Here is a 140,837-nt window from a genome sequence, read left to right on the forward strand (position 1 = left end):
CAGAAGGGGCGAACAGTATTGCGAAATTCCACGAGCAGTTTATGGAAAGCAATTCGGTTCGATGCTTAGTGTACTATCTTGAAACAGAATGGGTTTGCTCGATTGAATGACGCTAAATTCTATGATAGCGCTAAACCGAAATTACTTTACTACCCCGCCACGAGATTGTTCGCAACGATAACGAAAGAATTCGATGAAAATTTCTTAATCTCTATTAAACGTAATCTAAACGGAACATTCATTAACAGGGACTCACCGCGCGAAGGTTCGCTGGAGAAGCTCGTTGTCGACCATCGATTATCCAAGGACGAAAATCGAAGGAAGCCCTCCGTGTCCCAAAAGATCCGGGAAACCAACTAGATGTCCATTAAGATAAGCCGAGACCATGTTTAATGGTGAATCCAAATATCGTGAACAGCGTTCGTTGGTATCGTAGCTGGTACGGCGGGTGGCGAAGCAACGGAGTTGGGGTAGGTGACAAAGGAGCGAGAAACAGGGGCGATCGTTTCGGTCCATGTTTTATAGCGTTCTCGCGACGTATCCGAAATGCGATACTGCGGCCGGATAGGCCTTGAAAAATGTTCTGAAACAGGAAGAAGATAACCGGTTAGCTATTTCGCGGGAATAACATCCGATGGAACGAAATCCATTCCGTTGGATAACAAAAAAAAAAGGGGAGAGGAAGAAGATAAAAAAAAGGGGTATCAGGTAGAGTGAACGAAGAGCTGATGCAGAAGTAAAAAATTCTTAAACACGATGATATCAGTACCATCCGGAGCGATACAAATGGTCCATAAATTTGCGAGATTACATTGAAAATCAATGCTCTAAAACGAGACAGAGAGCGTCAGAGCGAACAAAGGGGAGTGCAAGTCAGACAGACGGATAGATAAAGGAAAAGAGCGAGAGGGAGGGAGGGAGAAAGAAAAAGAGAGTTTTAATAAAAACTCCCAACCCTTTTTGTCAACGTGAGCAGCTCTCAGCGATATTAAAACCAGAACTCGAACACGACTACTCTCGGTGCACGTGGTAGTTCCGCCGAAATAAACGAGGCTAGATATTCTTAACGTTTTGCAGGACGTACCGAGAACTAAAAAAAAAAAAAAAAAACAGAAAAAAAGGAAACAGAGAGTAGACAGGGAACAAAAGGTGCGGGTGGAACGAAAAAGGAAAAAGGGGCTAGAGTGACCTTATTCCAATAATAGCTCGGTTCTGCCGTTCGATCGACTCTTGTTTATCAATGAGAATCTAAGCCGCGAATAAACGACGGAACGTCGATAACCATCGGGCATCGTAGAGCCCCGCGATCCCGCAAACGGGGTGGCCCTATATATCGACCAGTGGCATCGATCCAGCCCCGTTTTTAGATCCCACCTGTCTACCGTTATACGGCCCGCGCGTGTTTCGTTATCCGCTCGATCGTTCCGCCCGTAATCGGCTCTACGGTCACACGCGAAACAATGTTCGCGTTTCCTGGCGAGAACCGTGCCGACCAACGATGAGGCTGACGGGTCTGCCCATCGCGGAATGGATGCCCCGTCCGGACAGAATACCGGTCCGCCCCGATCCACGCAGATATAGAACGGTGATTTATTAGGTGGGGAATTCCAATTCGCTGGCTGATTCACCGTGGACCGCGGTCGAAACCGGTAAACATCTTCGATCCGCTCTTCGTTCGAACAATATCAACCCCTCCCGCGGGCGGGCCGCGCGGTGAACGCGGAGCGGGCGCGCGTGTCGTCGCAGAATTTCCATCCCCTTTCCTCTGGCAATCCCATTTACACGGACATCCGTTCGTTCCCGATGATTAGTTGCTACACAATTACCATGACGAGAGAGCGCGCGGCGATCGACGATAAGCGGGAACGGGGTTGAAAAAGGAGAGCGTTGTTTCGTCCCGCGAGATCCCCGCCGCGGCCGTGGGGGTACAATGAAAACAGATTTTCAAAGGGTATCCAGGGCCGGTTTAATTGCCGTCGCGAACGTCGATAATTGCACGCCCATCGGTTTCTCCTAACGAGAAAATGAAGTAATAGCGGACGGGTATTCGTTCGCCTCCGCAGCTGGCGTTTCGCAGCCGTTTTCGCGCGGAGTTAGATTGGATTCGCGGAGGAGTCGACGAGTCGACGTGATCCTCTTTTTATGTAGATCGGCTCTCTGACGGTATACCAGGCGAGCGTAATTGAATGGATTTGGTTTCTCTTGCGAGACGAATAAATGTTTCGATCCGGATTTCCTTCAGATTTTTCGAATCTACCCCTTGATAGGGTGCTGCGCTGCGATTTTTATCAGCCCTCTAATTAATACATTGCGCATCGAGTCGAATTCTTCTTTTACGATTCCCTTCTATTGTTCGACGTAGAATAACTAGCGCAACAGCGTAAGAAAAAAAAAGAAAAAATGGGGAAACAGGAGAACGGTCGTTAAGTCAGCAGTCTCGTGTCGCCCACGCCTTTACAGCGTCTAGTTGCTATCGCTCGAAGTTAACTTCTATCGGCTGATTGGCAGTCTCCGAACGTTTTATTACACCCTGGCCGACAATTTCGAGAATAAGCCGTCACGGACAGAGGCGTAGGACCGATAGGCGCCCCAATGACCCGCGTCGACACAGGGGGAAACTCGCGCGGAGTCGTACGAGTTACGTGCGTGGCCCTCTCACCACAAAAATATCGGGGCCTGGCAACGGTGAGTTATATTCCCGCAAGGTATTATTCCACTGGCAAGAGATGGCACGGTAGCTATCTGATTCCGTTATCTCGGCGCCGTATGCATCGAGTACGTGGATTCCACCGACGAAATAACAGTCCGCGGAAATAACGTATACCGTCGGACGGGCCTTTCAGCGTCCACCTAGGTGCGCTCGAACACGTCCGTCTTCATTCGCCTTTCACCGACCAACCTTCCTTCTTTTCGCCTCTGACCACGAAAGACGAAGGCCTGGAGGAGGAGGAACAATGCTTGCGAAACGTTCGCCAACGGTGGAGAGGAGGGTGCGGAACCGCGCCGCAGGCGCTCGCATATGCACTGTCCTACGTGCGCGCGCCCTTAAAAATTAAGGCGACGTTCATTGTGCCGCAGATTTACGGGTCCGACGGCGATGAAGGGATTAATAATTACTACTGTACCACTGTGTGTTACGTGTCGAGAAACTCCGGCGGTTTTGTAAAAGGGAGGGAGATTGAAATCGCCACCGCGATCGCACGAAGATAACCCGACGCAAACCCAGGGAACTTCGGTACTGCGGGTAGGTAACGCTGCTGGGTGCAATTATGTAACTCTTAAGTAATAATTTTTTTGCAATTTTCAACCTGCCGCGTGTTCGTAGCCGCCGTTTCTTTTTATGCAAATTTCCTGGATTCGAACGTGATAGAAAGTGGAACGAATCTAGGTACCGATGCGACCCTCGGCTGGATCGATAAAAAATTTTCACTGTCCACTGCTGTTTATCGCGACGATGATTACGTCGCGACGAAAACGTGTCGCGAAATGGAAACGCGGGATAAACCGAACTTGAAACTACCAGCCGGAAACGAGAAGGAAATTTATCGGCGATAGGTGAGATCGATGAGACGGAAAAGGCTTCAGTACAATATATACCGCCATAGGTTCGCACGTGCGAGTCAGCTATTAATACCCACAAATTATAAATAATGTCGCTGCCGCGACCACAAATCAACGTTTGCGGTAATACCGGGCATGGGGCTTTCGACTGGTCGGAGGATTAAGCGCTTTTCGAGAGACGCCTACCTGCTGGTACATACACGCGCGTGGAGAGAAGATGAAGAGCGAAGGGGGTGAGATAGCCGATTCTGCGTCCAGCTGCGATCGAAAACTGAAACCCGAGGGAGTGGATCTCTGCATTAAACCCCATCCACCGGAATGTACCGGTTCGCGCAAAATATTCCCTGATAATATCGAGCCAGCGCCGAGCTAATATCGATACTCCTATCGCTACCGAGACTCTTAACGCGGATCGTCACGGTTAATCTTGACAAAGCGTCGAGGACAAAAAGATCCGAACAATTTTCGTTAAGCCTTGGCTCTCGTATCGATGCTTCAAGCAAATCCAGGGAGAACTCGTTGGAAGCATCGATAAAAATTTTAAGAAGGCAATCACGATACGTTAGGACCGTAATTGTACCAAGATATAGGGAGTAACGATATCTCTCGCAACATTTCACTTATAATCGCAGTGTTGACGAATATTATTCGTACTATTAAATTCGCGTATTAACACATAAACATTTATATACTTAATTAGAATATCGTGTACGGGCTTGATGTACGCTGCGAACTTGTTTGAACGTGTCTTGCATGCGGTCCGAAGATAAACGCTATTATCGGATAGAATCCGTTGCGTAGTTTGTAACTACTCGACGGGATCGCGCAGATAACCGGCGGATTTAACGAGATCATTTCGTGTTTCATCGCTTCCCAATTAAGACGAACTTTTCCCACCGGCGTCATAATAAAAGCGTACCACCCCAAACAACGGGATCGTTATTGTCCTGGCCGACCGATTTACATGGCTTTAAAAGGGAACGAGCCATTCGCACGAGGAACGAGTCACAAAACGAACATCTTCGAGTTTACGCGAGCGTGCAGACGGACTTTCGCGTAATTGCGCATCAATGTCCCTCGTGGGAACGTTCGCCACGGGGACCGATAAGTCCCGTGAAGAGAGCACGGTCGAGCAAGGGGTGAAGAATCGAGAAAGGGAGATGGACAGAGAGCGAGATGCCACGGTACGATAACGCGATGCCCCGCGTCGCGGATCTCGTCTCGTTGTCTTTGGACAGCGACGCGATGCGCCGTGCCAGCGTCGAGCATCGCGACGCTCCGTGAAGCGAGAAAGAGCGAGCGGAGCACCGTCAAACAGATTGAAATCAACGGGAAGAGACCTCTATTTTCTCCTCCGCACTGTACCAGAGCCAGATCTGAAATGAAAATCAGTGCCCCGCGAGCAAGGAACCGCAAGATAATTCAAAAACGAGGAGAGGACTGACGCGGAAAGGGGGAAGAGCACGCCACAGGCTGTTGGAAGGAAGAACCACCGCTTCCTGGGATGGTATATAGATGGGCAGCGGTTCTGTCGGACTGATTAAAACGTCCGTCCATAACGTGACTGAATTACGAAATTTTATCTTCGACCAGAACCCGTTCCACGACGAGAATCGCGTTCGCTTGACGAGCTTTCAATTTGCAACCTGCTAACGCTTCGATATTCAATTAACGATTTTATGTTACAACGTGCGTCGGTATTTTCGAAACATACATTACATTTAATAATCGTTTAATAACTGGAGCGCAACCGGTGTATATTGTTTCGCGCTACGCGGGCTGGGCTCCGACAAAGGTCCCCGTGCACCCGCGATCCATGGATGGAATAAAAAACAATTAAAAAATATTCTAAAAATGCGTATAGGTGAGAGGGAAAGAGAGGAGTGGGGGTTGAGGGGGAAATTATAAGAGCGAAAAAAAAGAGAAATACGACAGAACTTTCCGGTTATCAGATAGAATTCTAGCGTGGCAAAAAATACGAGAGAAAAGGGGGCTTTAGCTGGCGCGAATCTGCCTGGTAAGCGTTTTTTCCCTAACTCCGACATAGAGAAACGACCAGGGAGAGAGGGAGCGAGTAGAGGAAGCTGTGGTGGAGTTTCCAGTTATGGAGAAAAATTTTATATAATCCGGAGTCGGTTCAGAGACAGAGATTTCGAAAAATCCCGGCTAAACTTGGAAAAGTCTCGCGCACTCACGCCAGGTAAATCGTTTTCCGCTCTTCGAGATCCGCGAACTTACAAGTTTCGTTCCTTTCTCGACGAAACACGTTACTCGTCTCGTACCTCCTTTTTTTCCCCATCCCCAGCGCGCCGTCCCCCGCCCCGTCCATGTTGAACTTTCATTTCCCAGCTCGTAGGAACTTTCGATTAAATTTTCACAGAAGAACGCGCGGGGACCAACGCTCGACCAGGTGACACGAGTAATTTCGACTCGAACGCCTTGAACCTTTGACGCGCCCCGCCTCGCTAATGTAACCGGCGCATATTCGAACTGGCAATTCATGATGCATTTCGATCCAGGCAACGTTCAGGATACCCGAAGACCGAGACTGCATACTGGCAGCGCCCAGTCCAGGGCGTAATACAGTCGACGCCTTGCCACAGCCGCGCGAGCAAGACGCGGGCTTAATCCGCGTTTGACGCTCGCCAGCCTGTTGGCTGGACACAGACGAGCGTGCGATATTGCGCCAAACCGAGCAATTACTGTCGGTAATCCCGCTAATAGAATTCCAATATGCGTGCCAATTGAACCGAGCCAACGTGTGGCCGTACAGGCGTGAATCTACAGATTGTGCGCGCACGACGAAAGCCCTGACACGGTTCGCCCATTAACTATGATGTACCTCAGTTTACCCCCGGGCGCGAGTTCTTTGTGCGTGTGCACCTAGAGCACGCTAACCGTAAAACGACCGCGCGCGTATCCCGCCCGTTTCGTTCTGAATATAAAGAAGCGCCAAAGAAAAATCCAACCGAGATATTATGGAAACTCAACGCCGCTGTTTCTTTCTCTGGTTCCCATAGTATATCGCATGCGAGCCATCTTGACGTCGTACATCAGCGCACTCCGGTACGACGTACCTACGCCGAACGAAGTAAATCTCGCAAACTACAAGGGAAAGTCTAGTCTCGATTCACGCATAACTCTCCAAAGTCTTTCGCTTTGAAATACATGAATGTAAATAACGATGTAACGGTAACCATTTTATACAAATGACACAGAAGTAATTCCTCACTCGCGTTGCGATTGAAACGATAATGTATCATGGTAATATTCCAGGGATGGTCGACAAGTTTACGCCATTTCGACGATACCAGTTTGAAAATGCCTGGTTCGTAACCAACAAAAATGAGAACACTCGTATATTACATCGCGTATACCTAGCCATTGAAGAACTTTACGTCATATCCTCGATAAGGAAGATCGAATGGTAAGGAAGATTGGTACGAATATATAGTAAGAGTAATAGGAAGTTTTGGCGACAAATACGTAGTGGCAATGGTTTCAAGGAAGCGAGGTAATATACGAGAGACTAGGATGGTAGGTCGCCCTTTGTTAATTGGACTCGGTGCGATGATGCTACCGTGAGAATTGTTCGCCACGAAATTACCTCGATATCTCCTCGTTGCCGTCGTTTCGTGTCGATGCTGCGGCGTTATCTGCGGTTGTGCACGAATTCTCTTTCTTCGGGATTGTTTCGATCCACCGATACAATCGAAACGTTAACGCGATACACGACGATCTAACACCGCGCGCGAGCTATTAGCAACTGATCATCGCGCCATACTAGCGTCCGCGCAGCCATGCGCAAACCGCGAGAATTTGAATTCCAAAATGGCTGATGTCATTCGTATCGGTAACGGGCTTTCGGTCGACGTGCGAGTTTTCGGTCGAATATCGCGAGTCGCGCGCAAATTGGTGATCTTATCGGGGCGTAAAATACATTTCACGCCGTTTCGTTGCACGATTACGTTTAATTGCATCCAATTAAATCGTCGTCCCAATTAAAAACGACGCGGACACGAAGGATTCATTACGATTTACTGGACCAGTGATAACGATCCTTCTCACTTTTCACGGTCGATGTGAAGCACGCGTAGTCGATAGAGTTTCATAAGATAATCCTTGCCCAAGGCTTCACGTGAAATACTTTCAGGTACGAACTACTGTAATTAATGCATGTCCTAATAGTAACAAGGTTAACCTCGGTAAACTTATATACGTTGTAACACACATGAAAGAAATTACCATGTCTATCACTGAAACATAGTCATTAAGCGTACACAAAGGGCGAAGACACTCGAGGAATCTTGTTATGTCTTTTTCCGTTGCGTAGTCACTAAAAGAACCTATCGTACGATAAAAAGCTACTACATTTTTATTTAATTTGATATTACACAAAAACACCTTGCCTCAACTCGATTATATTCCTAAGAAATGTCAATAAATGTTTATAAACGGCCTTTCAATTCGATCACATACTTATAAAAGCGTAAGCAGTTCATTGACTAGTCGGCGGAGATTCACCATTGTCGTACTGGCTTTTATTCCTTAGCAAGTATCCAGCTAGAAAGCTGATAGGGTCAGCCGGCCTCTCCTTGGCTAGACTGGATAGGGCTTGTAACAATATTGGAACTACGGTCTGATCCAAGTACTGCCTCGTTGGAAGAGATTGTACTTCGACGCGCGACTTCTTTGGTGCTACACCAGACAGGTCAGAGTCCTTATTCATTGCTAGTATCCTCTGCAACAATGCAAGACATCGATGTCAAAATTTCACTTTCATAAAGTTGCGAATCTGCATTGCCTTCTTTTGTTTTGTTTACATACGTAGACTGTACAGATACAAAATTACAAAAAACACAGTCTTTATTAGTCAAACAAGCGCGACCAACGATTCTTATGCAGATACATTAATAATACGTGACAACGATGTTGATAATAAAAACAAAGTTAAATTTTGGCATAACAGCTGTCATTAGTTTGGCGGGAAATATCAAAATTGTTGTTGATCAAACGAACTATTAAAAATTTCGATGTGCAAAATTAACATTGCGTTGTAAGGATGCATGATCGGCACTAATATATTCGAAAACGTCAATGGTACGAAACAATCGACGAGAAATAGTAACACAACAGGTTACGCCTACGTTTATAGGTTATCTAACTTACGTGCGCTGTTTCGCTCATAACATTGGTGAGGGGTTGTGCCGGCGTTGCTGGCTCGGTCCTTTCCTCTGCCGTGTTTTCTGCTATTACAATAATAGCAATTTGATCGACATTATTAGTACCACGGATCCCCGTACAAAACGTTTCGCCTAACGTTGCCTATTAAATGATAAAAAGCAAAATAAACGGTACCTACCACCGCCGGACGCCATCGTGCGAACAAATAATGTTACCAACTACTACGACTTATCACTGCACAAACATCGTTCAAATGTTACCATATCGCGCATATTTGAAATGCAACGCGCTTTATGAGAAATCTTGTAAAACATACAAAACAGCCAATCGATAACACGCTGCTTTTGTAGTACAATAAAATATACATCAATGGATCCTTTATGCTGCAAGAATATCATCTAGCACCTACGCTAACGTTGATTTTAAGAAGGAAATACTCCTCCATTGACTTACTGCAGCTCAAGTGTTCAGGAACCTAGAATTATGAACAAATAATTGTCTTTTTTTGTTGGTTTTATTTATTTAACGTAAAGTTAGACGCTACGACTTTGGTACAAAAACATAAAATAGTGGTACTGAGGAAACGGTGTACTGCGAGCGGATCCTCGAGTCCCTACGAACGCGGAGAATTACGAGTATCGTTGTATGAGAATGCGAACTTACAGCCAATTCAAAGGCGAGCACTGAGCGCAACACAGGGTACTAATTACGAAATGTCCCGAGTCTGGTTGCAACCGAGAAAAGGAGACGATACGCGGCCCGCACGAGGGAGAAGCTCGAAGAACCGCCCCGTTGTTGCACAAAAACGAACATTCAATATTTCCAATGAACAAAGCATAATCATATACGTATAACGCGGACGGCGGCCACCGACCGTTTCACAGCATCATCAAAAGTAACGTTAAACCTTGCAAAGAGAAACGATACCAGATCGATCACACAAAAACCATAACGATAAACGAACAGTATACCGAATCGGTTAATACAAGAAAGCTATGCGACAATCTGCACGGGCATCACGTTTTTTTCCCTTTTTCTTTCTTTCCGTTTTTTCTTTTTTTTTTTTTTTACTTTTTGCTTCGCTTACACAATATCGAGGGTCACGTGCGCGATGGACGCACGCGAGACCGATCGTACGGCTAATATCGAATAAGTTAAATATCTGTCGGTTTCTCTTTCATCGCGTTAAGTTTCAAAAGCTTCAAAGCGAAAAGCTCCGCGAGCATTTACGTGAGTAAAACGTGATATACATCGTAAAAGGTGACTTGGATATGGCTACATTAATGTGGTACAGCGCGATCGTAACACGTACACGAGACACGAGACTTTTTTTGCGCAGCCTTTAAAATCACATCGATGAGTAAAAAGTGCGTCGGCGAGCGGAGTCGCAGCCAGTGATACAAACGGGGAAGGGAAGGGTTGAGAAATAAATCCACAGGTTCACGGCCAAAGTACCCCGACAGTACCCCGTCGTCAACGACGGGGCACCCTTCGACCGTGACCAGATTCAACTGGTGTACCACTCGTGCGTCGCCTCGGCAAATAAATGCGACACCTAGACATACCTACTTACAACGTATGTATATGAACGTCAATGTATATATATATTTATATATTTATATATATATTTATATATCTAAATAGTGTCGTGTGGTTAAAAACGAGCTATGAGACACGCGCCGTAACTGTATCCTGGCGCCATATCGAGCTACAGGATCGTGTATCGAAATGACCAGTGTTTTCCTCTCCTCTTCTATTTCTGTTTACCGATATCCAATTTGTGGCTCTATCTAATTGCGGCGTTAGATCCGAATCTCTTGTATTACATACCCCGTTTTACACTCGATCTGTCACCATTCAACGAAAGAGAAACGGCGCATCTCGCGACCATCCGTCCGACTTATGTCCTACTTACGTTTTAAATCGGTACTTGTTGCTCGAATTGCTTACACGTATAATATCATCGTCGCATGTATCATTAAATTCACGTACATTCATAATTGATCGAGATTAGCTTGCGAATATATGTGTGTGTACAGCGGACTAAATATTATATAGGACGATTAAAAATCGACAGCGAGCGTGGTGTGTGCTTGCGCGTTCTCTTCTCTCCTTTCAAAGTATGGCGTGTGGTGTGGCGTGGCGTTGGTAGTGTGGTCGGTTGATGGTCTCCATTTCTTTTTTTTATGTCTTTATTCAAATCGTGCCCTACGATCCTTAACGTGCCGCGTTCTTCCTACGGATAAGTCGATCGGCAAAAGGGAATTTCGCGGAATTTCGTTCCGTTGTATCGGCACGCGCGCAGTGGTAAGAAGTTCACTCGGTCAGACGCCACCACGGCATCGATGCGACCTGACTACTGCTACGACGACGACAACGACGACGCACTCTCTGCGACACTATCGCAAAACAGTGCTCTCTAGATTTGCTCTCCGCGACGTCGAGACTCAAGATCGTCGTTCACCAAAATGGGGGGGACACAACCTTTGTTACGAAATTATAAATCGTATATATATATGTGTGTATATATACGTATGTATAATATCATCATCATGTATATGTATGTATGTATAATATCATATGCCTGCGGGGAGCGGCAGTGTGGCACAACCATGACTTAAAAAGCGAGTAACTAATGTGTATCTCGTGTGTACATCCCGTGACTCGTGGGCGCTTGGAAGCGACAATTGTAACCTAGGAAACATCCCGCCAAAAACCCCCGTGAAATTTACCGTCGCCGAGAGCACGCGTCGCGGGCCGGATTTCAGTCGCGTTTCATTCCTCTCATCACGTTTCTATCGTCCACGAACATGCCGGGTGTTGTTCGTTTACCGAACGGGACACTCGTTCCTGACAGAGGGGGCTCGATCTTGCCGATGGTTTGGATAAAGTACGGTGCGTGGGACGCGCCGCGATATGTTACCCCTCGAACAAATATATTGCCCTTTTCGTCCGGTTCGGCAGTCAATCGATTTGGCAGTTTCGTTAACCTGGCCTCGTAGACAATTGAGCAAGAAGGAGCTAGCTTGTACGAAAAAACCGCGAGATCGAAATATAGATAAAGGCCAACAATTAGAGGGAGGAAATGATATGGTCGAAGACGAAGAAGACGGTCCCTTCAGGGGGCAAATATCGCGCCGCACCGCCCGTAACGATTGGTCGTCATCGATCGATCAAGGGTTGAGACGTCCCGACGAGTGCGCCCGTCTAACGCGATGGTTCGAATCTAACTACTCGCGACGATGGTAATCTTTCTGGTAAATCGTTGCAAATTGAACCGACGACAGCACCGGGGGAAGAGTTAGCGTGCGCATTCTTTCCGCTTCTCTCGGGTCTTCGGCCACTGGCGACGAGAGAGACGGAAGACCACGGATGGTGATTTACAGGTTACACTGCCACAGTATCGTAGGGTGTGAGGAGTCCCCCGTGACCGCCGTGGCCGGCGCCGGTTTGCCGGCCGGGGGCTTCGTTTCTGTAACAAGCAGTTGACATTTTTAAACCCCAATCCCCGTACTCGTGCGTAGTATACACCTTCGCATCAGCAGCATTCTAAATACCAATAATCCAGAACACTATCGCGTCTCCCTCGACAACTTCTATGCGGCTAAAGGAGAGAAATAAATACAATCTGCACAGCGGTGCATGCATTAGCTGGAATTCGCGAGGACATTAATCACAGGAGCTCGTTCCATTAATAAGATACGGTAATTAAAAATATATTTGTACAGCGACGGTTAAAGTTAGTAGCACCAGCACAGCAATGGCAGCAGGATCTGTAGCAATGACGGGATTGAGAGCTGTTGCGGAGACAACGCACATGGTATCGTTCTTAAATTAGTGTTAACTACAAGTATCACACGTTGGTGGCAGCTGCCACCAAACTCGCATGCAAAACACATGACTGGCTTGGTAAGCGTTAATTCGACCCAGGTAGAGATCTGATTGTCGTTGGTATGGAAGCGACGCTGTCGAAGCATTGACTGACCTATATTCTCGTGGCCACAAAAAAAACTATACAGCTAAGAACAAAGTTAACGCAACTTCTAAAGCTTTCCAAAAAACCATCTCTAACGCGAACGTCGTTACATGAATGCATCCTGCAGTTTAATTATTATTGATTATTGTCTAACGAACTTACGGCTTCCTGCGTAAAGAGTCATGAAACAAGAAAAAGTCAGAGATACGTTAAATGGATTGTCACAAGAAAAGGGGGTTTGTTCAGAGTACTTAGCGAAACCACCGTGCACTCGATCGCCACTATCGTTTTGTAACACCCAAAAGAGAATCGATCGGTTCGAGTCAGGCTCGAGGATGTCAATGGTTTCAGAGACAAAATTTACGAGAGACAGAGAGAAAAAAAAAGCAGGTCTAGCAAAGTATCATTACGGAGAGTCGAGTGACGAACGCGACGTTCGTCCGAAATGTGAAAGCGACTAAACGAAAGAGATTGGCCAATTAAAGTTTCGAGAAAGTCAATGACAGTTCTCGAGGCAAAAAATCGCTCGAGACACAGCGGCATGAACGGTGACGGTCTGATTTTTTTTTTTTTTTTTAATCGTACACCGTTAAACCAAACTCACTCGATCTCTACTGACCTCTCTATGAGTTTACGCATCTCCTCGGTGGTCATGCCGTCCTTGCCGCGAGCATTCACTGAAATAGAAAAACACACGGCACGATTGACACAACGGTAAACTACTACGACGACACGTAGCATGCAATTCGTGTAAGCTAAACGATTAGGTACACAGACTCCGCAGCGAGTCCCGGTTCATTCTTGTACGTCGTGACTCGCTCGGCATGCCTATATTCTCTACTGCGAACGGACGAGCAGTGTTAGGAAACCCGAACCGAGAACGCGAAACGAGAACGTTAAGGCTCGACTCGGGATGGAGCAGCGTTAGAACCTCGCGCATCCGGATAACGAGCCATTCCTGATGGACTCGCTTCGCGATACGGTCCTCTGATTCCCTATTCGATCACGGTTCTTTGTACTGACCGCCATAGTTGCGGTTCACAAGTTGGTCACGGTCACATTCTGCCTCGCTGATCTCGTTGCTTTCTTTGCTGTCGTTGAAGCTGGAGTTGTTCTGGTCGTGGTTCCTTGGTGGTGGTGGTGGTGGTTCGGGTGATCCAGAGACGGGGATGTTGCGGGCTGATCCTACGCTGCGACGTCCAACAGAGCCACGAGATCCGTAATGATCGTAGGGAGCGCCGTATTGTCCGTATTGCGAGCCATATTGATCCTCTTCCGGTGCGCAGTTAGCTGGGTCATCGTATTCAGGAGAGAAGACGTTGTGGGTTCCGCTGCCACCTCCTTGGGATGGGACTCGAGAGTAGCGGCCGTTTTGACGTGGCTGAAGACAATAACGAGTCGATGGATAAAAACGATTCCACTTGAATTAGAGCTAAGAATCGTTAGAGAGTAGATTCTGGTACCATAGATTGAGATCCAGAGCGGCTGTGGGTAGAAGCATTGGTAGGATGTCCAACAGGTGGTCCCATGGTGCCAGAGTGTCCGTTGCCAGGGTGGGGGAAGGTCTGGAACTGCATTGCCTTGCTGGGGTCCATTTCCTCGCGGAATCCAAGAAGGTGGAAGGTGGCGTACGGGCAGATCTCATCCTCCATGCCTGAAATAAATGATCACTGAGGGTAGACACTGCCGTGTTAGACCTACTTGAACTAATCTATTCATTGTATAAGATGGTCTCGATGAATCGGGGACAGTCTCTCGCAGGGTGTTGGTCTTGTACAGTCATGGCTAACGCTAAAATGATCGGGTATCTACGTACTGCATTCCTATGCTTTTCCTCTTCTCTGGTTCTTGCTTATCATCCGAGCAACGTTCGTAGGAAAAATTTCGTGCATGTTAAGTCGTCCAACGACGTTCATTCGATTCCCTTGTACCACGATGAATAGACTAATTATATTATACATTCAACTCGACCAACTCGATCAATCGTAGTTGGAAAGATAACGAGAATCGAGTGAAAACTGGCCATGTTCCATTAAAAAAAATCGGATCGTATTCGAGAAAGGTGTTCCCTATGAGTGCATATCGTGTTCATCTGTTTGCGAAGCGGAAGGGTACGAAAGAGCGCATAGTCATGCTAGGTCGTGCAACAATTAAAAGGGTGACGGTTGCATCAGCACGGTGCGAGAACCGTGGTAACTCGGAGGACTTACGAAGGACCGACTGCAACCACAGCCAGCAGCTGCATCTGCAGCTTTGTGTTAGTAATCGTGGTCGCGCGAATAGACGAAGACTCGTCACGACGGCACGGGGGAGATAGAGCGCTTCGTTCAAGTCTCTTAACTGCTTTTTACCAACCTCTGTGGGAGAGACCTTCGGCACTGCCCATACGTGGCGGCGGTGGACATCTTCGGTTCGGCGCGCAATGATTCAATTCCTCGTACATATGTCGCCTCGGATCCCATGTCGAGTGGCTCCTTATCGAGCCAGTTCCACCTGTTATCGAACATATACTACAAAGGTCGTACGACTGACTGACGCTTACCAATGTTCGGATTTGGCTCGCTGCCATATCGGGGTGATTGATTTCATTGACGATTGACGGGGTCATCAGGGTGAACAGGGCGTATGGAACGGTCGGCACCGCGCAGCGAGTAAGATGATAAGCGCAAAATAAAAGGGAGGAGAAATAACCGTTTTCGTCGGGACGTACGTCCCGATTACGTATGTATATATAATAGAAATAAAACATCTTGAAGCGAGGCAGACAACGAGACAATTGGCAGTGACTATGATCGACGCGTGTACATGAATGATGTGTGTCACCTGTGCGATAGTCGACTGTGTGTCACGTAAAATAAAGAAACGGTAACACTGGATGCGACAACATCTAGACAATAATTGGAATTTAGCTAGAAATCATATTGTTGGCAGTTGTGGCTTACTTATCACTGTACCTCGCTTGATGCGATCGCAGGTGTTAAAGTTGGATCCTGGTACAGGGGGCAGCTTACGGTTCGGTGGTGCGATGTATCCAAGTTCGTCGCGAAGATCCGGCCTCCGTTTGTCAAGGGTAGCTCCGCCAACTCCGGTTTGTTGATATACCACGTCGTCTAAAAGAGATTTACCGAAATGTAAGAGCCGCGGTCTCGACGAAGTCAAAAGTATTCGATACTTGATTTCACTGTTGGCCCACCAACGCCTACAAACGTGAGCTGTGATTTTTCCGAAAGTAGGGTGGGGCTAACGTACGGATCGATCATCAGAGAAATAATTTTCTCTTCAACCACGTCTCCGTCGTCGATATCATTTTTTCGCGATCGAACCAACCTCGCTCGTTGCTCGAAAATTATCCGTCTGACGAACATCCATCTGTTTTCTGACTTAGCGAGTTAAAATAATAAAAAAAAATTGCTATACATTGTCCTTCGTAATATTTCTCGTCGGCTGATGAGATACCTCGCAGCCGTGTTTGTTCCGGGCCTCGAGTTCTCCTGGAGAGCGCTACGCAAATCACCACTATGCCTACAATAATCACTACAACCGTAGCTCCGACCGGCACCACCACGTTCACGTCGAGCCAGCTAGGTAACCAGGGGAAGTAACGTCTGACGTCCGTGTTGTCGTTACCATCGTTGCGTACGGGGGGTGCGATCGTACCTGTTCGTCGAACACAACACAGAATAGGAACTGTCGATTACCTTTGTCGCTACCGTAGCCCTTTCCTCTGAGAACGCAGATCACGATGACGGCAACGATTATCACGAGGACCGCGGCTACCACGGGTATGACCAGATTCAAGTTCGCCATTATGATAATCATCGGATCCTCGATGTTGCCACCACCGTTCACGTCCGGTAAATCGCGGGCCGGTGCAATGGTGCCTGGAACAAAAAATTTGGCAACCGTTCAGTCCAGCCACCATTAGCACCGGCTACGTGTGTGCCGTTGCTACCAAACTCTATACTCACCTCCAGTTACGGTCAGTGTTGCGAATTCGTACTCAGCTACAGCGAAACCAGCGTTGTTGTGGGCGGTGACGCGCAAGTGATACCAGCTAGCAGGGTCCAGATCCAAAACGACAAAGTTTCCGCCGGGTTTCACGTTGTTTGAGACTTGGTTCCATTCCTGTTGGTGCCTGGATCGTGGAAAAACGATCGCGTGTTTAAACTTCTATCAAACTCAAAAGATTCTCTATCCGTTCTGTTATTTTCCTTACTTCTTCTTGTGTTCGACGACGAAATAGAGCATAGGGCATCCGCCATCAGACCAGGCGCTCAAGTGAAGGGTGATGCTGTTCGTGGAGACCTCGATGAATCTAGCTGCTTCGGGGATGATCGGTTTCGAGCCTTTGGTGCGAATGGTCAGTGTGTCGGAAGAATCGCCAGTTCCAATTCTAAGAGAATCACGATAGATTATCACCATCCCACGACAACTTCGCTCGTAGAAATATAGATTGTTACCCGTTGTATGCAGTTACGTAGATGTAATATTTCGAGCCGCACAACAGATTTTCCAGAGTGTATTTCTGAGCCGTAGAACTGATTTGAACGGTTTCCCAGTCGCCGAATTCCGGTTTGTAGTGAATGGTGTATCCGTGGATGGGGGCATTGTCAGTGGCGTGAGGTCGGAGTTTCATTGTCAGCGAATTGGTCGTGATAGCAGTGAGGGTAACTTGCGGTGAATGCGGAGGAGCTACGAAACATAGTCGTATCTCGATTATTCGTTCTTCGAGATGGTTCAAACTCGTTTAGATTATTGATGTCACTCACCATGAACGATCAGTTGATGGGTAACAGTGTCGTGGCCGAAAGAGTTCTCAACGTAGCAAGAATATTCTCCAGCGTCCGTACGGTCGACTTCCTTGATGAACAAAGATCCTTCGGGTAATTGTCTGAGTCTGTCACTTGGTTGAAGAACGGCGCCGCGTACTTTCCAGGTCACTTCCGGTGCGGGTACTCCAACAGCGAGGCAGGGCAGTTTAACGTCTTCCTTGTAGGTAGCGGTGAACTTGTCGTCGAAGGATGCGATCTTTGCCGGTACTGAGAAGTATCACACAGATTGACACCATGCGCAAGAAAGATCGACGAAATATAAACAGCTGAGACCAGAAGAATTACCTCGAACGCTTGGTGCTAAAGCCACGATCTTTGAAGCCTCTCCTTCGCCAATGTTCGTGCTAGCGGTTACCCAAAAGTCGTATCTGCGTTGCTTGTCCAATCCAGAAGCCTCGTGAGTCAGTTGATTGGGTGGTACTTTCTGGCTAGTCGGTTCCTCAATGTTGTCTGCCTTGGTGTAAACGGTGTACTGGGTGATCACTCCGTTGGGCTGGCTTGGTGGGCGCCACGAGACGAGAATCGATTCAGCGGACATTACGAGAGCCTTGATCGCGATCGGTGCTTCGGGGACTGTAGACAGGAGACACGGTTAAGGACTAATTTTGCAACATTCTTCTCTGTGATGTGGCACTTACCATCCTGCTCGGTTTGACAGTGAATGGGTGCAGATTTAACGCCATCGCCACCAGAAGTGAAAGCCAGAACCTGCATGCTGTAGTTGGTGTATTTCTTCAGTCCGTGCAAAATGGTCTCGCTCGATGAGGTGATCTTGGTGTCCTTGGTGTTCTCGTCGTACCAGGTGTCAGAGGGTCCGTAAATAACCTGCAAAAGGGAAACTGTAAATATCTCTGCAGCTTACCGATTCGTTCAGAATGCCATCACTTGTCAACCTTGTATCCAGTAATAACTCCATTGGCAGCGCTAAGAGGGGGTGACATCCATGAAACTCTGATGGTCTGAGAAGTCAAAGTGGTGCAGGTGGTATCGTGAGGTGGTTCGTCGGGTACTCCTTCGGCGGTGTGCTGTCTTCGTTCCTCGCTCATTGGTCCGGATCCAACTTTGTTAAACGCTTGAACAACGACGCTGTATTGGGTGTAGGTCTTCAAGTTGGTGATCTGCAAGTGGTGTTCCTTTCCATCTTCCTTCGAGAAGTCCACGGTTTCGAACATGTAGGGTTTGTCGGAGGATGAGAGTCTGTAGCCAACGTAGTATCCAAGGATCTCGCCGTTCCAGTCTTCGCGTGGGGGTGGTTTCCATGTTACCTAATCGAATAATATTGAATTAAAAAAAAAAAAACATTCAATATCTTCAAATTCTAAAATATGTTACCTTAAGAGTGTGCTGGTCAAGAGCGTCAACGCGAACAGAGGTCGGTGGGCCGCTAGGAGCTTCTTCAGCAGTGATGATAGTTACAGTGTCAGACGGGTCAGATGCGCCAATTTCGTTCTCAGCTACGATTCTCAGATGATACGTGGTGGCAGGTCTCAGATTAAAAACACCGGCTACGTTCTGTTGGGATCCAGGTACCAAGACTCTGTCGATGTCAGTTTCCCAGGAGCCTTTGCTGATCTTGTATTCGATGACATAGCGTTTGATGGGGCTGTTTCCGTCGTATGGTGCCGCCCAGGACAGTTGAACAGATCTTCCGGATTTGTCTAATACCTTCAAGCCGTATGGAATTTCGGGAACCTCTGCGAACAAATTTTTGGTTAACATACAAAATCGAAGAGTGATTTTCCATTTTGTTTGAAAGTCTCGACTCGAACCTTGTACAATCATGTTGATGCTGGTATCATCGCTTCCAAAGGCATTGGTGGCAACGCAGGTGAACAAGGCGGAGTCGCTTCTCTCGGTTCTCTTAATGCTCAGATCAGACAGCACGCCGTTAGCCAGGATTTCTTCGCGGATGGTGTAACGAGAATCGCTCTTCGGGTCAAGTCTCTTGTTGTTCATGTTCCACAGGATGCCAATAGGTTTCTCGCCTTGAGCCTCGCATTGGAGTACAGCCGGTTCGCCACGTCGCGCGGTTTGGTTCTTCAGTTTGATCTCAAAGTGGGGTGGAGCTGTGCGATTCAGATAATGGAATAGTGATGTCAAGCTGAAATTACAAGGGACATCAAGAAATTGTGACAGATTGCTCACCTTGAACCGAGATGAAGATAACAGCCGAGAGCCCTGCGCCAATTCCGTTCACAGCTTCGCAGAGATAGTAGCCTTCGTTTGTCTTCTGAATGTTATTGATGGAGAGAGTTCCGTCTTCAACGCTGATGTCTGGGTTGCTCAGTTTCAAGTCGGTGTAATCGCCCGGTGTATCCCCTGTTAGAGAATAATTAGGAATCATCGTTACTGCGTTCAGTGAACGTCAAGGAGGGTAGATTATCGAAGTGGAAATATTCACCAGCCGCCTTCTTCCATGTGACCTGGGGCTTAGGGAAACCGTCGGCTTTGCATTCAACGCGTGCGTCAGAGCCTTGAGCGAATGCCTTGTCAGTGGGTTCCAGAATCCAACGAGGAGGTACTGTTACAGAACAACAAGGTTATTCAAATGCCCTCCTGGCGCATCCACCAATAGGCAGTTAATCCGGGAGCCAGTCGCATCGTGATCTCCAGTTTCGCGAGCACAGTTCCTCTCGAAGTTATCGGAACTGTCCGAGAACATTTTCATCCTTCGTTTATGCATCGAAAAAGTAGATAAAAATCAACGGAACGACAAAAGAAAGAATCTGAAGATCGCGACAGACAGTCTCGTCGCATGCTGAACGAAACGCGACTCGGCCCCCGCAACTGCGACGACATTGCGAAAAATCGGCATGCGGGAACTCGAGATGATTATGCGGGTGACTACTGCACGAACAGAAAGAAGGTCAACAGGCAGATAGAAAAGACTGCGGTTGCGGCTCTGAAGGAGCGCACAGCGCGCATGCAAATAGAGACACTGTAGTATCGTGACTATGATACTCGAGCACGGGCCAATCATGCTGCACCGCTTGAGAGATCTAATCTACGCGTGTTAGTCTATAAGGAAAAAGTCTTGCATGCGTGTTAAAAAAGATGTATAATATACGTAATATATCAGCTACAGCTACGAATGCATGTAAAAAATGAACGAGGCGAGACGTGTGGTGATAGGCGGTTGGGGTTGGATGTGATCAGGTAAAATTGGTTCGTTTTCCACGCGGATTTACGTGGCGCAGGTTGAGAGGGTGATTCTTCAAGGTCTTGATTGGATGGTCGGTCGGTCATCTTGGAGCAAAAGGACACGTTGTAGCGCGACGGGGGTACGGTGAGGTAATAATTAATCGACACTCGAATGTGATCACGAGAGACGCAGCTCGATCGCTAGGGCCTAGAGAGAACCGCTGAGAGAATCCGCGACGATCCACCGATCGTAGTCCGGGTATTTCGTATATACACGACAGTTATGATATCGAGAGTTACACGTGGGGGCAATGTGACGCGATGAATAGTCGCGTATGAGAACGAAAAGTGGTTGTGTAGTCCTATAGAAACATGTGCCTGGGGGATCTGTTGTCGCGGCTGCGAAAAAACAACTGGAAAGCCAACCGAAAAGTGTCGTCGAAGAATTTAGCGACGATGAGCATGACAACGAGACAGGGTAATCAAACGAAGGCGAAATACTTAGCCACAAATACGATGCGGGTCAAGCTCAACCAATTTGCTGGGGGTGTGGGAGACGAGAGGCTGACACGTAGGACTCTGGGCGTAACTTTGCGATTGCTACTCGGCTGAAAAACATAGGCGGGACCAGAGAAAAGAAAAAGAGAGAGAAAGAGAGGGTGTATAGAAACGTAGAAGAAGTAGAAACAGTTGTAGAAGTAGACAGACATATACAGAGTTACCAGATTACAGGAATAGAAGACAGAGAGACAGAAAGACAGAATAAAGGCAGAGTAATAATCAGTACGACAGAATTAAAGAGGGGGAGAGTAGAAACGGCGCGCAAGAGTGTCGTCCCCGGTGACGAAAGCAACACGCTGTGGTGTTCAAAAATTCGTCCGCTGGTAACTGAAACCTAGAAAGCTTTATCGCCAATGAAACATGACAGCTTCGGCAACGATGAAGATGCATCAATCAAGCCTGCAATCAAATACTCTCACGGGCGTCCGTCGCGGTTGCTCTTATTCATTTATTTCTTTCATTTTTTTTTTTTTTTTTTTTTTTTTCATCATTCAATCATCGTTCAATCATCGGTGTGTGTATATATCATTCAATGATCCCATTATCTCTGGCCCTAACCGTGAACTCTTAATGTCGCCTCGTGCATCGCCTTGCCGGACGGATTGCTGGCGATACACGTGTAACGTCCAGCGTGCTCCGGTGCTACCGGCTCGATCAGCATGATACTCGTCCGTGGGCCAAGTTTCCCGACGTTGTACCCCATGAATTGCGACAGGGGCTCGTCCTCGTGGGTCCAGGTAATATTGATGGGAGTGTCACCCACCAGCACCATGCACGCCAATTGGGCTGCCTGCCCCGCATAGATCGGTCGATCCCCAAAATCGAACGGACTGATCCGTGGCAAGACTGGAATGATTAGTCTCTAGCTAGATCCACGGGTACACACGGCTCTCGTTCAGATCTCGACTCGTGGTCATATTCATCGTCCGCTTTCATCGGTTCCTGACACTTTATATATATTTTTTTTTTTTTTTTTCTTATCCCCCTACGATCCGACCGAGAGTAACTCCCACGACTCTTGCCTCTCGTCCGATCTCTCGGTAGTACTCCTCCATTTCTGCATCGAAACCTACGTTACGCGCGTCCCTGTCATTCTTTACTTCGTTAACGGAGGGAAGAAACGATATCGAGACTCTAGGCTACGCGTGACCAGCGAAACTTTTCGCCTCTCTTTCTATACGCATCTGCGAATCGTCGTTTGCCTTGATGCAGTTCGAGTAGGACGAACGAAAGGATTCAGACAGTACATGAGAGATAGAGAAAGAAAAAGAGAGAGAGAGAGAGAAAGAGAGAGAAAGTGAAGAAGCAAGAGAGAAACGGGAGAAAAAAGAGAAAGACACGAGTGTAAATGAGAGAGCGTGTACACGTGTGAAAGGAGGAAACAAGAGAAAGAGAAACTGGGCCTGGGAATGAAGGGGGAACTTTTAGCTCGTCCTGAACTACGGACAAATTACCTTTGATCATGGTAGCCCAAGGATAACGAGAGTGGGGACTGTGGTCCAAAAGCTACACTCGGCCGAGCGACCTACCTAAACGATGATGCTTCGAAAACAAACGATGCGGGATGATAATTATATGTAAGAAAGAAAGAATGGACAGTCGAGCAAATGCAGACTTTCCAAAAAACATATTCAAATATATGTACGGCGCTATTACAACAATCAACAGCAGACAGGTAGTTTCAGTGACGTTTTTCGTTCTGTTTCAAATATAAATAATATAAATATATATATAATACGGCTACTACACGAGCTACGAGTCACGCAAAAAAAAAGGAGCGAATAATTAATTCAATGATGAAACAGAAAGAATATAAAAAGAGAGGGAGAACATCGTCCCGTTTACCGGTCCGAGTGAAACGTAACGTAATAACACGTGAAAATAAACACGCATGACAACTGTTCTGTGTGTACCAACGGGCTACGCGTCATATACGGCTGGATCACAACATCATGCCGGTTTCCAATTATTCTTTCCGATATATACCACACGCTCGCTCTGATTTTCTGCCACGAAACACCATGAAATTACGTGCGTGATCTCGTGACGAATCGATGGAACTCGTTTTAGCGTTCTGACAGGTTTCTTTCTGTTGTTTTCTGTACCGTTCACTTTGAGATGGGCGCTGTGCCTAGCACGACCGGCTGGATTATCGGCGACGCAAGCATACTCCCCGGCGTGTTCTCCCCTGACAGCGGGTATCGTCAGCGCGGACACTCTATCCCCCAACGCGGTGATACCCACTCCGTCGCCTACTTCTAAATGGCGTCCCTCGAACAACCACTTGAGCGAAATCGGCGTGTCCCCCTTTACGACCGCGCAATGGACGATTATCAGATCGCCGGAGTTGGCCTCGTCGAACGAGAACGGCTGCAGATGCGGAGCGACTGCCGAGAGACAGAGACAGATTGACTGCTAGAGAGTCAGGCACAGGCACATAAAGAGGTGGTGAGAGAGAAAGAGAGAGAGAGAGAGAGAGAGAGAGAGAGAGAGAGAGAGACAGCGGGGTGAAAATAGACGTATCGTTTTTAACAGGAACGATTTAAACGCGGCGAGGCTCGCAACGACGGACTCGTTTAAGACCGTCACGGTTATTAACGAAGCGGCGTGACGACTTAGATCGCTCGATTTCGAGCACGGCTACCATCGGAAGTCTCGGGTCGATCATCATCGGAAATGCGACATTTTTCTCATCGCTTCGGTACCAATAAAGGTGAAGTGTGTCGTCGCGTGTGCGAGAGAGTGCGTTCGAGAGAGAATAGAAAATAATCGAACCAAGGTGGTGTAAAAAAGAGAGGGATTTTCATTGACATTACTCAAGCGGGGAAACGTATGCTGCTACTGGAGGGAGCTGGCTGAGGGGACGGTGGAACGGTTTCACAGGAGCTAACGAAATATAATTAGGCTAAGAAAGTATAGTTTCGTTTGGATGATGCGCTTCGAATCGGACGATCCATAATTTTTGGTACAGATGGTGGTTTCTGTTTTTCTCAGTTTCTGTTCATTTTAAGCACCGTTGACAATCAGATCGGCCGAGAGCTCGTGCCTTCCGGCAAGGTTTTCCGCGATACACGTGTACGTTCCAGCGTGCGTCGCCTGGACGGATCCTATGCTGAGTATGGCGCCCCGTCCGCCAAGATCCACGATTGAGATTCCAGAGTGCGGCGAGATCGCATGACCGTTTAAGATCCAGCGAAGTTTCAAGGGTTGATCGCCCTCGACCACGGCGCACGGTACCGTTACTACTTGACCCGAGTTAAGCGGTTTCTCGCCGAACGTGAACGGCAGTAATTTCGGAATTACTGTAAACAGAAGAAAACTGAAAGGAACAAGTCCACGTTTGGCCGCGGGTCGCGACGCAGCCACGGTTAGAAGCAACCGTGTACGTAGCGGGATCGAGCGTTGGTCAGTCGTCGCGGATCTCGTGTCTCGTTTCCTTGCACCACCCAATCCACACAGTGGACCGCTAACGTTCTAACAAAAACCAAAGGACACAACCAAAGAAGACAGAGAAGGTTGGAGAAAGAAACATGAACCGAGGAAAACGAGAAATAAAAAGAAGCGAAACGAAAAGTAGAAAACTGCCGAGCGATGGTGTCGATCGATGGTATCGAGCGTCGGGACGGAATCGATGGGAATGGATTAGTCACTGTAGAGACGGACAGTGGTTAAAGGGTGGTGTCGTTGCATCGAGGTTTCCGTCGACAAGCGTGTACCGTTGACGTCCAATTTGGCCGAGTGTGAAGTCGATCCAGCCGCATTCGAGGCAACGCAGGTGTACTCCCCGGCATGTCTCGCAGCTACGGACTCAATGGTCAATTGCTTGACGCGTTTCCCGGAGCTGGACAGGATCACGTCCATTCGATCGGACCTGACAGGCTGGTTATCGAAGGTCCAAGTGATCTCCAGAGGGGAGTCGCCCTTGGTCACCACGCACTGTACCGAGACCAAGTCTCCGGCGTTCACAGGCTCGTCGCCAAAGGAGATGGGCGCGATCTGCGGAGAGACTATGAGACGAACAACCACATAAAGACGCGCTCGATGGAAGAGATCGAGAGCGCGACGATCCCTGGCGAGTGTGATTCGTAGCGGTGGATCACCGATACGGCCGCGAAAAATGAACGATCGTCGTGGGAAGTGAACGCGAGGGGACGCGAAGGCGATGCGGTCTCACGCGCGACACGTGGTCGTTTCAGGGTTCAGGATCGACTTTCGGGACTGTTTCGATGGGAGATCGTGCGAGATTGCTTAATGGTGTAATTGCGTAGTACCGTTCACCGATAACACTGCCGAACGGCTGACGGATCCCACCAAGTTGCTCGCGACGCATGTATATTCGCCAGCGTGATGGGCTGTGACGGAGTCGATGATTAGGACCGAGTTCTTTCTCCCGGTTTTCGTGATCGTTATATCCGGATGATTGGCACGAGTGATCGGTTCCCCGTTCAAACTCCACCGTATCTCGATTGGTGAATCGCCCTTTAAGATGCTACACATCGCGGACACTTGTTCGCCCCAATTGGCTGGTTCTTCGCCGATAGAGAATGGAGCTATCTGCGGGGTGACTAGAAGTAATATCGATAAGCTATTTCAACCCTTTATCCTCTGATCTACGATATCAGTTTCGGTCAGTCCGTACGTGAGTCCATGTAAAAAGAGTGGGACAATGGTGGAAGTGAACCAAGAAGAGTATCCATGTCCAGTCAGGAGAAAGGAGTTAGTCTGAAAGATTTGACAGACGCGTGCTAGTGAAAGGGAGTGACAGCAGTTGTTTCGCTCTCGTAATCTATCGCATGACACAGCTCGCGGATCTGGTTCGTGCATATCTGTACCGTTCACGGCCAAGGTAGCCGAATAGCTGGTCGCCCCAGCTGCGTTCGAGGCCGTGCAAGTGTATTCCCCGGCGTGCCTGGCGCTCACGGCGTCGATCGTCATCAGACTGACCCTTTTCCCGGTGCTAGATATCGTGATATCGCCGTGATTCTGTCTGGTGACAGGCTCCCCGTTCAAAGCCCACGACACTTCGATCGGCAGGTCGCCCTTTACGATTGTGCAGACTGCCGAGACCGCTTCACCCCAATTCGCGGGCTCGTCGCTGATCGAGAACGGCGCGATCTGCGGCGCGACTGAAAACGTTCACGCAACACCGATGAGAATGCGAGCAACCCGAGCGAATTCCACGATCGTCCTCGTTAACCTAATTAAAAGCCGCAGGAACGGATACCGCTGCCGTCGACGAGGTCGATCGATCGACCAATCTCGCGGCTGTTTAACCGTCCCACGCGATCGTAGACCGCACGAGTCCTCCGCGAAACGGCTCTTCAACCCACCCCCAAACGTTCACCCCGTGTACACACGACGATGTACATATATGTAGATATGCGAAGGGACAGGGTATGAATACAGGTGGATGAGCGGATGGATGAAATGAAAGAGAAGATGGTCCCGGGTTTCCCGTCGCACTAAACGAAAGAAAGTCTGGACAGAGACGTGCCGGTCTACACATATGCGTGCGTATTACCGTTCACGGCTAACGCCGCCGTGTGGCTCGAGGCTCCAGCCTTGTTCGACGCGGTGCAAGTGTACTCCCCCGCGTGTCTGGCCGCCACGGCATCGATCGCCAACACGCTCAGCCGCTTGCTCTTCGTGATCGTGTACTGATCGTTACTCTCGGAATCGATCGGCGCGTCGTTGAACGCCCATGATATGTCCATCGGGAAGTCTCCCTTCAGGATCGAGCAGGTCGCCGAGATCGCTTCGCCCGAGTTCACTGGCTCGTCGCCGAACGAGAACGGGAATATCTGCGGCGCAACTAGAGAAAACGTACACGGTCGCGCGTGTTAACCGATCGCGGTACCGCCGAAACGGGAGATGCATCCTTCGTCGGCGTGGCCTCGTTTTGGCCGTTCGCGGGCTCTCGTTCTTGCTCGTACGGGGAAAACAGGGGCGAGCAGGTGATCGCAGGGAAGGCGGATGAAGTTGAAACGTACAAGAGTATATCAAAGATAGCGGAGGATAGCAACGATATGAGGGATGGCAATTTTTTGTTTCTTTTTTTTTTTTTTTTTGTTTGGTCTGTTTTTATATAGGCGATGCTTATGTGCAAAACTCGTTTGGCGTGCAAGCGTGCTTCTTTAGATAGGTATGTACCATTCACGGCCAGAGTCGTCGAGTGGCTGACGTTTCCAGCTCTGTTCGTCGCTACGCACGTATACTCGCCCGCGTGTCTCGCAGCCACGGACTCGATGCTCAGTGCGCTCATATGCTTATTGATCTTCGTGATAGAAATGTCCTGATCGTTGAAACCTATCGTCCTACCGTTAAACTTCCACACGATCTCTACCGGAAAGTCGCCTTTCATAATTGAACAGGTCGCAGAGACCATGTCGCCCGAGTTAGCTGGTCCGTCACTGATCGAGAACGGCCCTATATGCGGCGCAACTACAAGGACATCGAAACTTATTAATGGCTGTCAATTATGCCGGCTACGACGTCACTAGTCTGTAAATTCGCAGCATCGGTTTCGAGGATGCTTCGCCGCGTCACCAGGCCGGCTATTTCGGAGATCAGCAGAGGAACAACAGGTCGATAATCCCTGACACATTTTGCTCGTGAAACAGCGTCGAGGAATTCGATCGATGGGCCTAATCGCCACGATTTTTCTATAAAGTGCGACACTCGACTTAACGAACCTCCTCTCCTCTTCGACGTGGATGTTAAGAGAGGAAGAAAACGGGGATAAGGATGATGGACTGTTGCGTGCATGCATGAAACGTGATTAGAAAACAGAGAAAGAGCGAGAGACAGAGAGAGAGAGAGAGAGAGAATACTATAGAAGGGAACGGGAGTAGCGAGAATACCGTTCACGGCGAGAGATGCGGTATAACTCGTCCCACCGGCTGCGTTGCTGACAGAACACGTGTACTCTCCCGCGTGCGTCGCTGTCACGGCGTCGATCGTCAGCACGCTGACACGTTTGCTGGTGTTTACTATCGATATGTCATAATGGTTACGAGAAATCGGCTGGCCGTTCAGGGCCCACTCGATTTGGACCGGATGGTCCCCTTTCAGTACCGTACACGTTGCTGTGACGGTGTCCCCCCAATTCGCTGGTCCCTCTCCGATCACGAATGGCACGATTTCCGGTGCAACTGCGGTCAACAATATAGCAGAGTGAACAGAATGAGAGAACGAGACCGACCTTTCACCCGCGAATGCGCCGAGCGATGACCATCGGTATCTTAATGAAAAACGTCGCGTCGCGATCGCAAAAGAAATCCCGGTCGATGGGATCGGGGTAGGATGTGATTGATGTCGGAGACGCGAACGGGACGCGGTGGAAAGCTGTCTGGTTGAGTATCGCGCATGCATCGAGAGACTAAAGCAAACCGTGGGGGATAAGGAAGACGTATTGTACCATTCACGGCCAAAGTCGCGGTGAAACTCGTTCCACCGGCGGCGTTGCTGGCCATGCAGGTATATTCCCCGGCGTGACTCGCCGTCACAGCGTCTATCGTCAGCAAACTGACTCGCCTGCTGGTCGCGATCGATATATCGGGGTAATCGTGAGAGATCGGTTCGCCGTTCAGAGCCCATTCGATCTGAATCGGGGAGTCACCCTTCAACATGGTGCAGGTTGCGGTGACCGTGTCTCCCCAGTTAGCTGGTTTCTCACTGATCACGAACGGAGCTATCTCTGGGGCAACTAGGACGAACAAACAAACCGTAATTGTCTAATTGTCTCTCCGTCTATTGACCTTGGAAAATGACCAGACGACCACTCGATCGACCAACGCGCGACCACTTGTATCGGTCGCCTGGACGGTTCTAATGAAATTTTTCTAAGGCTGTTCGCGGTTGGGTTCGTTCGAGAAAGATATTCCAAGCCTTGACCACCGACACCGCGACTAGAGACAACGAGGAGACAGTGACGATAGAGAAGGAGTGCAAAGAGGGAGATATCGGAGAACGTCTCTTCTTCCTCGTCGAGGAAAGTAAGTACCATTGACAGCCAGGCTAGCTGAATGACTGGTCGCTCCGGCCTTGTTGGACGCCGAACACGTGTACTCCCCAGCGTGTCTCGCGGCGACAGACTCGATGCTGAGGATGCTATTCTTTTTCGTGGTCGCCAGAATGTTAATATCCGAACGATCCCGTCCGATTGGTTCGCCGTTCAGGGCCCACGTGATCTCGATCGGTAAATCGCCCTTGAGGATGGCGCAGACCACGGAAATCGAGTCGCCCCAGTTCGCTGGCTCCTCGGTGATCGCGAACGGAGCTATCTGCGGCGCGACTGTAACCCATTACGCGAACGCTTTGCCAGTTTCTGTCCTTCGTGGAAGAACGAACGAACCTAACACGGTCCCTTCGGTTACGTCGGCCCCTGACGATACGTACGAGATGACGGAAACGGTGTGTACGTGGGATATCACGATGAACCAGAGGATTATAAATGAGGATGAAATTGAAGGTGTCTGTTCACGATCGTGTCTACTGTAGATACCATTCACTGTCAACTCCGCCGAATAGCTGGTGGCGCCGGCTGCGTTCGAGGCTACGCACGTATACGTTCCCGCGTGACTCGGACTGGCCGAATCGATGGACAGCAGGCTGTTCCTTTTCGTGGTAGTCACGGATATCCGATGACTCTCGTCGATGGGCATAGCGTTCAACGCCCAGCTGATCTCGAGCGGGGAATCGCCGTTGACCACCGTGCAGACAGCCGACACGGAGTCGCCCCAGTTCACGGCCCTGTCGGCCATTTCGAACGGGGCAATGCGCGGCGATACTGTCGACGTGATAACAACGCTAGATGGATGGAGTCGACGAACGCGTCTATATACACGGTGAATCGTTTCGAATGGGAAAACTTGTACGACGATGCGAAGAGAAGAATGACCGGTTTTTTTTCTTTTTTTTTTTTTTTTTTACCTCCACCCTCGGTAGCATACCCCCGGTGTATTAGAAACGGCTGACCACCAACCACCCAATCGGTTCACCCGATCGCACCCATAAAGCTGACCAAAAGCGTACCGTTCACTGATAAAACCGACGTGAGCGTAGCGGATCCGGCTGCGTTGGTCGCGGTGCACGAGTACTCGCCCGCGTGTCTTGCGGCTACCGAGTCTATCGTCAGGGTGCTGATCCGTTTACTACTTCTGGTGACGACGATGTCAGGAATGTCGTAACTGTGGTCACCGGACGCGCGTCCGACATCGATAGGCCGACCGTTCAGCGACCACACGATCCTCACCGGCAGATCGCCTTTGATCACGGCGCACTGAACGGTGGCCATCTCGCCCGCGTTAGCGGCCTCGTCACCGAACGTGAAAGGCGCCAACTGTGGCCCGACTGGAAGTTCGAAAACAGCTCTTGAATCACGCGCAGGAGCTCCCGGAGTGTGTCACAAGCCGCGAGAGAAAGGACGATCGCGGACGACGCGCTGGAGCTTGTTCGAGCTCTGTTCACCGTCCGGATTATCGTCGTGGGACGTAGTCTAGAGCGTAGGCTACGAGGGATTCAGACGGGGTGGCAGGGACAGGGTTGTAAAGAAAGAAACGATACAAATAACTGTAATTAAGCAATACGGAAAGAAACGAAAGTGACACGGGCCATCGTGTTCGCTGGACGCGCGGTGGATGGGCCGTGTCCCCTTACCTGCCGTCGTCTCTGGCGATAATCTTACCTTCCCTTCTCTACGCGAGGCTCGACATACGTTCGCGCACCGTTCGATCATCGGCACGACGACGGCAGTTGCCTTCTGATTAAACATTATTACACTATGAAGATTACTGCGGGAGACAAGAAATTACGAGATAGAATACTGAACGTGTACTGAAAGCGATTGAGAAACGCGCCGACCGATTCGACCGTTACCTACTGCTGGGATGGAACGTGATCGGAAAAAAAAGTTTCGGAGAGTGTGCAAGTTCGCCAAATCGACTATTAGTTTCGCTCTTCGAGTTCGTCGAGTTCGTGGACGACGGCACTTCGCCAAGAGGAATGGCCCGCATTCGACCGAAACTTTTTGTCCGCTCCTCCACGTTACGATCGATCATCCACCTACCCCTCCGTGGCCCCTTCCTTCCACCCGCTTCTGCCCAAACCCTTCGAATGGTCGGCGCGCTCTTTAACAGCGCCGTTTACCATCGCAAAGTTATAATAAATTCGTATAGTCGAGGGGGATACCGTTGACCGATAGCACTACGGCGTGGCTGTCGGATCCGGCGGCATTAGACGCGATGCACTTGTATCTCCCAGCATGCCTCGCCGCCACACTGTCGATGCTCAAGAAGCTGACCCTCTTATTAGTTATGATATTAATGTCCGGTCTGCTCGAGTCTATCGGGGTGTCGTCGAACGTCCACGTCAAATTCACCGGGAAGTCGCCTTTGACGATCGTGCAAGATACCGACAGCATCTCGCCGGAGTTTAGAGGATCGTCGCCGAAAGAGAACTGGAGGATCTGTGGCGCGACTGCGTGTGCGACGCGGCAGCATTGGAGGGAAAGTGGCCGGCGTGAGAATCAGGGCAAAGAGTCAGAATTGGATCGGGGGGGTGGAAAATAACGCGTTACGTTCGAGATCCCGTGTTGGCGAGAGGATCCGCTCGCAGCCGCGTACTCACAGATCCGAGCGTCGATTGCGAACCCCCGCGAGGGGGTGGTTTCATTCTGATGCTTGCTTAAAGGAAGACGGAGGGGAAGATGGTGTTCGTAGAGGTTTGAGGGATAAGTAGAGAGATGCGAGACGTTGCGTTTGTTAAGTTACGTGCGAGGGGGTCGTACGCATGTACCGTTTACGTTTAGCTGAGAGGTGTGGGTCGTGGCGCCAGCACGGTTCGACGCGGAACAAGTGTACTCCCCGGCGTGTCTCGCTGCGACCGATTCGATAGTTAGGACGCTGTTTTTCCTGTTCGTGCTCGCTACGACTACGTCGGATCCGTGGTGGCTGTCGATCGGAGTCCCGTTAAACGCCCAGGATATCTCGAGGGGCTGATCGCCCTTGGCCACGGAGCAAGTGACCGAGACTAGCTCGCCCCAGCTGGCTGGCTCGTCGCCGAAGGTGAAGGGTAGTATTTGCGGGGCGACTGGAAACAACGACTAGAAGAGTCGAAGCGAGGAGGAACGAGTGTCGATTCACGAGTGTACGTACGACGACGCTTCTCTACCGTCGTCCCTGAGTGTGTGTTTCGAACGATGATGGGGTTGGTATGGCGGTGAAGATAGCACTGACACGCGACTAGGAAATAGGCACGATGATGGAGGTTGATTATGGAAGTTTTAGGACTAGAAGTGGGGGTTGGTTTGTGACGGTGAAAGCAGACGCTAGGAAAGGTGGCGAAGGTTCAGGCGGAAATCGTACCGTTCACCGTTAAGGTTGCCGATCGGCTGACGGAACCGGCGAGATTCGATGCGGAGCAGGCGTACTCTCCGGCGTGCCTCGCAGAGACACCGTCGATGCTAAGGGTGCTCAGATGTTTGTTGATTCTGATGGTAGTGATACTAGCGTCTCTTGACGTGTCGATCGGGACGCCATTGAACGCCCACGATATATCCATGGGCATGTCGCCCTTCAAGATCGAGCAAGGTACGGACACGGAGTCCCCCGAGTTGGCGACCTCGGCATTGAATGCGATCGGCAGAAGCTGCGGGCCAACTGAAGTCATCGTGCAATTAGAATTCGAGTTCTCATTCGCGTGCTCTGTACGTCTGTCCTGGGACATCCGGGTCTCTCTCGATAGCGAACGTTTCGATCGGGGGAATGTCTTTGGGGGTATCTCGACGATGCAGGAGTTTCATAGGCCGGGATTGAAAACGAGGACTTTTCGCTACGGTGCTCTTTTGCCAGTGGATTGGTGCATCAAAACGAAACGAAAGAGAAAAATGTAAGAAACAAAAAAAAAAAAAGAAGAAATATATAAAAAAAAAAGTCAAGAAAGTGTATACATCTCTCTAGGAACGGATGATTGTTCCCGAACCATTAACGGTGAGCGTGGTCGAGTGGGACGCGGTTCCAGCCGCGTTTTCAGCGGTGCAAACGTACTCCCCCGCGTGTCTCGCGGTGATGACTGAGATCATGAGATTGCTAACGCGATCCGCGACCTTCTTCGCAAGTACGCCAGAGGAACCGCCCATCTCTTCTCCGGGATAGCTCCAACGTATGTTCAATGGCAGGTCACCGGTCGGTACGATACACTGCAGGTTCGCGAACTCTCCGGCGTTCATTGGTTGCTTCACGAACGAGATCTGCTGTATCGTGGGCGGCACTGAGGGTGGAGGATCGATGTATGGACGTGTGATGACAGGTCGCGAGCGTATGTACGTGAGCGTGTACGTGTCGTACGTCACGTGTACTGACGTGTGAACGTCGATGGGTTGGCTGCGTTTCGTGAGAGACTTCCGCTCTTCTTATTTCGTCGCGAGAAAGCTTGACCGTGCGAAAGAAAAGAAAATTGAGAAGCAAAAGGGGACGATTCGCGCGAACGCGGCCAACCCATTGGCTGTTAATACAGGTATATGTATGTTCAGAGACACGGCACTCCGGTGGAGCAGCGGTTGCTACGAATGGTGGACGCGCGAAGAGAGAACAATTCTGACAAGAATGCACCAGATTTCTTACGGTCGATCGTCGGCCACCGCCATACCAACATCCAACATTCCAACGAAAGCGCTCGTCCCTCTTTTCGAGACGTTCCCATTCTACACGATGCGATCGAAAGTGTTTTTTTTTTTTTTTTTTTTTCGTCAATAACTGCTATTGCGGGATCGTCGTCCGTGTGTGCGTGTCCGCGTCCGTATCCGTTTTGCGACAACTCGGTGAACAACGCGATTCACCGGACTTTCCCGCGACACTACAGTTACGGTTCCCACGATTTATTCGGCCAAGACGTTACTGGACGTAATTCGGCGCTATCGACACCGTCGTTACGTGCCAAGGTTCGCTGAAAGAGTCGTTATTAGACCTGTAAAACAATATTCCGAACGCTATCGCGCAACGTTCGTCGAATCGTCCAACACCTGAACACCTGTAAAGAATGTTTTACGCAGCATTCGATTCACGGTACGGCAACGCGAGTAACTCGATAATAATTCTATACGTGATCTTCGTTAATAGAACCAATTAGAAAATCTTCACTCTCTAATCAATCGTTAACGCATCTTCCACAATTGAAATATTCAACCGAAAGTTTGATCTGTGCGAAAGAAAATCTAATGATTCTATCGAATTTTCAATTATCCAATCGGAATTAAGTATACTCGCGCGATATGCCTCGATAAACGATTTCGCGGGGTCGATGCTAAGGGCGGGTAAAAGGAAACTTCGAACTTACCCATCACTTGAACTTCCAACGTTCCTCTAGCGCTGTATCCTTGGGCGTTGCGTGCGACACAGGTGTACGTAGCCTGATCGCTCATTCTCTCGACGTTCTCGATGATAAGCGTGCCATTGGGGAAGACCTTCTGTTTCCTGTTGATCGGCAATACTCTCGTGTCCCGCTCCCACACGATGCTTTCGATCGGATATCCGGCGACCGGGCATGTCACGCGAAGAGTCTCGCCAGCGACGATAGCTTTCTTGTCCATGTGGCGGATGAAGGGCAGACCGTAGACATTGAGACGGGCTGAGTGTTCCGCGGATCCAACCTGTAATCAGAAGATTGTCCCGTCGTTATTGCTCGTTCTCCGTTATTCCCCGCGGTCCCTTGACGAGGCGAGAGTAGAAAGGAATTCTGCTTGCCTTTGAAGCAGCGATACATTTGTAGAGTCCACCGTCGTTCGTGCGAATGCTGGAGATGTTCAGATGAGAAACCACGTCGCCGTTCACAGTCACGTATTGTCCTACTTGAAGCCTCTCGGTGTTCGACAGCCGTTTTCCATCGAGTTCCCAGGTGATCTCAGGGGTCGGATTTCCGCTGGCTACACATTTCAGGAACATGCTCGGTCCGGGTTGAAGGGTCTCCTCAGCGAATGCCTGACGGATCTGCGGGGGTTCGACTGTGGATGTAAAAATATTTGGACGTTAAACCGACCAGCTGAAAATTTCGTCTTTCAAGTTGTAAAAAAAAAAGGAAAGCTCCTCGATACTTACATCGTCCACCAAGTTTCAGTTCAGCGGTTGCCTGGGCGCTTTCTTGATCATTTCTAACGAAGCATTGGTACATTCCCTTGTCCTCTTTCTTGACGCTTTCGATTCTGAGCACGGGTTCCTCGAGTCCAAGTGGTTTGCCATCCTTCAACCAGGAGATAGTCTTGATAGGGTTTCCTCTGACGTTGCAACTGAAGGTAGCCGGTCTGCCAAAGTCGATCGTCTGCGTGCTGGGCTCGATTTCCGCGGCCAATGGCGCCGTAACGGTCAATACAGTCTCCACGCTTTCGCCACCGACAGAGTTGTTCACGATGCACAGATACTTGCCAGAATCCTCGACGCGAGCCTCACGGATGATCAGGGTGCCGCTAACCTGGCGAACGCGATCGTTCAGCTGGACCGGTTGACGACGGGAGGAGCCTTCGATGAACTTGTACCATCTGGAACGAGAGAGTGAAAAGGGGGATTGTCTTTTGCGAGTCGGCTGCCGTGGATCGATTTTCACGCGATGCGAAAAAGCGTTCGTGAAACGAGGCGAATAGAAACAGAAACGGTTTCTCGTCTCGAGATTGAGATGTTCGATCCGTGGTCACGGGAGAGTCACGCGATCGCGTGACCATTGGGCAGGATACGCGTTACGAATACCCGAGGGACCCGAGTCGACGTGTCACGCAGATGTTTCTGTTCGGCTCGTCTCGCGTAGCTTTCAGTTTCCACGTTCCATGTACATATAGGCAGGGCTTTGGGCGTCTCTGGGCTTCTGTCTCTACTGCCGGCTCATTAGCGCGTGTCCCGCTACGACACGAGTACGCAAACTTAATGAAAAAGAGAAGCTTCAGAACAGCAGCTGGAGCGTAAATAGGCGGTCGTGAAGCAGAGCAGGTCGGGCGGGAGAAACGGAGGGATGAAGGCTGGCAGCGACAAGTTCGTTACGGGCGAGAAACAAAAAGTGCGCAGGAGAAGCACCGCTTTTCGTGAACCCGTGGACACACGCCGGTTGTCGGTGAACGGGACGCGGTACCTAAACCGTGGTACCTAAGGGAGAAAGTGAGAAGGCGATCGTCGACGAGAACGTAACGTAGCGACCAACACGCCACTATCGTCGTTGACTTTCGATCGTTGCCACGTGCTGCGATCGCAGCTTGCCGAGCGATTCGTGGTGTCGAGGACGATCACTGGGATACGAGGGAACCAGGACGAGAGAACGCAACAGAGGAGAAAAGAAACCAATCGATCGACTTGAAATCAAGAGAAAATCATTCGAGAATGGATACGGGTCGTGGTGAAAAGGTCAGACTTGCCGAAATCAAAATAAGCGTGCACACTTCCATGTGTGCGACAAAGAATATACAGCGATTCTCAGGAAGTTAGGGGGGCTGGAATGAAAGTGGGAGGCGGTGATAAATTGTGCGACACGACACGTGTGACAATTATTGTGCAACTGGACAAATGCGCGACACAGTACACGAACACGACGACTAGTAATCCTGGCGAGAGTGAGAGAAAGAGGGGGGTGTAAAGGGTTTTCGGGGGGGTAAGTGAAAAAACACGAACGGATGAATGGAGGCACGTAGGTGGCGAGGACTTACCAGCCAGATATCGTGGGACTTATTGGAGGTGTGCAGGTGCAGGGCAACATTGTTCACCCCATTGATCGGGTGACACCCTCTCGGACCCACCCGGATCAGCACCGAGGTTACAGAAGGAGAAGAGGGCCCGCATCCTTTCCGTCACCTATGATACTCGTGGGGTTGCGCCACGGGGCTCCAGTTGGCACTGAAAACCAACACGTCCGATTGGCCCCGGATATGGGATACACAGTTTTCATTTTTTTTTTTTTGTTTCCTTTTCCTCTTTATTTGCACTTTTTTAATGAAACTTGTTTTCTTATTTCCTTTTAATTATATACAAGCCACGAATCACGTTCAGCTTAAATCGAGAACAAAATGCGACACGTTCAAGTTGAACGAGACGAGTTGTGGCGCGAGCAAATCACGTCGCAGAGAAATCGGTTCTTACGATAAAAGCTGCCCTATATATCGTTCTTCTTCTCTAATCTGCGCTCTCTTGCCGTCTTTCTATAGATCGTTCACGAGAGAAGCGGGCGTTTGGATCTTGGATTATCGCTGCGCATGCTTTTGCCCACTCACTTTTTCCCTTGCCTCTCTCTCTCTCTCCATTGTTCTTTCTCGACTTTTCTCTTTTACCCCACCACTCGAGGGCTACCTTTGTCCTCGTTTCACCTGTCTTTCATGATTCACGGCAATTCGTTCTGTTTGCCCGTTCGTCTCTTTCGCTCGTTTCTTATCCGTCTCAATGTTTCTTTCCGGCTCTTGTCGAACGTCCGACATCTCGATGGCATTTTGCGGTACCGCCACCCGACACGGGGTAGAGGGTAAGGATGGAACGCTTCGAAAATAGGATCCGTGCTCTGCGGAGCAAGACCAAACGACCAAACACAAAAAGAAAAAAAAGAGAAGCTATACGGAATTTGTGTGTACCTAGAGATCGGGGCAGGAAAGCCTTGTGCCGCACACGCCAGCGCCAGAGACTCGCCCTCTACCCCGCGGTACTTATTAAGGCCGTCTCCAGTCCCTTTTGGGGCAGTACGACCGGACGGTTCTGGAAGGATATCATTCATTGCCCAGAATAACTAACTCGTGTCCCCCATTCGTTTCATTCTTTTCTACATTTATTCGTAAGTGGTCTCCGTTAACAAATCGGTCAATCAAATTGAAACGATCTCGTCGAGAAAAAGGCATCTTGCGCGTATCGATTCTCTTAACGGAACGTTCGATCGAACCTCTGTGCATTATTTATCGTCAATTTATCAATTGAAAAACACCAATCAATCGGCGCACACATGAGACCCTCTTCTCGCGAGAAATCAAACACGCAGTTACATACCTCATCCTCCTCCCCGACGGTTAGTACCTTGAGTGGACCACGCATTAACATCGCATGCTACTTACCTGGCAACGAACTCGCTGTCCCTCCGTTCGATTATGATCGTGCCTTTCGCGAAACGTACGGCTATCAACTGATTTGACTCATCGACGACGACGACGACAACTTTGGAAACCAGCGGGAGACTAGGGGGATGAACGTCTACCTTGTCACGGGTACGGGGAATCCCTGAAGCGAGTGATACAACGCGATATCCTGACCTCTAGCAGCCAAAACCACCTCCCTTTCGAATTTCTTGCCCGAACTGCGCGGGGCTATCTTGTTCGTGCCCTCTGTAACGCGATCAACGTCTGTTCTCGAGAATGGGACGGGAGTACCTTGTCACTGGGACAGGAAATCCCTGAGTCGAGCAGTCCAGAGCCACCACCATCGTCCTTGGGACGTCGACGAGTTTGCCACCCTCGTAACGTTCGCCAGCGATACGCGGCTTGACGTTGCCTGTCGGCTCTGAAAGCGGCAAGAACGCGACTGAACCCGCCTCGCGGTCCCGATCTCCGTCGAAGCGAAACAACGGGAGGAAATGATGGAGAAAATGGCCGTGTAAGTACCCGAGCAGGGTCGCCACCGCCTGGAGCGTGTCTCAGATCCCCTCGTTTACGTTCTTACGCGTACCTGAACGTGGGGGCTGGAAAGCCTTGAACAGGACACGGCAGACCCACCACTAGACCGACTAGGATGTCCCTCTTCAGCCCGTTCACATCCTTGTCCCGCACGTTCGGACGCACGCTACCCCGTGGCTCTGCAACGATCGAGGATTGGGGGTGCGTCGCTCGTCGTCGAACGCGTCGTCGATGCACGGCACGCGATCGCGTCTCGATGAGAGCGACGAGAAACGTGAAGATAAAGATTGATCGACGCAGGCGAGAAAGAGAGGGGCACGTCGACGATCTCCCGTGATGCTCACCTGTACAAAGGCGAGGGACTGGCCTGTGCCTCGCACAGTAACGTCAACGCTTGGCCCTCGGTTTTTGTCATCCCGTCGAATTTCGATCTAGGCGGCAACCGAGGAGGACTACTTCCGACTGGCTCTAGAAAGCAAAACGAGGAAAGATTCAGCAGCCCAGCCGCCAGCCAGGAGCAATCGATATCTTCACGTTTTACTCGAGCGGCCCGCAGTCCACCGCCCCTTATCGCGAGAAAAACGGGCAAGAATATTCACGAAATTCCTCTCCTCTGCTCGTGCGAGCGTGTGTACCTGAAGATTGGCAGAGGGTGCGCCTGGGCCTGGCACAACATCGCTGTGGCCTTGCCCGCGGGTAAAGAGAAGACCGTTATTTTAGCTGTGGGTGGCACTTTGGGCGCCGCGCCGCTCACTGGCTCTGGATATAAAGAAAGGAGAAATCGGGCGTACATCGCTTAACGGAAACGGTGGTAAATACCTATAAGCTGGAAGAGGGTGACCCTGCGCTGGGCAAAGCATCGTTACCGGGGTGGCCACGTAGCTGACGAGGACGTCGTACTTGGCAGTGGACGCGACTCTAGGCTTGGCACCGTTTACAGGCTCTACAGAAGTGCCAAATTAATGGAAACGGTGAATGGAGTACGAACGGAGGCCGAGTTCACTGACCTAAACGTGGGAGCAGGGAACGCCTGGGCGTCGCACAGCAAGCTGAGCTCGGCGCCACTTGCCACCTCGAAGGAGTCGGACTTTGCAGACTTCGGGAACTTGGGCGACACTCGACCCGCCGGCTCTGACATTTGCAAAACGTAGACACGTTAAATTCTAGGTTTCCATCGAAGCGAATGTGCGCCCCACTTGAACGTGCCACCGCTGTCCCTTACTCTCGAAACGTGGGAGACTCTCGGGTGAAAGGAGAACGTCCCACATAGGGTGGCGAATCGAGGTTTAAGTAAAAATTACCTGTGAGTTGGAGGTGGCGATGCTTGAGCGGCGCACGTAATCGCCACCGCGGTTTTCGCGGCCCTGAGATAGGTGACGCTTTTCGCGTCGCTCTGAAAGGCTGGCGCCTTGGATCCCACGGGCTCTAGATCAAATAAACGCGCGGGCAAAGTGGTCTAACTGGAGCGGAGATGTGTCATTTACCTGAACGACGGAACTGGGAACCCTTGCGCGGGACAAAGCAACGTCGACGAGGCACCCGCGGCGCGAACAAACGAGTTCACGCGATCGTCGCTCGAGAATTTCGGCCCCTTCGCTCCCATCGGCTCTGGCGGCGTAACAATCGTAGCACACACACACACTCTGTGAGCTCGGAAGTTCTCTCGTCTCAACGGAACGGTGGAAAAGGTCGGGGAAAAGAGCACGTCCGTCACGCGAGAGCGTGGCTCCGGCGAGTGGAAAGGTATTCGTTTATTCGATCAACGAGATGGAATTACAGGTACGATCGATAAGGAGGACAGACTTGTGCTGTGTGACTCGAGTACCTGAACGCTGGTACCGGGTGACCCTGCGCTTGGCACTGCATCGCGAATCCAAACGACGTTTTGGTCTTCTGCCATCGTTTCGCGTCACCGGCCACCGATGGTGCCTTGCTCTGCACCGGTTCTTCGCCAGGGATAATTGAAACGCGTGAAAGAGAGAAGAAACGTAACCGCGATGCTTCACGCGAAACTTGAATACCCTCTCGTAGATAATAGAAGCTACTCGTCGATTGACAATTTACCTGAACGTTGGAACAGGGTAAGCCTGCCCTTGGCAAGGGATCACGATGTGCGTACCGGTGCGTCTCTCCATGAGACTGCCCTTCTCGCCGAGGATCGAGGGCGCCTTGCTACCCACGGGTTCTATCGAGCAAACGCACGCGTCGTTCGTTAAACCAAGCCGCTAAAAACGGTTACCTATAGTTGGGCACGGGATATCCCTGAGCGGGGCACGTCAACACCAGGCTGGACCGCGTGCTGATCTCTTTCCAACCGCGTTTCATTTCGCCGGTCAACGCGGGCGCTTTGCTGCCGATCGGCTCTAACGACACAAAAGGTAACGAAGGACACTCTCGATCGGGCGACGTGCGAAACGGCAGCGGATCGTAAAAAGGGTAGTTTACCTAAAACTGGGCACGGGATAACCCTGCGCCGGGCAGAACAGTACGACCGTCGACTCGCAGGCCCTTTGTTTCCAGCCACCCTTCAAGTCACCTGTCAACGCTGGCGCTTTGCTCCCGACCGGCTCTATTCACAGGCACGCAATTTCAAAAAGGCCACGCAGGCGACACGTTTACGAGCATCGTCTGGTCGTATGGTGTTTACCTAAATGAGGGCACAGGATACCCCTGAGCCGGGCACGAGACAACGGCGCTCGACTCGGCCCTCTTCTTCAGCCAGCCGCCCTTCAACTCGCTGGTGAACGCCGGGGCCTTCGTCCCGATCGGCTCTACGAGAGTTTCACGTCGGGCATGCGGTGGAGAAATTCGTGCGTTCAACAGGTTGCATTAAACGTGTTAGTAAGAACCTTCGACCAAGTGAGAGAGAGAGTACAGACGAGAGAATATGGTGGACATAGACGTAACGAAGAACAGCGGTTTTGATTTAGTCACGACATACAGTGCTGGTTGGTTATTCGAAGGCGCGTAGTCGTTACCGTGTTAACAGCACCACCCGCGGTGTACACATGTAGTCTTACGTTGGAAAAATTGTTACGTTTACCTAAATGAAGGCACGGGATAGCCCTGCGCTGGACAGAATATCACGACATTGGTTACCGCCGCGACTTGCAACATTATTCCTCTAACGATCCCCATCAACGCCGGCGCTTTGCTTCCAACTGGTTCTAATTAGATGCAAAACAAGGAAGCTGTCAGCAAGATAATGCCTGTCAACCAGGCCAACATTCATTGTGTACGATTACGTAATTACTCTGATGGAACAGGGGACCCCCGATTAGACGGGATTAAAGAATCGATACAACGGGAGGGGCATCCGCGGTGAAAGGAGTCGACGAGACCAATCCTGTCTGAACCTGGGGCGGTTTTCTCTCCGCGGTCTTCGATCGAGCCTACCCGCGATCAGCTAGCAAGGGACGCGCCTCTCCTCCCCCCTTTATTCTTCACGGTTTCTCTTCTTCTTTTTCTTCTAATTACTGCTAGAGGCGTTACCTAAAAGCGGGCACTGGATATGCCTGGGCGGGACACGGCAGCACTGCGCTCGATCCTGCTCCTTTTTCCAGCCAAATGCCCTTCACGTCCCCCGTGAACGCCGGTGCTTTGCTGCCGACCGGTTCTAACAATGCACACGCGATGAGCGGGGACAGAATTAATTGTTCCACTTTGAATGACGAGAGAAAAAAATAAAAAGGGGGAGTCCGCATTTGCCGGACAACCGTGGAGGGTTGCGCGGACGTAAAGAAGGCCAAGGCAACGCGTAATGGAAACAATTTGAACCGATAAGTGCTCTTCAGTTTTCAGCGATTGCCGAACAATGCTCCTCGATGAAACCTCCGCGGAGGTCCCTCGCGATTAAATGAACAGCTCGTTTGGCGAAAACGTCACCATGTACGCTCGTTGCGGTAGAATGATCGACGCTCCGCTATGCAGGACGCGATTAGTATACTTTGAGGAAGAAAGAATTACCTAAATGAAGGTACAGGGTACCCTTGCGCGGGGCAGAAGAGCACGAAACTGGTGTCCGCTTTAATCTCCATCCAGCCACCCTTTAAAATGCCGGTGAACGCTGGCGCTTTGCTGCCGACCGGTTCTAATGAATCGCACAAAGACACAGGGCCATGCTGTGAGCTCGATATGCTCTTTGACTAACACCCAGCGGTTAAATTTGACGGTATACCTATAAGTTGGAACTGGGAACCCCTGCGCGGGACAGAACAGGGTGAGATCTTGACCGACGACACGATCGTACCAGGACTTCTTTGCGTCACTCGAGAACTTTGGCTTCCTCGTGGCCACAGGCTCTGTCAAGATTAGCAAAAGCAGGGATGAAGACCGCCTTCGAACCAAGCAGACCGACTATTTTACCGGACTAACTATATCGTCTTACCGAACACGATACACGCGAGGGAATAGGGTTCGCACCTGACCGTCGACACTTAATGGACTTACGGAATCATCGTCCCGTGAACAACCACCGATCTTCTTTAAACCGCTGCGCAAGCCCGTGGAAGCGAGATTAGTCGCGGTCTTCCCTTACAGCGCGAGCCCCTCGCCGAACAGGCGCGAGGAGGTCGCGGGACGACGAGTCATAGCCTATTCAGCGCGATAGTCGATGCCTTTCAATGGGGTAATTTAGTACCTGGTTATGGGAACAGGATGCCCCTGGGCATTGCACGGCATGCTCACTTCCGAGCCCTCTTTGCGAAGGAAGAAGAACGATTTAACGTCTCCCAGAAAGGCGGGCGCTTTTATCCCCATCGGCTCTAAGCAACGGAAATAACGAAGTTAAAATTCATCCACCCTCGGACAGGGTTCCCCTTTTTCTTTCGCCGGCGTTTCTGATTCCACCCGGTTCCAACCTTAGGAAAGAGAACGGAGAGAGAGAGAGAGAGAGAGGCACTCGTCCTGGGTTCGTACGATCCAAGTGAAAAATGTTTCGTACCTATAGATGGGAGTGGGGTGGCCCTGGGCATTGCAGAGGAGACTAACGTCGATGTTTACTCGTCGCAGCAACAGGGAGATTTTCTGGTCCCCGGCAAAAGCTGGAGCCTTGCTCCCGACAGGCTCTAAACAACATTGACCCTCGATTAATTCAGGCACACACCGGCTCTCGTTTTATCGATACGTAACATCGATAGCGGGCTGTCCGTGCACCGATAACCGATAACTAATTCAACCAGCGGCGAGGACGCGGCGTTCTTCACGGGCGCAGGATTTAATCGATACTAGCTGTCGAGCACAGTTGATTTCTTTACCTAGTGGTGGGCACAGGGCTTCCCTGCGCGGCGCAAAAAATGGAGATGGGCTGACCCTCGTATCGTCTGATCGTACGGCTCAGATCGTCGGACGTTAATCTCGGCGACCTTGCTGCGACCGGCTCTGAAATCGATCGCATGGGGAACGCGTGCGGTACGCGTTCGATCCGGCGTCAGTCTCGTACGCGTCCGGATAAGGTAGTCGCATCGAGGAACATTTACCTGGTGGTTGGCACTGGGAATCCCTGTGCGCTGCACGCGAGCACCACGCTCGTGCCCTTGCGCCTCGCGTATTTACTCAGACTGTCGTCGCTGGAGAAGATCGGCGACTTGAATCCGACCGGTTCTACGAAACACACGATCCACTCCGATACCTCCTTTCTCGTACGGTTCTACTCTCGAAGCAACAGTTAGACTGGTCGAATATTCTACGAGATGTTCGTGACCGATTACCTGGTGGTTGGTACCGGGAATCCCTGCGCGCTGCACGCGAGCACCACGCTCGTGCCCTGCCGCCTCGCGTACGCGCTTAGACTGAGATCGTTGGAGAAGATCGGCGACTTGAATCCGACCGGTTCTACGGAAAACAGGGAACAACATTCCCGACAAGAGCGACGAGCGAGAGAAAATCGCGTACTTAACGGTCTATACAGCCTACGACCGAGTAAATCGGGCGCTGCCCTGGTCTCGCGGCCTATGCGCAGGTTAAGCGAGCACGTTAGGAAAAGGCGTGCGATACATCCTGCAGACACGCGAGATTACCTGGTAGTTGGCACCGGGAATCCCTGTGCGCTGCACGCGAGCACCACGCTCGTGCCCTGCCGCCTCGCGTATTTACTAAGGCTATTGTCCGTGGAGAATATGGGCGACTTGAATCCAACAGGTTCTACGGGGAAAAGTATCGCGATAAGCGGCGCAGGAGTCGCGCGCCGTCGAGGAACGACGCGGAACCCGGGGGTGACAAAGTGAAATTGGAATTAACTGAGGCGGCGACGGCGTGAAAGCCGAGGCGCGAGTCGATCGAAACCGACACCGGAACGGGCATCGGGAAATTGTATCGACCGCGAGGCTCGCGCGGCCGTGCGCCCGCGATTAAATATCGTCTCACCTCGAAAGTGGAACAGGGTAACCTTGCACCGGACACATCAAACTCACTGCAACGCTGGTTCTCCCATCCACAAACTCGACTTTACGATTGTACGGTAGTTTTGGCTTTACGCTAGAGGTAGGCTCTGAGGATCACAGAAAAATTCCATTACGACCGGGGTACGGGGTGCGTTTACTGACCGTGTTATGGGGACAGGGAACCCTTGCGCGGGACAGGTCATCGACACCGCGGTGGACCTCGCCGTTGGTCTCACCACCTTTATGTCCGCGTTCGTGAACTTTGGTTTCGCGCTGGACACCGGTTCTGGCCAACAAATCGTTCAACTGTGATCATTCAACTCGAATTGGACGTGTTCTCGCGGGATCCCTGACGCTGGAACTGGGTGTCCCCTCGTATCGAATCCAAGTATCTGGCTAATACTCGCGGACACGCTAGATGATACTTCGACGAGATCAAAGAGCAGCTATTGAAGTACCTGAAGACCGGAACAGGAAACGCCTGGGCTGGGCAGGGTAAAGTCAAAGGCTGCTCGCGGAGCACCGTGTAAGCGGTGTAGGTGCGCGAATTCTCCGTCATCGGGAATTTTGGCTTCGTGCTGGCCACCGGTTCTACGAGAAGAAACTAATCACCGTTTGCTCTGTGCCACTGGGACAGGGACTCCGACAACCATCTCTCTAATTGCCCGTGCCATCAATCGAATCGCGATACCATCAAATCCGCAGGAAAGAACAAGCAAACCACGATCGATCGATCGAACCATTCATACGAGGGACGAGGGAACTGTTCTAGCGTGACACAAAACACGATCGCTGGCTATTCGTCATTTCCAAGGTAGACTGGTTGTTCTAACGTTACCTACCGACACGAGGACAGCTCCAATTTATTATTGGAAGACGAATCGAGAACACAGCGCTCGGTTTACCTGAATGCTGGCACAGGGAATCCTTGAACAGGGCACAGTAGGGTGGTAATGGTACCCTGCATCGTGCTAGGGTTCGTCGATTTCACGTCCAGGGCGGTTAATTTAGGTTTCGAGCTTGACACGGGTTCTGCGGATCACAATCAGACAGGAGTCGATTTTTAGAGAGCCTACGGCGGTCCCTACGCGCTTTCCTCGTGGACTTACTTGAAAAATGGGACAGGATACGCCTGAGCAGGACACTGCAACGTAACGCTCTGCGCTTCCAGGATCTCGAACGTCCTGCTCTTGTCGATCATCGAGAACTTTGGCTTCGCAAAGCCAACCGGTTCTAGAAAAAGGTTCGACTACTTGGAACGGGAATATGAACTCGAAGAAGACTGCTTGCGAATCTGCTGGTCGCTGGAACGCGAACGCCGCCTCGTTCGACCCCGTTCTAGCGGGGACGGGGACTCGTCCGCGGAATCCACGAATTCCATTTCAAGTCCGCTTGACTAATGCATTGGGACAGGGTGAGACTGCGCGCGAGGAACGGACGAGGGAACCGTGAGACGTGTCCCGACTATTTTCACCGCGCCGCGGTGGAAACGGCCCCGGCCCGACGGATATATCGACCTACCTAAACGTGGCGACTGGAAACGCCTGTGCAGGACAAAGCAGCGAGAGGCCCGTGCCTTTCGTTACGCGTAATCCGACGTCGTTCACAGATGGGAACTGTGGCTTGCTGCTCGAGGCGGGTTCTAAAAACAGAACGCGTGACAGCGGTGTAGAGACGGAGAGAGCCGCGTGTGAAGAAGAAGCTAGGAAGAGTGTCTTTGAATATGCTGGAATAGGGACTCCCCTTTGTATTTTCCTACGAAGGGGCGGCTGCCGGCTCTTTTCACCTAAAAGAGCGCGGGCTACGTGCCCGGAAAGAGTTCGCGAGCCTCTCAATAGAATAGGTATATTACCTACATCCATCGGAACGGGTCTAAAGCTCGTCAAGGTTACGAGGAGTGCTCATTGTTCCCGAATCGCGAAAGTTTTGCGCGCTGCGTACCTATAGATGGGGACTGGAAATCCTTGAGCGGGGCACAGGAGGGTCACGCTTTTCAACGAAGAGGCGCTGAATCGCAGAAGATCGCTGGGACCGGACAATTGTGGCCGCGTGCTGGATGCTGGTTCTGAGTGGCGAAAAATGGTTACATCGCTCGCGTGGGATGAGCCAAGACAGAGGGGATGGGGCGTGTTACCTGTACGACGGAACGGGGAACCCTTGGGCAGGACACAGCAACGTCATCGCACCACCGAGTGCCACTTTGAATGTCTGCGAGTCCGCCAACGACGGGAATTTCGGTCGAGTGCTCGCGACGGGCTCTACAGAAGAGAGGAAGAGATATGCGTCGAAGAATGTGTCCGCGGACGCGGTGGAAATTCGCGTCGGCTATCGCGTTCTTTCCCAGCCGCGCGCGGTTCCTTCGATACGGAAGTCGCGTATCGATCTCGCGCGCACCATCGCGACTTTGTGTATACCTGAAGGCTGGAACGGGGAACGCCTGAGCTGGACACATCAGAGTGAGCGGCTGATCGTAGTGGACCGTGTACGTACGCGAGTTCTCCGTCATCGGGAATTTCGGTTTGGTGCTGGCCACCGGTTCTATGGGAAAAGAGCTTCGATAGAGACGCGATCGACGAGTCGAATTAATCGCGCGGAACGCCAGGACAGGGCAACGAACGATCGCGCCTCAGCACGTTTCTCTGTTCGAGACGATGTTAGATCGTGGACGTATCGAGAAGTTATCGAGCGACCTTATCCCACCTATGCGAGGGAACAGGGAATCCTTGGGCAGGGCACAGCAGGGTCAGAGTCTGTTCGAGGCCCGAGATGAATCCACGAGAATTATCCATCGTCGGGAACTTGGGTCGGACGCTCCCCACGGGTTCTGCGAGCAACCCCAAGGGGGCGAACAAATGCGTATAAGAAACAGTGGTAACACGGCGGTGTTCTGTATACACGAGAACGGAGACAGGGAACCCACTGGGGAAATCACGAGGGTACCGAAAGAATCGCGTCAGTCGATACGGGCGCAACGGGAGGAGCAACCCCGTTCCCGAGCATCTGTTGCGCTGTAATTTATAGTTACGCTTTCAAACACGGATTAACGTCGGTTATTTAGCACGGCCACTTCTCCTTTGATCCCGACGGAACAAAGGTGGAGTGTCCTAGAAACTGTGCGACTCGGTGAGGAGCACTCGGTGAGAGAACGGCAGCCTTAGATGCTCGAGGGTGATCTGGTAACTCGAAAACTTTATCAACAGGCACCCCTACCTATAGGACGGAAGGGGGTATCCTTGGGCGGGGCAGAAAAGCGGCAAGCTCCCGTTCGTGTTCGTCGTGAGTCCGATCAAGTTGATCGTACTGGAGAGTTTCGGTCGTTGACTCGCCACGGGCTCTGCAAATCGTGGTCGAACGAAAAGAGAAGAAAGAAAGAAAGAAAGAAAGAAAAAAAAAGAGGAGAAGAATAGAAAAGGGAAAACAGCGAAGTTTTACCACCTTTCGTCGACGTAGCTCGCGGACCCTTCGTCGACTTACTTGTGTACCGGGACAGGGAACCCTTGGGCCGCGCAGAGCAGCGTCACAGAGCCATCTTTCATCGTTCGGAATCCTCTGGTGTCGTCGATCGTCGGGAATTTCGGTCTCACGCTGCCCACAGGCTCTGAACCGTTATCAAATTGAGTTCGCACGACGGGAACCGCGGGCCTGATTGCGCGAGGGATGGGGAACCCCTGGACCGACTCCAACGACCGCGAAAAACTAACGTGGGGTCCGCGAGAGATGTCGGTTCGCCAATTTTTTTTACCCATAGCGTCAGCCTATGCAGGCTCTGATTTGTAGGTCTCCTCGGTTGCGCAACAGCTGTCCTGAGCGACTGTCAACAGGCTTATGTAACGCAGTGTACTCCGTCATAAAAATCTATTGCAGTCACTTAGGCAATTAACGCAATTGATAATCGCACGTCAGAGCCTAGCTTTGGAAGAAGTTAGAACAGAAGAAAGATATCCTGAAAAGTAGTACATCGCTGTCAAACGAGTTCTACGCCAGTTTCACGCGACAGAACCCTTGTCAACACCCCTAGTCTCTGTTCCTCGAAATATTCTGATATTCACTGAAAGCATACCTATGGCTTGGCACTGGAAATCCCTGCGCGGGACATAGAAGAGGCAGCGTTCCATTGGTAACGACCGTCAGACCGTTAATATTGCTCACGGACGGGAATTTCGGCCGGACGCTTCCCACGGGTTCTGCGTACGAGTGTCCAGAGATCGTAAAAAAAGAGACAGGAGACGGTATCGATCGTCGCGAGTCGGGACTTACTTGAACACCAGGGTAGGGTATCCCTGTGCGGGGCAACCGAGGGTCACGGAGCCGTCCTTAATCGTACGGAAGCTCCTGGAGTCGTCGATGGTCGGGAATTTTGGCCTCACGCTGCCAACCGGCTCTGATTATGCAATCAAACAGCAACGCACGCGTTCGAGACACCGACAGAGGGTGAGAAAGCGAGCGAAGACGCGACATTTCGATTTTCCACCGTTCTGAATTGATTCTCTACCTGTTTACGGGAACGGGGAACCCCTGCGCAGGGCATACCAAAGCCTGACTTCCGTTCACCATCGTCCTGAATCCACGTATGTCGTCGGTCGAGGGGATCTTTGGACGGACACTGCCTACTGGTTCTAAAGGACACGCGGAGAAGAATTTCCATGATTCTTATCTGTTCCTATATGAAACGGGGAACCCCTGTGGGAGACAGGACCGTTCCAAGGGCCACCCTTCTTTATTTCCAACGTATTAATGAAGACGAACGATCTATTCGATGCGAGGAGCATTTTTCCCAGCCGAAGTCTATTCGAAAATGGTCAACCGTCGAACATTCCGAACGGCCCACAATTCTCTTTAGTCTTGCCTACACGTCTCGAGGTTCCCTTTCTTTCGATCGTGGCGATGCGTGTATCGGTCATCGGTGATCAGAGATATATCGTACCTAGAGACCGGTACCGGGAATCCTTGGGCAGGGCAGAGGAGCGGTAAATTGCTTTTCGATTCCGTGGAAAGTCCGTTAATGTTGTCCATCGTAGGAAACTTTGGTCGTACGCTCCCCACGGGTTCTGTTTCACAACGAAAAGCGCCTATGACTAGTCGGTAGCCGTTCAAGGCGCGTGGGGCCCCCTGCTCGGTACCCTCCGTCGTCATTGTGACTCTCGTTACTGCATCTCTTGGCCGTCGTTAGTCTAATTGCGCGGTACCACGCGATTCGTCGACTCGCGTCGGAGCCGCGCGTTCGTTCCGACAGGACGACTCGCCTGCCAGCCGTTCACCGATCGCTTCGTTAACGATAGAATGGTTCTGTGCCTAACGGAGCTGTGCGTCCTCTCGTCGTCGGATTGAGAGATGAAACGTGGTGGTTTTGCATCGCGACGCGACTGAGAACCCGCGACACGTGGTGCGCGATGGGAACAAAGAGAGTCGTGAACGAGAACGTGAAAACTGACAGCCGCATTGAGCATCGCATCTATTCCACGTGTTCACTGGCTAGAATCGTTGCGTTTCGTGTGAGATATTAGAGTGACGTTTGACTTACCACGCGAGAGCGAAGGACAGAGCCCGGAGATCGCGTGAGGGCGCCGCAAAGCGTCGGAAGAAAAGTTTACGTTGTTTCGTACAATTTGTTCTCTTTACACTTTTTTTTTTCTCTTGCCTTTTTTTCTTTTCATTGGAAGTATATGTATATTTTGTTCAGATATTCATCGAAACCGATCATGCCAAGAGTCAAATAATGGGCGGGCGGTGGCGCGTGCCCGCAGGGGTACCCTGTCCCAGCATTCAGGTTTGCCAATCAGCCTGATCTTCGTGATCAGTACGTGCATTTCGACGCGAGCTTTCTCTACTTATTTTAATCAATTGAAAAACACGAACTTATTCTAAATTTGTCGATAACGTTAAGGGTACTTTGCGATTTAATTATATACAGTACGTTTGATACTATACGCGTCGATTCGATCAAGCTGATTGGTCCAAAAGATTTCACGTACATCGACGTGACTACGACAGCCGAAGGCAATTGATTTTCCAAGGCGCATCCATTCAATATATTGCTTAATTGCTTAATTGTACCAGGCTGGTTGGACGCTCGAATTGTTTACTCTGGTCTCGTGGAAAATCAATTGCCCCCGGCAGGCAGCAGTTTCGAACCCAGACGAAACTTTCCCGAAAACGCTCCAGCTTCCGCGATAAAAGAGTAATTAGAGCCCGACCTGCAAACACGAATTCGGTATCACGCGTGGCGGCCAACGATTTACATCGCAAAAGGATCCCCGTTTACACGGCTCGCGTGTATCCCCGCGATAAGCTAATTTCGCGGAACTGTACGGTGCGTTATTAGAGCCACGAAAACAAAAAGAACGATAAAATAAAGAGAGAGAATCGCAGAGATTAAATTATTTAATTCAACTTCACTTCGCGAGGAAAACGAGAGTTACTCCGCGTTCTACGCGTCCAGGTTCGAAACTGGAAACACGATTCTGATTGCCGTTTCGTAAAAAAACACACCCGTACAAATGGTTCACGCCCTCCGCGTTCGTAACAACGAAAACCCACCCCGCGTTCCTTTGGAGCCGACGAGAAGTAAAACAGAACAATCGGATCGAATCAGAATCGTGGTCTCGATCAAGATGAAGATGATCGATCGTTGTGCTCGTCACTTACCGGTAATGACGAGGCGTCCCTTGGTAGCAGACAGTCTTGTTTCTCCGGTCAATCTATGCTTGGTGCGGCATTGGTAGGTCTTGTATCCGTCTTCAGGTCCAACGTCGCGAATGTGAAGCTCTCCGGAAGGCAGCACCAGGTATTTTCCATCTGTTTCGGTGACCAAGTCACAGGGGGTAAAAGTACAATGCAACAGATTAATTCACGGCTCTCGTTTCGACACGGTGCAACTTTCTAACCAGGGATAATTGACTTATCGGAAAAGAACAGCCGGTATCGGTTCTATTGGAACAGTTTAATCGAGCCGGTTGGCGTTTTCCACGGGCGTGGTAGAAAATTCGTACTCGATACGGGTCCGTTCAGAAATATTCAATTATCCCGACGACCACACGGTACTCGTCCCGGACATCGACGCGCACACTTTAACAGGGCGCGGGGACGGGTACAATGCCGTCTTGATTAATACATTGGCCCGCATGCACTCCATTACTTTCAGCTACCTTGGGCCAAGTCCGTCGGCCGTTGAACAGCGACGGACTCTTCATCTATCTCGTGCTTTCAACGGTCGACGAGCCGTTTGGCGGTTCAAGCTCGTACGTCAAACAACGGACGGGGGAATATCGAGTTTGCATTGTTCCCGACGTGCCTGTGAAACTTTGTAAGGAACACTGACACGTCGGACGTGTTGATCTTTCGGACGTTACCACGCGATACTCCCTTTAATCCTTTTAACCCGCTCGTGGAGATATTTCGTCTGATTTGACGAGGGGCTGTTGTCAACCCCTTATGAAACAAAATTTTCGTTGCAGATACTTGAAATATTATTGTTCTATTGAAAAGTTAATTTCTGTTCTTCTCGATGACTTCCGGTCGCGAAATGAATCGCAGACGAACGAGCTCGATGCATGCAGTTAACAACGACTACAAGCGACAATAACCATAACCATATGCTCTACAGTAGTCACACGGGGAAAAAAGGGTTCGTGGTAGTTGGTGGAATCGTGGAAAAAGTGTTAGAGGATGGGAAGGAAGTCTGGGACAGCGCGAGCAGCGGCAGTCAACGTCGTACGAACAGTTCAAGAATAGAGTTCGGCGTTTACACATTCCGAAACGAGGGGCATCCGGGTTTTCGAACGAATCTCGTCGTACGCCAGTACGCATCTCTCTCGTCGGTCGATCTTCTCGGTCGCGCTCGAAATTCGAGTGGAGGCCGATGGAACGAACGCGTATCCCAAAGAAACGAAAAAATGAGGGAGGGAGAAAAAACGAAAGAAAACGACGCTGGTGACATGTAATCACGGAAGCGATTTCGTTGGCCAGTTATTCACTTATTTACGACGCCACGACGCATCCTGTTTCTTTTCCTCGTGACTAGCCGCAGCCTACTCTCGTGGCGGCCGATTTCCGGTCTCCTCTGTCTCGCGATCGCGACGCACAATGGCGATCGTTACCTGTTGCGTGTTCTCCCTTCGTTACGCACGAACCGAGAGAGTGATCTCTGCTCGAACAAAACACAGAGGATCGCAGAGGATATCGCTTATTATATATCCTTGGACGATTCGATCGGTGCACGTACATAGGCGCAGCCAACGATTATCTATCGATAGACATCGATTTTGTTATCTGATAGTTCTCCGACACTTTTGTATCATTAAGATATCGATAAATTGAATTTATTTTAACTCCTTCTATAACAGAAATAAGAGACGCATTACATTTAGGCGTGTCTTGTTTCCTTTTTGATAATGAACATCTATTCAACGTATTAAATCCAATAACGGGCTGTGGCTTTCCAAAATTTCATGTGATAAAATCATTTTGCTTAATATGAGTGCCCTTGTGGCAAGAAAAAAATGGTATCGATCAGTCTACCGTTTATTTTTTTTATCTTTTGGGTGTGTCAACGATATCGATAGCTATCGATAAGCGAGTGAAAATTTCAATAATCGATAACCATCAGCAGCACCTACTGTACGAAGGAATGCTCGGAACGCCGGTTCACGACGACACGTTCTCCGCGCGGCGCCGGACGAAAACGATCGCACACGCATGCCTTTCCGCTTTTCCACGTGCCTACCGTGGAACCGAGCGGGGAAATCGGAGCCAGCTCGAGCGAACCCACGCGTTACCGATCGTTCGATCACGAAATAAAGGGAAAAACTCGACGACGACGGGCCGCGGCGGCGTGGATTGAAAAAGAATGAAAAACGTCCCAGCGCATTCATTTCATCAATTGCTCGTCACAGCAGGACGTGTTCTGCGTTTGCGTGTACCGTAATCGGTGCTAGGGTATATTTCAGTGGTCTCGTCTTCGATCCAAGAGTCAACCTCGACGAATTCGGCGACGAAGCTCGGTATGTGACACTTGATAATTGCGGCGTTCCCCCGAAGGACGTGTTCGTCCATCACGTTCACTGCATACCGCTGCCCGACAACTGCAACCAGACACCGGTTTCCGGTTTTACCATAAGCCGTACATCTACAGTAGCCACGTATCCGTGATGCGATCGATCGCTAAGAGCGTTCGGGAATTCGTGCGATCCTCACGGCCCCTAAACAATCGCTTGATCGAACGGTCGACGATTAATAAAAAAATAAAAGGCTAACATTCCATAGCTACTTTTTCTAAAAGCGAGATATACGGAATGTTATTCTTTCTGCACTCTATCGATCATTTAGAACGATGGAATAAATGCTGTACGCGATCAGCAGCGATTCCAGACGGAAATACACCGCGAATCAGAGTTTAATTGAACGCCTCGATTAAACCCACGATGCCTGCAATCCGTTCGAGCAAAGCGAACCGCGCTGTTTTCGGCTCATCAACGAATTCTTTCACCCCTTTGCAATTAGAGCAATTCGCGAACATCGACGAATGGAATCGGGTCGATCGATCTCGCGTAGCTCGGGCCGTGGTAGATACGCGCGAACCGAAGAACGAACGCCCGTGTCGAGGCAAAGGAGGAATTGAATCGGCGGATCCCTGCCGGAGCAACGAAAGCGGGGCAACGGATCTATCCCTCGATCGCATGCTGGCTGACTGGTACCGTATGATTGTCCATCGGCCATGTAACTGCCGCCGTTCGAATCGATCCATCCAACTACGTCCACGTGGTCTGCGACGAACGAGGGTACCTGACACTTGAAAATCGCCGCGTTCCCGCGAATCGCGAACTGATCGTAAACCTGAACTTCAAAGTACTGGGCCACCACTGTAATAAAAGCGGAACAGAGAAAGAGAGACAAAGAGGGAAACAATGAGAAAAGAGGAACAAACGAAAGTACGCAGTTTGTCGTTGCGGACTGCGCATGGTCGGTTCGGACGGTAGCTTTGATCCAGCCGATTAAAATTTCAATGAACCGCAACGCTGGGCTCTCCGCAAACGGTAGAGTTCATCGACGTGGCGACGTTCTCTTTGCACCGATGGAAATTAGGCTAGGCCAGCGGACATCAATTTTCTCGTCGGTTTGATTAGTCCCCGGGTTAATCTAATCCGAAATCACGAACGGGGACAGCGTTCCCGTTTCCCAACCGCTTCGTTCGCCGCGCGCTCGCTGGTCGGACGGAACGGGCCGCAAATATTTGACGAGGAACATTTCCACGATCCGTTTTATGGCACTTAATCGCGAATGGAACGTCAGCATGGCGAAACGTAACGTGTACCCTGAGCCACCATTGATTCGTCCCCGCTCTGTGTGATCCTCCGATCTGGGAGGGTCCGTCTATCCTACTTATGCGAGGAGAGTTTTATCTCGATGGAAACGCGCGGGAGTTTCACCGATCGACCGACATTTGTCATACTCCGGGTGGCACTTGGTAACCTCTTAACGTTTGCTGAAATACGTATCGCGCATAAGCATCTGGTTTCTGTGAATGGCTGTATAAACTTGAATGGGCATCGACTCTTCTGTTATTATGCTATTGTGCGCGCACGCCTGGTACGCACCATGGCAGTCGTAAACTTTTACGGCGATAGGAGTCACGGTTAAACGCAATGGAACACGCGAAATTGCTATTACGATGGTTTGCATCACTAGCATTTGTCGTCAGACGCTGACTTCAAGTAGAATGAGTAACATTCGAGTGAGTATCTCCTGCGTCGTGGTCAGCGTTTAAGTGGAATAGGTAACACTTTTACTCCCTGCGCTCTCGTCTGACGCCGAGTACAAGTAGAATGAGTAATACTTTTACTTCGAACGCTATCGTCAGACGGTTGCTTTCGAATAGAACGGGCTGAATTCTACTTCTCGCGATGGTAATTCATAATTCAGACGCATCGAGAGGTTAATTGGCCGTGAAATAAATTCCATCGAGCTGCACTGAGCCATCTTTTTAACGTTCGATTGTTAGCCGAACGGAAGCGGATCGTCCTGTTCGCGGTCGCGTTTAATTCACGCGGTGGTCTCGATTAATCCGATTTAACTTAATCCGCGTGGGTCTCGCGGCGAGGAACGAGGCCACTGCCAGCCGCGCGCTCTGCCCCTGTCCTCTGTTTGCGTTGGTTGGAACGAAAAAATAGGCATACTTTTCGATAGACGAGACGGAGAGGAGACTCCGTCGCCAGAGGCGAAATTCGCCTCCCCTTTTTCCCCGTGTGCGTATCCAAGTGCGCGCATCCTGCGCGCCCTAAGAGCGGACAATGCCAACGCGTCGACGTGCACGCCGCGTTAAAGCGGGGACCAGCCGGAGCCGTCTGTTCGCGCGAGAGGGATGAGCACGCTGGTAATTCCATTTATTAATTCCATTAAAACGCCGGCAGGACTTGTTGGCCGGTAAATCGAGTTGGCCGCGTTGCGGAGACCGCTTGCGTTCTAAAGCCACGAGGCAAACTCGACGATTCCCATCGATCGAAATCCCGAGCATCGAAAAAGGCTAACACTCTCTACAGCGCTTCGCGATGGAGGATCGTCCCCTTTCAACCGACACAATGGGCGAACAATTTTCGCGCATGCACGCCGCAAAACCTTCGTGCTCATCGCGCGCTAGCTAAATATGCCTTTCTTTAGCCGAGACGAGTACCCTTTTCATCTTGGCTGTTCGCGTTGTACGTGGACCCGTCCTCGACAGCCAGCCACTCGATCACGTCTACAAAATCCGCCACAAAGCTGGGCACGAGACACTTCAAGGTTGCCGTGTTGCCGCGCAAGACGAACTCGTCGATGACCCTCGTCTCGTAGAACTGCTGGACCACTGCAACGCGCATCCTCCCAGAGAACGTGAACGCGACACGGAAAGTCGCGTAGAAATCGGGACGGAAACGAAGAGAGTTCGACGAAATTCACGCCTTCCCACCCAATCCGTCTTAATCGGAATTCGTTCACTCGGGAGGAAGGAAATGAAACAGTTGAGATTGGTGGCGAGGGAGAGAAACGGAAGTCCGTTTCCCTGGCGCAGGTTCGTGGAGCAACGAGGATGAGAGATCGCACGGGTCTCCGCCTACCGTAATCCTCTCCGGTCGTGTAAACCGTTCCATCGTCGGCTACCCATTGATCCACCTGAACGAACTCCGACACGAAACTCGGTATTTTGCATTTCATGATCGCGCTGTTCGCCCGTATCACGTACTCGTTCTCGGCCTCGGTGACGTAGAACTGCGAAACGACTGCCCGCGCGGGCACAAACCAGGATCAACGTGATCAACGATTAGACACAGGTGAACAGACAATATGTGACCGCGTGTGCGCACGTTTCCGTGGATCGCAGATAGAGAGAGAGACTACAAGCGCACACGTTTTGGGATTAATCGTCCACGGGAAGTTCAATGAATTCAACGACACGCCTCGGGGTATCCACCACCTGATCCACCTTTATGAGAAACGTTTCAAAGTGGAGTTCACTGGCGTTCACCGCTTTTCCGATAGCGAACTGTAAAGGTAGCCTCGCGATCGCTTTGTCGTGGCCAAGGTACGTGACTCGATTTGGTTGAATAACGAAGTGGATTGGAGCAAATTGCATAGTCCAACAGACGCGGGTTAAAGAACAAGATTATCGAAAGTACGGATAAATGAAACCGCGAGACGGGTTAAAAATTCCCGCGCAGAGTTTGCGTGTCGCGTTGGCAGACGAGAGGATTCACCGCGAGGCGTGTCTAAGCCCTCGTGCAAAGTCGAATCCCCGTAGTACCCTGGCCGACTGCGGGGTCCTCCGGTAGATAAACTTCTCCGTCCTCCCTGATCCACGCCTCGACTGTAACGAACTCCGCGATGTAGCTTGGAATGCTGCATTTCAAGATCGCGCTGTTCCCTCTGATCACGTACTCCGTGAGGATTTCCGGTTGATACGGCTGCGTGACGACTGCACGGGAAACACAGAGGCTAGGCTACTACGGACGGCGATGCATTCGCTGGTATCCTCTCGGATGGGGCTCTCGCGAAAGTTCGCCGAGCACTGATTCGCGCGAGAAAACGGGAAGCCAACGGCCGAGATTAAGCGTTCCGCGTTCGACTCGGCCGGGCAGCAGATATTCGCGCGATCCCCGAGAGCGGCCGGCGCTTCGTTTAATCGAGTTCGTTTATTTTCTTAGCAGGGCCATATAATCCCGGCGTGAGAGCCGCAGCGGATGGTTCGTTAACCCTGGTCGCGTTGCCGCCGCCGTTCAACTGCCGCCAGACTGGATCGCGCCGGAAGCGTATCGTTACCACGTGCCACTTTGAACTTTTAACCGAGTTTGCCGTTTGGGAAACGGAGTGTCCAACTGGCGGGATGGGGACGAAAAAACTTGGAAGACCGACTCGGTGTGTACGATTCGAGGGAAGAGGGACGCGGTGAAGGGTCACCGGGGGAGAAAAAAAGGGGAGGACGGTGATGAGGGTGGGCTGGTGAAGGAAAAAACGGGCGCAGGAAGAATGAATGTAGTACCGTAGTCGTTGGTCGGCTTGAAGGTCGAACCGTCGCTTCCCACCCAGGCGTCGACCGACACGAATTCCGCGACGAAGCTGGGTATGGTGCATTTCAAGATGGCTGCGTTTCCGCGTATCACGTATTCGGACACGACCTCCGCCTCGTAGTACTGAGTCACGACTGAGGGGGAACATGGACGGTGCGATAAGTCATTGAGTAATTAGCATGAGGCTGAAAACGGGTCAGCCTCGACCGTTTCGTTTTAGGGAAGGCATTCGAGTCCTCGCGTGCGACCGACCCCGTTTCGGCAACCCTCTCCCGCACGGAAACGATCGTCACGCGATTGATCATACGACGTTGACAAAACCTAACTCGCGCTGCCGGTTTTTGCTCCGTTTCGAGTCTACTTCCCCTACCGTCCTTCTCGTCGGGATTAAAAGAGTTTCCCTGGTCGTCCTGCCAGCCGACTACTTGAACGAACTCAGCCACGAAGCTGGGTATGCTGCACTTGAGAATAGCCGCGTTGCCGCGTATCACGTACTCGTTATTTACTTCGCTCTGATAATACTGGTGCACCACTAGAATAGACGGAAACGTCGATAATCAGGCTCCGTTCTATGCCACGCGCGTCGCCTTAACGCGCGAACGTTATACGCGTACGCAGATAGGTTTTGCTCGTATTTGCTGCCGCGATTATCGTTTCATACGTATCGTGCAGCTCGTTCTCTGCGAGTTATTTGAAATAAATCGATAATATCGTCGATCCGATTGTTCCCTGGGGCTCTCTGTCATGTCCGTCGTCGACGAGCCGCGTCGACGACGCTCAATGGGACTGGCGTGGACAAGCGGGTGTAACGAACAGCAGCGTTGCTGGGACGCACGACGTTGACGGCAGCTTCTCCCGTAGACGCGTTCACCGGTCGTCGCCGTCGTCTCTCCGTCGAGCAGATCGATTCGCCAGGTCGCATCTTACGCCGCAGCCGCGAGAGCTTAGAAAAGCTCGCATCCACAGAGAAGGTAGAAGATGTCGACGCGTCGGGAAACGATCGGTGCACTTTGACTCCGCGCTTGTGTGCACGCTCGTGTGCCTACGTACCCCCGTTTCTACGCATGTGCGAGGCGGCACACACGAGGAGGCGAACCAGACACGAGGGGGAAAAAGCGAAATAGAGGAAGAGAGAGATAGAGAGTGAGTGCGCGGTACGAACAGCGGAGGGAAGGGTGCGAGGAACGTCTGACGTCGATGTCGACGATCTGCTCCAGTTATTTGGACCAGCGCGCTCCCCGGTAAAACAACGAGCTGGGAGCTACGTTAACGAGACGGCTCGACGATGTTCTCGCGTGCAAGTACACTGATTATGCGAGCGATTCGCCCACGCTTTCGGTCCGTTGCTCTATTTTCTACGGGTTCGCGGCTAGTTCGATGCCTTCTGATAACTGCTCCCACTCGCGACGCACCGTTCCCATCGATAAAATGTCATCGCACGCGAACGCTCGACGCGTCGACGTTTCTACTTCTCTTTCTCCCCTTTCCGTACTCGATCAACGTCGCACGGGTTCCACCAGGTTTCGCAAACGCGACGGAGTAACGATCTGCTCGCTCGGGAGAACGACGACGCTGACTTATCGTTCAGTCGACAGAGTCTTCTCGAGGAAATACCGTAATCGTCGCCAGGTACGAACTCCTCCCCCTGATCGGTATGCCAGGACAGAACCTTGACGAAATCGGCGACGAAGGACGGAACGACGCACTTCAAAATGGCACTGTTTCCACGGATCGCGTACTCCTTGTTCACGTCCGTGTCGTAGTACTGCGCCACCACTGCGATTTCGCAAACACGTTTCGCAGAGAAGGTGAATAAGAAACGCGTAGATCGGAACTCGCGAACGAACCGCCGTCCTCCCGTCTCCGTTTTTTCGCCACGAATATATCCCGCTCGAGAGAGTTTTCGCCCCGCTCGAGCCCTTGTACAAGTGGGTCGTGGTAACTGGGTCAACGGGTTCAAGCAAATTACAGCCGCTCGAGGAACGATTAAAAATTTCAACGATATTTCCGTTCGCCCCGCGAGCGGAAAGGCCGAACAAACGGAGCGTCGTCAATTATTGGTTTTCATTTGTTTGGCTGCTGCGGCAGAGACCGAAGAACGGCGTGTGTTCCACGCGAACAACGGCGGCGGCAGCGATTACTCGTTATGGAAGCCCTGATCTAATTTCGCCCGATTATTGCCGAAGGAAACGGCGATAATTGCCTACCGATACCCTATGCTCACCGTAACGTGTCGCGGTTGGCGAGCGCGAGGTACTGACCCAAAAATCTGCGACGGTAGTTTCATCGTTTCGCTGTTCGATACAGCTGGAATGAAAACGGTTTAAATATACCGTGCCTGGTTCATCTTTGACGTCGTGCCACTGTCACTTATTTGGAATAAAAAAAAAAACAACTTCTTTCTCCAATAGATAGGATAAGAAGTGAAAAAAAGGTGATAGTCTCTTATCTCTGATAGTTGGTTTTGTAGCTTATTCTGAGAACGTGATACTTGATAACAATTCTTTAAGGGTGTAAATAAATATCATCAATTTTGCAATTGTTTCATACTTTGACAACAGCAAGACGTTTTTATCGTTTACAGCGCGGTGATCAAAATTCGATCCAGGCTCGTTCAATTCGTTGCGTCGTTGAAGAATGTAACAGATGGCCAGGCGACGGCGTGGGTTCCCGCATGATTTTCGTAGGAAAGAGGATGACCACTTACCGGCTCTCACGTTAACATCTCGGCTGTGAACTGAACCTGCTGGAGAACGCGCCAGACAGCTGTAAACCTGAGCATGAACTTCTTGACGGTAATCCTCGGCGCGGAAAGGTGGGAAGACCAAGTTTCCATTCGGCAAAACCTGTTAAGAAACGCAGTGTTTTCATTAGCGAATGAAACGGTCTAATAAAGATCTGTTTGCACACGTGGTTTCGCGTCGGTTTAGAGCCAGTTCTGTGTCAGTGTAACCACACGCGTTTAGACATAACGGGCTATAGAGTGACTCACATAATTTTACGGAAGTGGACGGTCGCTGATACCGCGTAAAGAGGCCTTTAAAGTAGCTCGGAAGCTATTGCGGTTTGACAAAATTTATCGTGCTGGCTGCAAGCCTATAAAATTTCTCGCGTGCTCGAGTGCGTTACTATCTCAGCATCGGTTTGCGATAATTCCAGGTAACTTTTACTTTCCGTAGGCGATACACTTTCTAAACAGTCAAGAGCTTTGAAAACAGCACTTCGTATATGCACACGGAAAATAATTCCCCGCGGAACGATCTTAAGGCGACAATGAATTCGACCTTCTCGTCATTTGAGCGATTGTCGTAAGATCGCTTCGTTTCATCGGTAAACGCGGTGACACGTGGGTGGCCGAGTCTCAATCATTCGATCCGCAGTGGGCAGTCGGTCGATTTCGATTGCGCAACGAGAACAAGGACGGAGGTAACGATCGTTGCAAAGTAGCTTCCGTTTGGAAATAATTTCTGAAATACCTGTCTGAGTCCAGGAACATCCCCTACAGCGCTTCCGTCAGCACGAACCCAGATGATGTCCGGTTGGGGGTTTCCTCTAGCCTGGCATTCGACAACAGCTCCGGTTCCGTTTGAGAAGTCGACTCGGTTTGGCGGTTCCTTGACAAATACTGGTCCCATGGATTCATCCTCAGCGCAAGCCACTGCAACAGCGGAAGGTACCGTTTTAGCGTACCGTAGAAGGATACAGAAGCGATTGGAACGCTGCCGTTGCAGCACGCCGACCATGCAGCGGCGCTGAAAGATCAATTAATCGAAGCAATCACGGGCGAAAAGGAACTTTTGTTGCGTGTCTTTCAGCCTCGCTTATCATCCGTTCTCCGCCAGGATACGCGACACCCACGTTCAATTGGCGCGTCGCCAATTGCAGCAAACAACAGGTTGCCGGTCTGCCTATTGAATAATATGCTATCAGCGTCACGTGACCATAAGGGAGACGGCAATGCGTGATTCCTTTTCCGTCACGGAGATCACCATTTCGTCCATCCGCATCGGCAAGAGCCGCACAATCGAAGCCTCGTTATCGCGCGCCGACGAGAGGGCTAAAACTCGATTAAATCGTCGAGTTCCCTGACCGATTCCTGACAAAAGCGGCTCGTAAATTCACTTCTCGGACGCGTCTTCGATCCGATCGCCCGTTCACGCGTGTTCGCGATTGTACAAGAGCTTCTCTGCGCCACTTTCGTGCCGCGCAACCGCCTACCGGGATATAGCCGCGATTACGACGCAACGAGGAGCGGATAAAACGCGGCAAGTTGTAAAATCCGAGTCACGAAGAACCGGTTGGTGAAGCGTACGCAACCCAGGCGAACGACAGGAGGTGTACAGGTACGAGGAACAGGTGTTCCGAAGTTTTGTCGTATCAGAACTCGACCGCCTTGCCTTTCGACGAGGCGTGCCTGTTCCACTGCGAGCGTCGTGCCAACTTCACCTCTTAACGCCGGTATCCATGATTTTCCGACGCGAACGATCCTCCGTCTGCTTCGAAGCGGTCAGAGGTTACGCGAATCAGAATTTTTTCACGCGACAGAAGACGTTTTTTGAAACCACGCGATACACCTCGGACGTGTTTATCCGTACACGATTCCATAAAAGTACAAAGTGCTAACAATTAACGCGAGCGCGTAATAAAGTAGCCAACGACCATTCAAGGTTGTAAACCTGTTCGCGAAAAAAACCGATCTTTACCAGTAACGATGTACCACGACTGTTACAGCAGGCGTTAAGAGGTTAATTACACTTTTACGACGCCGTGATCTCTTCGCCGCGTGGCATCGCGGATGGACCAGCCGCGATTTCGTACCGCTCGCCTCTCGAGAATCAGCTGTGTTCTATCGTACCGAGCATTGAACGAGGTGCTTGTTCGTTAACGTCCGAGTTTATTCGCGAGTGAACGTTCACGGAAAACGGAGGCGAAGGGAGGATTGATCGGTGACCCGATAAGTCCCGTATAAAAGCGTTTTTTCGTAGAGTTCCAGCGTTACGCGCCCGCGATCAAAGAAGAGATTCTTCCCGGTCGATAACCGCTCTGTAATCTATATATAGGCAAGCTTTGAAACGTCCGGACACGCTGCATCGAATATATTCCCAGCGGAGATACGCCGGTACCAACCTGGCCGTGTGTTGTTCGCTCGCACCACCAGAAAGAACGTTGTGCGTGTGACTCACGCGCCTACGCTTCGCGCGTGTGCGTTGGAACTCGAAAGATCGTGCCGGCCATAATAAACAGCGGGGGAGGACTGTGTGAAAAGGTCCAAGCCGATCGGGGGAACGACCAGAAGTCGTTCGTAATCGACATCTCGTTACCTCGAGTTCCATCCCGCGAGTCGCGAGTCTCGCAAGTCCCGCGTCCCATGTCGCGATTATCGGAGCGCATTTAAATCCTTTACAGGGCGATACTATCAGCGTGGAATTTCGATCATATATTCTTGTCTCGTGTGTATGGATAACCAAAGACTTTATCAGAGATCGTTCCATCCGAAATGAATGATTTCTATTTTTCTCTGCTGAGCTGTGGTTTCATTTACGAGATCGCCATTTACGAACCTGCGACGCGGTTCAAGCGAGGCGATCTCGCGCGGAAGCAACCGAGCCCCTATATACCTGTTCTGACTTTTGGGTCAAGTACGCAGGCTTTCGTCGGCCTGTTTGATTTAGCTTCAGGGAGTATTTTTAAACCTGCCTGGTGGCACTCTTCCCCACTGGGCAATATTCGTGGCATTCCTCTCCCCACGGAACCAGCGTACGCTACGCGTTTTTCCGTTTGCTCCGTGCTGTTTTTTCCTCCGTTTCGTTGGAAAGTATCCTCGGGCTAAGTCCACGCTGACTCGCCGTTGCGCCTCGCCGCTGGTAGTGTAACCAACGCGAAATCAAAGGATTCACCTGGCATCGCACGGTGTGCTCCGGCAAAATACGATTCTCTTTCAGGCACGAGCGTCCGTTCTGGGAACAGCAGCTGTTCCTTTCCCTTCGTGTTTCCTCCTGCGCGCCCCTCTGTTCCTTGGCCTTTTCTCCGGCAGCTGCACTCCGCGTGCTCCGTTTCTACCTACCTACGCCTCTCGTGGACCTTTCACGGGCTGACCGATTCGAGACGAGGCGAACGCGAGATTGCATCGAGCGCGGCCCGTCTGATTTCCTGCCCGTCCTCTTCCCCTCTGACAGGGGGACGAAATTGTTCCCCAAACTGTCCGGAACGTGAAAGCTGCACGAGAGATATATCGGGGTGGATTCGCTATTCTGCGAGAGTAGGCGAATTTCCTTGGAGGAAACGAGGTATGTACCGGTGTCATTTCATCTCCAAATGGAAATAACATATACGACTCGACTACGTGCCCTTTGAGAGCGGCGAGGAAGACTTTCATCGTCAACTCGCATTATCTTCTTTATCGTAGCAAAAAGAATATTGTTACTTTTCCTAAGGTTTCAGAGAATTCTATAGAGAGCAAGGTGTGCCTACGCTTCCTTTGAATATCGCAAGTATGGAAACGGTTTCTGCGATGGAAATACATTGACAGCCAAAATTTGATGAACGTGAAACTCCAAAACGTGTAATGTATTCACTTTCTTTGCTTTCTGGTATACAGTTTTATCAAGTACATCTCGAAACGTCTGTCAATGTACCGCGTGCACAAGCGACGTTAATAGCGGCTCGAAAATTCTCTAGACCGACCGCCGTTGGATCACCCTATTGATCGCGCACGTCCGAAGAACGTGTCAGCCGGAAGATTGCTAAACGAAAGATGAGTTGCACCGCGTCAGCTGCTGATCTCACAGCCGCGCATCGTATCGTACGTGCCTAAACGATTAGATGGAGAAGATAGAACGCAGCAACGCACGTTCCCTACTCGTCAAAGTCCATTTATCGATACAGCCACTCCCTTCTTTAATCAAGGTACGATTACAAGAGTAAGGGATATCCATTTCCACGTAAACATTCCCGATTCACGGTCACCACACACGTATCGCACATGTATCGCTCATTACCAGTAACATACTTTTTTATAGTTGATTGACTCACCGTTCGTCAATGCCAGAAGTGCCAATAGAAACATCGTCGCGAGATAGCTGGGTATATTACACCCCCCTCCTGGAGGATCACGCCACATCCTGATCCTGTCTTCCTTGATCGCACTGATTCTCACCTGATTTCACAGAAAAGCACAGATTTCGAACTTGAACCTGGCCGAGCCACCGAGCTCGATCGATACCACGTGGACGCGACGATCGCAACAGTTACACGGTGACGCGACGTCGTAGCGAGAAGGGACCGATTAACGCCCGGCTGGAACGATTTCCTGAATCGCCTCCCGGCTGGAAGAGGATGCACGCGAGTTCCGCCCACGCGCGTCTCTCGATGAATATATTTGATCCGAGTAACCTTTATACGGTTCAAGGCCGACTGGCTGGTTCGTTATCCCTCGCTGGCATCGCGCAGACGGTGCCGTCGAACTTTTTGGAGCTCGCCGCGGAAAAAAAGGAAACGCCATGCATGACCGCGACCGGTGCAAGCTAGCCAGGCGGAAGCGGAACACGCCATCGGTCGTACTTGATAGTTCCCTCTGTTTCTACATTCTCATACGACCGATCTGCCCTGCAGTGCAAGCGGAAACAGGGAAAAGCGATGCAAGCTGCGATCGAATCTACGAGTTACAGAGGCGACAGCGTAAGAGGTAAACAGCTCGTGCTCGTTACGATTTATCACGCGACTAGTCATGTGGTTAATTATAGACCTATGAATGATCCAATAATAGTAACCAATATCATCGATTCCATCGTATCGTTTCGAGGCGAACGACGCAGATTCGAAACGATTCGATCGATTTCTGGAATCATCGCTGTGCAATTGCATGATAAATCATAACGTGTACGAGCCTCGTTTCAAAGTTTCGGCTTTCGTCGTGGAATTTATTGAGCACTGCCATTCCAGCAATACCCTGTACAATCTGAACGTGAATCTCGCGTGGCCAACGAGGAAAGCCCATCTTGCATCACGGATGCGCGATACGCAGCGAACGTGTCAAGCAGGCGAGAACGTGTAAGGAAAACTGGTAAACCTGGAGAGGTGCGCAAAAAAAAAGGAGGAAAATCGATGCGTGAAAACCGAAAGTGCGCGAGACCTTTAGCGTCCGTCGGCTCGCGATGATCCCTGGTACACGTTGCCGGCCGTTTTTCAAAAGCACCGGCGATACTCTGCGTGCACGTGCTGAATCGTTGATAGCGTGGGTTACGTAGGAAGAAGACAGTGAACGGGAGTGACGAACGACCTGGAAGAGGAGAAGGGAAAGAGAGAGGGAGAGATACGGGACAGGATAAAACGAAAGGGAGAAAGAGAGAGAAGGAGAGAGGAAAAGGGAGTCGGATAGGGCGAGAGAGAAATGGGAGAAGAGAAATAGAGATAGAGAAGAAAAGCACGGAGTAGTGCGGCTCGTCACGGAGCTGCTCCCTCTCGGTGGGTTTATTGATCGCAGGGTGCGGAGCGGACCAATCTACCCCTCGTACGCCATGCTTGCTGGTATTCGCCCGAACCAGTCCGCTTGCTCGCCAGCCAGCCCGATTCGCCTCTCCTCCGGCAGCATTCGCTAAATCCGGAAAACCCGCCCCCCGACCGTATAAAATGCCGCATGGCCTGCTACCTGGACCAGAAATACCATTCTCCTTCGCCGCCACCGAATCGCGACGCACGAAAGGTGCGGACTCGTAGACGCATTTTCGATTTAACAGACCAGCCGTGTCGTCGTTCGTCTAATTGCTCCTGATGTCAGTAGTACTACGATAGATATGGGCCATCCGGCATCACCCTGCAGGGAAGGTCACCACCCCTGCAGACGCCGCGAATCGAACGTATCGCATTTTTCTCTGATAGCCGTTCACCGTTCAGGAAAAACAAGGCCTTCGTTCATATCGAGGGGCAACGATATGCTCGATTGATGCATACACGCTTGATAACAATGTTTCCTCCGCAGTGGCCGTTGGGTCGTTGCATCGAGCGACTCAGCGTCAGATACGGTGCATCCAGAGGATGAGTCGCGTGCAGCCTCTTCGGTCGCAGACATTTCTACGACTCTTTAATACCGTAGAGTGAGACGGAAGGCTTGTCAATTCTAATCGAAACCCTAGGTGGCAATAACCCGGGCACGTCGGGCTAATATATGCCTCTAGTAAAATCACGTCAACGAACTGTTGCGATCGTTCGTAACCACGAGAACGCTACGAGCACGGAGCTGCGAATCGCGAACGATCACCCGCGGTAATCACACTCCGCTGCCACAGGGATCACATGCACACACGAACACACCCACGACAGAGATTTCGCAAATCCACGGATGGGCCTTCCCCACGGATCTTTTCGAATTTTCTTTCGTGCGGTGATCGCGCGACTTCTCTCTCTTTTTTTTCGGAGCGAAACGAGCCCTCCTCCACCTGGGAGCGTGACTCACACGTGCGATCGACACAAGTGCGGCCTTTTCACCTTCACCGATTTTTTACGTACCGACGACACGTCGATTAAATCGCAGAGACACACGCTGTAAGCACACACCGTTCCGGTTAACAGAACGAACACTCTAGGTCCGTAGACGACCGAAGAGTGCGACGAGGAGCGTCGTTTGCTTCGGGACAGCGGCTGCTCTACGGGATCTCGAGGTCGACCGTGGAGGGGAGATCGTCGCCGTGGTCCGCTGTTGTAGTGGGGCACACCGCGCCGGTTGGTCGACCTTTGTCGCGCGCGCGACGAAACCGTTCCGTACTTTCGCACCGACTCCTCTAATTGCAATCGTCTCTTATGCCTGCGCGCCGTCACGTCACTAAATTTCACTTCCTTAAAGCGTTTCGGACGTGACAAATGGTTGCGGTTAATAAGGCGTGCCAATTTTTCGCAACACGTTCCTGGCGCCAGGCCTCTCGACGTTGCGCCTCTGTTTTATCGCGAGTAACAAGATTAAGAGGCCGATTGCCAAACTTTTCATTATGATAAAGACTTTAGATTAAGAGGAATTGATATCGATACAACTTAAGTGTACCGGAGAAGAGTTTGCGTTAGCAATTTCATCATTCGCGTGTCGTACTCTTTTGGTATTCGAAACTGTATGTTCTCGGGACTTTTAAATATTTGAATGATTCATACTCTTACGTGCGCGCGATGAATGAAATTTGAAAACACCGCTTCGCGGTGACGTATAGTAGCGTCAACGGGATGCGTCATCGAAGGATGACTGCTTTCTTCTCAAACCTGTACGGATGGTTGCGTTCGCTAGGGGTTGCCGGTGCGACGTATGATAAGGAAGGCCACGTCTATGTCGCGTCAGTGTACCGCGGGCTAGTGTCGAAAAATGGTCGAGAGAGAACAGACGAAAAAGGACATGAGAGAACTGTCGAGGAATGATAAATATTCCATTTTATTACCCACGTACAACGAGGTCGAGAATCTACCTATAATTATCTGGCTTATCGTCAAATATATGGATGAGAGGTAACTACATAACCTCAAAACTAACGACGTAACCTCAAAAGTCGAAGTAATTAAACAAACTACCATGTAGTTAAACAAATTTTAAATATACAATCGGGAGGATTGTGCTCAGTCAAGCGAAAACATTCAACATTCTAGCGAACTTGATTATGAGATAATCGTGATAGACGATGGTTCTCCAGATGGTACACTGGACATGGCTAAACAGCTGCAGAATGTTTACGGAGAGAACAAAATAGTGTTGAGGCCAAGGGAGAAGAAATTAGGACTGGGAACAGCATATATGCATGGAATAAAACATGCTACAGGGAACTTCATCGTTATAATGGATGCAGATTTGTCTCATCATGTATTTATTTTACATCTTAAGTTGATAATATAAGGAGCTATTATACTTAAATGTTATACTTGCTTTTATTATTTCAGCCTAAATTTATTCCAAAAATGATAGAGCAGCAGAAGTATCTTGATCTGGATATTGTTAGTGGAACCAGATACGCACACGGTGGAGGTGTCTATGGCTGGGACTTCAAGAGGAAGTTAATAAGTAGAGGAGCCAATTTCTTGACACAATTATTGTTGAGGCCACAAGCCAGTGATCTCACGGGAAGCTTTAGGTAAATGATTTACAATTTATTCGACACGAGCATTTTAACGTTGCGCGGCTTCTTTGCATTTCATGTTGTAGGCTGTACAAAAAAGATGTGTTGGAAAAGCTCATTAAATCGTGCGTGTCTAAGGGATACGTCTTCCAGATGGAGATGATTGTTCGGGCCAGGCAATTCAACTATACCATAGGAGAAGTGCCCATCACGTTCGTCGATCGCGTTTACGGAGAATCGAAGCTGGGTGGATCGGAAGTTTTCCAATTCGTGAAAGGTCTTCTGTATCTTTTTGCTACCACATAACTTACTATGCATTATACGTGAGAGAAAAACCTTGAAACAACATTCCTTGTATCATACAAAAAACCAATACATAAATCAAAATATGTACAAATAAAAAAATTGTATATTACCGTGATTTTATAAAATAAATACTTAATTTATACGCATTAACCGATGCGTTTTAATAGGGCACGGTATCATTTCACAAACGAATAAAAGATGAATACCCGTTTTTGAAAATGACGAAGCACGTGCACGCACACGTGGTCGTGAATGAGTGGCATGAGACGCGTATAACGATTCTGGCGAGCCATTCCACCCTCGCCGCACCCTCTGACGTCATGCAGCCTCCGTTTATTGATCCATTACGAAATTACAGTCTATATTTCAACTTGAGCAGAATACAAGACAGTACCACAATGTGCCATGTACAGGAGCCTAGCCAAGATCCCCAAAAATTTCCTTTTCTATAAATATTGCCTACGCTTTCGCAAGTAATATGATAAAATCAATTTTCAAAAGTAGACTGCACATATACTTCGTCCATTTATTAATAAATTGGGAAGGTTCTTGAACGCAGAAACGGATCTTCGTTGTTCAATATTTTACCACCCCTCGAAAGGGTCGAAGCTGCTCTGGGAATGCCAGCAAATCGTTTCCCTCCCGATCGATCGTTGGTTTCCTTGGTTCTCTGACGAAAAAGAGGTTGAAAGTACGAGTGCGGCACTTCTGCCGAGCGAAAATGCTCGAGGTCTCGAGATCAGAGTTTCCGTTCGCGGAAAGGGTGCAGTTACCAGTCAGTTCTGTCGCAAGCTTCGCCGCGGCCAGACGTACAAGTGGCGTTGCCTACGCGCCGGGGTGAAACTTGCAAGCTCTCCCGTATCGAGCTTTCAGATGGCTGTGCCTTTTAGAATTTGACGTTCCCTTCGTTCCCCCTACTCTCCTATCGTACACGCTTATTTCCCTTTTTTTTCCACTCTCCCCGTTCGAGTACATATGGTTCCGGTGCATCGTTCTCGTCGCTAGGAAATCATCCCCCGACATGCCACGCAAAATCGGATTCAACGTCGTGTACGCAACCAGTAAGTGAACATGGGATTGTGACTGTAAAATCAGTCAAACGACGATAACCTTGAGCTGTGCGTGAATTTCCGTGGATTCGATCGTCGACGATATTGAGACGTATACTTAGATATATATACGTGCTTTTTAGTTAACCAGTATTCTCTGAAGGATATAACGAAACTGCGAAACTGTTTGCACACATGGATATCGATTTTTCTTTTCTACGCGAAGAACGTATCATTTTTCGGAAGTTGCTGCTTTAGGAAAAGAAAAAAGAAGACGAGTTAACAACGACTCGACACGTGCTTCACCGCGTCTCGTTGCAGATTGCACATTGCTCTTCAGCCATAATCGGTTCTAGTTTTCCGCTCTCTTTTTCCACGGTTAAATATTAAATGCGGTATCCTCGATCAGTGAACACGATAAAACCAGGCATCGTAACGGGTTCCTTTGGTTGTTGTGATTGCGAAACGTGTGCCGAGGCACAGTATCGCGTGACAGTGTCTCATGTTAGCGGTCCATCGTTCGAAGCATAATTTCCAAGTTAAAACATTATCGATTACGTGGGAATCTCCATTTTTATGCAGAAAAGAGGAACGTTTCGTGACGCGAGATAAAAACGACGTAAGAAAACGTTCGTGTACGATGATTTTTAAAGAAACCGCGGATAAGGGTTGTTAGACAAATTTTGGAAAATATCCCTTAACTATTTTTGTCTAAAAATTATCCATCTCCCTATAGTCGCGACAATATGCATTGCAGTCATTTCACACGAGCACAGTATGTTATTCTGAGTCGTGCTTAATAATAATTAATCACAGGCGAAGAAGACAGACATTCTTCGTTGGAGCTGAACGTTCACGGGCCGACGGTAAGAGGTTGGCAAAGTTCGAGAAGATGTACATATCCCCAAGAACTTATTCTGCGCCTTCATGGCCCAACGAAGCTTACGAGGATACAAGTCTTGGCCCATCAATATCTAATCCGTAAGTCAACATCGTCGAAACTCGCCTCCGTATCTCTCTCAGCCTACTAACTTCCCACTTATTTTTCACTCGCGAATCATTTCCCGAGAATGCAACGTCGCAATGTAATATAAAGTCTCGAGTTTCCTTCAGGAAACAACTCGGTAACAATGAGAATCGAATTAGCTCGGCAACCCCGATTTCCCGAGGCTACGTCGCCCTCCTTCGCTTCACCCTCGCTTCTTATTCTACTCGAGGCTGAATGCTGCGCAACGCTTTGCCTCTCGTTGTTTACGGATACCTCTCCTTTTCTTAGAAGAGCACGTTAACGAGTCGGGCGTCTTAACGATCGTCGCCGTATCTTGCTTTACAGCCGAAAAGCTGGAGATCTGGACGTCCAGAGAGGAGAACGCCTCCGTGACGACAGAGTTCAGCTATTTGGGTTACATCACATTATCCGACAATGCCTCGACCATGTACAAAAGCAGGGAGCTGAAGAGCGTCGCCCTTCCGGAAACAGAGGCGGTCTCGTTAAAGCTGAGGCTTCACAAACCGCACAGTAACGCGCACAACGTTTATCAACAGGTATGGGATTCCTCGTGTGTGCGTGTCACGCGACGAAGGTAACGAAGATTGCAGTCGCATTTGTGATTGCAGGTCGGTCTCATTGCCATCAATATTCTCGGCGAGCCTTACGGACACGAGCTCACTGGCCAAGGGGATGCACCGTACAACCCCCATTACACGTCCCCGTACGATGACCTGGCGTTCGAGATGTACGTCGATCGCGAGGTAGCGAAGATTATAAGGCAGATGGAAGCGAAGAAGTTGCAGGCTGTTGAAGGTGAGTGCATCGATGAACGAAGAGAAGGACGACGAATAATTTTGATTGAAAAAATTTCTAGAGGAGAGATTCGAGTACGCCTCGAAGCTTAAGGTAGCGATGGAGAACCTGAGAAAAGCCGGGGAGCGTCTCGGAAAGTATGAACTGGAGAAGAAGTACGCCATAGCCTTAGAAGATTACGATAAGGCTAAAGCGAAAAAAGCTCAAGCGCAACAATACAGACAACAAGTCTACCAGAGCTTGGAAGTACAAGATCTGCTAGAAGTTCACGGGGTAAGTAGATGATTCTAAGGGTGGAATCTGATTAGAGCTTCCATTTATTGTATTTTCGCTCGAGCAGCCATTGGAGAAGAATAACCTGTCGTCGGTTGAGGGGAAGGAACCTGTATCGGTGGACACGTGCACGTCGAACACGACTGCTGCTCCTGAAGACATCACGTCACCACCGAGATTAGTGATTCCGCCAAGTCGCGATGGAGCGATATCTCCAACCGGTCCTGCTCATCAGCCACCCGTTTCACCTTTGCATCAGAAGCCAAATAGCCCTGGTGAATTAATTTATACAAGCATAAAGATGACTGAACGTTAACAGTGAGAGTATACAGCTAATCGTTTCTCAATTCTTGAACAGAAGTTACCGATAGTCCTACAAACGGGGTCGTCGAACGACAGAATAATTGCAACAAGGGATCCCTTAGGAGGAAAACGAAATCAGCAGGACCGGCGCTTCGCTCGAGCTACGAAGCTTACGAGGAGAGGACCATTCCCGCTTTAAGACAGTAAGATGATTAAAAAGAAGGGAGCGTAGGGACAAAAGTGCAGCAATTGCATTCAATCGCGTTTCAGTTCACACACGAACGAGTTCACCAGGGAATGTCACATGGACAATACGGAAACGAAAGTGATATCGAAACTGAACGACAGGGAGAAGAAGCAAGCTGCCTTGCCCATCGCTGTCTTCGGAATGGAAATGGTCACGCAAGTTTCAAACGATCGTCGCAATTATAATTCGTGAGATAATAATAATCGGTAAAATTCATTGACCAGGTAGAGAAATTCTATTCGAAACAATTTACGGACAAGGAGGAAGGTTTGATGCAGCTGAAGGAGGAACTGAAATCGTTCGACTCGGAGGTTTCCAAGCATTCAGCGAACAAAACCGCAAGGGCTGCGATCTTGCTGCTGCACAGAGCTCTCAGAGACAAGGTCTTCAGCGTGTACAGCTTGGCAGCGAAATTGATTAGAATTTTCTTCGCAGAATTTGCGACGGATAGGTATCGCATCCTGTACCATATTTAATATTGCCTATTTAACGTTTCCAATCTCGTGACAAATATTATCTTTGTCGTCCCTTAGAGTATCTTCTGCGGAGATCGCGAGAAGCGTGGAGAGGCTACTACCTGAACTGCTGACAAAGTCAGGAGACACTACTCCCAGAATCCATAACATGGCAGTACACACGATACTGAGCATGGCAGACTGCAAATGCGTCAGGGAGTTACACATTATACCAGTACACTTAACGAGACCTGTTAGCAGCAGTACTCATCAAAGACTAGCTCTGAGTAGACTGGAAATGGTGGAACAGCTGATCCTAAACCATGGAATATCTACCGACAAGCAAAGGTGATTCAAAATAACTTAATCTTGATATCAGTTTGTTCTTCTAGTAGATCTGAGAAACAGTGAAGAATATCAGACCTCTGTCCGTGACGCTTGATACGATCTTATCAATTATCAATGTCACTCGCAGAGGTCCAACCTCGGGCGTTCAGACTGATCCTTTAAAACGCAATTACTCTGATAAGGCATTGTAACTGTTGTAGTGGACTCACTTGTCGGACGTTGTCAGAACTGGGTTCCTCGGGACTGCACCATCCAGCGGAAGCGGTCAGGAAGGTCTCGGAAAGGATTTTGGTATTGGTGTACAAGGTGAACCCGAGACTGGTTCGCAAACAGTTGCCTCCTGACGATGACATCACGAGAAGGAACTTATTGTACCGGCAATTGTTTCATGAATTCGATCTTATCGATCTTCAGGTAAAGATCTTTTATTCTGGCTAAACTAATCCGAATATGGATCACTTTGTTACGTTCTTGCTTATAATTTGTGGACTGATCACAGAGGAAAAAGGAAGCGGATGCGGGTCACAAAACAACGACGCCCACACGAACGAAGTCGACGGAGAACAATGTAGCGAGCATAACAAAATCTCCTTCCAGAACTAGTCCCGTTGTTAGTACCGGAAGTTCAGCAAGTATAACATCTCCGTCCGAGAATAGCACAGAGCATAAGGGTGACAAGTGAGTAATCTACGATTGCACCGCGAATGTTCGTCTGCTATTTGTTAAGCATACATTTTCATCTCGCAGGATGTGCATATTTTGCCTTTCCAAAGGACAGGGTTACTCCGAAGAGGGTTTAAACATTCATTACTGGAGAAGCTGCCCTATGTTAACGAAGTGTGAGGCGTGTAAGCAAGTGGTTGAGATTTCGTATTTAAACCTGCACTTGTTAAGTAAGTAATTCATTTTTCGAACTGCGTTCAAAATATGTATTCGATCTGCACGTGTCTATTTACCTTGCTTTCGTCAGACGAATGCGATATGAGAAGCAATTACGTTAAATGCGAGACGTGCAAGCAAGCGATCCACGAGAATTCCTTCGAGGAACACAGGAAAAACGACAAGTGTACAAGTACGTATTTGGTATACAATACGATAAATTGGTAAGTAATAAAAAGATGTATCGTTTGTATTACAGAACCCATCGAATGCTACGATCGTTGCCCGTTGTGCTCCACTCACGTGAATCAAAATAAGTGGAGAGAGCATCTGATGGGTGATCATCCCTGTGCGAACAATCCTCGAAACAAAATCGGAAAAACTTGTGAGTTTTGCGTTATTTAAATCTAACGCATCGATAATCGCGAGGATTGTTTTGTTTCTAGGTTCAAAGTCTCCATCTAACTCTCAGAATCTCGGCGGGAAGATGACCACACCGACCAGCAGGGATTACTAGCGTCAGCCATCGACTTCGAGTCTTTCGGAGTGCAAAAAACTTTAGAAAATATTTTTTTTGTTCCCTTTGTTTTTTTATAGTTTATCTGTACGTTACGAGCTACCCAGCATTTTTCATATTTATACACGTGTATTTAAATGTTTTTTATAGGAAAACCCGTCCTTTATTAAGTAGAAATCTCTATGTTATAACAGATTTTTTAATCGTAAGTTAAAAATCTTCTAATCTTTAGAAATCTAGCATCCTTGTTATCGACTAAATTTCGAGGGGGAAAAGAAAGAGTACTTGACGCGCAATGTAATTTAACGCGAATATCAATGATATACATTCATCTTTTCAACTTTAACGTAGAAGAAAAGAGTTCAATACAATTTACTATATTATTGAACGTTATGGCATTGGCCATTTCAGAATTAATGATTCCTCTACATCCGGCCATATTTATAATAATATTTGTACTATAATCAGCAGAATACCTTGAATTTAGTGGCCGAAGATAGCAAAAAAGGGAGAGGATAATTGTCGCTCAAATTACATAAAAATCACATGTAATTTCGTAAATTATTTCATAGAAAATGAATAGTAAAAAAAAGGCATTTCCCACGAATTAACAATCACTTTCTTGTTCCCGTGAAAACGTTTTATTCCGTTTCTACTATATTCATCTTATTCTGGTGCATTAAAATAGGTACCCACCTTGTCGCTTCTCGGAATTCCGCGAATATGGAGCACCTTTATGAAACTTTAAATAGGATAAAAATTTTTTACTCGTCCGTACAACGTACTGGAACTGATACTTCGATAAAAATTAAAGGAACATCAGCTCGTATTATAAAATTACGTGTCATTCTTTTAATTCGTCTAAAGTTTGTGACTTATCGTCCTCTTTCGAGTTAGTATCCTTTTCTCCGTTATTAATAATCTCATTACTTAATACCTCAGATGCAACGGAAGCACGATTCTCCTTGAATTTATTCTTTTCTGAAATATGAACATGGAGTAATACCTTGAAAGCATTAGCGTATGTTTCATGAATACATACCAAATTTCGAACAATCAGCTCCTAACAGGCGTAGATAATGAATTGCATCGTGTACATTAACGTATGCTCTCAGGGACATTGTACCTCGCCAACCTACCATTTGCAGCTTTAATGGGTTTTCAGTCTTTTCTTCTTCATATACAAGTATACAACTCCCCGTTGCTGAAATGTTACGTGAAGCAATTTGTACAATAAAATTTATTACTAATGTTTTCATCCCAACAAAGCACGAAATATCTTACCAAAATTTTGTAAGCGTTCTTGCGTCTCCGGATTAAGTTTCACAATTTCAGGTGGAGTATGTGGATCGTTGTTTTGTAATAGCATTATCAGATCGTCTTTAGATATCCTGATTTTCCTACCGTCACCGATATATTTTACAATACTCTGTATACCTTCTTGTGCCAGTCTAAACGGACAGTTCATGTTCTTATTGTCGCAGCGCACAAATGATTTTACTCCGGTATTTATTAATTTTATTTGATCTTCATTAGACAGCACAACGTTACGTATCTCGGGTGACGTGTAATAAATGTTTTTCTTTTTCCTGTCGAGACATCGGACTAATAAACACCGAGGATCCAAATCATCTGATATGTTGTAGAAATTTCTGAAAATTTTCAAATTAAACAAGAAATCAATTAAATAAACGAAACAAAAAAATATCTGTACCCACTTTATAGATAACCACACATCTTCCTTGTCATCTTTGAAGAAAACGAATGGATCTTCCTTGTACCCGGCAATTCTTTTACGTTTCTTCCTGAATTCCCGTGGTCTGTTTGTTTCATCGAGTGATCTTTTTCCTTGTGCATTTTTCTCTGCTGCATCTTCCAGACTTAATTCATTATTTTCTTCTTTACAATTAGAATTCTGCGCAACCTCATCGCTTGTGCGTGATCCGTGTTCCCATGGTAGATACTTTATTTTCTCCAGAACAGCCACAAAGAAACCCCCTGTATCTTGATGATGCGGCAATATTCTCATACTGCGTAATTGAAAAATCATTACTCTAAGGAAATTTTTGATAGGAGCAGTAGCGGACCGCAATGTATTAACAAAAGAATGAGTCTTTGCTTACCATCGTTCGAAGTGAAACTTGGCTGCATCCTCCGGTTTTGGTGGAAACATTTTTGGATGAACTTGCGTTTGCCACTGTTCGGGTACATCTTCCCACGACTCGTAATATTGCAAATCTTTCGACGCAGGCAACCAATGAGATATACCTAGGAAATAGAGGGAATGAAGTATTTAACGCAAACACAATCTATACAATATAAAGCATAATATACAATACCTGGATTGCACACTAAACCAGGTACTAAATCTCTGCAGTCAACTAATTGCACAGAATCTTGAGTATCGAGAAAAAGTCTGTGAAGTACAGCTTCATTTTCTATCGGATTTAATGAGCAAGTAGAATATACCATCCTTCCTCCAACTGCTAAAAGCTCTAGGCCCCGTTTTGCTATCCTATACTGAATTCTTTAAATGGATAAAAAGTAAGTGACTTTTATTGTATAGTTTACAAATTATACAGTTTATAATTAATTAATATTTACCCATGAAGATTGTTCCCATTTGCCGGACTCCACTTACACCAAATGTCAGGGTTCTTCCTCATTGTACCATCACCGCTACATGGTACATCAGCAAGTATTCTATCAAATCTGTAACGTGAGATGTAACAATGTTAAAAAACTTTATAAATAAATATAATTTGTTTATCATCTATTTTACTGACTTCAACTCTTCCTTAGTATTGTCTGGTTTAGTAGTGGTAAAATTAGGCAACACAGAGGCATCATGATTTGTAATTAAAATACTTGGGCTGTTTAATCTTTTTGCTTGATGTACAAGCATGTAACAACGATTGTTGTCGAGATCGTTGGCTATTACAAAGCCCTCTGTAGAAAAGAATAATAAAAACGAAATATAATATAAAATTTGTTTTGTAAATTTCCAATTAAACGTTTCGTTAGTACCTGGATGTGCGTTTCCTTCTTCGGAATGTATCATTTCAATGAGTTGAGCCGTCTTTGACCCTGGTGCTGCACACATATCTAAAATCTATGTAAAATAATCTTTTTAATATCAGCATTTCTGATTTACTCACAATACATTTGAGTAAGTAAATTATACCTTATGAGAAGGTTTTACATCTAATACTAGAGGCGGTACCATGCTGACTACCTCTTGTCTACTAATGTTCCCACTTTCCGTTTCAACGATTAAAAAATTATGTAATCTAAAATAAGCTTCAGATCTCCGAATATCTTTTCTAGTTAATTGTAGTTGCCAAGCTAACCCATCCGGGTAAAATGGCAGACAACGTAATATATCTTTAGCTTCCACGCTATTTCCTGAATCATCTTCCACTTGCGTGTTCAAGATTTCCTTAAAGAAATCTCCTTTGATTATTTCCATCAATACCTTAGCTTCCTCTTTAGACCCTGTAATTCTAAATGCCACTGGCAGGTTCGTTTTCATGGTATTCATAAATGAATCCCACTGGTCCTCGTCAACAATTTTCTGGGTTTTATAATAATTCTCAAAATTCTTATTCTCTCTAATAATATCCGCATAGTTATGATGCGGAGTACTGTCCCATTCATCCTTTTTCTGTATAATTCATAAAAATTCTATATACTGTTCATATAAAGAAAAACCACTTGTTCATAATTAAAGATTGAGGATTCTTCAGCAGTAAACTTATAAATACATGAATTTACATAAATATTCACAATCTAAATATATCTGTGTATAATAGTAAACATAACCACAAGTCACAGCCGGTACATTATTCTAATGATAAATATCGTACCTTCTGTTTCTCTCGACGTTTTTCTGCGAAATTTTTTTTTGGCTTATGCTTTCGACCTTTCCCCATTTCCGTGCGTAAAAAAGTGTTCTGTATTAACAATTAATAAACACGTGCTTTTCGAGGAGCAACAAATAGCGGTAAAATTAATCTTTGAAGCCAGAGAAAACCTGTGGAGAACGCTTCTACTTTGACAACCTTCAGATGGCGTACCTCTCCTCTGTTTCACAATAAAAAAAAGTATAACAAAACTTGTGCAATAAAATTAAGGCATTAGATTCAAGGAAAAGTTAGAGGAAATAAAACAAATATGCAGATTCTATTTCAAGAATTAACAAATAATATTTTTTATATACAACTAACAATTTATAAATTTATTGTAATTTATTTTATACTACCCACTTTAGAGGTAAGAGAGAGAAAGATATATAAGAAAGCTATAAGAAAGAGTGAGACAGATGTTATTGACTCTACTAAAGGACTCCTGGCGCCATCTCTGCGAAAAGTGCTCAAACTGGTCGCACAGCATTATCGACAGCGAAGTAAACTACTGAAAACTACTAACACCATCTCTTGGGGGATCGCTGAAACTGGTCGAGAATTAGTTCTAGTACTTTCCACAGAGATGGCACTAGTAGTTTTCAGTAGTTCACTTCGCTGTCGATAATGCTGTGCGATCAGTTTGAGCACTTTTCATAGAGATGGCGCCAGGAGTTCTTGAGCAGAGTCCCTATCATCTGTCTCACTCTCTCTTATAGCAGGCGGTATCAGCACTGAAATTGCATCGCGTGTTCTGGTGCATTCGAAGACGAGTCAACCTGGTAATACCTCTGGGGGCGTCACCGTAATACGCTGGTGCTTTTTGAGATATTATGCAGTGTTATCTGGGAACCTTTCATATTTAATAAGCGTTTGATTTTAGAATTTGTAATCGATTCATAGAATAATTAGTGGATCTTTTTATGTACAAAATTATCCCTTATAACAATTACATTATAAGAAAAGTCCTTGGTACGAAAGACCATCAGCTTCTGGAGATTCCATTCTATTCCTTAAATGTTCTAATGTGTTAGCTAAATGTTTTTGAATTTGTTCTGTTTCTTCACTGACTTCTAAGTTGGGCAGTTCTTCCCTAATTTTTGCGATCACTTGATTTAAGATTTGAACAGTGACCTAGAGAAAAGAAATTATAATTAAGTTACAGATATTAAGGGATATTAGTGGGCATTATACAACGCTTACCGCTGTATTGCCTTTCTCGTAGAAATAAATATAATGATTTAACAGTTCAACATAAAGTTGTACTTGAACTGAGGTATCCATGCATTGGCTTGCTATTCTGATGCCTTTCTTTAGACAATCTAATACCTTATTTCCGTCTTGCATCTAAAATAATCGTGCAAATTAATTATTCATTCAGTATTACTATAGAATGTAATATTTAAACATATTATTAGGAAGAAGTACTTCTTTTCCTCCTGTAGCTAATGACTTTCCAGACCAGAATATATGAGAACAGGTAGCAACACCTCTACATTGGTCTGGTTTTCTTAATAATTTGCTGGCGTATAGAGCACACTGGTTGCGTACTGGTTCCGCGTTCTCTTCACCGAAACAACTCATTTGTTCAAATGTGGCAATGATCAATGTAATAGCGGCTAACTGAGCTTTCGAATCACTTATTTCATCCTCGTATATCGAGAATGCTTGACTCATAAACTCATAAGCAACCATTTCAAAGTTATCGAAACGAATCTCTCCTATTGCTATTGCACCCTGAAGAAATAACCTCAAAGGCAACTCTGCCAATTCAGCCTTCATTAAAGCTGTAATAGTGGCATGACAGAATTGAAAGATTTTTTGGCACTTTTTCTGCCACATTTCATCCTGCAATGAAAATGAAAATAAATCTATTCCAAATAAATACAATAATAATTCTGTTAATAACCTAATTAACTAACTAACTTGATCCTGTAATCCTTTGTATGTAAAAGCTAGCTGATAAGCTTGGAAAACTATTGGTGGTAGGGTATATTTTATTCTCTTATTCCCACCAGCACTGAAATGTTTTCTAGAAGCACTCAGTATCATGTATTGTTGATCAGCTGTCTCTGATTTAAAATGATGTATCAGTCTGCCAAGAAGGCCCTGTTCTTCCGCAAAATCTTCGGGGTCTTCTTCTATGTTAGGTTGGTCCAGTTGGTCTTGCACCAATGGAGACACCATGGAAAGAACCGCATCCACTTGTTCTTGAGTAGGTATCAACGTTTCATTTTCTAAAATGTTTGTTATTATATAAACAGCTAACAGCTTTCTACCCTCATAGTCAAAATAATCTAGTAATGGGGCAAAATGTTCGAGTTTCAGAACAGTTAATATGTTCTTGTAGTTATCTATTGGAATTTTCATCAGTCTTACTAATTCTCTTGATACAGCACTATTGTACTCGAGCCTGGAAATTTTATCAAATTGATAATATATTGAGCCATGTTTAAATACAAGTATAGTGCATTATACTTACTTATCTACACTCTGTTTTTGGAATATTTGAACAGTTGTTAACAAGACTTTGTCTACATAGTTTACCCTATCAGGATAACACTTGTGTGCTAAATTAATAAGGGCTACTTGAAGAGAGACTACATCTTCTGGAGGCATATCTTGCCTAGTCTATAAATAATGGTAGCTTTTAATTATTGAAAGTAATTAAAATTTTTGTGACTATCATTAAGAATAGTTTTCAGACTTAAACTGAACGAGTAAGGATAATTTAAATAACAGTAGATACTAATCATATTGGTATCAAATTTGTGTAATATCTGATCATCACAAAAGTTGTAAATTAAGAGAGAATGAGTTTATAATAAAAATTCTTTACTTTTATAATTCTATATACCTGTATAATAATGGCTATTTGATCACTGAAAACGTCGAAAAGTTTTACATCTTGTGGGATTCCTGGTACTTGATTAGGACTTCCTGGCCCTCCAACACCATCTGATCTTGAACTAAATGCTGCAAGGCGGTCTATTAATGAAATAATTATATTTTTTACATTTACACCATTTTGTAGCTCAGCACAAGATTTTAAAAATGCGTTTAACGTTTGCAGATGGAACTCGTCCGGGAAAACCTAAATAGAAATATAAAACGTCAATCATTATTAGTTGCATTGCAACTTTAATTTATTTGTTCTATTTACCTGAATTATACACTCCATGAGATATTCTTGAGCAATCGCATCTCTACAGCTGACTACCTGTTCTAGAATTCCTGGTAAGACAAGCTGAAAATCATTATTATCAGCAGGAAGGGATTAATATTTTTATTCATAATTCTGAGAAAATTAAATATATTTAGGATCCACCTTTTTATATTTTTCTAATGTAACTGATTCCAACTGACTAAGCCGTACAAGATTAGTTCCCACCAAGATTCTAAGTTCTTCTCTTTCTCTCTCTCTTCTTTCTCTGTCTCTGGTATGACCCTGATGTTGCATGCGAACCCATAATTTATTCATTTCTGCGAAATTCATCAAGACAAAGTCTATACTGTCACGAACCTAAGAAGAAACACAAAATTTAAACTTGTCTCTTTTATACTTGCTCGTTTTCTATACGTACACTTCCATCTTCATCATCTTCTTCCGCAACATCTGGTAAAATGTTACGAGTGCATTGCAATAAATAGTTCCTTAAAAAGAGTCCTCTTAAAGGGTGTTGAACACCTCTGCACATTTCCACTAAATCTCTTAACAGATCTCTTTTTAAACCTGGTGTTGTTTTAATATATACTAATCCAACTGTGATAAGTAGGTACCTATGGAATTATGTTTATTACAAAGTTATTATGATAGACAACTGTATGCAAGAAACTTACAATCTGGGCACAATATTGCCAACATATTGCACCAATTCATATAAATCTGTAACTTTTCTTCCTTTCTGAAATTCATCTAGCAAATAAAGCTCTAAATGCCTTAGTTCATCGGTAATGGCCATATCTAATATGACTGTAAGAAAATATAGAAATTGAAAAAATAATTCATTATATAGTCAAATCATTTGTTCAATATCAAAGGATACATAATTCGTAATAACTCTTTGGACTTAAAAGAGAGGTTCTTAGTTCTCCTAACATCGTAGACGCGTGTTTCAATGCGTCCATCAATTTGGATTTATCCAAACAGTGTTTCATTTGAAACGCCTGTACTTTGACCACACCGATCGCATCTTCTAGTAGTTTCTCTTGCTCTTCTACTCCGGTTATAGCAGGTGTCATTGGCTGCGAGAAAAATAAAGATACCTACCAGGAACACCAGGTAGTACCATGCTAGGTAAGCCATTCAATCGCAAGCATGCACTGCTTTATGCTTTTATGGTAAAGCAAGAGGGAACCATTGTTCTAGATAATAACTGTAATTCTATTAATAACTCGACAAGCAACAGGACATTAACATTGTAGCATCAGACTTGTACTACTTCTCATACAATATTTTATTAAGGGTAGGGGTTATGATTTCCATAAAATATCATTGAACGAAAAAAATTATAGCATTTAATTGTCTATCTCATCGCATTCGACGAAAAAGAAATTAGGTGAGCTTTAAACATTCACTGAATTGTTAAGTATAAACATTGAAATTCTTACAACTAACCTTCGTGGCATTTAAACAATTTTACCGAGGATAATTATGTGTTCATTTAAATTCGACTAGCATGTAATTGATGTTTTCACAAGCAAGGGTTTGTCATGCCTCTGGAAATTAAATTCATACTTACCATTTTCTGTTTTGGAAAAATTAAATACTTGTTTCTCGCACTTGAATCACCCTACCGATGGATACGGATACGCTGTCGCGCATTACTTATCACCACTACAGTCAACCATAACACTGATTATTTGTGGCGACCAGCGCCAAAAGAGTCACGAATGAAATAACTTAAGGTTAACATAAGAAATAGTTCTAGCCCTTATCTAGTAATATTTGTATGTGGTAGTTGGTAAGAAAAGAAAAATATCACCAACATTTGAGTTTTTATACATTTTTATTTATAAACATTAACATCTAATTAACTGTACATATAACAGATTACATCTCAGGGTAATCATCGTATACAAGATTATCCAAGGAGCGCCTATTTGCAGAATCTTGCTCCTATTGAATAAATAATCTTTCTATGAATCAGAACTTTTAATGTGCACTGATCATAAACTGTTAAATATCAATTAACCTTCAATGATTTCATATAAATATCCAGCTCATCCTCGGTCTCATTTTCATTTGCAACTTCTGTGGTAGCTATAGTTTCAGGTGATTCTGAATCGAAGTATTTCTCTTCTTCGTCTTGTGTTCTTATATCTATGTTATCATATGCTTCATTATCGTCGACAGTGCTGTAAAGATTTGAAAAGAAAGTTATATGTATAATATATAAATAAACAATTAAATCGCTATTATTACAGTTAAATGTATATAAACACCTGTAATCAAAGTCTGCATCTTTTCCATCCAAAAAGTTTTGATACATGTTCGTTACAAATTCTTGTTTGAGTATTTGTTGTTCAGCTCTTGAGATACTACAAGAACTCTTTACAGTTTCGTTCTTATGTTGTATGTCATCTCTCAAACTAGATATTTTACCCCAATGTACATCCTTTTCTTCATTTTGTTTTGGAGTACACGTATTATCTACTTCACTTTCATCTGAATCATTTTCTTCCACTACATTCTGCTCTTCTTCTTCTTGTAATTTTTGCTTCTTCTTTAAATTATCTCTTTCAATATTTTCCATTAATAAATTAACAAATGTAATATTTTCAGTATCTATACTATCCCTAATTTTCTTTTGTTTCTCAGTCATATATTGACCCACTAAATGCTCGTACAATAATGGATTTCTTTTCATCATTTCAGATTCACTGAAATACTCTCCTTCTTCGATTAAGCTCTTCAGAGCTTGGTATCTCCTATTTCTAACGTCAGTCTGCCTGGTTGAACTATTAAAGTACCTTTGTAATCTGTTAAAATGATAAGCAACCTCATAGTCCTCCTCTTTGATCTTCTCAAAGTATTTCAAATGTTCCTTTTTCATATAATGACCAAATTTGGACAAGAACAGACAGTGACTCTTTTGAAAAATATTACGTGCAATTGTTAACTTCTCATCATAAGTTAAATCTGGATCGTCTTTTTGTTGACTCTTAAAAATTGCCTTGCTCCTTGCCACGTAACTTAATAGCACTTCTTCCAAATCTTTGTCCACTTGTATTTTACTTGACAAATTCTGTTGTAAGTTATCATCATCATTATCTTTCTCGTCTACAATCATATTTGGTACACAATCATGTATATCTTTTTTTTTACTCATACCTAACCAAACTGTGTTCTATTTTATGATCACAGCCCGAACATAATTAATGCAATACAATCAATTTACTCATCGTTATTATCACTGAATATTATAATCTCAAACGAATGATTTAATGCATTATTAATAAGATATTTTCATTTTTATTCTTATTTTTTAATGTATTTCTCTCGTACACATATTCACACACGTGAATTACTACAAGATGCGTCATCGGCCACTGGCCTGTCATCAGAAACCTAACCAACAAGTTTGCTTTGCCACAAGCGAATTCGAAACATGATACATCACGAAATGTGTAACAAATATTAAGACAGATATAAGTACATATATATTGCTGTTCTACAAACTGGAATATATGTTTCACAAGTACGTAATTTATAACATACAAAATCTATTATACTACCACAGGTTAGCTTCAAATTATTTTCATCTGTTTACATCTGCTTATGATAACAAGTTCATTACATTAATAACTATTTACTTGTTAATTAAAATCAATAAAAATCCTATACTTATACCATCTGTTTGTAAGTGAAACTATGACTTCCTTTTCAGGTGTATATTACTTTATAAAGTTGTTGTGTTGTATATTTTAACAATTTGTGATTGCTTGTAGTTTTAAAATATGAACGCTTGGTTAATGGATAACGCTGAGGAAACATGGCAATGGAATTGGACAGAATTGTGCGGATACCAAAATGGGTTCAAGCCTTTGAATCCAGATACGCATGATCTAGATGTATGTTTTCTACAACTTTGCCTCCAGGTAATCCAGTGTTACGTGACTAAATCTTTTATTTGTGCATATATTGTATATATTACTGTATTTTTTTAAACACTTTTTAGATTCCAGTTTTAGTCTGTATTGCTATAATATCTGCATATTATTGTGGTAAAAGAAACACACACAGCATTCATAATTTTGGGTCTAATAATGTCATAAATTGGAGAATTGCAATTACAATCTGTCTTGTAGTTCTTCCTATACTCAGAGCATATATTATCCTTACTAATACTGTTCTTGCTCCCAAAAACAATGTATCGTCTAATTTTGATTTAATACAAGAAAATATTGTGACGTCTACCAAGAAGCCAGATGTATCTCTGGAAACTTCTGATTTATTGCACAAAATACAAAATGAATGGAATAATACAATTGATTTCGCAAAATCGATTCTTTTTCCAAAGAGTAGTATCCAGAATTCCACTGAACCTTCTGCTGTTTCAAATACACAGAGTTATAATCTTCTACTAACTACAATTAAGAACAAGGCCACATCTGCCAAACCTATCGATTATCTTGTGGCAGGTACTGAAGGATTAGCATGGGCTGTGCACCTCTGTTTTATATTAAGTTTGAGAAGAGGAAGGAATGTTAATATTAGAGGCCCAGTGTTGATTCGAGCGTTAATATTTTTATTAATTGTCATCTCTGTACTCCTATTAAGAAGTCATATCAAGTACAATGCACAAACTGATGTTTTACCCCACTTGTCATTGGGATTTAGCATCAGTGTAGTCACTTTATTAATACTCTATGCTGTAACATTGATACCAGGTCAGAGTAGATTCAGAAGTAGGAGATCATTTCAATTCAATGAGGCAAGTTCATTAAAAGTTATATATGCACAAATAATGCATAAATAATTCATGAGTTATAAGAATAACATGTTTATAGGTAGGAGAACAGACAGCACTCTTGAGCACTCCAAATTCCTCTTATGTAAGATTCCCTGAGGAACAGGACCCATCTTATCTTGGGACTGCAATGGAAGATGCAACCATAACCTCTAAACTTATATTTCATTGGGTAAATCCATTAATGGAGAAGGGTGTGCGCGGTCTGTTGAATCACTCGGATGATCTATTTGAAATACCAGAATATATCAGTACTAGTACAATTAGTCAGAAGATTGATAAGCATTTGCAAAATGTGGTATATAAATGCAACGCTTTATTTTCTACACTACTTTTGTAATTACAATAATTCTATAGTCTTCAAATACATAATAACATATTATAGCCCAGCGATATAAATGGCAGAATGGATAGTTCCGAGTCAGTATTAAGAACGGACGTTCAAGTTGTCACAAACAAGATTACTTTATTCAAATTGTTACACAAATGCTTTGGTCTAGAATTTTACTCAGTTGGAATATTAAAATTTATCGGCGACTCCACTTCGTTTATGGGACCGTTGCTACTGAATAAATTAATTGGTTTCATTGAAGATAAGGATGAGCCACTCTCATATGGATACTTGTACGCATCATTGATATTTATAAGTGCTTTAGTAGGTAGGCATCAATGTAATTATTTAATCAACTAATATCTAGTTAGTTACAATGTCTGTTATAAGTTATAATCTTAATACTTTCAGGTGCCTTTTGCAATACTCACTTTACATTCTGGATGTCTATGGTTGGTCTAAAAATTCGTTCCACCGTTATAACATTACTGTACAGAAAGATTCTGCATTCTTCTAATGTTGAACTAAAACAAAAGTTTAATTTTGGCGAAATTGTTAATTTTATGAGTACAGACAGTGATAGACTTGTTAACAGTTGTGCAAGCTTTCATACATTTTGGAGTATACCATTACAGGTAATTTCTTTGTATGTTTTATATTGACTTGAAAAATCTACTTAAGAGTTTTCTTTATATTTTCTTTTAGTTAGTCGTAACATTATATCTTCTGTCTCAACAAATTGGAGTTTCATTCCTAGCTGGTGTAATTTTTGCGATAATACTTATACCTATAAATAAAGTAATCGCGAATCAAATTGGAAAACTTAGTACAAAGTTAATGGAATGCAAAGATCAGAGAGTTAAACTAACAGGGGAAACACTAAATGGCTTAACAACCATTAAGTTGAACGTCTGGGAAGATCATTTTTTACGAAATATATTGAGTCAGTATATTTTTGTATACACCAATTTACTCTTCTTTACTCGTTTTTATACCTAACTGTTTACTTTTCCTTGTTCAGAATTACGGGAGAGTGAAGTTAAGTATCTACGTGGCAGAAAATATTTGGACGCATTATGTGTTTATTTTTGGGCAACTACACCTGTGCTGATTTCCATATTAACATTTGCTACGTATGTACTCATTGGAAATGAACTCGACGCAAAAACTGTGTTTACTAGTATGGCATTATTGAACATGCTAATAGGTCCATTGAATGCCTTTCCATGGGTTTTGAATGGTCTTACAGAAGCTTGGGTGTCACTTAAGAGAATTCAAAAAATCTTAGATGTAAGTTGACACCTATAGTTTAGTAGTGCATTCACAGTAATAATGTTAATTGAATTCAATTTAATATAGTTACCAGATGCAGATATATCATCATACTATTCAGAACCTCCATCTGGAATAGATTTAGTGCTCCAAGATGTAATGTTCAGTATAAAAACACATCAAAATTTAGAGCAAAATGGTTTAACAATCAATTCATCTTTGAGCGTTTTAAATCCATCTCTTAATTCTGAATCAGATGATATCTTCAATTTGTATGATATCAACATTACAGTTCCAAAGGTAATGCTAAAATCACACAGTACATTTTAATTATGTTAAATTTCACACATTGCCTATTTTATTTTAGGGTCACTTAATTGGCGTTATGGGAAAAGTAGGTAGCGGAAAATCACTACTTTTAGATGGTATTTTAGGTGAGATTGTTAAAGTCCACGGTAATATAGCAATAAGTGATATCGAAAAAGGTTTTGCCTATGTAAAGCAAAATCCTTGGTTGCAATGTGGTACAATTCGAGATAACATCTTGTTTGGAAAATCGTATGACTATAACAAATATAAGTAAGTACTAAGTTGCTCAAACTTTCAAAGGATGTTGAAGTATTCTTATGCAAAACTATTTGTAATAGGAGTATCTTGAAAGCGTGTGCTCTCACTGCTGATTTAAATGCCTTGCCTAAGAAAGATCTAACACCTATTGGTGAAGCAGGAAATACTTTAAGTGGAGGTCAGAAGACAAGAATTTCTTTGGCCCGGGCTGTATACGCGGACAAAGATATTTATTTATTGGATGACGTATTGGCAACTCTGGACCCAAAGGTTGCCAGTTATGTATTCGAACACGTTATTTTAGCTTTATTGAGCAACAAAACAAGACTGTTATGTACTCATCAGACACAGTATTTGATGCATGCAGATTTAGTAGTAGAAATGTCAAAAGGCAGGATCATTAATCAGGGTAAACCAAATGATGTTTTACCCGATTTAGAAGAATACTTATTATCTTCAGAATCCGTAGAATCGGATCTGGATATTATATCTATAAGCGATTTATCAAGAGAACAGTGTCAAATGGACGGTGAAGAGAAATATCCTGCGTTTAACGAAGAATATAAAGAGAAAGGCAAAATACGTCTTGGAGTTTACGGCTGCTATGTAAAGGCCGTGGGCAATTATTTAGCGATTTCAATAGTTCTATCTATGTTCTTGATGCAAAGCTCAAGAAACGTAACAGATTTATGGCTGTCTTATTGGGTTACTCACGCTAATACAAACATTACTAACACCACCGATAATTCAAAGCCCTTAAGGTTAGAATATTTCTTGGGTGATAGTAATATAGGTACTAATTATTATTTAACGATGTACGCCATACTAGCCCTAATTAATACGATATTTACACTAATGAGAGCGTTTATGTTTGCGTACGGTGGAATTCAAGCAGCCATTGCTATACACAAGCAACTTTTAAAAGTTGTAATGCGGGTATGTAAATCTCACAAAAAATATTTGATTTCGTTTTGAAACGTGTAATGTAACATGAATTGTACTTCTAGGCGAAAACTGTATTCTTTGATATTCACCCGTTTGGTAGGATTCTGAACAGATTTTCATCTGATACGTATACAATCGACGATAGTCTTCCATTTATTGCTAACATATTATTTGCCCAGTTATTTGGTTTGATTGCAACAGTTATTGTTACAGCTTACGGATTACCGTGGATACTTTTAATACTTGCACCATTAACACCTGTTTACCATTGGATACAAAATCACTACAGGTTGGTTGATTGAACTCCTATACATAGCATTGTTACATCATATGTTATTATATATTTTGCAGATTAACGTCGAGAGAGTTAAAGCGTTTGTCTAGTGCTGCACTTTCTCCGTTATACGCGCATTTCAACGAAACTTTACAAGGATTGTCAACCATTAGAGCATTCCGTAACGTACCCCGCTTCAAACAGGAGAACGAATTGTTGCTAGAAGTCAGTCAAAAAACGCAGTTTGCCTCGTTCGCTGTTAGTCAGTGGCTTGCACTAAGATTGCAACTTATTGGCGTCGTGCTTCTAGCGGGAGTATGCAATATAGCTGTTATGCAACATCAATATGATATAGCGGATCCGGGCTTGATAGGTCTCGTTGTCACGTACACGTTATCTGTAACTGGATTGCTCTCTGGTGTGGTAAATGCATTTACTGAAACCGAGAGGGAAATGATAGCGGTCGAACGTGTGAAACAGTATTTAGAGAATGTCCCGGTAGAAACAGTAAGAGGAGATAATCCACCATATGCTTGGCCAAGTCAGGGTGTAATTGAATTTAAAGATGTCGTCTTAAAATATAGGTAATTGAAGTGATTATAGGACAGGGAACATCGGTGTAGGTTGTTCAATGCGGCATTGAGCACTCTGCGTTGATGCCCTTTACTATAATAGGTGGTTATCATTCGGCATTATAAGTGATGCTTATGGGGTTTGAACCTTGCAGAGAGTATCTGGTGCCATCTTTGAATGGGGTGTCGTTTATTACAAGACCAGCAGAAAAGATTGGAATCGTTGGTCGTACAGGTGCTGGAAAAAGTTCATTATTCACTTCGTTGTTTAGATTGACGGAACTCACTCTCGGAAGTATATTAATCGATAACGTAAATATACAAACCTTGCAGTTGAATGCATTGAGGTATTGTCTCATAATAGTTTCGGTTGGAGGATCTCACATACCCATTTATAATCAGAGCTAAGGAAATAAATCATTTCAGATCACGGTTAGCTGTCATACCCCAAAATCCATTTCTGTTTTCGGGTACTATTAGGGAAAATCTTGATCCCTTGAATCAGTATCCAGACTTGCACATATACAGAGCATTGGAGAAATGTAATGTTCATTCCTTGGTGTACCGTTTGGGAGGACTTGGCGCTACTTTAGATGAAAATGGCAGCAATCTTAGCGCAGGCCAGAGACAACTGTTCTGTTTAGTTAGAGCTGTTCTACATAACGCGAAGGTAGCCTTATAATTTTCTAAAAGTTCAAGATATATTCTGGACAATTTTAAATTATTATTTCTCGCTTGTAGATCGTCTGTATCGACGAAGCTACGGCGAACGTCGACCAAGAAACAGACAAGTTTATTCAGACAACTATAAAGTCTTCCTTCCAATCCGCTACGGTGCTCACTATAGCACATAGGATAAGAACAATCATGTACTGTGATAGGTATGTTTTCCTTGAATGTTTTGTGCGATTTGTATGTTTTATATTTATTTTCTTCTTTTGTACTCTAGAGTTATCGTGATGGGGGATGGAGAGCTTCTAGAGTTTGACGAACCGAATTTATTAATTCAGAATGTCGATTCTCATTTCTATCAGTTGGTGAGCCAAGAATTTTCTGATAAGGAGTAAAGGTTATACGAGTAGGTATCTTCCAGGAAAAGTATTTATTTTTTTTCTACATTATTGTTTTATAAGTACATAGAGAGGTACATAGTATTAATTATTTTGACTGTATATAGATATGTATGAAACTTGTACAATATCAGTGAGAAAGTTGTATTTTATCCTAAAAATCACGCAATTATTTTCGTACGGATCTATAAGAGAACTATATATTAATCTATAAGATTACGGTAAAATATGAGATTTTATTAGATTAATCTGTTCCGTAGTTAAGGTACTTTGCACTGAATCAGTCTACCTCGCTGTAAGCTCTCATGCTGCTGGTAATATACGTAAAAAATCATCCAAACCGATATATCCTCTTCCATAATGATCTAATCTCTTGAATATCGTTTGCCATACAGATGATGGTAACTTTAAACTGATGGAGTTGCTCGCGAAATAAAAATCGTCCAATATTAAATATCCTTTATCTAGAAAAGCATTTGCTGACGCTTATCAAATTTACTTGATCCGTTAGATAAATACCTACAATCTTTATCGAGTAGAGTGAACAATATCTCCGCGTTAACGTGCGTATTATTGGTAACACATTTTTTGGAAACCCACGATTCAAACTCGTCGTATAAGACTTTATTGGTAGATTGAAAAACTTGCTTGACTTCTGCCTAAAAAGTTATCAAAATTAACAATTGGTAAAATAGATTTCGCCTGCCCTTACACAAATTTTTACTTTGTCCGGACGGCATCCGAAAACAGCAGTCATAGCTACTTTATACTCCCGTTTGTTTAAGGACCTTTTCGACTCCACGTCAGCATAGTCAAAGGCCTAGAAATTTGAAAACACGACCCATTGGATCCCATTATCGTTCTCGCGATCGCATCCAGAGTTTACCATTCTCGCGCGATCCTTGAAACGGTTGGACGCCGTATCACGTGTTCGACGAATGGTCCCAGCTATAAGGAAGCTTTCTTCAGCGACTCCCATATTTAAGCGACCAAATGAAAGCGGGGCGTCACGCCGCTGGTAGTGGTAACGCGAGGAAAAGGTGGTATCGGTCTTTCACGCGAGGAACACGACCGACACTGCATTATATCGTAATTAAAACGATGCCTCTGCTTTCAGCAGCGGCGGTTGGTATTTTGTAATATTCATCTCGCGGAGCCAATTAACGCCGCCGCGGGACACGCGTACACGTGCTTCCTCCCCGCGGGTATATGCACGCCAGAACGACGTAACGCGCGTCTGCTATATCCGGTATATTCAACCATCGCATTTTCGCGGCCTCTGTCACCGTTCTCCGCCACTGAAAACTAATGAGCTGTAACCCCAGCTGATTTCCCTGCCCGTTTTTTTTAATTACCCGCCATTTAAACCCGTTTGTCCCTCGTTTCCACCACCTCCTCCTCGCTTCCACCGCGAGTCAGGAAGCATATTATTTTTCAGCACCCGCTCGACGAAACGCGCGACACAAGTCAGTCTTGCATTTCATGCGGCGCTAATGATGCGCGTTTCATACGATCGTCTGTCGTACGTTTACCAAGCGACGTCTACAACGTTCCAACAAATCTCACGCCCGATATTGTGATTTCTTCAATGGCGATTTCACGTGTAAAGATCAAACGTATCCTACCTATGACCGTGTTGCCGGTAGATTCTGTTTCCATTCGATGATCGTATTAACTCCGATAACTATCTTCGAGACAAATTGAAGGATGATCGTCGATCGAGATGCTCTTTTGTCAAAGGACGCGAGTGTTTCCGATAAAGTGGTCTCTGGGATCTGTTCGAGATCCGTGCCCCCTTTAAGAGCGACGAATTATACAGTAATTTTCATAATTTCTTCGTTTCGTCGTCATTTCCAAGGCGACGCGTTGTCACAGATGGGAATTTATCGTAGCAGCTCGTGTTTTTTTCTTTCCCGTTTTTTTTTCTCTCTTTACCCTTTGTAGACGCTCCGGGGAAGCCGCCTTTGAAACATGTGTGCTTCCGGCGCAAAGCACAGGCAATCTCGGCTGAAAAGCAGAGCCCTGCTACGGACGGCGTTATGTCATCGGCCGATACTCTCCGACGGCCCATAAAACGCGCGCGAGGGCAAGAAAACGTTATGTTTTAGTCGTAAAGAATAAGTTTGCGGTATGGATATTCCGGTCGTAAAACGTTTGTGCGCGATGCGTGTACCAGGCGATGCCAACGTGCATCGAGACGAACCGTTGACCCTTTTAGAACTAGCGCAGCTACCGCATCGATAAATCCAGTTTGGAAATATATTTATCTTTTACTTTCTCTCTCTTTCTTGTTCTTTGCCTTTCAACGTATCATTTCTGTTTCAGTGTCTGTCGATCGTCTGATAAAAGCGTTTCGAAAAATATCCCCGGGAGCGACGTCACGTCCCGTTCTTTGCCGTTAGAGGAGGCGGTGCTCGAGGGTCGCGCACGAACGGTCTAGCCTGCACGGATTTTCCTTAAAAAAGGGAGGATTAAACGCGCGCAGCGTGGAATATTTGAAATTTCATCTTGGATGTAGCTCGTCTCGTGACACAGCCGGCATACGCACAGCCCTTCGCTCTTTGCGCGTCTCGGTGGGCACTCGAGGCTTCAAGCACAGTCACTAGCGTAGGGGGCTTGCCTGGCTACCCCAAAAGTGCACCTATCAAGGGTTGGTTTCAACGAGCGTACAGCCCTAGAGACCCTTGCTATCGCGGAGACTGCACGCCGCCCTTCGGAAAACTAGGTTCACGTTTTGTTACTAAATTCTAAAACGCCGTTTCAAGTTTGTCGAAACCCAGGATTCTCACGTTAGATCAAACGGGAAATATGCACGTACGTTCATACGTTACAGAGAAATGTTCTCTGGTGCGCGTTAATATTAACGTGCGATCTACGATTTTGCGTGCGTTTCCGTTTAACCACGTCTGCCGACTATCGAATACTACCGCATTTACAAATACCGCCCGGAACTATTAGTGAATTAATAACTGGTAATCATGGCGCTTTCTGTTTGATCTCTACCGGTTACCGTCGATACTGCGCAATCTCTAGAGTAGCGAAGGGTGTCTAGGCCTTCGCTTACCCTTGAAGTTACACGGAAAATATGCCAATGTTGTTTGAACGAGGGGTTCCCGGGTGTATGAAGGAGCCAGCCGACGGTGGGTGGCACGATTGCCTGCGAACACCACGGTGAAACGTTAACTAGCGATCGTGCACGCCCCCGTTTCTTCGGACGGTGAAAAAGGAAAAAATCGCGATCGCGCGGGACACGAATGAAACGCGTTCCCTTCCGTCGCGGGTACACGCGCTCCGGATGTCAAGCGACCGTGGCTGATTACACGCGGCAACGGACCATATATTTGCATTAAGCCGCGACTCACCATAACTCATTACGTCCACAATTCTCTTTCGTCAGCCGGCAACACGTTGCCCCGCATAAATCACAATTTGCCCCCTAACGTTCGCAGATGGACACCGGCCAGCGGTATTCGAATCGCGAAAGCGCCACGCGCGCGAAACCGAAACGACGCGGCCGCGTTTAATTGATCCTGGCATTATCCAAGTGCCAGGGCAATCACGAAATCGTGGCGACGATCTTTTCACCTGCGCCGCTTAAACAGTCGACTATCGGCCATTCGAATCGCCTCCGTGAAATGGTCACGATTGATTGATACCTTTTGTAGGTGGACTAGTTCGGCGAGGTGTACGAGGCAATCGATTTATTAGCGACCATGCCTTTTTCGCGTGGGCGATCGCATTTTCGGAGAGGACGAAGGTTCGTTTGGTGTAGAGGTGCGTGCGACGATGCACAGGGGGGTTAAGGGGACGGTCGACGAGGCACGCGTTGACACAACGGCTGGTCGTGTTTGTAGAACAATGTCCCCGCGGTATTACTAGAAATAAAAAAAAAACAAACAAAAAAAGAAAAACCGGGATAGACGTGTCACCAGACGAGTGTAACGCCTCTCATATTTCCATTAAGTAAGGCAAGACACAGCCGGATAACGGATATAACGGGCGCGAGCTACGGCTTTTACCGTGATTAGTGCAGGATGCAATGGGAAGGTTCGTAGGGTATAGAGGTGCGTGCGAACATTCTTGCATATTGCACGCATATAGTATAAATGCGTTTGCGATATTACGCCTGGCCGTGTGGACGTGTAAGCAACACACGCTTCTCAGCCCGTAGCCCGTGGATCTCGAAGTCTAGTTCGTTCGTATTGGGTTCCTCCCTCGAGGGAAACACCTTCGCGCCCCTCTGCAAGTGTCTTCTTCTTCTATCGTCTGTTCGTCGCTGGTCGGGTTAAATGAAATCCTTCGACGTTGAATCCATTAAGTCGACGTTCGGTTTTTCACCAAGGCTCACCCACGACGAGCGTTCTTAATAACGTTCGTTCCTGCCACTGAATAGACCGGGGTGGTCTGGTGGCGCATCTGTGACCCTGTATTTTTCACGCGTAAAACCCCTATCGCTTCCTGCGTAAGTACTATTATGCGTTTACAAAATAAGGGAGAGAAAAAGGAGGAGAGGGAACGCGGAAACGAAAAAGAAACGGCGCAGGGAAGAAAGGAGAAGGCAACTTCTGAATTTCCATCAAGGATCGTCGAGACGAGGCTTCGGTTGAAACCTTCTGCGCGTGTGTGCTTCCCTGTCGCGACACGGCCGTGCTCGCATTATACGGTCTGTCGCGACGAGAAATAGCAGAGACACGAAGATGGCGGGTCTTCTACATTTACTTCTGTTCCGTAGAATCATTACTACGTCCCGAGCTAAGCCAACCGTACGGGCGCCTGTTGACGGCAACCGTTGACGCGTTAAAGGGGCGAGGAGATAAGTTTTTTTCGCGAATTATGAAGGCGCTCATTCATTACGTGTCCCGTAATTGACGAGTTGCACGGGAAGAGGACGGGGATAGTATCAACAACGCTCTCTTACCGTCGAGATTCCATCTACCAGTAGTAATATTATTTCTTTTCCCGTTTCCTATCTTTTCCTCTATTTTTTAAACGTCTCGTTCGGAACGCTCGTGCAACAGTAATTGAACGGGAACGGTAAAAGTGTATTGGCGCGGGTAAACGTTGACTGTAGTCAGATTCGATTTCGTAATTCATTAGCATAACATTTCCGGAGAGGTACGCTTTGTCCGTTCGACATTATAATAATTTAGCCAAGCGGCTATCGAGCCGCGAGGGTTGCAATTGCCCTCGCCTGGCGCAATTGGTCTCCACCTGATGCGGAATAGATATAGCTTCCAGCGGATGGACTCCATTCGTATCATACCAATGCAGGAAGTAATTGAATTTCTCTCTCTCTCTGCAGAATTGCCGTGTGTAACCAACGATATAAAAAAACAAAAAAAAAAAAAAAAATATGGAATGCGTATCGTTTGCCAGATGAGAAAGAATACTGTGCGTGTGTATCCGCTCATAAATCAAAACGGAGAGAATATCACTCGAACAGGAAGAGTAGTCCTTTACCTTTTTAATATTTTTCGGTCATTCACCCCTAAGCCCTTTCCTCATCATCTCGATGTTTCATCCCTCGTCTTCTCTTTTATACGCTCGTAAAGCCTTGACGTACCTCGTTCCCTGCATTGATTACAATCACCGTGCTACAACGTTATCCCTTTACCTAACGGGTCACTAATTAAAAGTAGGGGAATAACCGATCGATTTTCTCGCGACGATCTTGAAACAGTATATCCATTTCCTCGACTCCTTCCACAGGGAACGCGGCACAGTAGTCTCTCGAAGGTCGATAGGAGGCTTCCTTCTCGAACGGACAGTTGCTCGTTTACAGAGTACACCCCTTCACGCTTTTCTTTACCTTCTCTCCTCTTAATCTCCTCCTGCCAGCCTCGTATCCGGTTTCTCCTCGTTTCCTCCGCCCTCGTCGGCGTCGGTGTTAAATGAGAGCTGACAAAAACACGTGTAACTTTCAATTGGCTGAGCAGTCACTCGAAGATTCTCAACGGGGTTCCTTAATTGGGTTAAATAAATTCGACTGGCTGGCATGTGTGCACACAGGGCAGGACGAAGCCTGGGCTTCGTGTGCGTCCTGGCGACACGCACCGTTGGCAGTGCGCGGTAAGACGAACCCTTCGCGGTGCTCGTGTTGTTGCAGAAGGGTTGAAATTGAACGGCGAGGGTGACCCACGTCGAGGAATTCGATGAACGAACTCCGCGGATATTTATTTACCCAAGTCGGACCTAAGCGTGGACGAACCCCTGAATTTTCGCGACGAGAAATGTTTGCGCGTGAAAAAATTGAGGGGTGGAGAATTTACTCGCAATTCGTATCGTTTAGAGATCGCGTTGAAAATTTTTCAACGTTCTCGCGGGACTGTAAAGGTGTTTCATTTAGTCGAACGATTCAGAATGAAGGCGAAGGGACGTTTTGGCCTTTCAATGAATGCCATTCTATATTCTTTCCACTTTCAGCAACGGTGCACCGCGTCTGCGTGCACTGAAAAGGGATATACGCGCATACGCAGGGAAATGGGCTTTCGTAATATTCGAGAAAGCTGGGGTGCGAGAACGTTTAATTAATATATTTCATATACGTAAAACGAATTGATTTAGCGGAGTGCGAAGTTTGACGCTTTTGTGTCTCTGTAAAATCTCTCCAGCTGAGATTTTTCATATGTTTCCCCGTTGCTAGGTGGCGGCACCTCTTTTTCCGCCGTGAAAAATGTAATCGATTCTGGATTCCGCTATCAACGACAATTTTAATCAGCGGCTCATACCGTTTCACCGTTCCCAGCGATGTCCACGGGGAATAAGAAGGTCTACAAGAAGATCAAGAGGAACAACGAGACGGACAAACGTATGGAGGACCTGGAGAGGGAGATCACTCGATTGGAGAACGAGAATACCAAATTGAAACGTGACAGTGCCGCGTACGAAAGTCGGATGGCTGGTTTCGGTGGTACCACGCGTATTTCCACCCGATTTCCTTCTCTAAATCACGACGTTCAACCCGTTGCGAATAAACGCGTTTCGCTTAAAAGCGAGGACTCCTTCGAGGCCTCGTCGCATTCGAAAAGTAGCTCGAATAATGGAACGCGTAAGAAAAAGCTACGCATGAAGTTGGTAAGAAATCCTAAGGCGAAGACTACGAAAAAGTGAGATCCTCTTGTTCTCCGTGGACGCGCATACGAGTGAACAAAATTCTAGTCAGGAATTTATTCTAAATGGAAAAGTTCAAGAGGCCATCGTATCGAAGTTTCGACTGGAGCCACGTTCACGCAATGACCGTCGGGCATCGGACGTCGTAGCCATGCATCAAATTTAATTAAAGAAAATTTCTGAATATCGAAACGACGAAAGGCGATGCCAACGCATCTGCAAGTAATACCATGCCCGCGGAAACAGATCATTAGGAATTTCGTCCGAGAAGTGCCCTGTCCCCGGGCAAAACCGAAGAAGAAGCAAACGGTTCAGTGTTCAGGAGGAGAGCGCAAAAGAGTTTCGAGACAGCTCGAGGATGCGGTATGTCTCACGCCAAAATGCGTGAAGCCAGTAACCTGTCCACCAAAGCAGCCAGAGAAGCCAGCTGACTGTTGTCTAAAATCGTGCCCAGGAAAGGAGCGTAAACCGAAAGGATGTCCAAAATGCGAGCTCGAACGGATTCAAAAGTTGGAGTGCGAAGTGGGACATTATTTTAGTTAGAAGCGTTGATAAAATAAATAAATAATCAGTCGATCGGTTCGACGCCTTGGCGTGCAACACGTGCAACGATAAATTATGGTATTCGTAGGTGTACCGATTGCGGAAGGAGATCGAGAAAATGAAATACGAGCGGAAAGAGTCGGAAAAGGCGATCCAGAAGGCTATTATTCGCAGCGCCCGCGCTCTCGGCGGAAGGTGTAAATCCATGATATCGGAATCGGTCGAGAAACTCCTGGATGCCTGTAACAGCGGCACGTCATCGCAGTCCGCGTCCTCTCTCACGAACTGCGCCAAAAACATGTCACGTTCTCCTCAGACGTGTCACAACAATTCAACGAGGAGGAAGGACGAGTTCGATCATTGTTACACTTGCAACCACTAGATCCCAACTTTCCCCGCGTTAGGCGTTGATTCGTAGTTTTCAGTTATACAGCAGTTTAGTTTCCTGCAACGAGTACAAAGCACATAAATCGCTGGCATTGATAGCACTCTGGTAACTAAACTGCTACACAGCTGATAATTGCGAGTCAACGTCTATCCTGAAACCCGTCACCCCGCAACCCCTATCCCCCCAGTCAAACGAATTTCGAACAGGCTCGTTGAAAAGCTGTCTGCGCCGTCTGCAATAAACTAACCCCCCCTGAAACGCATTTGATATTCAATATGGATTGTAATTAATTACTTTCGCGATCGAGGATGAATGAAAATAACCGGCGGATAAAACGTCGCGTGTATTCGTTGTCGCACGCCAGACGGTTTTATCGCGATGGTAATAATTTCCTACGTAACGTAACGCGTTAATTAATAAACGGGTGAGAGCGTAAGAGCGGGGTGGACCAGGGCGGTCGATTTAATTACAGGTAACCCGTACGTGCCGACATACGCACTAACGGTGCTCTACTCGGCCGTAGACTTGTACTCGCGTACAGGTACCCAGCCGTCACAAAATGCCGGCGTCGTTAACACTGATAATCTTCCCTGAGCGACCGTTCCGGGCCACTCGACTTACAGGGAAAGCCTTGCGTTCGCGTCACGCCCACCGGAAATGTCGCCGCGCACCTCGTTTTTCCACAGCGCGAAAATAATTAACGAAATATCAAAAGGGAACGTGGTGCGTTTTGTTCCCTTATGAGAACCTTGCGGAACGATCCATCGGGATCATTAAGGTCCGACGATCGACCGTTTCGTTTAACTACGATTCCCATGGAATACCCTGGTAGGAAGCCAGGATGTCATGACCGGCGTCGATTGTAACGGGACACTTTGCTGGTTAATTATTCTTGGTTAATGATAGGACGTGTAACAACAATGAAACATTATATCGCGCTGATGAATCGCAGGTAGCCGGTTGTTGTTTATCTCCATCGATGCAGCGCCATCGTATTTTGTTGGCGGTTGATTGCCGATGATGAGTCCTGATATCCAATCCGTAAATGGGATGACGGACTGCCCGGGATCACGGGCTCGCGCTCGATTCCGAAGCCTCTTCCCAATGGTCACGCTCGAAAAAGCGGCGATAAATGGAGACCGTTATAAAATTTCGATCGACCGCTCGCGTTCGCGCTGACCATTGTTTCCGACCCCTTGCTCGTTAGCGTGGACAAAATCCTGCTAATCTATTATACGCGTAATATTTCCAATCCCCCGTCCGCTCCGTGCCACGATCGGCAATGTGGAAAAACGCTAAAAACGATCGAATAAAACGTTAAAGGGTTTTTTTTTTGCGGGGATCGTTCGTTAATTCGTGGGAAATGAAAACATTGATTTCGGCTGGTCGCAGTGTATAAACCATAAAATTGGCTTTCTATTTGAGCAAACAATCGGGGCGCGGTCGATAAGATCCGTTTTGTGTTAGTTGACCAGAACGGGACCCGTAAAACCTGTCGTGGCGCGGTCGTCGAGGGGCCGTATTGTAAATTGATAGCGATAAAATCTACTCATCTCTCGGTTTATTCGGCTCGGAGCCGAGCGTGTATACCCGCGGCCTGTCCCTGGCATTATGCAGCGCGCACCAGCGAAATGGCAAGATTATTTTAAGGCGTATCTCGGTCTTATGCGATTTCGCTTGCCTCCACCCGGAGAACTTCTGCTTCTCGTCTCCGGTGGTTTTTGCGCGGTTTAACCGGGGGTATAAGTTAGGTCCTCGTTGGGTGCAGGTATACCCAGCCCGAGCTAGCAAGTAGTATAACCAACCAACCAGGGAAGAAAAGAACCGTGTGTCTGCTGATGGTTCCTTTGCGATATCGTTCTTGGCAAATATTAGGTAGTTCCGTCGACTGGAAGACGGTCCAATGTTTTCATTTAATATCTTGTGAATGTCGAGTAGACTCGCAACCGGCATTCAGGGAAAAGATTGCGAGAGCCATTTCCCGTGACTAGTGAGCGATGTCGTCTTTGAGATAAAATACCCGGGAGAAGATCTGTATGCGTCGCGGACAAGATGCGTTCTACGAGTTAAAGGGGTTGTAAAACTTACCTCCGCTATTTTTTAAACCGCACCGCGCCATTCGAGGAGTAAATCCGAGATCCCTTGTTCTGTTTAGTTACTATTATCATTATTTAGAGGAGAGTACGTTAAACGGCGAGCAATTGAGAGCTCGTATGTGTACTTATGTACCTAAGCAATAGCGCGGCGTTCGTCGACACGATAAATTAGCAACGATCGCCAGGTTGATAGCGCTAATTGAAGTTTATCGCGACGGACTTATCTATGAGAGCAACAAGCGTGAAAGCGCGTTGAATGGCAGAAACAGAAATTGGACGGCACCGCGCGTCGGAAACCGTGCTAATTCAGATCAAATGCCATGAATTCCGATCCGCGCGTCAAAGGCAGCCAGGCCGAGGCCTTGGGCAAGCATTAACACGTGTTACGATACACGCGCGATAACCACGATTGAAGATGCAGAAGCACGGGTTGCTTCGTATTAAAAACGGCGAACGAATCGACCGAGCCGAGGTACAGTTTCTCATTAAACGATCAAATAGATTCGACGAGACTGAAAGTACTGGGAGCCGACGCGGATGAAACGTGAGCTCGTTGGAATACGTACTTCGGGAATAATAATAATGTCTAAGGGAAATCACGTGGCGGGATGAACCCGAGCTTATAATAATTCCTGTTTTCTCTTTCACGATAAAGTTTTATAATCGTCGGTCGTTCGCTTCAAAGCGGAGCTTCAATGAAGAGGGTGTGCAGGGGTGAGAGGCAGGTCTGATCGTCGATGCAAGGAGGACGGAGCAAAGAGGCGAAGACTGTTAACAGTTCATTATTAAAATAAAGGAATCGGATGAGTGGATAGATCGATTGCAACTCGGCTGGAAATTATATCCAATCTGCGAAGTAAATCGGATGTAAACCAACGAAACATCAAACAGGGATAATAACCTCGCCCTCTTTTACCCTCTTCATTTCTTATTTGCATATCTCGGTCAAAACTTTCGATGTTCCGTGAGCATTCTAACGAGAAAGCAAAACAGCTTATCTTTTAAACGATACTCATAAATCAAGGAGAAGTGTATACTGAATCGTATCGTATTATTTTTAGCATCGACAATGATTATTACAAATCGTGTCCAAGTCGTGCTACAAAAAAATGGTATGCGTAATACGAAAATGCTGCCAGAGAAAGGTTCTAACCCGTTATGGAAAATCGATAGTGTGTGAATGTATGATCAAGTACCACTATTCCTCTGGCTGACTTCAACGAGCGTCTGTCATGAATGGCGCCCACTCTACGGTCAGTCAGTGGCCTCGAAGATCATTTCTGACAACTGCTTACCTTCACATTTCTGGTCCACTTTTGGAATCAATTACTTCATGTGTCGAGCAAAAAACCACAGTGGGACATTGACTTGCATGGACAAAAAAAGCTGTTGAAACTCTCTCATCCTGAATGAATTAAAATATGAGTCGTTCGATTAACTTTTCAACTAGCTCGGTAAAAAATTGTAATTTCTCTCTAATTAGTAATAAGCTCGAGCGATGGATTTATAAAAATGGGGGTCAAGTATGCCGTTTTTTTGGTGATAGCGAAACGGCTGTATCGCAGAGTGAAATATCGCCGAGCCACGGAGATTCGTGTCGCGTGTACACGTCCAGTACTTTCAAATTTAAGCGATAATCATTCCTTTTTGATATGAGGAGATAGGTATACCACCTGTCCGTGGGCTTCATTGTCGTCTCGCTCGTATTTCCCTCGCGCAGGCCAGCGGTAGATTATGGTCGACGGCGCAGCAATTCTTGCGGCCTGACACGGTGTAATATTTCAACGCCGCCTTGACAATATTTTTCACCGCACCGAGCACCGTGGTGGGTACATCACGAGAGTAGGAAATATCAGCGAATGACTGTGGCCTCATGTGCCGTTCTGACATGATTGCTGGAAGATCGCGATAGCGACTCGCGGCACGCTCAGCTTTCTTTCGCGATGCGAAACATCGACGTTAACCTTTGCTTCGTTGCTTGGAAAATTCCTGATCCCGACAGTTATCGTACGGGTGTCGCTCGACGATTTGGAATTGAGGATTCACTTCTCTTGATTTCACAGGACGTAGACGATCGTGTAGAACGGTACGCAAAGTCAGGAACGCGAGCGCGGGCATTTTCGACCTGTAAGGGTGTCGCGAATTCTCGACTACGCGGAGCAGAAAATCTGTGCAGAAACGAGTAGAAATCAACGCGGTGAACAGTGTAAGAATCCTGGCGCCTCGCGAGTTATAGTCGTAACGAGTGTTCTCAATTGCGCCAGGTATACAGGGGGGTTCTTCCTTTCAGCTTTCTCGAAAAAAGGACGACGACGACCCTTGCAAGAACGGAAAAGCCATCAACGCTGATAAATAAAATGTTAGCGCTGCACCGTCGCACCGACTGTCTGCTCTGCCGCGTATTCTTATTAAACGCGCTTGTATACGTACATATACGTACACTTAAATCCCGTGCTTTTCGCCTGGGGTGCGTCAGGGGGTGCGTGGACGATATGGCACGGTGAAGCACGCACACGTATAGATTCCAGCCACCCTGACTCTCTCTCTCTCTCTCTCTCTCTCTCTCTCTCTCTCTCTCTCTCTCTCTCTCTCTCTCGTTGCCACCGCTACCGCTGCTACCAGTGAAACGCATGCACTCCAACCAAACAAAAGCGACCTGTGCTACCCTTGCCCCCTTTCCACCCTCGTCTTGCAGCTTTGTGCTGCTCTTACATAATACTCCGACTTATGTCTACCTATACTAGATTGATCGAGCTTGTGCGGCCCCGTAAGCGTATAATCCCGTCGAGTGCCAAGGAAATTAGCAAAACGAACCTTGTTCGATATTCTCGAGGGACTTGTCGTGGCTGTCAATTCCGCCAGAACATTCGAAATTAACCCTGCAACGTTGCATCTGTACCAGAGATAATGTAAAATTTCTTATTCATAAGTAGATGAAGTAACGAATGTCCTACAGTTTTGTTAATTTAAGAATGACACATTTTCTAAAGTAATCTTTCACTTGTACTGGGGGGAAGAAAATATCTGCAGCAGTTTCTTCGATGCGTATTTAAATCGGCCTCGCGATTTTTCAAGAAAGCAACGATTTTTCGCTCAAGCGCAAAAGTCTGCGAACCATCGATGATTGGAAGAACCTCACAATAGCGAAGTCGTGCTCTTGTTCGTCTGGGAGGCGTTTACATTTCCACGGAGAAACTCTTTTCTCCGACGACCGCCGCAGAGTGCAACGCGGAGGCCTTTCTTCTCTTCCAAGGAATCGCGGCGGCGACGCATCGTTTGCACCTTTAATAATCCGACGAATAGGCTGGCGGGGTTAAAACAGCAATGACCAACCCCGCCAGCCGCGTGGTCCCGCTACGTTTTCTCTTTTCGTGTCATTATCCGGTCGCCAACAAAGACTTTCGCCCGGCGGATTTTCTTTTTCTGCGCGTCACCCCTCGTACAAGCGGCCGTTTACTGGGGCAAAGTGAGTCACCGTCCGTAATTATTGTCCCGCATTCGAGGTGTCGGCCATGTAATATCCGCGTCAAGCAAATTCGCCCGAGTTTATAACAGCGGAATGGAAATTATCATTAATGACAGGCTGAACGTCCGCGGCACCGGTATTCATTTCGACTCACAGCCTCCTCTTCTGCGTTCCTCGACGGCGCGGGCAGAAGAGTACCAAGAAATCGTGACACGTCGGAGTGGCTTCCGCGGCGTTTATTATGTGTGTAATCTAGGGAGGGTGAAGTGGCACGGAATTTTTACGAAGGAGAAAGTCGACTCGATCCCCAGGGGATTCAATCCGTTCGACGCTCTCAGCTCTTCCTGGCGCGCCTTTGACGGCAACCCTCTTTGCAACTGGCTGACTACGAAATGTCAAATCTCCTAGATCAGTGTTCGCTTATTCGTTTTTCGCGCTACGTTATATACACTTCGCGGCTGCTTTGAGCAGACTGGATTTTTGAATTTTTTGTATCCTTTTACTAAGCGCGATGTAAATAGTACGTTCAAAGTGGGAGGATCTTCTTTCCTCGTGAAAGAATTTTAAAAGAAAGGAAGCTGTTTCTTCGCTCGACGAAACAATTTTATCTTCACCAACCACGACGAGTTTCGTGCAGACTTTACCTTGGCAGAGGAACGGGATGACAACTGGACAATCTCCGTAACGAAACTCGTTTAAACGCGCCGTGACTGGATGCACGAACGCGTGAATATATCGCGCGCAACAAACCGCATGTATCACGAAGAGAGGGGAACGCTTTAATCAGGAACAGCGTAGGATCGAAGCGTCGACTTGTAGCTGGTCGAAAAAGAAAACGAAGCAAGTCGAAATAAAAAGAGATGCGAAGAAGAACGACTCTTTCGCGAGTGATTTTGCGCGCCAGAAGTTTGCAACGTCTTCCTTTCTTGCAACGATTTTAATTAATTCCTGTTCTCAGGGAGTAACAAAGTCCACCATCCAGAACGTTCTTCCGCGATGGGTACAGCTAATACAACGGAATCGCATGAGTCAGAGAGTTGCCCTCGGCTCTAGCTCCACTCTGGCTAGCACGTTTTTTACCTCGTCCCAGGGAAAATGCGGCGCGATACTCTGGCGGCCGTAAACACGAGAAAATTATCGTAAGCTCGGTTAAAAGGTGGCCACGGCAGCGGCAATGTAACCCCGGCTTCCCCGTTGTTTATGCCTTTTGCTCCTCTCCACGTGCGAGTGCCGGGAAAAATCATAATAGCAGCATAAACTAGCGTCCTCTGTTCGTTAGTCGCGTAGGAGAAATTTTCAAATCATTCTCTGGCCTCGAACAACGTCAGGATCGTGACTGTTAGGTTTCGATACATGGACGTGCAAACGACGAAGGAGAGTTACTTTAGCCGGTGAATTGCTTCAAGCCGAAAGAATGCAGGATTGTGTTCGGCGTCGACGAATCGGGGGTGTGGATCGAACCGAAAATCGATCGCGTGGGTGTTAAACGAGAACGGAAAGAGCGGTACAGCTGATTGTACGCTTGTCGAACAATGTTGCACGCACCGTGGAAAGAGAGTGAAACAATGGCCGGGCAGGGAGACGGAGTACGATCCGCGACCGTAGAAAGCAGAATAAAGGTGCCAGCTAATGTGATATATGGGATCGATTTGAATCCGGCGTTTAAGCCGCGAGCTATAATTCAATCTCAATCGTTTTCTTCTCTGTTCCTTCGTCTGTCTGCCCGTTCTACCTGTGCTTAGTCCGTCTCTTTTCGATGCTCGCGCATATTGTATCCCCCAAGGGCACGTTCGATACTCGATATATACTTAGGGTACGTCCAAGCTACTCTCGTACTACCTGGCCGTGCATCGCATAATATATACGCATATCGCGAATCGTTGACTCCTTAAAGTCTCGTTCACAACGCGTTTTCGATGATGGAGATATATCGAGCCATACTTTCCCTCCTACGCGAGGGCGAAGGACTCCGCGCTATCCTTTTATCGGCACGTCTATTCTCGGCGATCCGATATATTATCGCGGGCAAGAAGTGATCGAGGCCGTTTCGACTCTGTGATTTTCTCCCGCGAAATTGAACGAAATATAATTCAATATTATTCGGAACGAAACGAAGGTGAAACCGTCACGAAAATTAATTTAGATTCCGCGGGAGGGGTGGGTGTAAGATGCACGTTTGGAGATGCGTTACACGCTCGGTGTCGCGCTCGAGTCTTGTATCGCACACGTGTTCACTTTTATGCAGGAATGTACGTGTAAGAACGCGTGTCGAGTTGTCTGGGTTGGGGCACATAAGAGAGGAAGAGTCGACGACATTGAGAGAGGGACTCTAAGGGTAGTCTGTCAGGGTCCCGAAATAAGGTAATTAATATTAATGCAGATGCGTGATCCGCCGATGAACAATGAGTACCAGGACAAATTTAGATCCGCTACGTTTCCATTCGTTAAATATTCCTCCGTTTCAAGTGTGCTCGATGTGTAATGTGTTACATCAAACGCTTACCGTGCCATTCGAACTGTTTCAATTTACATATCAAGGTCGTAAATCGCGAGAAAAGTGAAAAACTGGTTTGTTTTATCACGTATATTTATTATTAAGGATCGCGAATAGCGTCGCAGCATCCAGCGCGTTTGTATGTCCGTATATCGGAAGAAAAAGGTTCGACCCAGCTGCACAGCGATTCAAATGTTTCCCGCTTTAAATTCAACGGCGCTCTTACTTTACCACTTGCATACAGTCCCCGTTCGAAGTACCGCGTGCAGCCTCTTAATAAGCGGAAAAAGTTACAGCCAAGACGGTTCGGTGATCCCGAGTCACGCATAAAACTGCGAACCGTCCCGTGGCTGCGATTACAGGCGGTTGCGACCGCTGTAATCAAGCTAATAATAAACGAGGCAAAAGGATGAAATCTCTCCTTCTGTTTATAGGAATATCATCGTGTCCAAGGACAATTGTTCAGGTACTTACCGGCTCTCTGTGCGGCTGTTTACGCAGAACGGAGTAGGGATTCACTCGGCCGATAGTGGTACAGGGATTTCGTGTTGGCGAGGAGGAGAATAAAGGACGAGTCGACGAGAGGAAGGAAGAAAATGAAAGGCGAGGAGGAGGATAGGGGGATGGAAAACGAGAAAGGGACATGGGGTCCCGTGTACGTTCATTTCTGCAGAAGAAGACGAGGTGGCGAGGGGTGGGGGGGCGGTTGGTACGGATACCGCGCGGGCAGTGCACGCGCAGCCGCCGGGACGCGCGCATCCCGTGTGCATTCGCGCTCTTCCAACGCCGCAGGAGGAGCCCGCGAAATCTCGATTGACGCGGCACTGTGCAACGTGCCTCGCGACCGTGGTGATCACCACATGACACGCACAATCCGTACGTGTCCCACGTTTCTCCATCCACACGTCCTACATTCGTTTTCGTTTAAAACACGCCGTTCGACCGAGAATGACACGACGGACGATTCGCGTGAGCGATCGCAGCGACATGAAGTTGACAGCGAAGTTCGTAACCGGTACTCGACGTACTTCTCGATAGTCGGGTCCGCGGTAATCGCAATGAAAAATCGTCGTCGGGCGAGCGTTGTGTTCCTCTGATCGTGCGAATTCTCGTTACGTGCCAGTTCCCGGAGCCGTGAGTCGCGTGTCGTATTTCTTTTTTCGTTCCTTGTGAAAGGTAAACAAGAGCGAAGAAGCGCCCCGTCGCATTCTTTCGAAGGACGTTCAGTGTGCCGCTCGACGTCGGCGAGTTCGGTGGTACGTATATGTAACGCGCGCGCGTTTCGGAGCCTCGAGTCTCGGTGATCTCGGTCCTTGTGAATCCGTTCCTTTTTTGCGCCACGTGCTTTTCGTCCCGCGTTTTACGCGGCTAGAGAGCAAGGGGGAGAAGAAAATAAGAGAGGGAGATAGAGAGTTACGTTATTTCGGGCGTGGATAATCGTGGCGAGTGAATAATACGCGAGTGTCACGAGGCATTCTCGTCGAAGCGTCGCCGGTCGAGAACTGTCGTTCCTCCTCGGTCCCGACCCTGAGGAATTTCGTGGAATTCACGATCGCGAATTCGAGAATACGCCAGTGGAACCGGTTGTATCGTAGCAGCCGCGGTAAAGGGCCGACCCCGATACAGAGAAGGGAGAAATCGGCAGGGAATATTGCCGAGCGCTCGTACGTATCGACGATCGCCGGTCGTTTTCGCGCGGCGATGACGCGTATGGGGGCGCAGCAGGAATTTCACGATTGTGCATAAAATGTGACGGCGAAGTGGCGTCGAACAGGTGCATCGAAACGACGCTCGCAGGACGATGATGGGGCATCGGAGTGTGTCGTTTCTTCACGACGAATAGCTGCATCGTTCGCCTACGATTGGTGAGTTTTTCATTCAAACACATTTCATCCTTCCAACGGAGTATATTAATGGTGCATTCGACCCTTTCACTGGTACCGCACGCGTATACGATATAAGGTCTCGTAGACACGATTAATATTTTCTAATCATATAGACCGAAAGGTTTATCGGTGTTTTCGCACACGGTATAATAATTCTTTTGGAGCAGGCCCCAGTGTTTGGTTCGTTGAGACGCAATTGGTAGCTCAAGGCTATTTTTCCAGTTAGGAACGTCGTCACGTGCGACCTTCTCGTTTACTAGTTTATTGCGTGCTCCAAATGTTTTCCAATTTAAAGCGGAGTCGTATATCGCGTGTTTCTATATTAGAAAAGTGGTACATGTTGCGACGAATGTAATCTACGTCGTATACGTCATTCTAAGAGGATTTTTATTACACATATTTTTTCTAATATAATATATCTAACCAGAGATTAACAAAGTAGTGGTTGATTCTATTATTGATTCTGCAATCGTTCGCCATCGTAGCAAAGAAAATTATTGAGAAGGATGCTTGCAGCATTTAGCACTGTCTTTGAAAGTGCACCCACTCGAGAAGAGTATCGCGGGTGTGCATCCGCTGCTTCGTCCTCGTACACTCGCTATCTTCATACTCGCCTTCGTTCGTTCGCCACCTTTTCCCTTCTCCCCTACGCCCCTCCTCTGGTTTGCCTCTGTCGTACGAGCAGAGCCAATCGGTCGTTGTTTTTTCTTCTCGGAAGGGACAGGCCGAGTAGCGAGAATTAATGTCGAGTGCACAAGGGATTTCGAATCAGTAGCTATTTCCGCTATTGTCGCGGTGGTGTGTACGCGCGTTCCGTCCCCTCGCCGTTTCCGCCACGCTGCTCCATATCTCGAACGCGATTTTTACGTCGAGATACATCGGGAACAATAGCCAGTTGGGGTTGCTGGTTAATATCCAAGGATGTAATTATTCGATGATAGGGACTAATAGAGCGAACGGGTATACCGACGGTGGGAACCGTAAAGGAACAATAAAAAAGGATAAAAAAGAGAAAAACACACCGGGGAGAAATCCGCTCGAGAATGGTGTATTGTATATTGTCGCACCCTCCTAGGACTTGTACTCTAATTTCAACGAGGTACAGCCCCCGTCATCGTCGTCTATCTTCATCGGTTTTCGCGATTTTCGCGTTGGTCACGAGGAGGCAAACTCGCAAACAGAAACTCCATCCGATGCGAACACGCTCGTACAAGACGGGTACCAGAGACGTATAGTTTGTCCTCTGGTCCGCTTCCTTCTTCATCGGCGTTTGCTCCGTCGAGAGCTAAGTGCATGAGAGATGAGAGGGTAAGAAAAAACAGTATTTCCAGTTCGCGTGTTCTCGCCTAGATAGAAAACCTTCAAAGAGAATCGCGAGACGTCCTACGATCGTAATCGTTATACAAGATGTTTCTGAGATCGAAATGGAATCGGAAAGGAGGAGATGTGAGCAATATTTTTTCGAAATTGTGTTTAAATATTCGTTCGTTCATTTACGTGGTAAATTAGGTGTATCTTCTGTACGTTTTTCCTGGTTGTATAAACGACTTCTAAAGTCGATGCGAACATTGCTTCGATAATTCAGATTGCAGATACGTATGTACAATTTCAACCAATTATATAATGAAAACCAGTTTTAATTATTCCCACTGGAATTTGCAATTTGCGTCTCGTACAAATACGCTGCTGAATATGTGTCGGAGGCGGCATAATTGTTTTGTAAATTTTCAATTTGCATACAGAATTGCGTTTTCCTTTTATTTCTCGTTTCGCCCCTTTGACATAACAAATTTTCCAATCTATTTAATTAGAAATTCTCGCGTAAAATTGATCGTTTCGTAAGAACCGTCGTGTCTCGTTTGAAGAGTCATAATTTAATATTTGCCAGCCGTGATGTTTGCCCTAACATTCAACTTGCACAGCAACTGCAAATTCTCCTGGCATTTCGGTGTACCCTCTAAGCCTGGGCATCGCGTGAAGTTCAGTGCAACAAGCGCAATCGAGATTGGTCGATGTCGTGTATCAATAGGTTTCGATATATTTGTCGATCGCGATCGCATGAATGAATAAGCTCAGATGGTGGACGCGTGACCGTTTAACCAAACGTAGGGATGCTTGTCTTCCGAACCCCTGCGCCCGAACTCCATTACCTATAAAACAATATTGGCTCGGTCGCGTCAATGGCCACCGATGTTTATAACTAATTATCGTCCGGCGAAAGGGAGAGCCGGGAGCGAGAACGGAGACGAGCCATCGCGTTGCGGATTCGAATAACACTCGGGCTGGGAGGCCAGGTAGACAGACAGAACGCAGGAAAGAGGGAGTGAGGGCCGATGAATTAGATGACGAGGGGTGTGTGGCGGTAGGGAGTTTCATTTTGAACGAGAAGCATTCTCTGTGCTCGTCCTGGCCCGAACTAAACGGGCAATATTAGCTATTGACTTTGGCTCATGGGGTTTGTCGACGGTCGGGCTAAGTGATGGCGTTCGTCCGCACCGGTTGGCACAGGGAGAATTTTGATTCCGTTTCGTCTGCGCGAACGCTTGTTAGAAGCAGGCCAAACTCTGTTAATTCTCCACCCCTACGGTCGTAAATAAAATCATCGTCGCGCGACGTCGAACAGGGAGGACGACGACTATGGCAGTTTTCCACTCGTTCCGTGTCACACTTTCCCCAGTATCGTTTTGGCGTTACGATCGTCGCCACAGCTGTCGACCTGTCTCGGGTTCACGATCCGCACACCGCTGGTCCGATGTTCGTGACCTATCCACAAAGCTTCCCGTTGAGGTTCACGGACGCTCGTAAAACTTGGCTGTATACGTGGGTAGGTGCGCGTATATGCGTTTTCATGTTCTTACTCCTAGCAGTTTGTCTCTTTCGAATGGCATCTGGTATAAATGGGAGTTTCTTTCCGAACGGACTTTTGTCCCGTAGTTTCGTATTCATCGTACGGCTCGCTCCCCCGGAGGGATAACTTTGTGCACGGCGGAGAAAAGATTTCGATAAAATCTCGCCTTTATACCCTTTTATTTATTTATTCAGCGCCGAACGGATCGGACGGGGGAGTGTAAAATCGATGACGTTTGAGGCTAATAATCTTTGGAAATAGCGAGGGATCAGGATTTAAGTTTAAGTCCGTTCGATGGGGGCACAGTGATCGTTACATAGTGGACCCGTATTCGTGGTGCAGCTAGATGAACGTCGGTTTTCAACAGTTGCAAGTCTTTGGAAATTAGTCAATGTCTCAGCGACAAATCCCGGTTTCTGTGGGCCCCATTCATCGATTCATTCATAACGATAATTATCGAACGTAAGACGAGAAGATCTTTTCAGTGGCGCAATGAATCTTCTGAAGACATTTTACCCCGATTTTTACGATAGATTGAAAATAGGGAGGATTTCCAATCTATGGACCTTCAAAACCGTGCCCGAAGTGGAATCGAATTGAACGTAATGGAACTAGCGGAATACAATGTAGGCACGGTCACCGTTCAATTTCACTACAATACAAATGCCCTCAGAGGTTATTGCGCCATACAATGGTAGAACAGAGGAAGGCTGGAAGGTTTCGGTGTCTCTCGCGTTTCTGGACCCGATAATTATTCATTTTCCTGCGCGTGATTTGGTTTAATTTAATTGCAAACGATCTCACTCGTCCTATGCGTTTGCGGAGAGATCTGGGTCTCCCCTCCCGCCGGTTTATCTCCAGCGGTAATAACCCTTTATGGATCCCGCAGACTGGCTTAATATAAACTGCAATTTAATTGCCGGGCTGCTCGATAAATCATGCATCGGCCGTAAATTTCCAATGGGCCTTGGTGCCAGCGCGCATGTTACGTATACGTATCAGTGATAAAAGCAATTGAATCTTATCGCCGGCTAGAACAATGATATTTCAAGAGAAACGTCTAAGCGCCACCCAGCTCGTTTTCTTCCAAGGTTTATCGTCGCATAAATCCGAATGAAGTCTCAAAGGAAATTCTCTGGAACGAAATGGCCCGTGGAAACCCACGATTTGGCACATCATCGTGACGTTGGTGAAACCGACGGCGCACCATTGATTCGATTCCAAATCCTCGCCACGATTGAATCCCACGATTATTCAGCGCGAATGGTAATTACCGAGTTAGCGTGCTTCTCTAACGTTATTTAAATGACGTTCAATGCCGAAGTGCTTTAATATAGGATCAACCGGAATTTCGTTAGAAAACGATCGGTATAAATTCCAATTTCCAGTCACGATTCGTACGCTTTCTGTCAGTTCCAGCACCGCTAAATAAATACTTTCTTCATTTAGAAGTTTATCGATCAATCTCGTGGAAGAGTTCTACTTAGGTCTGGTTCAAGCATCCGGTTGATGAAAAGTGGTAACTAGAACGAAATAGAGTGGAATAGGTCGGGGGGTTGTGCAAACGAGGAAAAGGTATGGCGTAAATTCTACGGGTATACAACTTGACTGCTTACGTTAGCTGCAGCCGATCTCAATGGGTGGTGCTAGATTGAGCGTTCTCCAGGGGAATTCTTCGCACGAATCTACGCGAGCTGCTAGGTCGTCGACCTCGAGCTACCTTGCGAATCATTGACTCACGGTTTGAAAAAAACAGCTTCGAGATTCGTTGCTAATTAAGACGGAGTGTTAGTTGGGGCGAATAACCTGCTGCTGCGGTGTGATCCCGCACCGTCGAAGATCGAGTGGTCTCGTAATCCCAATACGTATTTCGAGATACTCTCTCGGCTTTCAAATTAGTCCCGCCGCTGTCATCGTTGTTCCTACGTGTCGCGTCTCTGCGAGCTTTCGTTCGAAATAAAAATCAAGCTACGAAGATCTTCGAAGGAAAGACAAACGGGTTCGCAAGGGGGTTCGCGACGGTAACGGGCGATTAGGCAGATGCGAATCTTATTGTTGCACTCAAACGCGAGGCAGAATAACACTCGTGCATGAATAAAAGAGCGAACTCCAGCGAATCGACACCATCTGGTGTACCTGAGTGGCTGCTGCATTACCCTTGAAAGCTCACCGCTCTCGAGTGACGCGGCTCTCCTATGCCGCGGGTGCATTCATCGCGTAATTAACGTCTCGTAATTATGGCCGCGGAATAGAGAGAGAGAGCGAGTCTGGACGTCTCGTGGTCGCGCCCGCGCAAGCTCTCTCTTGTTGCTCCAGGATATTATGAGCTTTCATGGGGCTCCACATGAATAAGGCGCTTGGCGTTTCTGAAGAGGGTGTTACGAGCATTATGGACCTCTCGACGATGGACCGAGTGTTGGTCAACGAGCCGTTCATCGCTCGTTCAAGGTGTAACGCGTCTTGGCCTCTCTTTGACGCCTGGCCACGTCTCTCTTTCTCTACTTTCGCGAGTTCCATCCCTATTCCGTCTTGGTCCCTTTTCGCGCCACGGAAACCTGAATCCGTATTGCTCCTCCTCGTCGCGCATGCCTTTACATACGTCTTCTCGCCGATTCAGTGGCACACGTAGACGACTCGCAGACCGTGCACGCTGAAACCATTCCGGCAGGGACCCGTTAAGTCGCTGCTAAGCTAGACTGCGCGCAGGAAAACCAATGGCGACGATCCTTCTTGTTCGAGCTTCCACTCAGACGAATGGAACCGCGCGAGACCTCTCCGTTCCGCTGCCGCCTTAAGAGCCCACTTTCCACTCGCCACTCGCCAATGAGACTTGCTGGCGATTCTTTTTTTCCTTCTTTTTTGTTGTTGTTTCCTTGAAAGGGTTGCTAGCCGTGCTATTTCTGCCCTGTATCGCTAGCTGCGAAACGAGAGTTGCACTCAGGGTTCGGGCGATTTATCTCGTCCTTGGAAACTTTCCTTTCGGAGTAACTTGAAATCGAACGGACATTCGTCTTCGATTTAATCCCAACGGCCTCTGAAAATTCTTCGCTGATCTTATTCCAATTAATTGTCGATTGTAGCTCATAGTGTGTATCAAGGATTAATTCAGCGATTGAATTTTTTTTTTTTTTTCTTGGAAATTCTCAAGGCACGAGTGCGATCGACGTGCGGTAACGTATAGGATCGGTATTGGGTTTTCTTCTATGGTAACGAATCAGTCGGCGCAGGGAAGCAATTTGTTAGGAGGTTGCGCAAAAACCGGGAAACGTCAAGCTGCTCGGGAAGGAAAGGGGTAGGGGAATAATAATGGCCGGGCGTAGAGAGTCGGGGGTATAGTAACGCGAATAATGTCGAAAGTTAGTCCGGGCCGACCGACGTCGACGTTATGCACGGCGTTCACCTCTGACCTTGCGGTCGGACGAGCGAACGGAAGTTATGCGTCTGGATCGTTTCGCGGAACAAGCAGGAAATGCAGTCCGGCCCGTTGCAAACCGTTACAAGCCGTGAGGGAATCATTACCACTTTGTTGTTGCATCGTACATCGAGAGAGAGTCGTACGCCTTCCGCACCCCCCGAGGACATGCTCGACTTTCGCCCTTCGTATCCGGTCTCGTCCGTCTCTTGTCTGCCAGAGTTGGACATAACTCGAATGGAGTGTCGTACGAGTGAAACTTTGCCCGAATAATCTTCCTAACAAATGCTACGTCTCCTGACAATATCATTTTTCGTTGTACGCGATTAAAAATTGCGAGCTTTTGCAAGGAAAATTGCTGAGAAAATGTACAGAGAAGAATGGCGGAGAGGAGAGAAAAAATTCAATGAAACAGATCTTGTTCAGGAGCGTGGCCAAGGGTCAGCTCCCTGATTTAAATTTAAATTGCTACTAAATTACCGCGTCGTTTCGAACCCTTTGATCTCGTTTGATTTACCCGAGGAATAACATAATTCAGATTTTTCTCCGCCAGAGGGTGATCGGCACGCCCGTTTGAACAACCCTGCGCCGCCCCGCCACTTTGTACGGTCGACGTGTACATACGCCACGAAGACGCGATCTCTCGCGAATGAAATTTGATTCGTGAACCGTGCTCTCGCCCTCTCGTTCCGTTGGGTACGGCGCGAACGATCGGCTGGCCGTTCTCCTTCGGGTTCGCTAATTGCACCGAATACCAAGCCGACTAACAAAACACGTTCCACCTTTGTCGGACCTCCCAGGGACAGAGGGAAGGCACGGGTCTCTGTTCGCTCGTAAAATTGGTCACGTGGCTGGGAAATGTTTCGAACGCGTGTGCGCACGACGAGTGCACCCGTGCTCCGTTTCTGCGAACGAGGGGGCGAATCGCCTCGATCGGGCCACACCGATTTGTTACGTAAGCGAGTGCGTCTGGTTTTATGGCGGACGCGTTTGTCACGCTACTAAAGTCCTCGTCACGTGCGTGCACCAAAGGAGAGAACCTGGCTGGAGACAGCCTGGAAGCTGAGGGAGAGGCCATGGTCGGATGGCACCGCGGTTCTTTAAAGGACCTTCTGCTCGACGCTCAGATTTATACGGCGATAGTTCGAACGTGAAACATGCATCGAGACGGAATTCATATTTTATGCATAAAGCTGAAAGTATTCCCTCTTGGAATGTCTGGTTGTTTCCATTTTGCTAGCAGCCAACGAAAGATGGTAGAGTCGGGAGGTATTCGATCGAGCCTCTTATTATTTATTGCCACCCCTTGCTGGACGAGATGAGTTTAATAGCTGGTGGCGAGCAATATTTGAAAAGTTTCCCGTTGCCGCGGCCGCTACGGATAATCGCGGACAGAAAAAAGAAAGGGGTAAACGGCGACCGATAGTCGCGATACAATCGGCTAAAAATATTGTCGATCCCCGTGCAATTTCCACCTGTACGAATCGAGGCTGTACTCGAGGAGCCTGGTTCGATATTGCGCGACACCGTGGTCGAGGGGCACGAGAAGAATTTCTCGATCGTTCTGTCGAGGATGAACGATAAATTATTGCCGGTGCGCGGTGTAACTGGCTGCGAAACGATCGGATGGATATTACGATCGCAATTACATTTCCATTCGTTCGCGTTACCCGGCGGAGGACGGCAGCGGGGCGCTTTCATCTAACGAGTAATAACCGGGATAAGTGCTTCTGGGTCTCGCGAACGGCTCCCCGTCGTCGCGGAATTTTTCTTGGGGAATAATAAATATGCGGCTGGGTAACAGGCACCGAATATCGAGCGTCCCGTTTAAGCTCGAAACATCGCTGCCGCTTCCGGACGATCGCGGGATTTTATGGGGAATTAAAAATTTTGCATCCTGCCTGTGTAGTACCCCGACCGGTCGGCGATGAATAAAACATCGTTCCGCGTGGGCGAGTCCCATTATTTACGCAGTTACGTGTTCACCTGCGCAATCCAAAATCAATGTAGCCGCGTCACGTACCTAAATATCGCCGATGCCGATGGCGGAAATAACTATGCACGCGTGTTTCACTCGGTTACACCCCGTGACATAGGCGAAAAATCAATACTTTTCGTCAACCAGAAATATTCTATTCCCGTTACGGGCGGATTTTCAATTTCCATTCTGTCGCCGCGATCCTGCATCAGCGGAGAAAAAGGGGGAAAGTACACTCGGAGCAGATGCAGCCATTGTCGTTGCGTAAATTTTCACGCGCCAGTACCGTGCGCCACGGTCATCTTCGCGAATCAATTGAACGAAACCCTGTCAAGGTCAGCGAAGCTCTCCTATTCGGTGGATCGTTGCCCGCACCCCTGGAGACGTAGACAGAGTTCTGAAGCATGTCGAGGGGTGGGCCGGCATTCATCGTTCGAATTTTACTGGCACGCGTTGTGCGGCCACGTGGCTCGGTTCCTGGGGGAATTGCTCTCCTGTACGCGGCTCCCTTGCTCACCGATCAGCCTCTAAAATCGTGCTGAGAATCATTTTGCGGAACTGAAAGATTGATGCCGACACGCGCGTCGGGCTTGCCTCGAGTTCCGCCTCTCTCTCTCCCTGCCTTCCTTCGTTCGTGCGAATTTCGTGCGACTTTGGATTAGACGAACGATCGACGATTCGTTCCGCTCGTTAAATCTCGGTTTAATACGATCAAACGATCTCTCCCAAGCGCGGGCACGATATCGGAACGGTTGGTACTAGCGGTTCCGTCGAGATCAAAGAAAACACATTCTTCTTTGAGCACATACATGAATCCGCGCGTTTCACGCTTCGCATAATTATGCTCGGGGCATGTAATGTGGTAGAAATGAGAGAAATATTCGAACGGTCTATAAGTAATTTTAATAGTCGTCGAATATTCAGTTTCAATGGAAGAACGTGAATTAAATATTGCACAAAGCCTTTTTAAGTACAGCTGGTCCATCTATTATCTCCCATGTAAATCCATTTCTTTGAAAAAAAAAATCATTGCGTCGAATACGAAGATTCATCATTTATTTCGATGTAGCAGATAGCGTAGACTATGACGCGTGTCAGACTATCAGATGTCACGGACCATTAGATGCAGGATTATCGGATTTTTGTCGAACCATTTGCGCGAAAAAAAGGAAAAGGGAATTGGCGAGTCGACTAAAGGGCCGTGTTCGTTAGTAACTGGTTTTGTTCTAATATTTCATAATGGGCCGCGTTGGGTCGAACGTGGAAAACGGATTTAAGTTTGAAAATAGGGGGTTTGGTTACTCAATCAAGAGAGAAAGAAGTAATTATACGCTAAACCGATGAACGCCTGTTGCAGTAATGATGCTTTTATGTCGGGCTCCCCCTCTATTGAAAATCGAATCGTATATTTGTACGCTGTCGTTCGATGTTTCCGTTAATAATAGAATAGAAACGATGCCAATTTGAGCTCCTCCCTTAGACGGGGGGTAATGCATCCCGCGCAGGCAAGGCGATACTCGTTTGCGTAACGCGTAACGATCATCCTGGGCAGGGTACACTATTGCTTGAGTCAATATTGAATGTCTTCTGAAATTCTCTTGGATGGATTTAACGCATTGCGAAACCCACTAGGCGCCGTGTACGAACAAAACGTTTAATGGAATGGTATCTCTCGAAATTGGACGGGAGATGAGAATTCGAAATTCAACGAGGATCCTGGGTACTTGAAAACATGTTTTTCTCGCGACTTTTACCCTCCGAAAGGGGCGCAAAACCATTACTCCTTGGGCAGGGAATGATCAGTGAATAGCCAGACGTTCGTTAACGCAAATTCTACCTATTATGGACAGGTCTACCATCGCATATTTTCAGGCATATTCAGGGAAAACTGGCTCCGGGTAAATTCGTTCACGAAGAATGGCTGGTAAATCAGTTGGTAAGGTAGACGGAGGGGGTGGGAAGAGTTGATGAGATTCGGGAATTCGCTGCAGACTTTTCTACGCTCTATAGCGCGACGTATGAATAAGACAGTCGTCCCATTCAGGAATTGAATCGAATGCGTGCTCTCGAGGGCATGCACGGTTTTTATCATTGGGTAGTCATCCACCGTCATCGTTTATTATCATTCTACAGAATCGTCGAGCTATTTATACACTGTCGATCGCTTGATATTCTCTCTCCTCTCTTTCTCCGTCTCGTTTCGCTGCTCCGTATCTTCCCACCGCGTTGTGCTCGAGTTAACAAACTCTTCCCGACGCATCGCTCCCGGGATTTTCGTAACTTTCCCTCTGTAATTTATTTCGCGTTAAGAGAGAGGCACGCCGCGCTCGCGAGACTCGATTCAGTTTCCGATTCGAAATACCTGGTTTTTATTATTTGGCGGAACCGCCGGGGTTGAGCAGATATTTTCTTTTCCTCTCCCGCGGATGTTATCTTCCTCTTTTTCCTTTCCTCGCTTCCTCCTCTTTTTCTTTTTCTTTTTTTAACGTGCTTCTTTCCATTTTCTCCCGGGCGTTTTTCCTGAACGCGAAGGAAAAACAGCCTGCATATGTATGGGATGGGGGTGGCGGCGCGCGCTGCTGTTTACGCAGTCCCTGTATCTCGGCTTTTATTATGTACTCATCTCTATTCCGATCTTAAAGCCCTTAAATATTGATCGCGACCCGCCGGAACGATACGTACCTACTACGTCTAAGGCCTCCACCCCTCTCAGACGTCGGGTACAAATAGGATCGTATCGCGGCCTCCGGTTTACCGCTCTGTCGGACGATAGTGATTAGGCTGAGAGTCTTCCCTGGTTTTTCTGCTACTCCCGATCGTGCGCTGCAGTCGTCAGGATTATTAAGTGCCCTTGACTTCGCCACGCGAAGAGACGTCGTCGAGTTGAGCTATTTGCTGATCCCGGGGAGCAAACATCGATCAAGGGAAAATTTGTCCCCTCGTCGAAGATATTTTCGATACCATCCCCTGTTCAATTGCGTCGGATATGGAGAACATAACGTTTTATTATCGTTATTAACATTTTCCACCAGCGCTTTGCAATGAAATTTTTTGATCGTATAGAACGATCGCTGCTTAGCATCTTTCATCGCCAGAGCGATGCAATCAATCGAACGGCACGCGATACGCGGACAGACGTGAATCAGAAACACGTTGCGATACCAGCGAATACGATAATGATGCCAGGGTCTCTGCGTTTTGTTCGCGCGGCCGATATCATCGCGGATCGAAGGAATATTCATTGAGGGGATCTATCGAGGTCCTCTCGACACGACGTCGAAAGCCACTCTGGATACTCCCGGCAGCCAATATACAGCGATACATATCCGTTTTCCCTGGGAAAACCAACCTAGTCGAAAGGACTTGCCTTATTGAAAGCGGAGAAGGTCGTAGCTGGGGGCTGAAGCTCGCTAAGAGAGGGTTTATTGAAGCCCACGTACACCACCGTATTTATGATTCGAGCATCGTCTCTCGATAACGTTCAACTACCAACGATCCAACTATCCGACCGTGCGTGTCTATACGTGTCCGTGGTGCTGATTTATTTAATAAATAGCTGGCATTCATATTAGATGCGAGCGCCGCGAGATCTCGCAGGGTGGTAAACGTGCACGCGGAAGGGAACCAGTGCCCCGCGAGAAAGGGGTGAGAAGGCAAGAGGGAGAAGGGTAGGTAGAGGACGGGCGAAATTGATTCGAATATTCGCATGGCTGCCTCGATCGCTTTGAGGGAAAGGCATCTATTTAGACCATGTACTATTTTATTATGCGGGCGAATGTTTGATCTGGTTTTAGTAAAAGCTGTTGCCGGCTATTAACCCCTTTGCACCGTGGACAGAATATTTAGTTCGCAGGTGTTAAGGGTCAATAGAATGCGACGAGTATCAGAGATTGTGCGAATGACAGATCGCTAAATGTTTCGACCGTGGTATCAGCAGGTTCATTCAGTGGCGATCTGAGAGCCTCTGTCCCGGTAGGCAATAAAGAACAGCCTCTCAATCTAAACATCCTGTCTTCGTCCCGTCGTGTTTCCATTCGCGCGACGGCGGGTATACATCAACTTCTACATAGCGAAACGTGCCTGTCATTTCTCCGAAGTTTTCGAAACCGTTGCGCCCCGGGGCTAGCAATAATGTATCGTTTCGCGTATGCCATTGGGGTCGTGATTACGACTACGTACGTGTTCCATCAAACGGGAAAGGCATTATTCCCTGGCACAGGGGGCAATACGCATCTTACATTAATTACTACATCATACTGGCGATAATGAAATTACGGTTAATTAGCCTGAGCGTAATACAACGCGTTGGTCATCGCGCAACTACGTTCTGCGTTCGATTACTTTTAGTTGATTAAATTGTACGATCCAATCAAATTGGTTTATTCGATGAAAGCTAACGCGTGGTTAACGGTGCCGCGTATGCGGCCGTGTCTATTTAGATTCTCAAACATTTTCACCGCGTAATGCAACGCGTGCATTACTACCAAATGGACCAATTTTTCTCACCAACAAGTTTCACTTTGTGTCGCGAGTGACGGTTTTTTTTTTTTTTTTTTTTTTTTTAGCGCGGATTTAGTTTCTCTCGTAGCTGGTATCCTCGTTCTGCTTGAAATTCATGATGTTTATTTTCTCTCATTCTCTTCCAACTCTGTAACGAGTTGTTATTATTATACGCGCGCGTTTATTATTACTTTGGACCGGATAAAACGGAGTATTTCATGCCGCGAGTCCATCTCGTTAACGGGAGGGAAGCGAGAAAGCGTGCAGCGAGACAACCCTTCCACTTGCCTGCAGACGACACCTCGCTGCTTCATCCCCGTTCTGGCACACTGGCCCTTATCTCTTAAAGCTTCAGTTTAAACACGGAAATCGATGCGTCCGTAACAAAGACCAGGGCTATCCTCCCTACAGGGAGGTGGCGAGGGAGATGGGGAGGTATCAAGGGAGCTTCCGTCTCTTGGAGTCTTTCGTGTACGTCCTCTTTTAATCGGGGGAGGAAAAAACACATACCTGGGATAGACACGAAAGCGTGAGACGAACTTTCACGTTAATTATAAGTCGTCTGTCGCGATGTGTGCGGTTACGTTTCATCCTAATTGCGAGGATGGCAATGAAAACGGTCCCGGTCCCGTTTTATTGGCCACCGTTAGCGCGCGCGGTGCCGATCAAATATTTACCTTGTCTGCGAAGTTTTTCTTGAAATCCGAAAATGCTCTTAAATTAACGAGGTGCATCGGAACTTTTCCGGTCGAGAATTTCGCAGACGCGAAAGAGTATGGTCAAAGTAATCGCGGTAATTCTCTCTGATGCGCGTATGATGGGAAGTATAAAAATTTCTCACCGCTACGGGGAACTTCGTTCGCGATCGACCGAGCGTTCAACGATTTTTCCTTTTTAGCATTCAAATAGCCAGTTAGCGAAAGCTCGTTCTCATTAGTCAACCTACTTGACTTCGAGTCGCATGAACTCGAGTAATTTGAAGCCACCGCTGCAGCGCGAATCTATTATTTGCTCGACCCGAAATGTCTTGCCAAGCTTCTTTTGCGAGCAAACCGCGGACAAAAATCGCAAATTATTCACGACGGCGGCTCGCGGGGCGAATTCTAAGTTGGTAATCCCGCGCTACTTGAATTTCTAACTTCGATAGTCGCGCGCGGATTAAGAGCAAGAATAAATATTGGATACTCCACAGTGTTCATTCATTATACACGTATTTAGCGGATTTTTAGCGCTCCCAGAGTGTCGCGATAGGAATGCGACGATCGAAGGGATTAATACCATGGTACGCGTATCGTTTGCATTGGCTATCAGAGCCCCAATGTAATCACGGTACGAAGAAGAGGCGAACGTTTCCGATAAGATACGAGCAATAAATGACTCGCATTGCGGCGATATAAATCCTCGGACACACGGACCGCATAGATTTCCACCTGGGGTGACGGTATCGCGGACCCTGAGGGTGGAAGGGGTTGAGAGGATTCGGCAAAAAGGAGGAATAAGAGGGTCGTTGTTGGCGTTGCACGTCGTTCGAAATTTACGTCGATCGATGCGCGGCTGTTAATCGACCAATAAGAATAATTCGCGCGCGAGACAAAGCCGGCCATTATTTTTCAAGAAGGGTCCGCGCCACGATGGACGCCTTATATTTCGTATACTTTATTACACGATATTACCTCTCGTTCCCGCGTGGAACGCTGCCGTGGCCCGTGGGCGAGCCTTTTACGAGTTAACCATTTCGCGGTCGACTAAAACGGCTACGCAAGGTAGAACGCGAGGAGGCAGAGATGAAGAAGAAGAAGAAGAAGAAGAAAATGACGGCGAGGACGAGCCAGGGGAAACGCAGGGCAGAGACGGCAAGGGTAAACGCGCGGTTTCAGGAGGACGAGCCCACGGGAAAGGAAACAAAGAGCCAAAGACGAGAGAAAATACGCGAGAACGAGCACGACCGCGCGCCAGCTGAACAAAAAGTATGCGAGGCATGCTCGCGCGTAGCGCCGCCGCCGCCGCCGCCGCCACCACCGCCTCGCTCTTCAACTCTAACCCCTCTGTTACCGTCGGAGAAGATGAAAAATCTGGTGAACTGACGTTCATTGGGAAATTGCAAGCAGCCGCCTTTGGGACAGAATGATTAATGCGCGCTAGACGCTCCGCCTATACACACACACGCATCGAAGGGTATGCCTACGTTATACTTGCCCCGTCTAAGGAACTTCTGGCCAGATCTTCTCGGATTCGACCGAACTTTCCCTTTGGGTAATCTTCGAAGTCGAGAGCGTTCGCCAAAACTTACGTCTCGAAACTGTCTCGCGTATCGACTTATCGGTCTGTGCAGATTTATGTTGCAACGAAAACTACCCATTTAATTACTTATCTATTTCACGGACGGGTTGGAAGCTTCTTACTCTCCGATCAGTGTCTGTTGAGTCAGGGATTTAAAATGCGATTTAAATCTCTGACAGTTCCATAGACAAAATGTTCGTATCGTCGCGTGTAATCACGATGCATCGTTGGTACCCGCGTCGTCTCCTCGCTTCTCTTCCACGGTGCGATCGAAAGTTTCGCCGTCGACGCCACCGGTTAAGCTGTCGCGGCGACTTACACCAACGTTTCTCCCTCAGGGGGTGAAGAAGTGGGCGTAACGTATTTTTAATTACGACCGCCATTGAAGCGCGCCAGGTGATGCGACGAGGTTGGATGAGCACCGCTGTTAAATGGCACGATTATCTGTCTCGTGCTTTATTTGCTGCTCGTTGCTCGCGTTCTACTTCGCCCCGCGTTGTCTCTTTCTCCCTTCTTCTTTTTTTTTCTCTCGTTCTCTCTATCTCTCTTTTTCCCCCCCATTCTACTCTTGCCTCGACTGAAGCATTGACTCGAGAGGGTTTTTGCACGGTGAAGAGGTCGGCAACTCGTGCACCGTAGGATGAGGGCGGAGGGGGTAGGTCCTTAAAAACAGATCCATTAAAGTTTTTCCGGCGCTTACCGAGGTGGTAGTGGTTACTCGGCGAGTAGCGGGTAAGATTGCGCATTTCTCCTATTCACGTGCACGCTTATAACGTCGTAGGGCAACGGGCCCAGCCGGTGTAGTAACCATTTGCCACCGGATACAGGAGAAAACTCTCAGTGGATTCTTACCACTTTTCCGTGCTCCTCCTGCTGAAACAGTTCCTGTCCTTTTTCTCCCATCTGCCTGGTCGTACCTTTTGCCCTTTTTTCTCTCACGATCGTTAAAATAATTTTTCCACCGGTACTCACCCTTTCACCTGGTTCTTCGCGCGCACCCCCCTCTCAGTTTTACGTTCGTTTTCCCGCGACCGGGTAGACAATCGACCCAAATTACAATAAACACTTTTGTTCATTCGCCTGACTGTCTCGCAGATCAGCGTTAATTAATAGCTCCGGGTGATGCGCCGTTGTTACTGGAGTCTCGTTTATTTCGCGACAGCTATCCGAACCGGAAAAATCCCGTGACGGACTTCGTGGCGCTGGTCCCTTCCGCGTCCGCCGTCGCTACTTTGCATGACCAATATCGAGGAGTCGCGCGACCGAACGAGCAAGTTCGAAGGCGAGTTTTCACGCGTGTAACCCGAGGGAAAAGTTTGCCAGCCAGGGTCCCCTGTAAATTCATGGAACGCGTCGAATCGAACACCTCGAACCACCCCTTCCTCGTCGGCATCCCTTCTAGCCGACCTTAGCCACGTCTTTTTCCTTTCTCAGGTTTTCTCAGGTGTGTAGGCGATGCATCAGGCTCCCTTCTAATATAACATTCCGCGCCTTCCATCTTGGCAAATCCGATTTGCCCGTGACGCTAGATAAACTCGCCCTATCGCAACGAGAAGACGAGGAATCCTTCTTGGTTGTTTGGAGCGACGGGAAATAAAGGGAACGAGACGTCTACAATGGAAGCGTAATACGTAGGTACGTGTGCGCATCAGAAGGAAAGAGGAGACAATCTTTTTTCAGATGCACGAGCATCCCCCGTCCAATATTCGCTCCTTAATAACGTTGTCAGATAAAATTTTCAATTTCCAACGAATCGCGGCTCCATGGTTCGTACAATCCCTGGGAAGTCTGGGGAGAGGTTAAATAAATTCATCTCGAGCAAGATATGGAAATGTTCACGAGGGTGTCTCGAGATAAACGTGGCGACTTCTCGAATCTTTTTCTCGGTACGTTCGCCTCCTTTGGCGAGGTTATTGGAAATTAATGAGAAAGGTCCAGGGAAATCGTTTTCAAATTGAGACGAGGTTCGCCGCGAAACCTCGTACAAATAATTCATGGGATATCCGTTCTTTTTAATTGAGATGGATTTACTTTCTCAAACCGATATCGAGCAAATTTTCCTTGGCAGAGAATGGGAACACCTTTGAGGTGTTCCCGTCGGAACTTTACTCGTTGAATAATACCAAAGAGAACTGCAAAAGCTCTCCGTTATACGGGAGCCACGCTCCCCCGGTACGCGCGTCGATAGAAAGATTTTCGCGGCTCGAATCCGAACTCGGCGCGTTGGAATTGTGGCTCGCGGAATGATTTGCGTGCAGTCACTCTAAATGCACTTTCTTCTGGCGTCTGGCGAACGGCAGGCATGCCGGGTTTTTCTCTTTTCGTTCTCGTTACGGAAAGACAGTTCACCGATTTTTCCGTGAAAAGAGAACGACCGCCAAGGAAAAGAGGGTAGTTCTCTCCCTCCCCAGCGTAGACTGTTTTTCACGATTTACTCGGGTTTTTCCTTGGAACGATTTGTACGATGGCTACTGGCTGGAGGATGTTTCTGCAGGCACCAAGCCGTCTGTTTTCCCTCTTTCGTCTAGGAATTGTTGTCTCTGCGAGGCTGCCGAAATTTTTCAGTCGTCGACGTTGACGTAGGTCGTCTAGACGCGCCTCAGACTGCGTCGCGGGGCGGAACTGGGGTAAGAAACGGATCAGGGTGAAATTGGTCGGTACGGCGCCTTGGGGATCTCGCATTCTTACCCCCAAATTGCGCATCTACACCCTCGAGTGGCGGTAAAAGTGGGTTAGGGTCTTCCGTAAATTGGGTTAGAGCGTCGTTCGAGGAGAATGGGCGGATCGCTTAAGTGATTTCGACAGCGATTCCGTCGGCCTTAAAGCGGCGCGACGATCGATTTAAAGCGATCCGGCTCGCTTAAATTGATCGAACGGATCGGCGCTTCGACGCGGAGTTTCGTTTTGCAAACGCAGCTTGACGACGGTCTGAACTGCGGAGGAACCAGTTACGCCAGCTGGAAATTGGAGTGTCCGAGGGACAGGAAGTCGGAAGGATGTTCGTTCGACGTGGACGTGGATAGAAGTTGGAAATCTCGAATCCTCCGGTGGTGGCCATTAACGATGACGTGGACAGGCGAAAGACTTAGGACGAGCTGGGTTTAAAACTAAAAGCATTCCTCGCGATTATTGACAAGGGTAACCGGCCGCCATTACGTGTCTCAGACGATCTAATCCCTTTCTGTCCTTCCTCGCAGGCCCGTCCAGTTAAAAGCATTCTCCTGAATTATTCACGCGACACTAAGATCCCGATGCGCCGGGAATTTCATTATTTTCTTCTCGCGTTTCATAACGTCTGCCGCGAAACATAAACGTTGAACGGCCGCGCGGCTGGGAAATCCTTTCCGGCCGCGTTTCCGCATTAATTCAGTCCTTTTGAAATACGATCTTCTTTATTTCCTTCCTACACGCGAATGGCACGAGAAAATAACGTAATACCGCGGTCGGATCGGGTAAATTGATACAACGCGTCGTCGTGGCGTCGGCGATTGGCGGTTCGTAATAACGACGCCTGTAACAGTATGGGAATGTAGCTAGAAATTTAATAAAGGAAACGATAAAGACGAGGCTTCATCTTAGTCAGTCGGAATGCCAAAAGGAACGCGTCATTTGACCAAATTTACCTACCGGCTAGAAGAACAGCCTCGAAGCGCACATGTTTCGGATACGCTGGTCTAGATAAAAGCGAGGTGGCTAGATAAAAAACCGAGAGAAAAACGAGGACAAGAGTGAAATCGTTCGGAGACAGCGCGTGAAAACGGGGCTCGCGCGACTCACGAATGGAAATAAATCCTTTAGGGCGGACGGTTGTCTCGCGCGACGCGCCGGTTTCACGTGCAGGAAATCCCGAATAAATCCAAACAAACGCGTGTACAGGCAGGAGGATCAGACCTCGCCACCTACGATTTCGAAAGGGACGAGGTTTTATTTATAGGTGCTTTGACCGCGCGGGCACATGGCGTGGCACGCGCGGAATCACGCGTGTTTCCGTACAACCGAGCCGAGGTGCACGCACCGGAGTAAATTATTTGGATAAGTCAACGTTGCCTCAGGAACCGTCGCTGGTTCCTCGAACTACCGAACTTCTCCTGTTCCTTTGACCGAAAAAACTGTTCAGCAATCGATGAATAGTCATCGAGTCAAACCGAGCCTCATCGAAGTGATTCGTGTGCTGTCAGTTTCAATTCTCGTTGTGTGCACAGGTTCTTAGCACCTTAACAATGCGTGGAAGATGTATCCACTGGTGTCTGATACATTCAGCTAACGCACCGTGGCGTGACGTTATTTATAGTTCGCTCTTTGCCGTCTAGTTTGACCATCTCGCCATCGACGGTGAAACGTTAACAAAGCGAAGAAAAATCATGTTTGCGTAGAAAAATGTGTGCGTTACGAAAGAACCGCTTTCACGATTTCGTTCTTTTTTCCCCGCGAGATTAAATAGACGACGGTTGCGCGATGTATCGTGCGTGGCGCATTTGAATGTTCTCGAAACGTTTCCACGGTTTCCTAAAAGAGAAATCGAACCTTTCAGTGTCGACGGTGTTTAAACTACCCAGGGAGGATTTGCTTTTTTTCTCTCTCCACACCGCGCTCGGTGTGCTTTCGATGGCTCATCCGTTTAATGGCCAGTTAAATATTGACCGCCGGTTATTCAGTTTGTCTGTGACCTGGTCACCAGAGTGTTCCGTTGTCCATAAACCTGTCTGCCTAGGCGGAATAGGTAGGAAGAAAAGGTAGGAAACGGTGTGTACCAACGTACACACCTGTGGCTATGGATCTCTTAACGACGAGGCTTGCATAGACAATGATGGAACAACTTTCCTCGATTCCAATTGTTTGCTCGTCGAATCAATTCGTGGCCCTCTCGAGGCTCCGTATTTGCCGTGAATTTACTTCGTTTTAACCATCATTGCTTCCCCGAAGCTTTTAAATTTATTAAATCGCTTCGAGACCGATCCATCCAATTTTCTTCGAAGACGCCAGTGCCATATACGCCGTAAGTGGCCCTCCAACGCAAAGGGAGATATTGAACGCTGCAGGCATCGAAAGTACACTGGGAAGTTTTAACCGACTGGTCCCGACTGTTCAGTACGAAGAACCGCGATGAACTTTTCCCCGTAGACGTAACGTTTGCCATCGCGACGGCGACATTTTCGATCTGGCTGGCTGGTGAACGATAGGCGTCGAAACGGTATCGCGACGGGCGCACCGCGACGCCTGGTCGTTTCTCTTTCAAGCCTTCCCCCTCGTGTCAGCTGGTCGCGGTGGGTTGGCCAAATAAAACCGACACGTTTTTAATGGACCGCGGACAAACGCGCCTGCAACCTGGTCTCTGGTGTGCGCGTTCGCGCCTTGACGCTCGTACCGGTCGTTCGGGCGTCCAGGGACCGGGGACGGAAATATATTGGGACCGTGGTAACGAATTCGAGCTGGTTCACCGTCAACGCTGCGAGTCACGTTCGCCAGTAGCAGACGCCGCTCGTAGTTTCCATCTCCCAGCTTTTCTACGAGGGGTGAGTCATGGGATCGGGTCTGGATCATTTCGCGTTCGGTTATTACGAAGTCGTAGGAGGACATGTCTGCTCATCATCGCCTGGTATCGCAATTAATCGAAATCAAATAGCTGATTGTACACGGAAATCGAAACGGAGGGTTTACAGATCGCGCTGTTCGGGACTTAAATTCAATTTCAGAGGGAAATTCAATGCGGTTGTGATCCAAGATTGCAAGGCAACAAGTGACGCGCTTGTCTCGACGTATACTACTTTCTTCTCCCCGTTTCTCTTGGGCGCGCTTGGGCGTCTCCGCGAGCGCATCGCGTGGCATTTAACATTTTTGCCCGCTGCTTTCCCTTTGTGCCTCCGCTCGATTCTCCGCGTCGTCGTTTCGCTCGTGCCCGCGTTTTCGCTTTATAACGAACCGTGGTCGGTCGCTTTCTCTCTTCCTCAGCTGGCGTTTGCACGATCGTACCCCTTCCGGTGGCGCGCGCTGCTCGCGAGTCAAAGGGTTTCCTCCGTGATTCCAGGACTTAATCGATAACTCTTCTTCTCTCGTTTCCGCTTTTGTTTCCCCTCTCGCACTCTCTATCCCCGTCCCCGTCGTTAATTCGTGGCCGCCTTCGTCTGATGGTAATTCGTGCGTTTCGACGAGTTCGTCTGCACACTTTGTTCCCGCGACCAGCGGGAGAGAGGAAACGTGGCGAGAAGAAGAGGAAGGTCGTCGTCGACGGGTAGACACAGGATAGAGACACGGAAAGAGGAAGAGAGCGAGAGAGAGTCTGCTGGAGAGGATTTAAGCCGATGTAACGTCGCGTGCAAAGCGAGAAGGAGAGGAGTTAATGGATCCTGCGGGATGCTAATGGGCTACACCCGTGCTCGCTCGCGCTCTGTTTACAGCCAAAGCCAATTACAGCTAATTCGACGGCTATTTATTAGCCGATTAGTCGGATGTATTCCGGGAGACCACCCCTCGAGGACGTCTTTATGAACGATCCCTGGGGACGGCGGGTAGCGACAAGGAAACTCGAACGATTACGCGGCTGGGTGTTCTTGTCGCGCGTTCTTTCTCCTCTCGCCTTCAATTCAGCCACGATCGCGAATCGTGGCAGTTCGAGTATTGTTTTCGCGGTTCTTCTGAGAAAGCGGGTGCCCAATTAAGCCAAGTAGCCGAAACGTGGTCAAGGGAAAGGAGCTCGCCTCGCGAGTTCGCTGTGCAATAAGCAGCTGGTGAACGAGTGTTCTTAAGGAAGTTGGTAGCAGGCGTTTCTGAAAATACTTTAACCCTATCCAAGTCGCTTTAAACTATTCACGGGCCGCTATGAACGGTCGTTAATAAATTTCAAGACCATGCTTCGAGTGAGCGCACGACGAAGGAAATCAGAGCAAAACCTTAATAGCTATTTTCATTCTTTTCACTTCCACCCCTCCCCACCTCTTCTTATTCTGTTCTGTTTCCTCTCCTGTTGTTAACGAACGCCGGCTGTTGTTAGCTTACGTACGACCGGCACAATGCAATTAGTCGGACGATTATTGCTTTTGTACCCTCGAATCGACTGCGCGTTGCTTTGAAACGTGAAGCATCGGTCGGTTGTCGTTTTTTCGGTTCCTTCAAAAGCACTTTGTTGCATTTTCATGAATTTCATTCCGCGAACGTTTGAAGTCCCCCATTCGTTTCCTGCTTAATCGGTTTCGGTGAGCTCTTCTTTTTATTGTTTTTCTTTTTCTACTTTTTTTTTTCATTACGTCCCGTCTGTTTCCCCACTCGCTCCTCGTTTCCCTCTGCGCTCTCAATTAACATTTAAAAGCCGCACGTGGAACGCGCGACGGTCGATCGTCGAACTACGAACCGCTGTTCTTGACCCGGAGGCTCCATTAGACAAGGTGATTGCATTCTTGCGCCACTGGCTCCGAATAAAGGTATCGCCACTCGTGGTGGTCTCCTTGCTCTTGATTTTCACCCGCAAGTTCCACCTCCGGTCGTTTCATCCCCCCGATACTCGCAGGAACGCGCCGCGAGAAGGCGGAAAGGGAGAAGGTCGGGCGAGGAAAAATAGAACAAGACGAGAAAGAAAGCCCGGATTCCCGATCCAACGAATACGATTCAATACCACCAGGGTTAAATCGGTAGTCAGAACATTTATCGCCTCTCCCTCCTCGTTAATTCGCAGGATCCTTTATTTTCTCGGGCATGAAAGTAAATTAGGAACACCGGTTACTCGCAGATTTAACTCGACAAGACGATGTTTTCTCTCGTGGAGAAATTTCTTCGACGTCGAACAGATGATCTCGTTAATTAACGATTCTTTCCAATGTTTTTAATAGCATCGCGGAGAAAAGAGATAGTTTGAAAGTATTCGAGCGTTTTCAAATATTCAACGATAAGAAAGTAATTTCTTTTGTCGACTCGAGATACCCGTCAGATAAAGTTTTCTAAAGTATTCCGGAGAAGCGCATCTCGCCAGAGACGGAAGATCCAAGAGAAAAACGAAGGCTGAAAATATTTAACCCCGAGGAGATGCGGTATCCGCAACGGGACGACCAGCCACGAGGGGGGTGGCTCGTCGGCCCGGAAAAAATAGGCCTTTATTGTTTTCGTTAGCTCTCCGTTCTCTCTTTCTCCCGTTCTCTCTATATTTGGGACTCCACTCTTCCGTTTTTCGGAGCTCCCCCGTCGGGAGGGAGGGAAGAAGGTGAAAAGAGGACCAGCGAGAGAACACGGGTGGAGGTAACAGGAAAAACCGGTGAGTGGTGGTAATGGGTGTTGAATAATAAAAAGTTCCATCCCTGGCGGGATCGCCTGGCCTTACTTATTTCAAGCCCAACCCGGTCGATCCTAAGAGGAAATTAAAAAATTTCTGCGTCTCGCCGCGGCGCACCGTGGATCCCGCCCTCCTTCCTCGTTCCGCGATTTAATCGAGAGACAATAGCTCGCGTTCCCGCGTTTATTTCATCCCGTCGTCGCCCTAGCCGCGTCAGATTGTTGTCGTGGCTCTTTATAACTGTCGTTCGCGCAAGACAATTGGCAGTGGCGTCTACCACCGTAGACTGTTTTTTTTTTTTTTTTTTTTGCGAGCAAATGAAAAATTTCGCGAGGGTGTCAGAGCGTCACTTATTTATCCTATGAATACGAAGTTTCGTATGGGTTCGATTTAAATAGATTGGTCTGCGTGTCTATAGTGATAGACTGGTAACTCGATTGAAAGCAAAACGTTACACGACCCCTTCTCATTCCTTCGTGAAACGCGAACGAAAATGCGAGCAAGGCACGCGAACGCGTTTTAATTCAATTCGAATTGCATCCTCGTGGCGTCCGCGTAGGGACATAAACTTGCCCACGTCAGAATTAATCTCGTACAGATGTAGCTGCAGGCTGCCGGGTCCTGGGTCCAGAATAAAAGTTCGTAAACGAATGCACATCGATCGGCTATATATTTTCTTAATCGTAAATCGATGACTGGTTAGGAGCCAGGTCCTGGCCGCCCTTATGTTATGGATCTTGTAACGCAACGTGTCGCGAGTGCACAGAGGAGAGGCACGACACCCCTTGGGGCGAGCATAAAGGGACGAAAACTATCCCCCCGTCGAGGTGTTTGCACAGGCCAGCTGTTGACGGCTAGCCGGAGGCCGCAAAAGCTTTAATCATCCAACCCAATCAGTCTTTCGGCGTTTGTTGATGAAAATTCAAGGAGAAAAAGAAAGATTCGGGACATCCTTTTATAGCCGTCCATCCTTCGTGTTTCCGTATAGCCAGAGAGGTAGACCGTGAAGTCGTTGAACGCGTTCCTTTGGCGAGGAGAGAAATGCAAGTTGCATTAAAACGTCTGAGCGTCGATCAGATCGCGTGACAGGAAAATCGAGATTACCCTCTGCGTGGAGCGTATCCGTTCATTTTCACGGCGCCTGGAGTTTCTCATAGGGCGTACACCTCGTATCGACGTGCACGCGACTCAACAACGAGGAAAATAATGGAGCGTGCAGTGTGTAAACCAGTCTACGATCGGCGACGTGACGAGCAGATCACTTCCTCCCTAATTAGGCACGTGCGTAGGTATGCGAGGATCGGTTCGACAGGCGTGCGCGCGCTTAACAATGGCTAATCCATGCATTCACGGTGGCTCCGCGGCTGTTAGGGAACGGATTCACGGTTGTCTGTGTGCGTACGCGTGTCGGTGCCCCCACGAAGGAGGCCCATAAAGGGGCAATACGGTGGATACGCAGGTACTTGCGCCCTTGCCCTATAGGTTCCCGCGGATAAAGGAACCCAGCAGCCATATGGCGCCACGGAGCGAGTCCTTGCACTCTCGATGCCACCGCGTCGCTTGCACCTACGGGGGCGACTCTTTCATTCTCCCGCTTCGATACATACAACTCGATTCTCTAATGGCTTTGTGCACGCTGATTATATGCCCGCCACTTCCGAGCCGTGTGTGCACGTGGGTGGACATGCGCGTGATGTAATCGAGAGCCGATATATCAGCACCCTAAGCGGATCGAGGATCTGAAGCACCACTCCTGACAGAGACCAGTGGATCAGCGTTTCTCAAACTGTCTGCAAGACTCGCACCGTGGTTGTTAGATGAACCGTGACGGGCACAGGGATGGTCCGTTTCGCGAGGGGTGGAACGGCTCATATTCTAAATGGCTACGAACGAGTATCGACGCGGATTCGTGCTCGTATACTTGTTGGTCTGTCCGATGATCGAAAATGAAAACAACGCTGCGAATATCGTGTCCATCGAGAGAAGTTTGAGGTAGCTCTCACTGGAAAACGATAGTTGTGAAAACGTCGGGATCGCGCAGACAGGGAGCGGGGCGAAGAAACGGTAAAGGACCTGGTGGAGATTAGAGATGAAAGTGCATCCGAGAAATGGACGCAGCCGTACAATCATAATTCCTCGGTAGTAAGTAGTCGTCGGTGTACACAGGCAAGGAACCGGACCAGACGTGACTATCCCAATGGCTGCATTTTGTCTTTTCACCACGGCAAACTTCCGCGCTCTCTGACAGGCTTCCTATTCTCTCTGTACCATCTTCTTGCGCCTAATCCGGAAAGTTTTGGCCGTAGCCCCGATACAATGGCCCCTCCGTTCAGCCAGTTTTATTATGCAAAAACCGACCGCGTATTATCGCTGGGTAAATTCAACGGAACCGAGGAACGTTCTGCTGAACTCCTCGATGAAACAAAAATGTCACGAGCTTGAAGAGGAGGTTTTGATGCATCTCGATCGTGGCAAAAGAGATAGATCGATTTGAAAGGCGTTACGTAGGAGACATCGACGAAGATGCAATTCCATTAACGAATTCTCTCTGTTTAAATGCAAGCGGAACGTAGCTACGCGATCTCCCTTCGTTAATGCGGACCGCGGAAAGTTTCATTCATACATCTCTCTGGCGGCGTGCGTGTGTCTGCGACGCAGAGAAATGTGCAGGGAAATAAACCACCGCGGGGTATTATTATTCGCGGGCCGATCAACCGAGCAGACAGCGTCGCGGATGTTTCACGAATAACAATTAGCCAAAGGGACGCAACACCGTCGAGACGGCGACTTAAATACAGCTTAACGATTCACCACCGCGACACCTCCGCCGTGAAGTTTTTCAACCGTTTCCGTCTCACTCAATTAGTGCCGTTCTCCACGTCCTCGTCGTCGTCGCCGTGGTCGTCGCGGTCGTTGACGACGGGGTCGTTATTTTTCACTTTCCCTCCTTGACGGACGCGTTAACGAGTCGCTCCGCGATCGAGAGAAAATCAGTGCCGACCCGTTCCGCACCGGAGTGGCCGGAAATACTTTGTGAATTGGATCGAAATAATCGGAACAGAGGCGCGAACGCGTACGCTCTCCTCGCGATTCCTTGAGAAATTCCTTTCATTTTAGCCGAGGAATTTCAAGCGTTCGCTTCGTCTCCATTCCTTTGAATTTCCATCGATCCATTGAAACTAAATATTGTTTACGAACCCCAATCAGTCTAACCGTTGTATCCATTAACGTGTCTATATCGCATCGATTTCTTCTCGCGATCCGTGTCCAGCACAGCGACTAGCAGTTCCAAAGAAGAGAATAAAGGAATAATTTCAATTGAAATTGTTCGAGTCCTCGCTCGTCTCTCCTACGTATCGCGCGAACATCATTTTCAACTACGGTCCAGGGAGTAGTCGACTTTCGGTAAGACCGCAGTCGAATTCGAGCATGGCGATGGAACAGAACTGCGGTAATAATGGCGCGTCGTTAGCTCGATCGCGAATCGTTGTAGCGATCGCCGCGATACGGCCAATCGACGCGCTCCAGTCACCCAGGGCCGATCCAATTTGTTTTTTCCATTCATCGCTCGCGAATCATTCTATCCGCGTATCCAAAACATTTCGATGAATTCGAAATTCGATCACGTCCCACGGTCGGACACATGGAACGTGTGCGCACGGCCGGGCGTTATCGCGCGGGCGCGAGTTCGACGATCGTCGCGCGCCGGGAATACGATCGCAACGGGTAGCTCTGTGTGCATATTTATGCGACGATACGTCGAAGTCGTCATCGCGGGCAAATGAACGGGGTGACGGTACGGCAGTCATCAATATTTCATATTCGTTCGCATGGCGGAACGAGCAAGGAACTCCCACGGGGAGGGACGCCGCTTTGTCGGGTGATCACGATCATCGGGGATCGTACCCGTCGATCCTCGTCGACGTCGCCACCCCTTCGCTTTCCGCGCGCTAGCCATCAAACTTCCAATCGGTGCCACCCCGTCGCGCCCTGTTCCTTATTTTATTGCCACGCTCGCCAGTCGCGCGCGGTCATTCGTTTAGCGGCTAAGTGAATTTCGAATTTCCCGCGACGGAACCGTCGCGACGCACACGCCAGTCAGCCGGGCTCGTAAATTCCGAACAGTCGGACATCCGGGGACGATAGCGATGGCAGGACGTTCCGATAACTGATACTGAGGAATTTATTGGGCCATAAGGCCATCGAGAATGCGAGAATATCGCGGCATTTTAGTGGCAATAAAGACCACTTTGCAGCTAGCGCGATAGCCATTCGAACGACGTGGCGCAATCGCCGAGGATGTCGCCGAGGTTGACTCTCGTCGTTTTTACGTCTCGAAGGATGAGAAAGACGGGGTTGCTCGATAGGTGCTGCTAACGATAATGTGTGTCCCAACACGTTCAGCGGAATTTACCGCTAATCGCTCGCAGCATCTCTCTACGATTCGTTCTCCGGTTTCAATGTGGACCAACGAACGTAATTTCGCGGATACGCGAGATACGCTCGCGATCGTGAGGGGAGTGGTGCGTTCACGCGGACATTTATCGCACTGACGACTGTTTATACACGCATGATTCACGGGGAACGAGTCGATCGACTCGATTTTATCCTCCTTAAAATCGACGCACCGTCCGCGGATCAATTCCAGGGCCCTTGACGCCGCGCCACGTGTTTCCTTGGCGTTCTCCACTGTGCCACCATCATTTCCGCGGAGCGCGTTAGCGGCACGATTTAACGAGGCATGAGTTAATGCCGCGTCGTGTTTCGTGCGTTTATAAACCTATGCTATGTAAGGTACATGTGCGTTTAAGCTAGACAGGGCTTGCTGCTGCGGGTGTACACAGGCAGATAAAGCGCGCGTCAGGATGCCGCGTACACGCGGGAATGTTATACGTGCCTCCGTCAAACGGCGTAATTTCTGTAGACGGTGGCCCCGAGCACTTGACAACGGGAAGGATTTTACTTTTGAAATACGGGTTCTCGCATAGCCGACGCGCGGCGACCGTCAAGCAGCTACGGCTGTCTTACTAATTCGGTATTTCCCTTTGTTGGGCCCCTGGTTATCCCTCGCGATTCTCCCCCGCCGCGACAGAGAGAAATATTCCGCTATAAATATAGACGAGAGGCCCGTGATAAGTTTGATTCCCTACGCGGGTAGGTACACGGGAGACGGGGATATAATGGAAGACAGGGGTGATTCGAAAGTTGACGAAGGTCTTACTTTCTCGTGCTGGAAACGGCGGCGGCGTGCATACACGCATCCGGCTGATTTATTCAGCCGGCAAAGTGGAGGATCGCTCCGCGACGTATCCACCCGTTCTTCCCCCTATTTATCTTTTTTTTTTTTTTCGTTTTTAAATCCCCACACGTACCAATCCTTTTTTTCAACGCCGCCAACGGAACCGCGTTTTCCTCTAAGGGCAAATGACGTCTGGGGAAATCAGCGCGAGTGTGAGATAGAACCATGGAATTTAATATTAAAAAGTTGGATTTTACGGGCTAGATAAAGATGGACAGATAACGACTCGGAAACGAGAGAGCGCGGGCAGCGCTCGAATCCGTGGGATAAGGGTCTTAAAGAAGCGGCGTTCTTGAAATTTATCTTTCGCTGTTTGTATTCGTTACCTTTCAAGCTTTTCCGCCCACCAACGGCAGCACATATTTCCTTCCCCTCTCATTTTCTCGTTATTCACTCCCGTACCCCTTTCTCTCCTTCTCTTTAGTCCCTCCGCGTCTTTTCCACCGCTCGTACTTCGTTAGGTTCGTTCCTTCTTTGTGAATATTTCCCCGAAGAAAATCCGAGGAGACGCTTATTTCTTCGGCTTTGATCAGGACGCCGGGGCTCGCGAGATACCTGAACTCTCACGGTCACGACGAGAGACGACGCGGCGCCCTCCTTTACCTGGCCCGTTCGACAAGTAACGTTCTCTGCCTCGTACTTTTGGCCAATTAAAACGTCGTGAAAGTTAAACGTAATACACTTCCCTGCCGGCTCGCTCGTTCCGCGTTCTCTTTCACGATTTTACCTCGTTACCCCGGCTCTTTTTGCTAAATACTGCCGCGGCCTTTCCAAACGAGATTCCATCCGAAAGTACTCGGATTGAGCGGAAGAACATTAAACTTTAAGCAGCATCGTATTCGTTCCCCCGCTTCCTCGGTCAGACACGGAAGAATTTTCGAATTCCACCGCGCATAAATCGCGTATCGAGCGCGTAGCGCGTTTTTCTGACCCTTGACCGGACGCATCCACTGCGGAGACTCCACTTCAGAAGTGACTAGACCTTTGCTAATTTCCAGCAAACCGTTCATAGCGTACCTGTAAAGCCTGTGTCCAAATGCACCCTCTGCCAGAAGCAGATCTCAGTTTTTCACACAGCAGTGCAGGAAAAACGTTGCGCGGTGCATGTGGAGCACAGAGGGAAGACGAGAACGCGCTAAAGGAATGGAAGGGAGAGGGAAAAAAAAAAAAGGAAACGGTTGCGGAAGAACTCTCGGTGTAGTTACGTAGCGTCTCAAGGGTGCACTTGAATTGCGTCGAAGGGAGTCTGTGCGCGAGCCACGTACGAGCAACGACGACACCGACGGTCTGACAACGGTGCGGAAGCGGTTTGTTCTGATTACGAGTCT

The 140,837-nt window shown here is 47.7% G+C and overlaps 10 protein-coding genes across 17 annotated transcripts in view; 4 read left to right on the top strand and 6 right to left on the bottom strand.

Moving 5' to 3' along the window:
• Window positions 1–7,913: 7,913 nt before the first annotated feature.
• Window positions 7,914–8,977, bottom strand: LOC143432807 (protein dpy-30 homolog). Of its 2 annotated transcripts, none has more exons than XM_076909706.1 (3): window positions 8,924–8,977; window positions 8,731–8,810; window positions 7,914–8,302 (listed from the first exon to the last, which is right to left on the bottom strand). In XM_076909706.1, exons 1-3 carry the CDS (start codon window positions 8,937–8,939, stop codon window positions 8,060–8,062), a joined length of 339 nt encoding a protein of 112 aa, XP_076765821.1. In that variant the 5' UTR covers window positions 8,940–8,977; the 3' UTR covers window positions 7,914–8,059. The 2 variants fall into 2 exon arrangements, with proteins under 2 accessions (XP_076765821.1, XP_076765822.1); XM_076909707.1 differs by having other exon boundaries at window positions 8,731–8,807; window positions 8,924–8,975.
• Window positions 8,978–11,661: 2,684 nt separating this feature from the next.
• Window positions 11,662–68,419, bottom strand: Dscam1 (Down syndrome cell adhesion molecule 1). The gene is made up of 30 exons (XM_076910327.1): window positions 68,286–68,419; window positions 65,814–65,937; window positions 62,258–62,439; window positions 61,489–61,627; window positions 58,754–58,915; window positions 56,915–57,085; window positions 51,895–52,044; window positions 39,505–39,628; window positions 35,346–35,782; window positions 34,995–35,251; window positions 34,588–34,900; window positions 30,289–30,606; window positions 19,955–20,074; window positions 19,699–19,872; window positions 19,323–19,619; window positions 18,886–19,247; window positions 18,447–18,818; window positions 18,192–18,378; window positions 17,839–18,126; window positions 17,491–17,760; window positions 17,182–17,413; window positions 16,938–17,114; window positions 16,690–16,856; window positions 16,139–16,378; window positions 15,664–15,831; window positions 15,077–15,214; window positions 14,185–14,375; window positions 13,745–14,102; window positions 13,341–13,398; window positions 11,662–12,217 (listed from the first exon to the last, which is right to left on the bottom strand). The coding sequence occupies exons 2-30, from the start codon at window positions 65,899–65,901 to the stop codon at window positions 12,133–12,135; spliced, it is 6,225 nt and encodes a 2,074-aa protein (XP_076766442.1). The 5' UTR covers window positions 65,902–65,937; window positions 68,286–68,419; the 3' UTR covers window positions 11,662–12,132.
• A 656-nt stretch (window positions 68,420–69,075) lies between these two features.
• Window positions 69,076–70,319, top strand: Dpm1 (Dolichyl-phosphate mannosyltransferase subunit 1). Its single transcript, XM_076909685.1, has 4 exons — window positions 69,076–69,263; window positions 69,402–69,612; window positions 69,690–69,880; window positions 69,952–70,319. The coding sequence occupies exons 1-4, from the start codon at window positions 69,124–69,126 to the stop codon at window positions 70,169–70,171; spliced, it is 762 nt and encodes a 253-aa protein (XP_076765800.1). The 5' UTR covers window positions 69,076–69,123; the 3' UTR covers window positions 70,172–70,319.
• A 620-nt stretch (window positions 70,320–70,939) lies between these two features.
• LOC143432789 (centrosomal protein of 104 kDa) lies at window positions 70,940–76,459 on the top strand. Of its 2 annotated transcripts, none has more exons than XM_076909682.1 (16): window positions 70,940–71,232; window positions 72,037–72,201; window positions 72,554–72,765; window positions 72,838–73,024; window positions 73,086–73,297; window positions 73,365–73,572; window positions 73,656–73,803; window positions 73,871–73,997; window positions 74,072–74,298; window positions 74,381–74,650; window positions 74,833–75,064; window positions 75,150–75,328; window positions 75,398–75,543; window positions 75,621–75,722; window positions 75,789–75,914; window positions 75,976–76,459. In XM_076909682.1, exons 1-16 carry the CDS (start codon window positions 71,193–71,195, stop codon window positions 76,044–76,046), a joined length of 2,652 nt encoding a protein of 883 aa, XP_076765797.1. In that variant the 5' UTR covers window positions 70,940–71,192; the 3' UTR covers window positions 76,047–76,459. The 2 variants fall into 2 exon arrangements, with proteins under 2 accessions (XP_076765797.1, XP_076765798.1); XM_076909683.1 differs by having other exon boundaries at window positions 74,851–75,064.
• Window positions 76,460–76,593: 134 nt separating this feature from the next.
• On the bottom strand, window positions 76,594–80,094 carry Nsun2 (tRNA (cytosine(34)-C(5))-methyltransferase Nsun2). The gene is made up of 11 exons (XM_076909684.1): window positions 79,913–80,094; window positions 79,231–79,710; window positions 79,074–79,158; window positions 78,833–78,995; window positions 78,651–78,758; window positions 78,386–78,573; window positions 78,170–78,314; window positions 77,765–78,076; window positions 77,331–77,698; window positions 77,089–77,250; window positions 76,594–77,027 (listed from the first exon to the last, which is right to left on the bottom strand). The coding sequence occupies exons 1-11, from the start codon at window positions 79,976–79,978 to the stop codon at window positions 76,891–76,893; spliced, it is 2,214 nt and encodes a 737-aa protein (XP_076765799.1). The 5' UTR covers window positions 79,979–80,094; the 3' UTR covers window positions 76,594–76,890.
• A 710-nt stretch (window positions 80,095–80,804) lies between these two features.
• On the bottom strand, window positions 80,805–84,813 carry LOC143432943 (vacuolar protein sorting-associated protein 35-like). 2 transcript variants are annotated; one of them, XM_076909947.1, is made up of 12 exons: window positions 84,691–84,813; window positions 83,995–84,193; window positions 83,789–83,912; window positions 83,533–83,728; window positions 83,277–83,471; window positions 83,112–83,195; window positions 82,806–83,042; window positions 82,431–82,579; window positions 81,875–82,361; window positions 81,377–81,796; window positions 81,152–81,295; window positions 80,805–81,082 (listed from the first exon to the last, which is right to left on the bottom strand). In XM_076909947.1, exons 1-12 carry the CDS (start codon window positions 84,691–84,693, stop codon window positions 80,903–80,905), a joined length of 2,418 nt encoding a protein of 805 aa, XP_076766062.1. In that variant the 5' UTR covers window positions 84,694–84,813; the 3' UTR covers window positions 80,805–80,902. The 2 variants fall into 2 exon arrangements, with proteins under 2 accessions (XP_076766062.1, XP_076766061.1); XM_076909946.1 differs by having other exon boundaries at window positions 83,995–84,214.
• A 60-nt stretch (window positions 84,814–84,873) lies between these two features.
• Window positions 84,874–95,698, top strand: LOC143433213 (ATP-binding cassette sub-family C member 10). Of its 4 annotated transcripts, none has more exons than XM_076910440.1 (18): window positions 84,874–84,889; window positions 86,486–86,649; window positions 86,900–87,049; window positions 87,130–87,889; window positions 87,966–88,219; window positions 88,307–88,580; window positions 88,664–88,887; window positions 88,958–89,195; window positions 89,274–89,542; window positions 89,612–89,824; window positions 89,892–90,103; window positions 90,172–91,027; window positions 91,099–91,325; window positions 91,388–91,894; window positions 92,038–92,229; window positions 92,309–92,552; window positions 92,624–92,763; window positions 92,832–93,021. In XM_076910440.1, the coding sequence occupies exons 3-18, from the start codon at window positions 86,909–86,911 to the stop codon at window positions 92,947–92,949; spliced, it is 4,869 nt and encodes a 1,622-aa protein (XP_076766555.1). In that variant the 5' UTR covers window positions 84,874–84,889; window positions 86,486–86,649; window positions 86,900–86,908; the 3' UTR covers window positions 92,950–93,021. The 4 variants fall into 4 exon arrangements, with proteins under 4 accessions (XP_076766555.1, XP_076766557.1, XP_076766554.1 ...); XM_076910442.1 differs by lacking the exon at window positions 84,874–84,889 and adding an exon at window positions 95,278–95,698 and having other exon boundaries at window positions 86,484–86,649; window positions 92,832–92,960; XM_076910439.1 differs by lacking the exon at window positions 84,874–84,889 and adding an exon at window positions 93,738–94,877 and having other exon boundaries at window positions 86,484–86,649; window positions 92,832–92,960.
• On the bottom strand, window positions 84,939–86,474 carry LOC143433214 (coiled-coil domain-containing protein 97-like). Its single transcript, XM_076910443.1, has 3 exons — window positions 85,394–86,474; window positions 85,144–85,306; window positions 84,939–85,067 (listed from the first exon to the last, which is right to left on the bottom strand). The coding sequence occupies exons 1-3, from the start codon at window positions 86,278–86,280 to the stop codon at window positions 85,002–85,004; spliced, it is 1,116 nt and encodes a 371-aa protein (XP_076766558.1). The 5' UTR covers window positions 86,281–86,474; the 3' UTR covers window positions 84,939–85,001.
• LOC143433306 (EF-hand calcium-binding domain-containing protein 11) lies at window positions 93,256–93,931 on the bottom strand. Its single transcript, XM_076910604.1, has 4 exons — window positions 93,839–93,931; window positions 93,677–93,772; window positions 93,476–93,611; window positions 93,256–93,416 (listed from the first exon to the last, which is right to left on the bottom strand). The coding sequence occupies exons 1-4, from the start codon at window positions 93,929–93,931 to the stop codon at window positions 93,256–93,258; spliced, it is 486 nt and encodes a 161-aa protein (XP_076766719.1).
• A 14,965-nt stretch (window positions 95,699–110,663) lies between the features above and the next one.
• The window catches only part of LOC143433053 (uncharacterized), a 272,042-nt gene continuing 241,868 nt past the window's right edge, over window positions 110,664–140,837 (top strand). For both annotated transcript variants that reach the window (XM_076910161.1, XM_076910162.1), the window contains exon 1: window positions 110,664–110,914. The gene's annotated coding sequence lies outside the window, so the exon portion shown is untranslated. The remainder of the gene's footprint in view (window positions 110,915–140,837) is intronic.

This window comes from Xylocopa sonorina, chromosome 2 (assembly GCF_050948175.1).
Source record: "Xylocopa sonorina isolate GNS202 chromosome 2, iyXylSono1_principal, whole genome shotgun sequence".
Classification (NCBI taxonomy): Eukaryota; Metazoa; Arthropoda; class Insecta; order Hymenoptera; family Apidae; genus Xylocopa; species Xylocopa sonorina.

Excerpts from the sequence above, each read along its gene's own strand:
- LOC143432807 (XM_076909706.1), bottom strand. Across the intron at positions 8,303-8,730 it reads TTATGAGCGAAACAGCGCAC|AGGATACTAGCAATGAATAA; the intron begins GTAAGTTAGATA and ends GCATTGTTGCAG.
- Dscam1 (XM_076910327.1), bottom strand. The coding sequence starts at position 65,901 with ATGTGGCGTGATCCTCCAGGAGGGGGGTGTAATATACCCAGCTATCTC. Across the intron at positions 62,440-65,813 it reads ACTTCTGGCATTGACGAACG|TGGCTTGCGCTGAGGATGAA; the intron begins GTGAGTCAATCA and ends CCGCTGTTGCAG. Across the intron at positions 16,857-16,937 it reads GTCGTCGAACACAAGAAGAA|GCACCAACAGGAATGGAACC; the intron begins GTAAGGAAAATA and ends TCCACGATCCAG.
- Dpm1 (XM_076909685.1), top strand. The coding sequence starts at position 69,124 with ATGGTCGAGAGAGAACAGACGAAAAAGGACATGAGAGAACTGTCGAGG. Across the intron at positions 69,264-69,401 it reads GTCAAATATATGGATGAGAG|CGAACTTGATTATGAGATAA; the intron begins GTAACTACATAA and ends TCAACATTCTAG. Across the intron at positions 69,613-69,689 it reads ATGCAGATTTGTCTCATCAT|CCTAAATTTATTCCAAAAAT; the intron begins GTATTTATTTTA and ends TTATTATTTCAG.
- LOC143432789 (XM_076909682.1), top strand. The coding sequence starts at position 71,193 with ATGCCACGCAAAATCGGATTCAACGTCGTGTACGCAACCA. Across the intron at positions 74,299-74,380 it reads GCAGAATTTGCGACGGATAG|AGTATCTTCTGCGGAGATCG; the intron begins GTATCGCATCCT and ends GTCGTCCCTTAG. Across the intron at positions 75,723-75,788 it reads GAAAAACGACAAGTGTACAA|AACCCATCGAATGCTACGAT; the intron begins GTACGTATTTGG and ends TTTGTATTACAG.
- Nsun2 (XM_076909684.1), bottom strand. The coding sequence starts at position 79,978 with ATGGGGAAAGGTCGAAAGCATAAGCCAAAAAAAAATTTCGCAGAAAAA. Across the intron at positions 79,711-79,912 it reads AACGTCGAGAGAAACAGAAG|AAAAAGGATGAATGGGACAG; the intron begins GTACGATATTTA and ends TGAATTATACAG. Across the intron at positions 79,159-79,230 it reads ATGTAAAACCTTCTCATAAG|ATTTTAGATATGTGTGCAGC; the intron begins GTATAATTTACT and ends TATTTTACATAG.
- LOC143432943 (XM_076909946.1), bottom strand. Across the intron at positions 83,729-83,788 it reads GGCAATATTGTGCCCAGATT|GTACCTACTTATCACAGTTG; the intron begins GTAAGTTTCTTG and ends ATAATTCCATAG. Across the intron at positions 82,362-82,430 it reads CAAAAACAGAGTGTAGATAA|GCTCGAGTACAATAGTGCTG; the intron begins GTAAGTATAATG and ends TAAAATTTCCAG.
- LOC143433214 (XM_076910443.1), bottom strand. The coding sequence starts at position 86,280 with ATGAGTAAAAAAAAAGATATACATGATTGTGTACCAAATATGATTGTA. Across the intron at positions 85,307-85,393 it reads GATGCAGACTTTGATTACAG|CACTGTCGACGATAATGAAG; the intron begins GTGTTTATATAC and ends AAATCTTTACAG. Across the intron at positions 85,068-85,143 it reads TTTATATGAAATCATTGAAG|GAGCAAGATTCTGCAAATAG; the intron begins GTTAATTGATAT and ends TTTATTCAATAG.
- LOC143433213 (XM_076910440.1), top strand. The coding sequence starts at position 86,909 with ATGAACGCTTGGTTAATGGATAACGCTGAGGAAACATGGCAATGGAAT. Across the intron at positions 89,825-89,891 it reads TCAACATTACAGTTCCAAAG|GGTCACTTAATTGGCGTTAT; the intron begins GTAATGCTAAAA and ends ATTTTATTTTAG. Across the intron at positions 91,028-91,098 it reads TTTTAAAAGTTGTAATGCGG|GCGAAAACTGTATTCTTTGA; the intron begins GTATGTAAATCT and ends TTGTACTTCTAG.
- LOC143433306 (XM_076910604.1), bottom strand. The coding sequence starts at position 93,931 with ATGGGAGTCGCTGAAGAAAGCTTCCTTATAGCTGGGACCATTCGTCGA. Across the intron at positions 93,612-93,676 it reads TCGGATGCCGTCCGGACAAA|GCAGAAGTCAAGCAAGTTTT; the intron begins GTAAAAATTTGT and ends ATAACTTTTTAG. Across the intron at positions 93,417-93,475 it reads CACTCTACTCGATAAAGATT|ATAAAGGATATTTAATATTG; the intron begins GTAGGTATTTAT and ends ATGCTTTTCTAG.